The sequence below is a fragment of the Manduca sexta genome, chromosome 8 (genome assembly GCF_014839805.1).
Source record: "Manduca sexta isolate Smith_Timp_Sample1 chromosome 8, JHU_Msex_v1.0, whole genome shotgun sequence".
Lineage (NCBI taxonomy): Eukaryota > Metazoa > Arthropoda > Insecta > Lepidoptera > Sphingidae > Manduca > Manduca sexta.
In genome coordinates, this window is record NC_051122.1 from 10,433,445 (window position 1) to 10,577,623 (window position 144,179).

The 144,179-nt window shown below is 34.7% G+C and overlaps 1 protein-coding gene across 2 annotated transcripts; it reads right to left on the reverse strand.

Moving 5' to 3' along the window:
* Positions 1–17,597: 17,597 nt before the first annotated feature.
* LOC115440903 (steroid receptor seven-up, isoforms B/C) lies at positions 17,598–111,376 on the reverse strand. 2 transcript variants are annotated; one of them, XM_030165409.2, is made up of 4 exons: positions 111,021–111,376; positions 91,547–91,696; positions 68,424–68,966; positions 17,598–19,389 (listed from the first exon to the last, which is right to left on the reverse strand). In XM_030165409.2, exons 2-4 carry the CDS (start codon positions 91,563–91,565, stop codon positions 19,115–19,117), a joined length of 837 nt encoding a protein of 278 aa, XP_030021269.1. In that variant the 5' UTR covers positions 91,566–91,696; positions 111,021–111,376; the 3' UTR covers positions 17,598–19,114. The 2 variants fall into 2 exon arrangements, with proteins under 2 accessions (XP_030021269.1, XP_030021267.1); XM_030165407.2 differs by having other exon boundaries at positions 68,424–68,969; positions 111,021–111,373.
* Between the last annotated feature and the right edge of the window lie 32,803 nt (positions 111,377–144,179).

Genomic DNA, 144,179 nt, shown 5'->3' on the forward strand with positions numbered 1-144,179 from the left:
TAATTTATTTAAAAATGACGACTCTTTTATGTTATAGTTTACACATTTGAGTGATTAAAGAATTAGTGAGTGATTTTATAATTAGAAAAGGTTCGTTTATATGTGATAATGACTAAGTATAAGGCGTAGGAGAAGGGGGATTGTAAATTATTTATATTTTTATTAGATCTACGGAAGGAAAAAATAAGATGAAATGTGAAGAGTAATCTCCACCTGAATCCTAAAAGATAAGAAAATATATAATAATATGTATATGTCTACCGAAGCCTTTTAAAAAATTGCCATATATACCTTTTACATCGATGCCTATTCTTGTGTTCAGATCTATCAATGATTATAAATACAATAGGAATATTTGAAAAGAAGCAGTTGGTTTAAATTTTATTTTTCCTTTGAATAAAGTACAGCAAATATTCTGGCTAAGTAATTAATATTTAATTTAAAATTTCATTTTCAATTTCAAATAAAAATCCTTGATTAAGCAAATCACTGTAATATTCTTTACACATTAACAATGAATACCTTTAAAATTTTCTACAGCTGTTACCTTAAGAAAAATTCTTTACACATTAATAATTAATAAGAATAATAAATTTCGTACAGTTATTACCTTCAAAAAATTCCACTGATCCAGGAAAAGAGGCATCAAAACCGCCATTATCAAACATAAACTACTGTAACAAACTAATATCAATAAATCCAGCATTTTAATCTCTGTCAATTCCTATTTAATATACAGACATCGGTTTGAACTGTTTATTACTTTAAAGTCGTATGGAGATGTTAGATTTAGGCAGAAGAAGTAAAAATTATGTTTAAGGTGCCCCAGGTCAGAGTTCTGTGTGATTGAATTTAATTCGTTAAAATTATTTCGTATGTAGCATCAGCATACGTAATGTGTGTTTAATAGATGCATACGATCCCTTACATAATGTATGCCGCGTTTACTGTTTGTAACTTCAAATTGTGTTGAGCAATTTGGGTTTATACATAGATTAGATGCATATTATGGGTTATTTATTTAAAAAAAGTTTTATATGACGTATATTTCGTAGATACGGTGCCTTTAATGGTAATTTATTATATTTTGTGTTTGTAAGTGACTGCCTTGGTGGCGTTGTATTATGGTACAAGTAGTGAAGAGGTCTCGGGTACGATCCCCGGGTCGGGCAAAGTGATAATTGTTTTTTCTGCTCAGTATCAGCCTCGCCTCCTATATCATGGAACGAATACACGCAGCGAAAGTGGGTGCACCAGTTGCGCCTCTGCCTACCCCTTTGGGGATAAAAGGTGTGAGGGTGTAAGTATTTGAAAGTTAGTAGTTATTCGTAATACGATTAGGTATGTACAAATCGAAGGTAGGGTATGTTACCATACGTCTTTCTCATTAATGTTAAATGAGCAATAAACGATGAAAAAATTCCGAGGCACAGAACGGAACAAGAGAGAAAAAGTTATGATTGTAGTTTCATTATTTTCGATGACCATTACACAACTAATTCGATGTAATATATCGATTTTTATAGATATAACTATCGATTTACAGTCCTACAACATTAAAAGTTTCATAACATATTTTAGAATTTTTACACATTCCGACTCAGAAGAAATTGCTTCTATATGTAACCAGTCCCCTAATTTGCGTCATAAGTACATTAACAGACCACACCATATAACACCTGAACGGGTCCGATTATGGATAATAAACAAAGGCCTTTGTGCTCATTCAGCCACCGATTTTAATAAAAAAGGGATAGTCATCCATTGTACGGTCTTGTTTACTCGACGGAATGACAATCACGTTTAGAAGTAAAAAATCAAAGGACGAGGAGCCAGGGATGGTGAATGCTGGATAGATGAGATGTGTTTTGATGTAGGCAATGCAGGGTTTGAAGATGTCTAAGGCTTGGCGAATTAGTCATCGTGATTGTAAATTAAATCTTAATGAATGTGTATTTATTATCTTTTAGTGTTAAGTTAATTGAATAAAATTCTTCAAAATTGTCTAGAAGGTACATGATTATTTCAATTAATTAAGAACGTAAACGTATACATTAAATCTATGGTTTGGTTTTTAAATAAATTTACTAACTAAATTACTTTATAACTTATATTAGCTTTATTATAAGTGCAAGTCGGAAGTACTCAAGTATCTCAATGTTGAACGTCAATGTAGCAACACGAACTCGAGTAAAAGACCTTAAGATAAACGTTGCAAAACTAATTAATACAATTAGTTGCATCTCATTATTTCGTGATGTAAACATAATTAAATAGTATTTATGGTGGCATCATTAAAAGATAAGTTGGCTATGTCGATCAAATGGAAGGATATGCTGCTCATTAACAAGAAATCGTGTTACGTATTCAAAACAGATTCCGAGAAAATTATATGAAAGAATCTCAATGAATACTAGGAAATTAAAATGAATGATATGATAGGTATCAGTTTTGTATTACAGAAAAACTATGTTTTTATTAGTTATGGGAAATCAGATTAGTATGGCCTGAATACGATAATTATGCGCGAATTTTTTAATCGAGTTATAGTTTTGTTGTATTTATTTTACTTTTCTAAGATAAAAATGTGTTTGAGTGGTATCTAAAATGTTTCAAATTAGACAGGGATAACGCCCCGATGGAAGTATGCAACTCCTAATCGATTCTACAAGCAAAAAACCGAAGGAGATGTTCCAGTAAAATACAAAATTACGCGTGCAGTTGGAAATGTTAAAATTTCTTATGGTGTTATGAAAAACATCTAATCTCCTATGAATAGGAAATTTGACGGACTGCATATGGATATTGTTATTTTGAGGAACAAGATGATCGGTGACCTCTGGCACCTAGTTGTGTGGTATTTGATTGACGTTTGTATGACGCGAGCGCAGCGGAGAAATTTTTTGAATTTCCGAGACGAAAGGATTGGTAAATTTGGAAATGTTCTTTTGTTGCCTGCTGTTTTTTGTTCGGTTATGAATTTTTCATGGTCTGCCATGGTAGCATTGTCAGTTTTTATTTGCATTTGATTATCGACTATTGGGAAAATCTTTTATATTGATATTAAACTAATAATTTACTCTTTGGGCATGAATATGCTAAATATTTTTCGCACTGACATAGATTATGAAAAGGTGAGTGGTGTAGGATGGATTATATCCTTGAAAATGCAATTAGGACTTTTAGTAGTAATACTTGCATGGGCGAAATAGCAAGAAGCAATTATATTTCAGAAAACAATATACGTATTACCAACATCACCAAATACGTCTTTAGAACCATGCTCATTAACAGAAACCAAGTACAAATCTTACCAACATCCAAAATGCTCAAACAAAAAAATCTGGCCAGCAACAAAAAGACCTTGAAAAAGCAACAAAGGGCACAAAGGTGACAATACCCACAAAGCATTGTATGGGAAACTAACAAAAGTATTTATTTATGTATTGTTTGTTTAACTACTGGGAGCTGACGGCAAAACAAATACACCTTTCACAACCCCTTCTTGGAGACGACCAGTATAGCCAGAGCTGCCGAAAATGCGATGTCCATTGAGTGGATGGTTCATTTAATGTTAGATTTTATGTTTTTCACGACCCTAATTGCCTATTATAATGATACTTGATATTAAGGTGTCTACAAGACTTGGAATTATGGGGTAGTTACCAAATTATATTCTTTTATGTAGTATATAAAGACTATATTATAGAGTAATGGTTTTAAGTTGGAATCTGATTTTCTGCTAAAAAATAAAATCATAAATCACTTTATCTTGCTGAAACATGGTATACAATATTCTGTTAAATATATATTACATGTGTAGCGTGTTTTCTGTTTTATTTTTACAGTTTTCCTGTTTAACAGTATTATTTTTTTTTATATGTGCTTAAATTTAATGTAGGTGGTTATTACTTATTTATCACAGATTCCTAGAATGTAAGTGATAACTTACATTCTGGGAATACAATATAGTTTTTTTTTGTTTTTATAGTAAGGGAACAGCCCTAGATTTGATAGATAATTATTTATTACATATTATTTATGATTTTTGTCAATAATTCCAATGAAACTTCGAGATTCATTGAAAAAACCTTCAGAAGTTATCAGCTTTCAGCAATAAATTATTCTTAAGATTTTAACAAGCATATCGCAATAAATTCTTGAGAATAAACGAATTTAGTCTAAAAAATATATACCAACGTTTTAATGGAGTCAACACTGCAACTGCCCGCGACCGGTCTAACGGACCCCGCATGATTCATTATGACATTAATAAACCTTTTTATAGAAGTAATCATTGTTTAACCCTTTTGTGTTGGCTCCAAATTATTCATACCTCGTCCATTACATTCTTGAGTTTGCTATTGTGATTTTCGCGTATGCTAATACCCTGACTGTGACTGATAGGTTAAAAATTCTCATGGCGGTCATCTAATGATGCGTCCATGTGGGAAACTTCTTTCGATGACTTATCATTTTTGGTTTTAAAGGGTTGAGAATTCTTGAAAGACTTATGTTATTAGGATGGAGTTGTTAATTAGTCTTAAATTTTTCGTAACTCATTGTATACGATGTGTCTGCGCTATAGTGGTTTTTGTATATAATTTGAATTATTGTGATGTGACTTTATTTTTTCCTAAAAGTAATTTTATTTTTTCCTATTCAGAATTTAAAGAATACATTTTTGATAAATTCCTTTCTTTAATCTATATTTTAATAAGTCATATAATTGCATTACAGATAGTTAATTGTTACGATACAGTATTATATAAGGGTTAATATTTAATAATATGAAAGTCCATTATTGGTAAAATATTCGAGTTTAATATTGCGAAATTTTTACACATAATACGTCACATTCAGTCTTTATCTAAGAGGAAAATGGCACATTTGTGTCATTGAAATAAGTGACTGATAATAATACAATCTCGTGTTATTTGGGGCAAGTCTCGCAAACTGGTATCCCCAGCATTAAGATAACGATTTATACGTTAGTAATCAATTTGCTATTAGGCAGTACGTAAACTATAAAAAATATATAACGAATGAGCAAAAAATCAAGTGTAATAAAAGTAATAGTGACACCAGTGTACATTTCTACTTCACCTTTCGAGACAGAAAGGTCTGTGGTAGTATTTATAGTAATCAATAGGTACCATTATCAATAGCATACAGCGATAGCCTAGTCGGTTGTGGAACGGACTGCCGAGATGAATATCGGCAAGTTCAAAATCCAAGGGCACACACTCTGACTTTTCTAAAATTATGTGGATTCTTTGTAATAATCGCTTGAGGAACCCTGCACACCTCAGACGTTCTCTATAGCAGTTTTGAGGGTGTGAAGTCTACGAATCCGCACTACTTAAGCCAGCATGGTAGACCACGGCTTAATTCCTCTCAGTAGTACAAGAGGCCCGTGCCCAGCATTGGGGCAGAATATAATACAGAGCTGATATTATGATAATAGGGTTTCAAGATTCTTAACGTCTGTTCAATTACCCTTCACTTACCTAGATTTTTTACATTTCTACCTCACCTGACTGGCTACACCGAATCAGAAATAAAAAAAAAGAATGTTTGTAAACCGAAGCACAAGGGACAGACTTCTAGAAATTGTATACTACGTATAGTCTGAACGTCAAGAACACCATGACAAACATCACAAATATTTGCACCAACCAGGCATCTAATTTAAAACGGCTAAAAGCTACATCCAAAGGCGGACCTATAATCTGTCCCCGAGCCCGGTTTTAATAATGCATCCGCCATTAGTTAGCAGGCAGATGTTGAGAGTTGGGACCATCTTCGTATATAATTCTAATTGCGCAGAAAGGGTGAGAGGATTACACTTCGTGTTTTAACTTGGCTTTTGAATTAATTAGCTGATGTTTGGATATGAAATGATGGTCTGGGTTACGTATGGATGTGACCGTTCCGATGTTAGTTAGAGGTTTCAAGTTTGCCATTGTGGTATATTAGTAATTTGTTCATTAATTTGGTATTCTTGAATATTTGAATTGGATCTTTATGATGTAGAAGTCTTACGAGAACTAGATTATTTTAATTAATATACCAATTCCCTCAGTTAGTTTTGTATGTAAATTTTTTATGAGGTATTTTTAAAAAGTTTTATTTGGTATTTTGAAACAATTGCAATAACAAAAAAAAAATTGTAATGCGCACCACTGCCTAACAAAAGCTGTCAGAAAATTTTCAATCTACCGTTCTTAAATTTTGGCTGCATACATAATAAATTATTTACCTTTAGCCTTAAGATTTTTTCCATAAAATCGCGAACTGGCATTATTGCAAACCCATTAGCCCGAAATCTCCTTACAATGGCGTGGCATAACATAATTAATTTTTGACGAGCCATCGTTGACAGAGTGGCTTTTTAAAAAGCAGCAGCGCGTCGCAGAAGGTGTCAGGCGCGGGCCGCAGCTGGGCGCGGCTGCTAATCTGCGTGGCGCACCACTTGTTAAATATTAACGCGGCCTAATTACACCCCCTGTCTCCCCGTCTAATGGCTTTTAAAACTGATTCCCGCCCTCAGAGGATGCGTATTTGATGACAACTTTCATCGTACCATCGACGTGCGGCGTCTCATTCTTCACGTTACATTACTGGTTTAGCGCACACATTATTGTATGTAGGCTTGGTGAGACAGTAATGGTTAAGTGTGCAGAAGAGTTTGTGGCTTGGGTTATGTTTTAAAGGTTTGGAAACATGTGTGATTTAAGGGCTACTGCCGCTGCGGCCGTGCACTTTAGGGGAACTGGAGGTGTGCAAGTTCGGTAATAAGTTTGATGAGTTGGATGTTATACAGCGGGAATTATTAATGATTATGGAAGACTGTTGACCGTACAACTTATGTTACACAAAAAAATCGGAAAGTAAGAGCCCAGTGAGATTACTGTGCCTGTTGTAGGACCGAAACATTACAAAGTGTCTTGGCAATTGTCTCACTTTTAGGTTAGTTAATGTTATAAATATCCTTTGCAATTTAAACCGTAAACTATTATTATGTTTGAAAGTAGCCAGTTGCCAATGTTTTTGAGATCTTGTATCATTCGATAAATGTAGTTTCAATTCATTAATTTTATTCCGGCTATACCATCCCACATTAAACTCCATACACATTTTAATGTACAAATACGCAAAAACCGTGCGAAATAACCAACAAAAGATAATTAATGATGTTGCGACGGCATATTTGTCCAACTGGACAAGCGGACCTGAGCAAACAGGTCATTCTTAAAGGGAAAATTTAACGGCAATCCTAATGGTTGTTGACAATTATTCAGCACCATTTCACGTATCATTAGGATATTTGACGTTTGTTTTCTTAGCGGTCGTTTGTACCCCGCGCGCGGCGGCGGGTTGGATTCATTAATCAAAGACTTGGATGTTATCTTGACAATAGTTTTTGTTATGGGAATCGATGTATGTGAATAGTATGCATCCTGCATATCCTATTTTTGATGTTTAAGGCTTTGTAAGTGATAGAGAATGGCTTTGATTTGCTAAATTAAACCAGGAATTAATTATATTCTAACTAACGTAGCTGCTAAAATGTAGACTACTACAATTATCAAATATTAACTATAAAATAACCAGAACAGTTAATGTGCTGATAGATACTGTCAACTTCCTTATGAAAAACTGGCCGGTGACAATTTAAAACAAAAGTGGGAATGAAAAACAAACGACGACTCGCGGCGGGTGCAATCCGCGTACACAGCGACATCTGTCAACCGTGACACGTCTTATCTTTGCAAAAAAACCCTCTGGGGTGACGACCCACCCCACGGGATGGGGCAGAGTTGGACAGGTTTGCAGTGTTTCGACAATTCTCGACAATTCTATACTGGAAAAATTTGTAATATGATGTAATGTTTATGGTTGACTAGGCGTTGTTCGCGGCTTCGTCCGCGTGGAAAGTCTTTCGCGGTACAAAAGTCCCTAAATTACTACGTCACTGCCAACGATTAAAAATCAGATAACTTTTTTTTTACTTTCTACGTGGTCAAATTACTAGGAGAGAAAGTAGGCTATGCGTTAATTCAAGATCTATTCTACAAGTGTGTTAAAATTCATCTAAATCAGTTCAGTTGTTTTGCGTTTATTTCTAACGAACCTACAAAAATCAAAACTTTTCACTTACTTTCGAATTTATAAATTAGTAGGATTTTACTATGGAATATTTTTATTATACTTACGTAAACTCAGTACCCTATAGTTTTAAATATGGCTTTAATGTTCTTTAAAAACGTAACATCTTGGTACAAAACAAAAACCACGATCACTAATCCATTAAGCTTGTTTCTTTTCTAATATTTTACTATAAAACTATCGATATATCGACACGATAAATATCGATGTATCATATCGATACAGAACCGCCCTACAGTCCAAGACAATGTCGCGTCGGGAATCAAATGTATTTATGACTATGTAAATTGGTTCAATTCGAAGTGGAATTTCAAATTTGTGCTAAAATGTTCGCGGAGTTATTTTTCCGCGACAGATGTTTTTGAGGGATAGGTTGATTGTTCTATTTTCGTTCATATTCTGTTATGCTTGACACCTGTAGTCATATTGTGAAGGGTGCTGGAATCTGGCATGTAAATGTTTCTTTTGGGTCTCCTATCGCCTCTGCTTATGCCAATATGTCTGTTTTAGAAATGTTACCCTCTTTCGGACTGTTGTAAAAAATGTTCGTGGTTGCGTTTTGAGCTATAATTTAGAATATTTTTGTCACTTGTATATCTATTTGTGTATATAATCTTGAAAAATCGTCTGCCTATTTTATATTGATCTGCAGGCTTACTTATAAAAAATTCGCGAAGTTATGCTTAGTTAAAACACAAATATACTCGATCATCTGTAAGTCAAAACCCACCATCTTGCCTCTTAATAAGGTTTAAATTCGGAACCGGTGATGTTTTTGACAGCTATTTAAGCAATTCTTAACCAAACGCTAAAACAAGTTTGTAAGTAAGACTGTAAATGTATTAAATTTTTAAGCTCTTCAAATTTACAATGAAAATTCATCTTACTTTAAAACAACTTTGGCCTACATATATTTGCCTTTCTATAAGTGAAAATGCCAACAAAAACACTCTTTACTTTATATGTGTCTGAACCACGCTATCTTCCAGATAAGTGTGAGGGCGATGAGCGTCGCTAAGTGTGCAGCACACGTCCGCCTGTGTTCATGTTCGCGCCAATTTCGCAATGGACTTAAGGATACACATGAGATTGAAGACGAAATTTTAGCACGGTTGTTTTGCTGTCTTGAACTTTAGTCTATAATCTGTGTAAGTTTTAGGTGATTTGTATTTGACTGTGAGAATTAAAAAGTTTACATCATTTGTTAATTTGATTTTATGTTTGAAATTATTATTGACTTATTTTCCTTAGCCCTTTACTCTTTTAAGCGATAAAAACATAGTGTGAAAAGTAAATATTTCCGTCCGGAGAATACATTCACGGCCCAATCGTTTAAAAAAATCCAGCACTAAGCATCATTCAATGTAAAAGACGAATTCAGGAGTGAGCTCACAGTTCTGCAAGCTGCTGCTAGATCTAGGAAGCTACACATATAAATAATAATAAAAAGAAACTCAAGATAAAAATCTCAAGATAAAACCCCTCTTGTGTAGCGGTCGATCTTCAATTTCATTAGGGTCGGTAGTTGCTAAAACAACGGCTCGCGAGGCCCTCCGATATTGTCACTCTTGATGCGCCCTCCGCTGGATTACGCTTTTTATTGTTTCTGAGTGTTTATTGGACTTTTTTAGTCTCACGTACTTATTGCTAAAGATTTAGGATGTGGATTTTCTTCACATAGGGGTCGTGGTGACGTCATTTTATGAAGATTGAGGTTGCACTTTTCTGAATTATCTTAATAGATTTTAGTAGCATTATGATAAACAAATATAAGTTACTTAATTTATGTGTTTGGTTTTAAATCAAATCAATACATCTGCAGCTGCGGTTGATCCTGAAAATATACCTTTTTTATTATCCAAATCCTGACAAAATAAAAACAAACAAATACGTAATTAAAATTCTATTCACACAAACGTAAATGTTTTCCGCATTTAAATTTCTTTAGCCTCACCACATCAGTTCCTGTGAACTCGGTTTGAATTCGGCCCATAGATCCTCGCCGGGCTGTCAGTCGGCCATACATTACTATCGCCGACACTTCATCCACCATTCAAAAGTTACGTTTCAAAGCCTTCGCTCGGACTCCTATTACCTTGTACCGTTACACCTTTAAGTTTGGTGTTCATTGCTGGTCTTGTTCTGTTGGGAGGAAGGTAGGGCGGTGTTGGACGAGTATTGTACGGGGTAAAGGAGTTGGTGTGGTGTCGTTGTGGGTTTGCTGTGACGTCCGCCTGTCAATCACAATCAGAGTCGACCACCCGCGCGATTAGGCGCACGCTGCGGAACGAAGGTGTGGAGTCGACTAATAGTAGATATTTATTTCAGTAGAAATTAGAGGTAAAGTAGATTGTTTTTATAAAATAGCAACATTTTGGTCCAGATATCGTTCATGGAGCTGTTCGATAAAGATTCTTATTTGGAGATGGAAATTATTGATCCAATATGAAGATTATGGTATGTTTTTTTCTAAAACAGCTAATGTTGTGGATAAGAGCCATAATAGTAGTTGAACATATTAATAACTTTAAAACGCTACACATTAACTTAAATCGCAATATATTTTTTTAAACAGAAATATTAAACCTTTTATTTTTGTTTTAGTGAAGAAAAAACGATCGTTCTTACGGACACAAAGGTTTAAAGGCGATTTGAAATTATGAATTTATTAAGCTAATTTATGATTGGACATCCCTGGAAGCTCAGAGCTGTTCAACGCTAATGCCAAGCAAAACAAAAATAATCATTAAAGATAAATTAAAAGCCATAGTTTTATTCCCTCTATTCAATTCAGGATATACTAATAACTATTTTATTAATACGAATACCTAATTTATGAGAAATAACGAACAATGAAGCGACTCTATTGTTTTCCAATTCCAATACCAACAGTCATAGGTGTACAAGCGTAGCGTTTACCAGATCAGTCAGGGTTTTATCTGTACCATCTACACATAACCCATAATGTGCCGAGAAAGAAATATTTATTCAATTCTCACTTTTTGTTCAATCTTTTATGACGTTTTTGAGTAATTTGCAGTATTAATGATGAAGGAAATCGCTGAATGCAGTCCGCTTACAGGTCCGTTTGGAAATTTTCAAGAGGAATTAAAGTAATGATTATGAAAGTTGATTATCGTTTGTTTATTAAAGTTAGGTAATTGAATCACAGTCTATCATACAGTGTTGTACACAGAAGTCATTGGGAAATAAAAGCCTTATCTTTTCTTACTTATTCTTATATCTTATACTTACTTAGTAATATAAATGTGGCAGTTTGTAATTCTACTAACATAGAGTTAATATATTTAATCAATGTTTTCTCTCTGCCTTAAGTTGATACAAGAAAAATTGTCATCAGTAAACAAAATGTGTGTTTTATTTTTAAAATTTGCCTCAGACTTAGTAAATGTGATTAATACGTATTCTAAACTATTGATTTTGTACATGCTCAGAAGTCGTCTTACTTAATCGTATTCAAATGCCACTATTTAAACATTTAAATAACAATTACGTGTGACAGACGCTATGTGACATTACGCCCTTTTGTTTGACCCGTGAGGTACCTGGTTACGCTTTGTTTTTTTGAAATAAAAAAGTTAAGTTAGTAGAAAAACAGCGGATTGTAGTGACTCCTTAATTAGCTACTATTTCATAATTAGCTATTATTTTAATTTGAATTTCTCCTTTTTAAGGGTATTAACATAACTCATCACGCCTTTATTCCCGAAGCTATTAGGGAGGCAGAAGTGCAAGTAGGACACCAATTTTTCGCCAAGTGTGTTCCGTCCCGTGATGTGATAATGATCGAGCCTATCGTCATATCGGCCGTAAATTCCATACTCCGGGCTGATACTGTGCAAGAAAATTCAATATTACTGCTCGACCCAGAATTCTAATTTGGGACCTCAATGTAGTGTAGTACCGGGGACGCAAACAACTACGGCACCAAAGCAGTCTAAAGACATGAAATGAAATGAAATCACTTGCTGCTGGTAGCTAATAATTCGCTGGTGGAAGGATATATCCGTCCGGATAGCGACCACAGTACACAAGGTGTTAAAACCCGCCATAGTGGCCCACGTGTATGTCGCGTTCCGGGAACAGCCTGTGTATATCCGGTTCCAACAGGCCGGCATAATTGTATTGACTGTCGAGGAGTAGTCATCTCTCATCAGACATTCTATTGGACTCCAGTCTACTTACCATCAGGTGCTGTGGGGTCACTTGGACGTGTCAATATAAAAAAAAATATATATCGTGAGGAACTGAAGCTATTTTTATTAATATAAAAAGAATCACTGACAGATATACTTTCATAAATATCACACTAACCAAATGACCAGTACCGATGTCCTATGGGAGTTTTAAGTAAACTGTTATAATGCACTCGATTAGCTAAGATAGACGTATACTGGGTCATTTTGACATTGCGTTACTTAATGAAACAACATACTCCTCTTCACCTTTACTGACATTGTGCCAAAAATCATCCATTAATAACTATTATTTCGACCAAAAATAATGGTTTTACTTTTCTGATTTTTTAATCATTTCGTAGTTTAATGCGAATATGACGTGCGTAGGTGTATTTCTGACTGAAAGTATGATGTTGCCACTGCAACCAATTCTCTTAGAGTAGTAGTAGCTTTAGGGCGCGTAAAAATAAAATTACTTTTTATTAATATCTATTTTGTTCGAAATTTACACTTTTTTTATTTTACATCTACGGCTCAAGTAGCTTATTATAGTGTTATTTCCAAGTAGATAAGTATGTGGTTTCATTTAGTAACGCGATGTCAAAATGACCCTGTATAATGTATATGTTGACGTTTGGACCGATATTAGTTTTTCAGATCATCATCAGCCCGTTGCAGTCCACTGCTGGACATAGGCCTCTCTCAAAGTACGCCACAGAGCTATGCTGCTTTATGCATCCAGTCGTTGCCGGCCCTCTTGTGTAACTCGTCCCGCCATCTACCCATATTTCAGATCCGAATAATATAATTAACGTAGATTTATAAATAACAGTCTAACACTTCGTATAGGTACGCAGCTATAGAAGTCAGGGGCGTCAAACCTTAGGCACGAATCAATCGTGCGAACTGTTAAGGAGTTTGCGCGGGTTCACGCTTACCTATCGTAACCCGGAGGTCGGGGGTCGCGACCTCCGGCCCCATTGGGCGACCTCTGCCACGCCCACCGCCCTAGCTGGCTGAAAACTCGCGGCATGCTGAAAATATTGAACAGGATGGTATGAGGAAAGCCAGCGAAGTGTTATTAGCTCAAGTATATATTAAATGTTGAGGAAATACATAAGTATTTAATGTCGCGATTGTATTTTATGCGGTGTCGTGTGAACCAATGTTTTATAAAGGAAACAGAGTACATAATTCATTTATAACTTAACATGTATGTTTTATGAAAGTTACAGAATAATAGACTTTATTCTGGCAAATGAGTTGTAACTGTTATTTAACTATGTAAATTGTTATCACTTTCTATATTTATTGTGTTATTACCAACGAGGACATCCGCTAAAGGCGCGTGTTACGGGCTAATAGCTCCAACTGGCGGAAGAAGTGTCCACAAAAGGAGCACGGTGCGTGACCGACGGTTGACGACTTCTGCACTACAGGCTGCACTGATTGTACCACCTGCTTAGTTTTATGTTTTTATTTTATTATTTGTTTTTGATATAACTGCTGATTATTTTCTATCTGACAGGATAGTGTTGCGGTGTTGGTTGCATTGTGCTGACTGATTGCAACTGAAGTTTTGGATTCGTTATTTTGGTCAAAGTATATTGATAGACCGGAGTTTGGAATTTTGTTAGGCAAATGACACGCTTACCATGTGATGATATTTGATATTGCTGACGAAATGTGGATATGATTACATTTTTTTTCCGTATTAAAAGTCCATGTTCTGGAAATCTGGAACCTGGGGAGCGGAAGAATGGTTATGTCTAACTCATCGGCCTTCCGACACAGATGTCATTCTCAAGGTTGGGTTTCTACCAATTATGCCGTCACACCAACTAAAGCCTGCGCTGGCCTGGTTCTGCGCACGTGAAATGGTTCCGGAGGGTCGAGGGTGCTTCCGAATTTGCCGGACCTGTCTCTGTACAATGCCACCACGCGGCTTATCTCTGGTGTTCAAAGGTCCTCTATCTTCGGCATCATTTGTCGAACTGAAGCTGCTACGCGGCCATACTACCCCCCTTTTAGTCATTTCTTACGACGGGCAAGAGATACCATCGTAGAATTCTTTAAATGCCCCCATACCACGGATTCACGCACAACGCCCCGACCTACTACGGGCTAAGTGCGGAAAAAGGAGTCCCTCAACATAGAACTTGGATATGGTTATCCTTGAGATGGCAAGACGTGCCATGTTTTATCATTGTTTATATATCAACGGATCGACATAAACGCAATCTCTCCCTCGAAAGAAGCGAAATTAAGACACCAATTTACTTTCTTATCTTGATATGATAATTTTTGTAATTAATTACATTTTTAAAACAGAAGCCAAATAAAAGATCTGTTACATGTCTTATATATTATAAACATTTAATCATGTCACCTCGTTATTGACAAGTTCCCACGACCCCTATCGGACATTCCCGTAGAACTACCCTCGCAGGTGTCCGGATAAATACTCTTCCGTTGTCATAATGGTGATTTGATTTGACGGTGTTGATATTCATTTTGATTTTGAATAATCATTAAATTTTTGGATATTATTTTAAATTCTTGTATGAAATTATAGTCTATAAATATTAGGTTTTTTATAGTTTGTTTAAAGATGTCTCAAAACACAGTATGAGTGGTATAATCTTAACATTTTTCATAAATATTTGCAGTGTTTCAATAAAACTTATATTTTGTAAATTATTAGTGTTCTTTCTAAGATAATGTTTTTTCCTATTGATTTAAATTTTAATGAAGTAGCTAGAACTGAACGGCTTTAGCGACAATTAAAACAATATATATTCTTTGAAATTGCAAATTCAATCAATAAATCTCTAAAAATCTACTAAAATATTTGAAATGATTCCTGTATTAGTTTTATAAAAATTAAGAAATTAATATGAAAGATGATTCTCTTAATTGATCTCTTTGTCTATAAATTAGTAGTTTTATTGAAATGTGAGATCGTCTTACATTGTCGCACAGCGGGATCCAGCGAACATGTCCCTCTTAAATTATCACACAATTAGTACCAAACAAAGACATTATCTTTCACAGATTTGTTAATATCTACTTTAATTAAAAAACGTGTTTTTAAATTAATCCTATCGGATTTCATTAGAGTGGACTGATTAAGAGACAATATTTTTTACAAATAACTGTTTGCCATAAAATAAAAAAGTTTATGTTTTATTTTTAATTCTTATAGCATAGATATGAGCATTGATTTCGTTCCATTTTTAAATAATTTAAATTAAGGCAACGGTAGTTGTAGCTTCTGTTATTAAATTATTTAAACATTCAACAATATATAAATCATTCGTTAAATGAAATAAATATAATTGATTTATCGGTCATTTAATATCGAATTAGCAATTAATTCGCGTTGTTAAATCAGTTTTGGGTTCTGACGAGGGCGTCATCGCGTGCCACGTACCTACCGCGGTTCCTTGCACACTCTCACGCGCAGCTCAAATGCTACGAAGGGTTAACTGATAATGACCATGTTTTAAGACAGATACTGTGAAGGATTCAGTTAATCCAGGATAATAAAGGATATGATGTATTAGTTGATACATCATATTCTGATAACGTATGTGTAGATATGTTTCACGGATGGTATAAGGGGATTTTTTATCGCTTTCTTTAGGTATCTAAATTGTTAAAATTATGAAAGGTGTTTAAGTTCTATTGAAGATATTTAAATGAATAATATTTTTAATGTCCTTCTCATTTGTTGCATCTCTGTTCTACTGTTTTTTTTTCATAGGTGCACGGCATCACGACCCCACTACACATGATGGTAAGCAAAGTGAGTCCAGATAGAGAGTCGACTGACAAGATATGATTATCACTCAATACTTGACATAGTTATGCCGGTAATGTATCTCTATACTAGCTTTTGCCTGCAGCTTCTCACGCGTGAAAGTTTTTTCGGTATAAATATTATCCCCGGATTAAAAGTAGCCCATAGCACTCAGGAGGAATATAGCTTCCTGAGATTATCGCGTTCAAACAAACAAACTCTTAATCTTTATAATATTAGTATAGATACTTATCTATCTAGGTACAAAGTTTTCAGTTAAGTAAGTATATTCTTGTATTTGACAGGTCCTAATGACGTCATTATTTAACTACTATTTGTTTACATTTAGACTTTGGTATGTTTTGGTTTGATTGGTTTGAATCAGTTCCCACACGTGGGCGGGGATACGCACCTGCGCGTGGATATACGGTCGAGCACGCTACACTCGTTTCTGATACCAGATTTACAAACCGTCAAACGTAGTGACTATCATAGGGTAAAAAGAGACGGAATTTTTATCAGATTTATTCCTGGAGTTACTGACGATTTTAATAAACCCCATCATTATTTAAATAAATCGCGTGGACAAGTTGAATTTTTTGACATGTTTAAAATTACTTTTTAATTGATTTCAAATAAGGAATAGATTCTTAATTCGATGAGTTTTTTGTAGTTTTTTTTTTAATGTTTGTTATCTCAGAACTCAGGCACTTATCAAGCAATTTGGAAAATTCTTTTTTTATTTGAAAGCAGTCTGGTTTTTAAACTAAACTAACTGCAATAATCGTTCAACCAATCGAAATAGCGAATTTTGGTCTCCTGTGATTTTTTCAGTGTTTTGATTGGGGTTATAATTGGTCTAGGGTTCGGATTAAAGATTAAGATTGTGTGATTGGATAGTTCATTGAAAACGGATTATAGTAACTTAACTTAAAATCTTAATTTTACTAACAATTATTTTTAGGTTATTTCATACTATGTTTTGTATCTAATATATATATTTTACCTAAATTACCTTTTAGATAGATGAAATTTCTTTATTTAAAAATATTCTGATCTTAATTTTCCTTTCTTCCTATTATAGTATTCACCCCGCTTTATAATAATTTATTGTGTTGTTCTATTTTTAAATATTTGATTTGCAATTATTTACTACCAGACTGCCGGATTGATATAGTAACATTGACACTTATGGCTTTAGTCTGTAGGTTTAAATTTGAACAACATTGAACGGTGCAAATGAAATCAAATAGCATCAGTCTATGTTGTTACATAGTAATTTACTTTAATGATTGTTTTAATACATTTTTCTTATCGCAGTTCCAATTTACTTTAATATAATATTGAAAAGTATCTTTAGTCGAAGTTCCCTTATTTCTTCAAGACAATTTGGCGTTAAATTAATGTATAATAAAACAAAATTATGAAAATCCAGAGAGACATCTTTTATTCCTCATTATCATTAATTTTTTATACAACTCCATACATTTCTCGTACACACCGACTATTTTACATCGTTACTGTACATTTTGTAATCGAATAAATACATTGCTTCTCTTTTGAAAGTTTGACCATAAAAATGCCCATTTTCAACCTTATTAAATTACATTTAAGGTCTAAAATCGCGGCACTGTCCGTCGAATAACTTTCAGTTGCATATTACAGGAAATGCTTAAATTTGTGACATTTAAACATAAAACTAAATAAATTGTCGTTAATGATTTATTTTTGGTGCTTAAACTGACATGCGTTAAAATAGATGAATAAATTAATTTTAAATTGCTTGAACGCTATTTTGGAAATTAGGCTTTATGGATAATTCAATATAAGTCTATTTACAGTAGCAAAGTTATACGATTAAATATTTAACAAAAATAGTTTGTCAACATGGTTGAATAAGCACCAAAAATATAACCATAAATTAATTGTACGTATCCCACTAATTTAAAAAATAAACCACACAGGGTATAAATAATTTATAACACTTTAAGTCCACTAAATTTTGTACGTTACGTACTATATTCTTTCATGATAAATGCTTTACGGAATTGTACAAATAATATGAAGTAAAGAGCACCAGTTGAAAAAAAAACATAGAAACGATGCTAGTTTTAAATAAGGAGCAGAAACAACTTTATTCCGTAAAATGTTTACGATACCCAAAAAGATAGTTTTCCCTCATTCAAAAGCAGCGTCGTTTTATATAAAAATAAAAAAGATTCCAAACAAATTCATTAATTTACGTCTATACATATAACTACACACCAACATTGCACGACTCATGTACAAACTTATTGCGTTCTGTAAACTGGGATTGCTTTTTACATAATTGTTTTATCTTAAACCTACGTTGGCATTGACGAGGAAAAAATTGGAATAAAAATCATTCTCCATCCATCGCACTCGTAGAAAACGCTTCCGTACTTAACTACTCATTTACAATAAAAACATTTTATTTACAATTAAATATTAACATCTATTCTAATATTTTTACAGAGGAACAAAAATCTTGAACTAACAACACTACTGACCCCACTAAACTGTAATGTCACTTCATGTCCGGGATGGAGCACGACTCCTGGCGGATGTTCAGCAGATTGTCGATCATGAGCGACGTCTTCTGCGAATTCTTCGGCGGCTCGCTAGTCGTCGCCACGTCGAACACCTCCTGGCTGTCGGTCGACTTGGGCGCGTAGAACGCCGACACCGGGTCGAAAGTGGGACATGGATCGGCTCTCTCGCTTTCTCTGCTCCTCGACCCGAAGTACTCGCTGCTCGCGTCCGTGTTCTCTTGGAACTCGCTCGATGACGTCACCGCGTCCTCTGGCTGCGGCATCTCACGCTGGTACCTCTGGAACGGGTCGAACCGCTGGCTCGGCAGATACGGCGGGAAGCCGTAGGGCGTGGATCATGCCGCCGCCAGCTGCCTCCACATCGTGTGTCACATGGTCGCCATGTACGGCCATGAGAACGAACTCCCTGAGAGCAGCATGTCCCTGATGAGGGTCTCGATGGGCGTCTTCCCCACCAGCCGCACGAAGAATAGCTGCTCTATGACTTGTGAGCTGACGGTCCTTAGCGAGGGCAGTCGGAGGAGTAGCTTCCCAAACCTCGTGGGCTGGTTGGGGTACTGACTCCTGCAGTATTCTTCTAGTGCGCACTGGGACTTCTCCTGCAGGCTCTCTATGTGTGACACGTCTGATAGACCGCACGCATCTGTGAAACAAAAAAATACGTTAAGACTTGTTATCAAATTTTGCACTTAAACTATTGTATGATTAAAATTTAAATTTCTAAAACAATGAATATAGTTTATCGAAAGCAATGTTAATTTTTTCATTTTAAAATGTCCTTTTATTTTTTAATTCTCTTCCCAATAGCCATAGTTAATGTAACGACGACATTCAAAACAGTTTAATGTTACAGAAAAATGTTTGCTACATTTAACATCATAATGATCACTCTTTCCCTTTACCGGGTAGAATGTACATATTAAAAATACAAATAGATTAGATTAGGTTTCGTTATAGCCAAATAAAGTATCTTACATTTACTACTCTAGGAAATGAATGTATCCATCTCGCAGTAAAGGGTTGAGTTCATCAATATCATCTAAGTTCATGAATGTCATCCAGCCCATATTTGGTACCATGCACTTTATTGTTAATTTTGTTATTCAACTGTTACAGTGCAAATTACATAGTGTATAGAAATTTGTCAAATAAGGCAGCAAACGTTTTTCCGATGGATACAAGGATAACTGTAACCGTAATACAAAGTTTTTGTGAATCATTTATAGCTTCAATAATTTTATATAGAGATAAAATGCGTATACTAGCCATAGACTATAGACCAAAGAAAGAAAGGTAAATATAAGTAACATTACGAAATAGAAACCAGAAGCTTACATAACAACTATGGGCCTATAGGTGTGTCGTCTGTCAGTAATTAGCGAGGCAGTGTTAACTCCCATCATGGCTCGCAAAGGAAACCGTTTCTCATACGTATTATACGTTTATTGTGTTAACAATTTATTGACTTACGACATTATTTTATTTATATTTGCGGTGTGGTTTGAGTTTATGGGACTTTATGTTTCAAAATATCAAGGTATATTTGAATTAAAAACAAAAAGGTTTAACATTTGAAATGTCAAAAATAGCATACGTTACGTAAAGAAAATTTGAAAATGGAATAGGTACGAGTAACTGGCTGATTCGAAATTCAAATAATTCTAAAAGAATGTTTAATATTCGCTGATATTAGACCAATGAGGCTGAACAACTTCCTTACTCAATGAATCCTTGTCCACTACCCAGATCAGCGTAATTAGCCGTACACAATGCACATCTGCGCATCTGTTTCCTATCATAATGACGGTTTTGTTTAGCGCGCCATTTCTTCCTTGTATAATAATAAAAAATATTAATGTCTAGGGCCGGGGCACAGGGGTCTTAATCGCATTAAGAAGGCCTGTGACTGTTCACGGGCTATTATGTTTATACGTTTTTATTTTGGGGTCTCGCTAATGCCGGAAAGGATTCTGAGACGTGCCATTTCATAATCTTTGGGTAAGTCGGTTTTGTTGTTTGAATTTTGTTAGTAAATCTTGCGTTGTTTTAATAAGACTGCCGAATTGTATTTTAGCGATGAGATAAGAGATGGACTCCCATGCCTGATAAGAACACTTGAAATGCAATTTAAAATACAACTTTTTTAAGGGTTTTTTCATTTACTATAATTGAAAAAAAAAAAAAATGTTTATCTAAATAAAAGAAAGGTAAAGAAGATATTTGCTAGAGGTACTCAAATTAGGCTGAGCTTGTGTTTTGAGAAACCAATTAATATAATATTATATTTTATAATTTGTTAACCGCGAGTTTTTGAGCATATAAAAATGAAATAACTGTCAGTCCAGCTTCGGCTTGCGCATCCACTCGTCTATTCTAGTTCCTTCTCGTGATCTATCCAGATGGTATATTATAATTGACAGAGTACTCCGTGTACGTGTAATTAAAAATTAACCTAGTTACAAGAGGCGGTTACGGCATTAATGTCCATTTGGTTACGTTATCTGATGTTAGCAACGTAAATGGATGTAAGTGGTTATAATTTTTAATATAAATTTTTGTACACGCTCGATAGTATGACGTAAGAGGTGGTTGAAATTAAACTTTTTATGAATTTAATCGCGGCTATTTATATTATTATTTTCTCCCGATGTTTCGAAGACTGCAGCTTTCATGGTCACGGGCAGACTGTCTGAATCAGGAGATAATTAAAATATAAGTAATTCGCGTAAACATAAGAAATCATTACGTAATAGTGGTTTTAAAATATTATTAAATTATAAAATGATTTACTTCGACTTTATAACAGTTCATGAAATCAATTAGGCGGTTTTACAAGTAATTTTAGTGTGATGTAAAATATTTTGATGCAAGATTTATTCACTAAGAAATACCAAGAGTTATAAATTAGCAAAATTAATTATATTAAGTCATTGCAAAATTAAACTATTTTTCGTATTTTAATCGCAGTTTTATATTTTAATTTTCTCCCGATGTTTCGAAGTCTTCACTTTTAATATCTAATATTCGCGTAAACATAAGAAATCTATTAAGTCAATTGCACGTGAACGAAAAATGACAATGTAAGTGATATCAGTCGTTCACTGAATGACCAGTAAATTGATTTTATCTTAGCAATGTTTATAATAACATCGATTTCGTGACGTCTATTTAATGTTCTCGGTAAAAATTGATACTTAATGTAGAATGAAGAGTTCTATCTATGAATATAGTGGACTGATTATTTTCTTAGTATTGTAGTAGCGAAGGGTGGATATAACCCGAATCCTGCTGGGTTCCCTTTATATAGAATCTTAATATCATTAGAACGATAAGCAGACCTCATTTACTTGTATGCATATTAGTTCCTATATATTGTGTTAGCTAACCTTTCGGAAAATTTCACTTCTCGCCAATTCAATGCAGAGTGATTGCACTGAACCTGCATTGAAATAAAAGTATGGAAACGTCTTCAAATGAACATAACGTTGTCCAAATGATATGATGAAGTTTGTAAGGATGTGTTTCGCCAGTCAGATTAATTGCAGTTCTACTGGTTGTATAGCAGACGTTACTCATGTGAAGCCACGAAATTGGCCAGCATTGGAACCCAAAAGAGGCATCACAGCCACTCCTATAATTGTCAGTGACAGTAAAATACTACAATGCCGTCATCTTTTATAACCTTTTTCATTCATCTTTAATACAAACGATCAATTTTAATTTACAGTACACGCGCGTCGGTGACGCAATCGTGGGTGCTACTGTAATTGTGTTCACTTGTGCTAATTGTACTCGCTGGCGACAGCTGTCTTACCAACTCAGATAATTGATACGTATTACGTCTTAAAATTAAGGATATCAGGCCTTATTGACTGTGTATGGGAGTTTGAATTGTACTATCTAGAGTTAGGGGTTACATTTGATTGCATTTTGAGCATGTTTTTGCAAGTTTTAATGGTCATTTCCGCAAAGAGTTTACGTCTCTTATTCGTGCATGTTTAAGTCATGATAATTAGTTAGTTGTCGAACTTTTAGTTATGTTAGTTGCTTGTAAGAAATTAGTGTAAGAGAAGTGACTGATAATGATAGGAAGAGATGAACTGTCTATTTGGCTGTATGAAGTCTACCCACACGTCATTCTGAGAGAAACCTCTGCTATTTTCCATAAATAGTAGAATAGGTCTTCATATTACTTTAGGCTCTTTATTGCGGTTAACGCTCTTAAACAATTTAACCACCACAATTAACCACAAAGTTATTTGTTTTCTTTCTCTTTGGTAAGGCGCCGTTTGCTAAAATTTGTGGTTTCATTTACCTAAATTCTATATTTGAATTTCGAAAACCACAGATAAAAAAACGGTTTTAATGAAAACAAACAAGACTATTGACGCTACCTTAGGGGCATGCGATCTTAACCTTCCAGCGATCAAATCGAAAGGTGTACGACAACGGTCTTCAAGACCAAAGATCAGCCTGAGACGGCCCAATAGCAATTAACCCTCGCCAGCCGGCCGGCGTAACAATGTAATATATTTTAATTGATACGACCCCAATGCTGGCCGGTAAACAATGCTCGTGATGACGATAATTGAATGGGCTGCTTCAATGGAGACGTAGGTTTAGAATTAGTGCTCTGATGTTGTGGAATGTTAAAGGAGATGGCAGATTTTGATTTATGAATTTCATGGATCATATTTTTATATGAATGTTATAGATTTATGTCGTGTGTCCTTCGTTGAAGGTCCTTTCATAAATAAGTAAATAAAGAGAATTATAATTTTATCTGTTACATGGAAAATGACAATTAGGTGGAATCTTTAAATGTTTAATTGCCTCTACCACACTCTGATGTAACTGTTCTTCTGAATCAAAATGTAGACGATTACTTTGATTATTCTGTATATCACTCAGATAAATTTACTGTTGATGAATGCACTATCTGTTTATATTTAGTATTTTCCTCTATCGAATGTGATGTACAAAGTTTCACAGAAAACGCTGCGATTTTCTTTATGTTATCAAAAGTGAAGTTACTATTGTCCTTCTATTACTATAAGGTTGAAAACACCAAAACATTTTTTCTGAGTAACCTGGCTTGGCTCTAGCTGTAAACGTCCCTATACTTGAGGTTAAAATGCCAACTTAGTTCATTATATTGTCTCTCGCTTTGTTATGTAGAGAAGGGGACAATTAACATTTCTAACTCCCTACCTTCTATTTGATTCATTTTGTTGCCAGATAAAGATAGATTAGTGTTCCTTGAGATTCGTCATGCTTCAGCGCTTGGTGTCATAAAATGTGTGCCACTGCTCACTCTGACTTACAGGAGTTGTTGTGGTGGATGTTGGCGGAAATCTTTGATTACTGAGTTGTCTTTTTAAACATGTTAAATAGGTATTAAACGGACATCACGCATTTATCCCCAGGGTATGCTAAGGGGCAGCCAGGGCACCCACTTTTCGCCAAGTGTGTTCCGTACTATGATTTGAGGGGGCAAGCCTGTCGCCATATCGAGCACAAATTTCAGACTCCAGGCTGATATATTTATGGCATTAAAACCCAAATATTACTTTGCCCGACCCGGGATTCAAACCCAGGACTTCAGAGAGCTGCCGTACCGCACATGCAGTACAACTACGCTAGATAATATAAATATTAAATAGGTTATTATAAATTTCTATATATTCGATACAAGCATCGCCCTCCACTAGGAAGGGTATGCCAAAAGCCAGACTGACAAATATTTGCGGATCACACAATCATTTTGCTTGTTTACAGAAAGGTAACATCGCTGCGGTTTGCAAATAAGGTAAAAGCCTATTCCAAATATGCGAATAAATACAGTCTGCTTTTCTGTGACTTTTATAATTTTTATAGCGAATTCGTTTTTAAGCTTTTTTATCCAATTATTCCCGTTAATATCAATTAGATGTGTTTATAAGTATAAATTCTTTAATAATGGTATTCTAACTCATTAAACTATTGTGTTGCTGGCGTGGGCCTGCATCACTGAGAGTTTAGGCCTTAGTCCACCACATTGGCCTAATGCAGTTTGGCAGAATTTATATACCATCGAAATTTGAACAAACTGTCAGGTTTGCTGGTATTTTTTTTATCTGTTACTACAAGAATGAATGAATATCAAATCTCTCTTCACATTAACAATATAAAAAAATCTAAACGAATCAGATCGCTTGCAAGGACCGATCGTACGAACAAATAGTATTGGTGTCAACAGATTTGACCCGATGAATCAATGCTCCATCGTTGGTAATGAAGACTCATCACGAGGCTCTGGTCTGGCGCCATCGAGACGCTGCAATTTACCGTATTGATATTATTGGTAAACTCTCTCGCCCTATTCATAACCGGCAAACGACTTGAGCACACTATCCATTCGCTTGCATACAAAATAATCCCCCATCTCGCAGTGGTATGCTTAAGGTTTGTTTCCTATTGTGGGATGCTTGTTGGCGATATGTAGGTGTGATGATTTCGATCTATAAAATCGTACTAACGTGATGTATGTAGCAGTCCTAAATAACGACGCGTAAGTCGCTCTGATGGTAGGGTAACTGCTCAGCTAGTAACAACATCTGAATTTATTTATTTATTTATAAAGATACACTAAACAGATTACTGACAATAATTATCTAAATTACATTACAGTGGAACTAATGGATCAGAATCCAAATAGAAGTGTATACAACTTATTCAAATTAGGTGACACGCACATGTTATTTAGTTACAAAATAATAATAATAAATATAAAATTGAATTGTATTACAAACCACCGATTGGCATTACACTGCACTCATCAACTTATTGAATAAGTCAGACATGGTGTTATTATTGCTGCTTACGAGACGAGCAGCTTCCTCGTCTTTTCATTGTAAAAAGGTTTTTTACACCAATCCCACATTCATCCCCATTCGCCGCGAACCATTACAAATTCCATTATTGTTCATTACAGTTCGGGTAAAGGGTGATAAAGAGAGTTCAATCGATGGCCCGCATTCATTCGCTGGGCTCTATTATTTATGAAAATAAAATAATTGTCGCTTATTAAACGGTTCATGCGGGTGTTTAATGCTATGAATCAAGTGTTTTTGACTCCCGTGAACGAAGGGATGTCTTTCGGAAGAGTTAACGTTTGGAGATAGAGAAAGTTTAGTGGAGGCCTTTGTCCTGCAATAAACACTTATAGATTTATGATTGTTATTTTTCTAAAATATAATCAGCCACAATAATAGATGAATAAATTCGAAATTTCAAATCGACTTTGAAACTTTTGTATCGATATCAATAATCTGTGTTCTTCACTAAGTTTATTTTGGATTAAGGAAAACGAATATTTCGATGGACTAAGGCCTAATCCCTCTCAGTAGTAGAGGAGGCCCGTGCTCAGCAGTGGACAAGCATATAATACAGGGCTGATATTATTGTTATTATTATAATATTTCGATTAAAGTTGATGTGTAGAAACGTTTTGAAGTTTTGAATTCGTTTAACTGCGTTTATGGCTGACTGACATCATTCACGTGCTGGTAGGTATTCTTGCATGGGACTGTATATGGGTATTAAGGGGGCTGTTTAAATATGTAAGTAAATTTTTTGTATTTTTTACCCACACGTTCCCCTTGTCAGCAAAGCAAAGGTAATTATCTTTCCCATACTTACGTTAGCATAGGTAGGTAAGTATAATGTTTACAAAATCTGTTTAAATTTCTTAAACAAATATTGCTGACTTAATCATTGTTAAGACGCCCCTCCCTTCCTCTCCATATCATCGACATTAAGCAAACCATAGGCCGCCATTTTAGTGCTTACGTAATACTTAAACTGTCACTCATCACCACGGTTAGTCTATTTCTATCGCTAATCTGTCCGACAGTGCACGCATCGCCTTGTTTAGTTTGGAATGTAAATGTAGCCTGGGTAATTGAGTATTGTGGGACGTGCGGTCTATTGACTTAAGATGACAAGCGCGATACAACGCTATGCTGTGCTTCGCAAGGTTAAAGGTGATATTGCTTCTGTCTAAGGACGGTTATACCGCTTGCCAGGCGAGTGACTTTTCCCTTCTAATGTAATGATTTGAAACCAATTAAAATCTTAAACAATTATAGTGTCTTATTTGTGATAACATCAAAAACTGGCCAAAACTAGCCATTTACACTAACAGCGTAATGAACTACGTTTTTTCCCATTTATAGTAATAATTTGAAATCAATTAAAATCTTAAACAATTTTAGCATCTTATTTGTCCCAACATCTTGTAACACGAAAAACTGGCCGAAACTAGCCATTCGCATCAACTGTTTAAATAACAAAATAAATTCCAAATACAATGCACACGTAGGCGGGTCAGGCAGATGTTTGCTTAGTTCGGAATGAATCAGATTACCAAACAAAGACGCACGGACATAATAGTTCTTTATGACGGCCGAATCTTATTATAACTGACGCGTTCACGAGTATCTTTTTTTTGGGGATGATTTTTTTAGGCTAAGGAGTGTCAGCGGTTGGGAAGACGGTATTTGAAATTAAAGGTTTAGCTGGATTAAGCGTGTTTTACTGTACATCTATACATATTATAAAAGTCTCCAAAAGCTGTCTGTATTTTATCGATTTTCTCAAAATCTGCTGAATGGATTTTGATGAAATTTGGTATGGAAATAGTTTAAGACCTTGGAAAGTTTATAAGCTTTATATCCCAAGAAAATATATAGCGGGACATTTATCAACGAAAACTTATTCACGTGGGCAAACGCGAAAAAGCTAGTAAAATATATATTTGTAAATAACTGATGATTTTTTTTAAATAACAATGGACCTAGGAAATTTTCTATGTTTACAAATTGTCTTATTATTTATAGATACATCAACAAAATCACTTATAAAATCACACAATACCCCAAACGGGCTACATTTTTATTCGATTTAACCATTCCTAGAAAAGGCACAACGTCCCGAATACTAATCCGTACGATACCTTCTAAGATTTGAGAACAATAATATATAATAATATACATCTATGAGCTAATAACAAACGTTCAATAACGAGATAATCGCGAACTGTTTTCGGGACGCGGTCTTGATCAGTATCGTAGCTTCTTACAATTGAAGATCGGAACTAGAAACAAATTCACAATAGAACCGTTTGTTGTTCGGATACATCACGACACCCTTCCTTATCGAGATGTTTATGCTTATTTCTCCAGGCGTTGCTTGGGATTCTTGGTTTGTTTACACAGGAATTTTGGATTTAGAAATTACGTTTTGAAATTGTTTTGGTGGTGTAGTTGTATTAAAGACTGCAGTGCTAAAGTCGGGTTTAATTTTTCTGTTGGAAAGTGAAGTCATGTTGAGTTTTTCTAGTCAGTATCGGTTTGGAGTTTAGAACTTATGTTCGATATGGCGATAGGCTCGACTCCTATTACATGGAAAATATAATACGGCGAAAAGTGGGTGCATCAGTTGCGCCTCTGCCTACCCCATTGAGGATAAAAGAGGTGAGTGTAAGAATGATGTTTGGTTTTAGTTCGAAGGTTAGAATAGTTTTCGGAATAAATGATATTCAGTAAAAGATTTTTCCAATTGACAAAACTAAGTATTAATAATTAATACTTAGTTGTGTCAATTGGAAAAATCGATCAAAGAAATTTTGAGTATCAATCAATTCGTCTTCAAAAAATAAATGAAATCAAAGAATAAACACTCTCAACCGCTATATTCAAATCGACTCAAGAGCTAAAACCAACAAAACACGCCTGGTGTTTTCTTGTAGATATTGAGTAACAGATAACAGTTTAACATAAGAAAGAAAGCTATTATGGCTCATACAACAGCATAGAAAAGTAATAAATAGAAAAGATTTCTAACATTCACAATAGGCACAAATTGAACGTCCATAAACACGTGTCCAAATTAAAAAAAAAAGAAACGGCCAGCATTATCGAAATACAAACTTAGAATTGCTGATCGGAATCATTTAAAATTATAATACAACTTTAAAATCAAGGTTTAAAGTTGAATATCGATTGACGGAATAAATTCAATTGTAGATTCATGTTGGCATCAGTTTGAAATAGCATTAAATGGCGCGAAAAGTGACAAAAATGTGTCTCGCGTATTGTGTGTAGAGAATTTTTAAATAAACACCTTTTGAGTGGGCGGGCGCGCGACTGTTTGTAAATAGGTTTTTGTCATTTGCACAATGGTTTTTTCGTCCAACGTCCCGCTGTGATTATTTGACGTCGCCACGTGCTATTGTAGTTTATAAATGTAAAATATTTTAGTGACGGGGCGTAATTTGCTAGCTTCCATTTACCAACATCTATTCTGATACCACAGCTGATAGTATATGAGTAGACAGAAATAAAAGAAATGAGGTAAGTGCAATAGGTGTCTTCAAAAGTATATCTATGAAACTTTTTTAAACATAATCGTATAAAGAGTAACTAAAATTCTGAATGAACAAACCTATAAATACTCGCTATAACTAATATAAACCAAATAGCAATGAAACGCCAATATAAATTCTAAACTGGATACCAATATGTTGTACGAACTATGCGAACCAATCACATCCACGGTATTACATTACCTAAAACGGGTGTAACAAATTAAACTGCAGAGTTCCGGTGTGAAACACAACACTAAAGGTGTGTGCACACGATATATTCGCGCGCGATTATCGCACGATCGCGCGACATAAAGAACGCGGCGGGAGGCGCTACCGGCCCGGCCGGTCGCCGCTCGCCGGCCAGCTTTACGACCTTACAAAAATACTAGCTACCGAAGCGGCTAGAGTTACCGTAAACCGACGGCCGCTGTTTCCTTATTTTATAATGGCTTTAAGAAGCTACGGTTAGTTGCTTGTGTATTTATGTGGACGCTAAATATCGGAAAACATTTTTAAGAGGTTTTAAACTAGAAACTATCTCGAATGGGAGCTTTATTATTTTAATAACTATAAGTACACTATTCTATAAGAAACCAATTGACATTCAGTGTCACAGTTTAACTCGTCAATTTAAAAAGCGGAATCCGAACAAACAAACACTAGCAATCATAGCACAAAAGAACAATACAGAGCGGCTGTTTCTAAGTGGGGCATAATGTCAGGGCTCAGAACAGTGGCGGTGTCAGAGTGTCACTGATAGCGGGGTCCGAGGCGGTTAACGTCGGCATAATAGCATCCAGTCAGGTGTCAGACACGCGAACTCGTATCGCGCCGGAATGCGGTCACGTGCCTGTGCACGGAGCTTTACTTTTCGATTGTGGGAAAGTTCGGGATATCAATCGATAGTTGATTGGAGGTATTTGCTGGGAGTGCCCAATTGTAAGGGCTTGGGAGGTACCGCCGTTTCTTAAATATTAATGGCGCGTAATTCATAAGGCACGATAATTTATGTTAACTTTAGGCGCAAATATTTATAACGATTGAAATTTACAACTCTAAAGACTCATATTATAATACCCTATTACGAAGTATTTTTTATTGCTTTGAATGACGAGACGATCCTGCCGTCCGCCTGATGGTAAGCGATACGACCGGTATCACTAGAAACACCATCCAACACCTTGAATTACAAAGTATTGTTCGGTATTCCACTGCGCTCGCCTTCCTGAGACATGAGATACAACTCCTATTATGTCCAGTAGTTACACTGGCAGTATTCGAATTGCATATTCGACACTAAAAAGGTTGCTAATTAAAAAACTGAATTGAAACAATGACCCGGTATAGTTATCAAGATACCGCTATAAAGGAAGTTATAAATATATAACCGCAATCAAACCACCATTAACTTTTCAAAAGACGTTTATAATCTCATACTAACCGTTCCGTCCACAATTAATTAGTCGTAGATGTTTTTAATATTTGAGCTTTTATCTTTAAGATACGGGGCGCATACAAATTGCCACTAATCGCGTCTAATGTAACACTGAGGTGCTATCGAAAATCCATAAACTTATGAGATTCCACACAACCCCACGCGCGCGAGGTTTTCTAGGCTAAAGGCCGCCGCACACTGTCGATTTTTAGTTGCAATGGCGATTTTGGAAAATTTTGTTAGTGTTACATTTCAATTAGTGTTTTTGCAATTCAGTACATATAGGGTAATAATTATTTTTTGACGTTTCTCGCTAGTCTCGTGGCAATTTTAAAATAAGTCGGTTGGGAATAAATGTTATTTTTTATTCTTTTTTCCTAGGTGCATTGGTAATATAAGTTTGCAAGGATTTCTTTGTATCGTATATAGTATGTACTACTATTTAATATATTTTCACAAAATTTTAGTTATATCTAGAATATTTATTACGTGTAATTTGCAAATTGTAATGTTGAAATATACAACAGCTCTTGTTAATTGCAACTAAAAATCGCCAGTGTGCGTACCCGAAGCATCCGAACGCCGTGATCTCGCAGCGGCGTATTGTTGATAACCTTAATGACGTCGTAAACTCGGCCCGCGCGAGGGAGATAGCACGAGCCGAGATATGGAACGCGGAAGAATTAGCCAGGACTAACGACGGAGTAAATCACCTGCTAGTCCACAATTCCACTATGATATAAAATTTAAAATGCGTTTAAATCACTATGCATGGGAAAATCTATCGGTTTCTTAAGAAATTCTTGTTTCAGTTTATGAACTATAGACTTGTAGAATGTAAAAAATTCTTTAGATTTCTTAGTATATTTTATTCTGCGACATACAATTTTAATTTACATACTTGAATTTACATTAAAGAATACAACACTTGACCACCCACAATACCACCGCTTAACGACGTAAAGTAGTTTTTACAAATATTTAAAACTAGTTATAATTTTATCAGTAAATCAGACTCATTCATTAACCATTCAAAATTGTTAAAACGAGTTATAATTTTATCAGTAAATCATATATTCATTAACCATTTCAATTCAAAATTTAACAATTAACTCGAAAACGTTTAACAAAACACAAAATCCACTCATAAAGACATTTTAGGCGTTTTAAAAGGTACATTTAAAAAACACATGAGTTAATTACATCCCCGTGCCCATCTGGCCATAGCGTTACATTTGAATAACAAAGGGCGCTGACCGCGGCTTGTTGCGGAAAAACGAAAGATTGACACTCACTCCCGGACCGAGGGCGAGCGATTATGATACGTTGAATATAGATGGGTTTTAGGATAAGAGTTGATAGGATTATGAGCTTAGAAATTCCATAAACAGAATAAAAATCGTTTTTAATTGAAAACGAATACCTTCGATATTTTGCGGGAACAAAATCATAAAATGTCACGCGGTTTGATCATGAGTTGATTGATTGGTCTGCCATCGTAATTGGTCTGGAATGGGGAACGAATGTCCGAATTCATCAGAACATTTAACTTATTGTACCCTCTGTGTCACTGAACCTGTACCCGTATTGGCATTTAAATTTTAATTTACCGTGCTCTTTGTAAATAATATAACACGTAACCCTGCAAGTTTTAATAACCGCGCAACACACGCCGCCAGCGCGTTTTTGATGAATGAATATATCAGAGCACTAAACAGTGAGTGACGTACAAGGGCCGCGTCCCGAAACAAAGGGCCGATCTTTGCACTTTGACATTTCGCGGTTTAATCACGCACTAGAGCCGGCGCAGAGGGCGCTAGCGGTGTTCCGCCAAGATCAGTGCGCACTTGACATCGCCGATACCTCTTGACAATGTCACTTCGTGTGGATATCGCGGCACTTGGTACAGCGAGTCATTGTGTGCCCACGTGCTTCAGATCGTTATCGACGGTAAAAGACTCCTCTTAAGATATTGAGATCAAATTTACTAATAAAATGTTTATTGTTTAAACGCACATAAAAGCTGAGATAAGCATCTACGATTCAATGTAATGTAGATTTGAGTTCGAGAGAATAGTTTTGGAATATGTTTGGAATTGCTGACGGAAATATTTTGGCTACAAATTAAGGTAATAAATTCCTACATTTTAATTTTGAGCATATTTTATTCAAGACTATACAAGTATGTTGCTGTTTACCTCTGATTTTTTAAAAAGTAAATTGTACTTATATACAAAAATCTACAGACTATAAGAGTATTCATGATGAAGAGTGGAGTAACAATATTGTGTGCTGTAAGGGCGCATAATACTAAACGTTTGGACGTGGATCTGCTCGTACACCAAACGGGAGGACGGCTCGTGTCCGAGTTGGAAAACTAATGCTCGTCACAGGGCTGCCACAGCACAGAATAAAAAAATACACGAGGATATAAGGAACAATAATAAACATGGTACCATTATTTTACTGTTGAATTATTAAAGTACATATAGAGTATAAAGTAATAAAGATTGGTCGCGTTAACAAGGTTGACATTAAGCAGGCAGTTTGTTAGGAAAATTAAGCCAAATATTAAGCATTTGTGAATAAGTTTATGGGTCAGACAACTCGGAGCGGGACATGAACAGGTAGGAGAAACAGTGAAGGGAAATTGACAGGTAATATTGGTTCAATGATGAGAACGAGAGGTGTGAGACATGACCAGTGAAATCTAAATTGTTAGACTCATGGTAGAATATTTGGAAAATATTAATATTGAGAAATCACGTTAAAATTTAGAATCCATATCAGCTATCACAAACGATAAATCATAATTCCTCATATTCTTATTAGTTCCTCTTCTGGTCTTCTACATACTGGTCATTTTACCAAACAAAAATAGTACATAACCATCGAAAGCCGTCCATCAACCCTAACCCGCTGACGGGGTGCAAATAAAGCCCGCCCACACGACGGACGAATGAAGTGAAAAAATCCCAGTTCAAAAAGCCACCGACTGAATCGAGCGCTCTGGCGAAGTCCTGTCCATTGTGATATGCGTGTTCTAGTACGCGTTTTATGCCTTTTTTACGTTTAATATTGTTGGGGTTTGGTTAGTGGGTTCGGTTGTCAGTGGTAGGAAAATCGAGGTTTATAAGGACCAATTTGCATTGACTCATTTATCAATTTCGGGAAGACCACTGCTAAATATAGGTCTTCTCTAAAGATTTCCCGATCGCCCTGGTAGAAGCGGCTTGCATCCACCGAGTAACTGTGACCTTTATCATTGGCTCATAAAATATAATTGTATTACTTACATAAAAGTTTACCATTCCTCAATGATTACAATCAATAAAACTCTTTAGATAAATCAAATACCGTTTTTTTATTTTTTTACAAACCCACATTGTTATTCAATGAAATTTTGATATCCACTAATCTCATCCCGAGTGTAAAATGATATAACACTGATAAAATCGATAGTTAAAAGGGGACTTCACAATAAGTGTGGCCTGAGGGACCCCGAACTCTTTTGTGCGACGCGTGGCGTAACATGACCGCAAACCTACCCTCATTAGGGTTGTGCTTTAATTATTTAAAAATGGAACGTCTGATTCGAACTAAGAATTATAGTTCTGAATTCAAAAATTTTTCAATAGCAATGGTGATTTTAGAGATATTTTTTTTAATAGGCGTAGAATAGTTAAAATTAATAGTTGGAAAATACTCATAGCCGTAAAAACCTGCTACATTAAATAACTCTTCGAAATTTTCTGAGTTAAAAAAATAAAATTGAAGGAAAAAAGACTCTATGGCCATCGAAAGTCAGGTGGTTGCGTCCGATCACGCAATAGAGGTAAGTGCAAAGAAGTGTGGTTACATTTTTTAAATTTGGAAAAGATTTTATTTCGTATTCATGAATGAACGGCGCGTGACTTCGTGGTCGGCTGATTTTATTAATAGACCTCGGTGTTTATTATACGGGTACGCGTCTTCAGCGACAAGTAACGGTTTAGGTAAATTGAACTTTAATAACGTCAAATTAAAACCTTTTTTATCCTTCCATTCATATTTTTGTAACACGATAGCGTGCATTTTTTTACATGGCGGAATTATTTTATTAAATTTTAAGAAGCTTACTGAAATTCCAGATAAAAACCACAAACTCCAGATTCTCTTTAGTTTCAACTAAACTCGACTCTATCAACCAACAGTCCATAAAAAGCGTACAATTCAATTAATAAAAAAAGTGGATCGCGTCCAACCGTACCGATAGTCAATGCGGGTAGGTATTAAAAGTAATAGAATTGCGACACGGTGGAAAAAAAAGGAAAATGGCGACGCCCCGGGCTCGCCGGCGTGGGGTGTCAGCGCAACTCAGCATTTTCACAGAATAAGCTTAAACGTTGAAAACCCAATTTGACGGCTCGATTAGCGCACTCGGGGTTTTTATGCGCTTGACATGGTGGGTAGTGATTTTTGTGATGACGCGGTTTTGGAAATATTAAGTCAATACCGACTTAAGGGGCTTACTTATTGTATGTTCATTGTACAGGTTTTTAACGGTGAAGGGAAACATAGTGAGAAAACCTGAGAAGAATACCTGAGAAGTTCCCTATAGGAATTTAGATGGTGTGTGAACTGTGAAGTCTACCAATCCATACTAGGCCAGCGTGGCGCTGTGGCCTAATACCTCTACCTATATGAAACATTTGTGCGTCATTGAAAAAAAAACTGAACATACTGATTTTTTAAATATAATTCAGTGACGAGACGAGCCAGCCCTTGCCTGATGACAATACGGCTATCCATAAACAATGAGAAAATACTGCTCTCGTCACCCTGAGACATTAGATGTTAAGTCTCCAAAGCCCTGATATATTAGCTTATATAAAATACCAAATGATAACATGGCGTGATTCATTTTGATACCATGACTACATAGAGTTCATTTTGCACCCTCAATGTGTATTTATCTCTTAAAATCATTTACTTATTGACACTTCGCACCTATATATCTTGAAACATCGCCGCGGTCCACATCTCTCAACTCCTAGGCCTGTGCGACAGGCCGTGTTCCCCGAGTCGTGCCCGGACGACCATTGTGCTCAATTCGGGACCACGTTAATTGTTTTTAATTCGCCACCGCATGTATTGTAAGTCTTTTAATTACGCCCGCGACTGCGCTAATGGCGGTGTCGTGAGCGCGCGCATGCACTCCTTTTGTTTTGTACAGTCGATGGTTTCAGGATAAACTTCCTATAATTGGAGGTTAGGATCGTCACATGATCTTGAATTCGTTTCGCGGTTTGAGAATCATGTTCCGGGTTGGTTTTGGGGGTTTGGGAGTTGGTTTAAGCATGGTACGCGTGCAAGCGATGAGTGCACCCACGTCTTCGTGCTTTTGTGCTGAGCAAGACGCCAGTATACATATATCGAAGTTTGAAAAGCTAATAGACTTAAGAGACATTTTTTTTTGTAAAATTTTAACTAGGTAAACAGAAACAGAAAAAAGTGCTGATTTTAAATATGTATGAAACTTAGTGGTGCAAAAAATGTCGTTTAAGTCAATTAGCCTTTGAACCATCGATATGAATATCTATTTACCCGCCTTTTTAGAGATATAGTTGTGACATATTTAAAGATGTTAAGGCATATTGCCGCAGACAACATCACCACTAATTTAAAGATGTTAAGGCATTTTTCTTTAGAACGCATCACCACCAATTCCGTCACATCGCGCAAAGAATTTGCAGAAAACAAAAACGTTCACATTACTCGAGGCGACGATACCCGAAGCGTATACGAAAGTACGCTCCTCATTTGGTTAATTCCGCCCTGTAGATCCTCAATTAAACGGGCACAAAAGGAGAACTTGTGGCCGCGCACGGACGGAACACCACGACACATTTCAAATTAACTTGACGGTACTACTTTTTAACGAGCCTCCTTTGCATTATTTCATTTTAATAGAAAGTTTGGCGGGAAAAGTTTTCCGTTTCGCCCTTAATGAGCGCACAGGTGTTGTAATGAGATGTTAATTCACCACAATGGGACAATTGACAATATATTTGATTCATTTACGGATTCAATATTGAGTTGTTTTCGCAAAATACATGGAAAATACAGTGTATTTATCAAAATGATATCTATTTATGTTACTTTAGAAAGAATTTCATTTACGTAGTGTATTTGCAAATGGCGTTATGCTGATTTGAAATTTTGTATCACACACTTAAAATGTCAAATTGTATAACTGTATGTAACCAGTTATAACTAAACCTGAGGAAATGAAAACATAAAACAACAGCGAGATTATGGCGGTCCAGAGACAAGCTCAACCCTTCGGGGTGCGACCCTCTTGGCTCGCTGTACCACAAATTGTACATTTCAATGCATGATTTACCCTTGGGACGTTAAAAATCGATGCCTTCGCGTGATAAGTGATATTTTTTATTTAAATGCGTTTTTTTTGCAACTTTGGATGGGTTATGCATTTCCTTATAGAATAATTATAGAATAATTGAAATATTTTTGAGATCTGTTATGGTTTTTGGGCGATTTGGTAAGTATGAATAAATGTTTACTGTCATAATATATTGTTACTGTTTTAATTAAATATATTTTTCACTTTAAGAAACCATTGTTTTAATGTTAATGTTTCCTCAATTTAAATTTCATACTCTTTTTAATGGCTGTTCGCACGTAAGAAATAAGGAACACGATAGTAACAGTAAATTTAATTACTACATATTAAAATGATTATCTTAGTACAAAACTGACTTGTTAAAACGTATATCAGTACAAACCGCATTGGCGCAAACTTTTTGCGTGACACCCTTAGGGCGCCGGTAATCCCATCAACAGGCGTCAGTGGAGCCGTGACGTCACTCACACCCCATACTATCATCAACCGCACCATGTCATTACCAAAATGTAATATATAACCCAAACAAAACCATAAAGAACGCGTACCACAACCGAAATTAAAAACAAAATTACACCTTACAATTTTGATTGTACAGTGCAAATGATTATTTTCGATATTAATTCCAGGCCGGAGAAGCGATTAACTTATAAATCCGCCATAATTACGAGCGACAGATGTCGCTAGCGCCGCTGGGCTGCGCGGGCGCATTGTTGCGGTTTTGTTTGTGGAACAAAAGGTTCCGCCTTCATTTGACACTATTTTTATGTTATTCAGATAATGCGTTTTATTTGATGACGATTGATGTGATGTAATTATTTTGATTTCTCTTTTATTTGTGAACGTTTTAATGGCACGTCAAATAAAATGGAATATACGATAATTTGTGCCCCATAGAGTAAGTAATTTGTTCATAAAATATATTTAAAGATCCTATCCGCTTACTCGATGGAGTTTTACAAATTTAGATGATTAATTTTCGAACAAAACGCTTGAAATGGATTATTCTACGATTTACTTGTTTTAAAATAGTGGTAGTATATTTAAATATTTTTGAAAAAAGGGATAGCTCACATAATAATATAAAATAATTAACGACTTTTAAGACACTGAAGGAAAATTTCTCAATAAATCATATTTTCTATATTAAAATTTTATAGTATTATAATCTATTTTATAATGTATAACGCATACAACTACATGTGATGCAACAAATTACAACGTTGTTTATAGAAATAGAGGTCATCTCTGTTGATTACAGGGTACAAAGTTCAGGGCATATTGTAGGACATGGCTTATTTAATAAACATATAGACAATTTATATTGTGTAGCTATGAGACTTACCGTCATTTTCAATAACCGATTCCAATCCCCTTTTTCGATCTATCTCAAAAATGGACCAATTAGAACGGAGTATTTATTGACATACCTACAAATTAGGGATCGTTTATTGAAAACGGCTGTTAATGACTTTCTCTTTCCACAGTATAATTCAATTACTATATTTTTTTTCGGAATTATTACCTACGTTATATGACTATCAGTTGTGTACCATAAACAATTAATTCGTAATCTGATGATTTAATTCCTAGACTAAACAAATCAAAATAAGTCATAAATAATATAAAAAAAAATAATGTTTTGATTGGTCTATTTTCGCTATGGATTTTTGAAAAAAGCGAATGTCATCGTTTATTGAAAACAGTGAGTGAATATCTTCAAATTTGACTATTAAGTACACAAGGAAAAACCATTCGAGACCTATATTCTAACAAAACAGTATCTTTTCTTTTTAAGAAAAAAAACACCAAAAAGGTTATAACCTAAAAATTACAAACTACTGAAATAAATACATTTACTCTTACATTAACGGTGAAGGAAAACATCGTGAGGAAACCTGCACATCTGAGAAGTTCTCTATAGGAATTGCGAAGGTTTGTGAGGTCTACCAATCCGCACTAGGCCAGCGTGGTGGACTAAGGCCTAATCCCTCTCAGTAGTAAAGGAGGCCCGTGCTCAGCAGTGGGCAAGTATATAATACAGGGCTGATATTATTATACTCTTACATTCCAACATCTTCACAAACAATTGGATCAATTAAAAAAATATCACTACACACATTATCGCTACCTGATTTGTGAATGCGGACATGCTTTTGATCCGGTTGGAGAGGTACAAACAGCGTCGGATTTCGCCCACCCCTCGGCGACACATTGTTAATACTGACCATCGGCTAACGAGCCGCGACCGCATGAATATGCAGCCGCTTGACGGTTGACGGTACAAGAACGGATTAATTAATTTTGTCCACACCTCCTCGTTAATTTATTTTCGTGGAAAGAATGAGGTTTGTTTGAGAGTTTAATTTGATTTACGGATTTGGATTGGAGTGTACGAGTGGAATGTAACTTTGATGATTTTTATATACATATTACTGACTGACGAGATATTATAAAGAAATTATATTGAGAGTCTTAATTTGGTGGGAATGTGTGAAATTTTGCACACATATATCTTAAGGCGATACCTCAAGGTCCATTTTCATACATTTTGTTTCACCTTTAATCTGGGTAACTAAACAAGTATTGGCAAGTAAAGAATAAAAATTTCGTCATATTAAATTTTAAAGGCCGAAATATCCATGATTATTAATTATTTTTACGTTTTTCTTTCAACTGCGAGAACTAATCACTAACTAGACGTGAATTTAAATTCTTTACTTGCCAATACTTGTTTAGTTACCCAGATTAAAGGTGAAACAAAATGTATGAAAATGGACCTTGAGGTATCGCCTTAAGTGCAAAAAAAATGACAATTTAAAAATAGAACATTCTTTCTTAAACGCAATTCTAAAATTTTATACCATTTAAAATATTTCTTAATTCGAAATCTAAGAACAAATTAAATTTTACGCTTAATCATAAAACCATCAATACCATAACAAATAATACTAATATTCACTTTCCTAAACATTAAACTAGGTACGTGAGGTAGGCTAAAGCCAATCCCGTGAATGCTAAACCTCGATGCTCCCTTCGTGTGCCTCTAATGAGCAAACAAGGCAAACATACCGTACTAGCCTAGCTTCATCACGATATTTGCTTTAGGAAATTGACACTTGATGTTACTGTTAAAACTGATTGAGTAGTTGACTCTATATAGTTTTGTGAATATTTAAGTGTAATGATTGATACAGCGGCGATAGCCTAGTTGGGTGTGGAATGGACTGCCGAGACGAATGTCCGCAGATTCAAATCCGTAGGGCACGCACCTTTGACTTTTCTAAAGTGATGTGAGTATTCCAGTATGAAATGGTTGAGTTTAGTTAAATAAATATGAAATATACCTATTTTGTGAATCTTCATAACCGACTTCAGAAAGAAACTTCTCTGTTTGACTGTAGATATTTTTTAAAATGTACCTTCGCCGATGTTCAAAACAAGTATTAACCTTATTTCAATCTTAGTATATTTTTACTGAAATGAAGCTAAAAATGGAGGGAACTCAAGGCAGATAACTGGAAATGATGAAATAACTCGAAACCTCGCACCGGTGCAAATAATTAGCAACTCCCTTCTGTAACAAGATAACCGAATCACAGCTAACAAGTTCCCTAAGACATAACCCCAGATAAATGTAATAAAATTTGACAAAGTTTGTAACAAATGTGCGTGTTTTATGATTTTACCACCTTGCTCGCGACTTTGCCTATATTGAATTTGGCTTTGACAAATAGGTATTTAACAAAAATATCCTATGTCTTTTCATGGAGTTTTAGGTAATTGTTAGGAAATTTTGTTAAATTGGTTCAGTAATGTAAAAATGTAAATATCCTATAGTTAATTTCGCATTTTAATCTTTACATTCTTGCTTTAATGGTGAAAGAAACCATCGTGAAACGTCTACCCATGTGTCTACCCTTCCGCACTAGCCCAGTTTGGTGGACTAAGGCCTAATGCCTCTCAGTAGTTGAGGAGGCCCGTGCCCAGTAGTGAACAGTATATAATATAAGGCTGATATATTTATTATTTAATCTTCGCATATAATAAAATTGTATCAGGTCGTTGTATCTTATAGATATTGAAGAAATATTATGTCTTTATTAGAACAATAGAAACCAAAACAACAGTTTTTAGGATTTTTGTCTGTCTGTATGTTCGTATAAGCATCACGCAAAAATTATTGCATGGAATTTAATTCAGTTTTAACCGACGTATTACAAGAGGTTAGGTAACTTAAAATGTAGACCACATTTTATCCCGGGACAAAATAACGAAGAACTGTTATGTCATAAAAACCTTCATCATTCTTGCAGGCAGCGACTAAAGCCTAGTACTGAATATTATCAATATGCATTTAGTTCGAATTGCCATACTTTATTGTAACAATGCTTTCAAATAGTCTTTGGCGCATAACACTTCGGCCTTTTCGACCTATCATTACGAAATATAATATCTTACAATATAAAATGAGATGATTATTTTAACGATTAGATTGTAATTTATATAACACGTAGAGTTGCTATATAAAATTACGTAAATTGAATACAAAATCTTCGAAGAATCGGTCATTTCACAAGCACACGATTTTGCTATCAAAATACTTTATAGTGTAATAAAACACTTACAAAATACTTGTATAATGGCGTATATGATCCAAAATAATTATAACCCGTCAACCCCGACAGTTGGACAGAGAGTCCCCCGCGGGGACCGGCGTCTTTTTATCACCAGGGGACCGCAAATTTCTATTTGCATATCTGTGCACTCATAAATCTCTGTTTCACTTATTAGCTCCCTAGTGCGGGGTCTCTTTGACCCGCGGGGTTGGATAGGGTTAGTTGGTGCTGTTGGCTATTAAATGCGAGCTATAGGTTATAAAATATGAAAAAAGTATTATGTTGGAAGAATTTAAGGAAGAAAATATATAAAAAGATTAAAAAAAAATATACTTACAATCAACGGCCAGTGTAACTTGACCCCAGGCGATATACGGCCCCGCATACTTCTCCATTTATTAGTGACAGTGGTTAAGCTAGTGATCTGGTTACTTTAGGTGAAATGTTGCTCAGAACAGAAAAAGGTGGTTAGTATTAATTTACAAGATGAGGAACCTCCACCAACAGTAACCACCACCAGAGAAAAGAAAAAAAAACATGCAACACGTGCTTAAAAGGTTAAAATGCAAAAAGAACAGAATAAAAACAAAATATATTTGGAACATGTGACAGTCATAATGTCTATGACATTTGGAATCAACGCCCTTCTCGTTCTTTTTTTAAATCTCCGAGCGTCAATTATGATTATAGGTGTCTGGATTGCTGTTAGAAAATGTATTACAAACTTTTTTGTATATTTTGTTTTTTTTTTAATAATTTGTGCAGTAGGTTTAAATATAGCATGATATTTTAAGCTTCATAAATATTTATGACTCTACATGGCCATTTTGTACGTGGGTGAACGGTTGTAAACATTCATGCGGTATTTTAGAACAATTTACCTAACTACATTTAAGAAACAAAATATTATAACAGTCGTTGAAAATAAATCATGCGCGAAATACGTCTGTCGATAATCTATAATTCCATTATCAAAATTGTTCATGCAATTTTTATTTTCTCAATGATTTCCTACACAAGAAGTGCATCATATTTTTAGTTTATAGTACTAATATTTGCAACATGATAGTACATTAAAAGACATATCAAAGTACTGTATTTTATAAATAATGTAGAAATTTATAGATTGTTTGAGTTAAATAAAATTTACTGAAGTTATTATAACCACATACATAGCCATATATTTTGGTATAACAATATCTTGATATTTAGTATGTATAGATGTCCTTTGTCAATGGTAATTTGAAACAAAACCCATCCAAATGTACGTGTACAATATAATAATTAATTAAGCAGATATCGTATCGTATATCAAACGGTCACGCCCATCATACCGCCCACGACGTGTTCTGCGTCTACATAATGTCTATGAAACACAAGGTTGTTTTGATTTGTAACAATTAAAGGCTGTACGGTTTAGTTTCCTTTGACATTGTTCTAATTTGTTTATGGTTTCATGATCATCGATTTAGTTTTGAGTTTCTGTTGTATTAAATACTATTTGTATACAATTAATATGTATTTTATTTTTTATATTTTATTAAAACATTCTATAAACGGATAGCAAAGTGTCACGAATGTATAACACTTTCAGAATCATAAACCGGGAGACCTCAAAAAACGATAATACAATTCGTTCACAAAGTTTTTTACTTTATCATTTCTGACACTCCCTAGTGGCTCATGTAATAATATTTTACGCAATTGGTACCAGGCTTTCATGCCACTAAAGAAAGTGTACGGTCAAGAAGCAGAAGGTCTAAATTTCCAATATAAGATGACCTTTCTGTCCCTTGAGCATGAACTTAGAAAAAAACAGTTCACGTCTTCGTAGAGGTCAACGTTCAGTGGTCATCAGTTTGCCAACAAAATTAGCACTACTTGCAGAATATGCGAGAATGGACTTTATTGCTTTGTTATTAAGGATGAGAAGTGTGTGAATTTGGAAGTAATGTGTATCAATTTAAGAAATAGATCCGGCGACAAGAGCTTGCGGACGCGGGAAGAATATTTAGGCGGACCTTTTTATTGTTATTGAGTGACCGCACATCAGCATTGACTGTTTGATACTTACTTTATGATAACTCTATATGGTTCAGATGTTAGTTAACATTAGTGCTAAATTCTCAGGGTTTTTGACCTAAATGTACCAAAGATTAGTTATACTACGTATGAATATTGACGTATGTTCTATAGACACGAACGTCCATATAAACTATTTGTTCAAAATCTGAACTAAAATGGCAACCAAAACGTCACTGTTATAACCTATTTATTCAATTGAACAACAAAGAATTTTACTTATTTGAGTAATGTTTTTTATTCAAAACCAGGTTGACACTTAGACTCGAGTTCTTATATCATGAGCACCACTCCGTACACCACCATAAGCTGTCAATATTGACCATACTAAAATCAGTTTGAATTAAGTAAAGTTAAGTACAATTCAGTTGAACACAGTGAATGTTCGGAATGCCAAATCTAGTACGTAGTACATAATATAATATATCAATGCGTTTGTAGATAATATCCTAAAAGTGAAAGACTGTATATAACATATTTTAAAACGATTCAACATTGATTTAAGAGTAAATCTAGCACTAATAATCTCATAAGTTGACATCCGTTTTGCATAAAATCTAAGAATATTTTATAGGCAAACACTAATCAACAAATATTTACATTCGAGGTGAAAACGTAAACTAACGGTAAATATTATAACCTAAAGTTTTTAATGACCATAAAAACATAATGTCAGACATCAACTTAGGCCAACCAATAAAAAATTGATAACAAATTATAAATCAGCAATAAATTTGAATCGTTCATCTATTTTTAATTATCATGTTAGCCAACGGAGCCAGTTCTAAAATTTATACGATTTGTCATAATTTATTAGCGGACGGTTTTGTTTACTTCTCTTGTTATTTGGAATGAATGATTGTTTCATAGGTTTTAAAGAGTAACGAGGGCCATGGTAAGTAAAGCTAGCACTAGGCCAGCGTGATGGACTAAGGCTAAAATCCTTGCAGTAGTAGAGAAGCTAGCAGTTGATTAGTTTTAAACAGGCGTTAGTAATGAAGGCGTATTATTAATGAAGTGTGAAGTGAATGTTTAACTTAGCCCTACGTGAAAAGAGCTATCACAATTCCAGACATTTTAATTTCTCTTCTTTGAAGCAGTAAATATGAATTACCGGCGGAAAACATATTGATTAAAATTTATTCTTTACTTATGAACGGATCATCGAAGTTCAATGAAAAAACAAATGAACAAAAACACGTTACACCTAATTAACGTCGTTCAAACATCGTAAAATCACTCATAAATCACCAAAAACAGGGAAGATTAAACTTTAAAACCGAGTTACACGACTCAAAAACTAAATCACCGAGATTTTATTGGATTAATTGAGCAATAAAAAATCTGGATCAGTCGCTGCGGAGGAAAACGTCTGAGAAAAAAACGGGAGGAGGGAAACACTTCATTTCACGCGTTTTATACGAAGAGGGCCCGCTGTGAGTAAGGTCCTCGATAAATCTTGTGCCGGAAATATTTTTTTGTACGATGAAAATAGTTTCCTCTTGTTTTGGGGGAATTGCGGGGGAATGCGCGTGGCACGCGGTTGGTTTATAGTTATTTTCACTTAGTTATTAATGCCTTGCGTTGCGGCGACGAATGTCTGTTACAGTAACTAGTTATACAATTTTTACAGTTAGATATGTAGAAATAGTTTTTCAATTTTGTTTTCATTGTGAGCGTTTTTTAAGACTATAATAATTTAATCTCAATTTGAATTAATAATATGTGTGGCGCAGTGGATGAGAAGGTAATGAAGGACTAAATAGTTTTGGATTTGAATAGGGCGTACTAAAACAAGTTAGATACAGTTCGGAGCGACGCAGGACCTAATCGCTTATACTCTTCAGATGGCTCTACTATATTTGCAATATAATATTGCATTTAAATGAACTACGAAAATGAAACTATTAGGATACTATTTACGGTATAATAGAGCTCATTTTTCTACAAGCGTGCATAACACTGGCCTCATAGTAAAAAATAAAAACAGGCTACTAAATCTCGCATTTACCATAAAGGATAGAGACAAATAGCTCTACTCGGACTTCGTTCTTTATTCATTCCGAGGGTTGGACCCAATAAATCAGCCGCCGCGGCGTCAATAACACTATCGGTAATAATGGGCGAATATTTGAGATGCTTTGATCAAATGTTTGGGGTTAAACAAAGGAATTTTGGGTGGGCGTGTTGGGTCCAAGAGTTTTGATATATGTGATTGTAAATGCCTGTATCGTTTGATAACTGACTACTTAGCTTTACATACTTTCGAAGGTACCATAAAAAGGCAATTTCAAAAATTACTTCATCGTACAAACTAATTATGAAATATCGTGATTGTGTACAAATCAAGAAATTTATTCACAGAGATATTTTTTTTTAATTATTTACGGTAGTTACAGTGTAAAAATCAATACAGAAACGGGAATCGACAAAACTATCAAATAACAAGCAGTATTAATGGCATGTCAACTATTATGACCACTTAATATATCATTACGTAGCGTCATTACCATAAAACATTCTATAATTAATTCGCTGTAACACGTGAAATTAATCAAAAACAACTGGACGCTAATAAAGTTATTTTTCATTAACAATTAAAATCTTTGGCTGCATGTTATTTAACACCTTTGCCGTGGCCATAAATTATAACCCAACCGCGTTCAGAACATCCATCTTGGATTACAAATTAGTAAGTTACGACGGTATTTAATTTGGTCGAATTGTGTGCGACATATTATAATTTCTTTTTTTATTAATGACGGAATCTAATTTCATAGTTTCGTTCCGTTTGTTGGTTTATTGCCTATTTAAACATTTTACAATGTGTAGTTTTGTTTAGCAATTTTATGTGTGTATTAATTTGATTTTAATATGTTGTCATATTAATGTAGTTTCACGTAATAAAACTGTTTTTAGTTTCTTAATTAAAACGCAGATGGTTTTATCGTTTCCTTGCATTTTAATGTTCTTATTTTTATATTATAATAATTTTACCTAATAAGCGAAAAGATCAAATAACCTAGCAACTATTAAACTATGTAGTATAGTCAAAACAATAAGTATTTTTACCGACCTAACCTCAAATTAATTGGTTACATAAAATAACTGATTATATACAATAAAAAAACAGTAATTCGCACTGTATGGTAAAATCTTTTAGCCGGACCCTGTCTTGTATAAACGTAAACACGGTATACAGCGTTTTGGCGCTTCGTGAGTATAAAAAGTGACAAGGGTGCATAAACTATTAGGCTTTTAGCGGTAAGTGCATTTCACACTATTTCTCAATGTGATAAAAGTAATTGAGCTTGATTTACTTAGGTGATATTTGTTAGTAATATTAAATTATATTTTCGGGGTTTTGATGATAATCATCAAAAGTTCTAATGAACTTCTGAGAGTAATTTATGTTTCAAATTACTGTACGTTTGGAGCGTATACAGATAAAGATTTGGCCTTCATTCGTGGAAAATTTTACAAAAACTAAATTAGACCAAATAGAATTTTATTATGAGCAGAGTGGGTTGTGTGAATTGCAATTCGCCGTTTTTGAAGTATTTTTACATACACAACAATATTGCATTATACGAGGCGCTTATTTATACCGCGAGCTTATCATAAATGCGCAGATATCACGTTATTCCATTAAAATACACGTATTTGGCAGAATCTGCATCCAAAATAGACATATATTTTAATTTCCTCGAAATATTAAAAAAAAATAACATTTAAAATTAGAACATATAAAAATTCAAATTGACGACGGCTTGTACTAAAGGCACTATGAATCGTGATACCCGTAAAATCACCTGCAAGATGGCGATTAGCCACGCTTGGAACTTGGATATGTAATATTTCGCCACGTTAGTCCGAGTTCCGAGTTAAATACAGAGTAAAAACAGTTTGCGGTAATGACGGCCGCGTTTAATTGACTCGTTGCGAAATGCATCGTCCCTTGGAAGATTTGTGGAGTAAAGTGTAAGATGGCGAGAGAGCGGGCGCGGATTTGAGTTTTTGATTGATCATTGATGACATTGGTGATTGATTGGTGGGTGTAAAAGGAAATTTATTGATTGATAAGTATTTTCTTTAAATATTACGCAGAAATGGACACATAAGGCGTTCGGTGCTGTAGCTGTAACATGAATATAAAAACTGCGTCGTTTTATCGCAAATATAAATTGTAAGGATCTTTAATGTATTTTATTAGCGTGGTCTCAAAATGTTATTATAAAACACTAACACAACATACAGTACTTGACAGGATTTCGTTTTGAGATCGGAAACCACTTAAAATTCAATTTCTGAGACCAATATTCTATTAAGAGATGGAGTTATATGCTAATATAGTATGAATTCTAATATTGTAACACTACGCCTACCGCTTCTAAAAGAAAACCCGATACAAAGCTTCTAGACAGTACGAGCACGGGCCCGCCGCAAGCAAGTCGACACAAATTTATAGGTAAAAGTTCGCGACCGAGCGAACCGGTCGTGGCCGCGCGCCCGCCCCAAAATAACCCGTAAACCCTTCTAACATGGTCCATTTTCAAACACTCTCCACCGAGCCTTATCGGATACTTTCTTAATTGTGCTTGTAACGTTCGGCCGTGGGAATGTTGACCCTATTACGTGGCACATAAGTTTTGTTTCAAATTGACCACGTTCGTCGGCCTTGCCGTCGGTGGATCGCTCTCACCTTAGGTTCACGTGTGAATCTATATTAACCTGCTATGTTGCGGCGGCGCGTCAGGTGTGTACTTTGCTTTATTTGTATGGGCTTTTTCAATCGGCCGCGTAAACAGATGTTAAGATAGAATTATTGGGCGTGCAGCGTCTAATTCCTTAATGTGGATTTACGATTATTCATATTGGGTCACGCCTTTTGCTCGGTCGTTTTGTTAAATCGCGTTCAATTTAGTCAATATCTGAGATAATGTTCACTATTCAACTTGATTTAGGTTTTAATGTTTTATGAAATTAGTTCTTTTTGTTTATTATTTGAGTTCCTTTTTGTATATTAAGTCGTCGGTCGTAAAGAAGTAACATAGTTAATAAAATCCTTTTATCTATTTCGTGAAACACCTTTCTATCTTTTTAAAGTAATAGGGGACCGGCCTATGCTTGATTTTGTACATTATTCTATATGTAAATGTTAATAATACGAAAAAGAAGCACTCCTGCGAAAACTGCATAACAATTGGTTAAAAAATGAGCGAGTAATTCATATTTAAAATATTGTAACGTGCAGAAGTGGGCGCGATGTGGGGATATCGCTTCATCTCTTTTTTTCGCACGCGTCGTAATTCCCGATGACGTCACATGTGGATATTTCGTCTCTTTTCTGTTTCTTGTTAATTACCCCTTCCTCCGAAATTCAAAGTCTTATAACTTGTTGATTTTTTACCGGATTTTAATAATTCCTTTTGTGTTATAATTTATATTATGTAAATATTTGATAATAGTAAAGAACAAAAATGAGTCCGGTACCCTATTGATGGCACAACATATTAATTTAAGACGATTTGTCGTGATTGATTTGACTTTCAACGTTGATTATAATGTATCGTTTGAAGTGTATTTATCTAGTTTTAATTAATGTATTACTTTTTTATTGCTTTGAATGATGAGACGAGCTTGCCGTTCGCCTGATGGTTAGCGATAAGACTGTCCATAAACAGTAAAACACCATCCAATGCTTTGTATTACTAAGTATTGTTTGGTATTCCACTGCAATCGCCATCCTGAGGCATGAGATGTTAAGTGGGAAAAGCCATTGCGGTGGTACCTACCCAGGCGGACTCTGAAATATGAGAGATCTATCATCAGTAACTTTATGAGAAGCTCTCATAAATTTCAACGTTGTATGAATATACACAGAAAAAAGAGTTGTATAAAATATTAATTAAATTATTGGCGTATTTCTAATTTATTGTCGTAGACGTTCTTAGGAAAAGAAAGAGGGCTTGCAACGGGATATAGGTTTTCGGAAAAGCCGGCTAGGCTGTAATGATCGTTCTGTAAGTGGTACCAGCCCGGTCGAGCCGGCTGTTTCATTCCGTAGTGAAATGTGTTATATGTGCATTTTATAACTGAGCATATATATTGTAAGTGGCATTTAAAACCCACTATGTTTTTGTTGGAAATAAATAAAATAAACCAATAAAAACCAAAAACAATAGTTGACTGTACCACAGTTATCTATATGCCACATTATATGAAATAATAAATTGTAGATTTGCTTACTCTCTAGTCTGTACCCGATACATCTTTAAAATTTTCTAATCTTAGAAATAAGTGTTATATTTATACTTATTGAAATGTAGGAAAAGGATACGCAAAAAGTTCTTTTTACGATGGTAGAGTTAGCAAATTCAATCACATTGTTTGGTACGGGTTTTAAGCAAAATAAACATAAAAACAACGTGGTCTTAACGACTCAATTGGACTTAATTAAGTGAGAGAATACTTTCAACTAATTTCTGAGGTATTCCCTTGCATTGCGCGTTAATTGAGACATCTTGCGAAATTGCGCGGCAATGCGGATTCACAAACAGCGTATTATGAAGCAATTTCTGCAGTTTCTTTAGAAATCTTTTAAGCACTTTATTTAGTTTCGTACAGTTTTTACAGATAATTTTTGTTATGAAATTTATAAGAAAATGAATAAACATAACAACAACACAATGTATATATATTTATACCACGCCCTATCTTCAAAGATAATTGTTTTCTACTTTTAAAAATAGAATCTGTGATGCATATTTAAAAATGATTGTCAACTTTGTCCAGAACATTCTAAATTCGAATTTTAAAATAAGATACGCCATATGTTTTTTTTTTTTTATATATATATCGACATAGCACCTCTTTTAACGCACCGTCGGCTAAAAATCAAGCCCCTTTCACTCCATCGTTGCGGATTGCTAACATTTCTCTAAGGAACTATGGCCAATGTTTCTTCCGCGACAGTGAAACGGACAGTCCTCCATACATATACGGGGACATTGATTTAAGACGCGGCGAGAACCTGCGCCATATCATTTGATGTATGCTTTATTGGGCAGAGCCGGGTGGAAAGGTTAGGTAATCAGTGTGTCCTGTATTAGAGTTGTGTCCGGGTACATGGCTTGGAAAAATGGGTTTCTTTTACCGTAATTAAATACATTTTTAAATGCGTATTATAATGAAGTTATTTTAAATATTAATTTAGGTAATGCTTGTTTTAATTAATTGTAAAAGTAAAGCACAAATTGAAGATTTTGACTAATCGATATTTCTAGTTAGAGAGATGTAATTACTAAAAGAAACTGCAAGGCATGATCTATCAATCATTTTTATGCATAAGTCAAAAGCGGTAAAAACTATACACTTTTATACTCCTCTAATAATTGCTAAACAAATTAAATAGGTATACATTTGCAACAAAGCACAATTAGAAAGTCATTTTATATTATTTATAGAATTAATTCCAATTTAAACCCTTGGATACACTTTTAAAAAGCTTTCATTGATAATTTTGATTTACACGACTCGATTACGAAGAAAGTGTTATAAAATTAATACGTCAAAAATGACAACTGGCCGATTCATAAATTCTTAAAAATAAATAAACGTTTTCATTTTGATTTATAAATAAATATGACAGATGGCATCAGTCACGTAGGCCATAAATCGTCAACAATTCTTCCTGCAAACACCGAGGCGGTACAGAACTGGTTATTGCTCAATCGCGTGGACCAATTACGGGCGGGCAGCGTACCCGCGCCCGATTTAACACCTGTCAACGCGCAGACAGACAGACAGACGCGGCGTGGGGTGCCGCGGCGCGAGATGCGAGATTTGGGCGAGTTTGTGCACGTATTTATTGAGTTACCATAGTAGGGACTTTCGGATTCGAAATTTAAAATCACCTGTCACTTTTATTGTTATATAATTTTTTATGGAATTATTTTTTAATTTTTATTAAGGGCTATACATACAAAACGTTAGTTTTTAATACGCATTAAGACTCAAAATGCTTATTGCGTAGTCTAACCGTGTGTTAGAATATGAACAATACTACGAGTTTTAGCAGAAATGGACGTATTACTAATGCGCGTTAGAAGTCTATGATTTGAACACGCTGTAAGTTGTAACTTGTTTTAGTTTTAGTACTAGTAGTAGATTATTGATTTGTCGACGATTATTCTTATGGACATGAGATTTTAACAGTACTATCAAATATTGTGCCTATTTTTCGAGTATTCTTGTGCCAGGTTTCTGTTGGTTAAAATGTTTGCCTAAAATATGGGAATACTTGAGAATATTGGCAGCCAATGTAAACAATTACTAAATGTTAGCTCACATGTCTACACTCAGTCTTAGAGTAATTTTACAAACATTGAAAGTTCGTGACAAATGCAAAATCGAAATGTGTATCGATACGGACGGCCGATAAACTTGAATCGATAGATTAGATCGATATCTCGGGTCCGTACATCGAGTTGTTGGACGTTAATAGTCAACGTACTAATGTTTAGCGAAACAAGCGCGGTCCGCGACTTGTAATTAGACTACATTCGGAATGAACATGGTTTTCTGTGACTGCGAAGTTTTTTTTTGGCTGAATAATTTTATTTCCGTCTTCATTTCTTAGGTAAATGGTTTTATAAAAAAAAAGAAAACTGCGCAGTTAAATATAATAACACAACTTTTTACTAAAAATAAATCATGCGGAACACTAGCATTTACAAAACTAAATATTTTAATAAGACATCTCTTTAATTAAGATAAACATAAATGAAAAACAGACTAAGAAAATAAAAACACAAAAAGTAATTATTTTACTCATAAATTAGCTGCGCACAAAACTGATAACAAGGACGTGTCACATACAGCCAAGATACGAAACGCAATTAACGACTCTGCCGCTCAGAAAATAAAGTTCAAGACAACAATACTCCCCAAATCATTCATAAGGGCGGTGGAAAACTGGTGGTAACTGATAAGAGTATAATTTGAATAATTTCAAGCAGAACAAGAAGGAAGATGAATGTTGCGGAGCGTCTTAGCGCCGACATCTTAATTAATGTTGTCGCGCTATTTATTGCGAGCTTAATTAATTTATCACTCAGGTAACACATATAAATGCGCAGTTTATTGTTTGATGTAAAAAAATACCTACGTTGTTGTTTGTGGCTGCCTTCGTATTATTGATAATGTAATTGTTAAGACATAACTGTATAATATTAATCACCATTTTACACATATTACTATCTATTATTATGGTATTAAATAAGCATAATTGATTTTAAAAATGTTAGTAACACATTTAATTTTAGCCTTAAAATGATATTTAGGTGCGAGGAATTTAAAATACTTCGAAAAAGTTAGTTTGTTTAGTGATTTTTTTTATGTTAACGTTATTTTTTAATTTTTTTAAATAAAACGATTTTACGGATTTTATGTTGATTTTATATTATGTTTTTCTCTCGACGTTTCGAAGACTGTAACCTTCATGGTCACGTAAGGTACTAATCCGCGATAAAATCCGGAAAAATAGACTATTATTTTATTTGTTCATTAATTTGAATAAAAATAGAATCATAAACGCCCCATCTAGTCCTAAGACTTCACAAACCACATCAATTTAAAGATACAACACAATCACAATTACATGTCAAACGACGCGTAATCCTTATTGCAATGCCAAAGGGATTAGTTGACATTAAAATTCATCCCGCGTCGTAAGGGCCAGCTTTAAACATCGACTAACGTGTAGATGCCGCCGATAACCATTAGAAGCCCTTAATTTGTTCGCCAGGCCTTACCTATCCCTTCCGTATCCCTTTACAGATCGTTAAGAGCGGAGTTAGGATTGCTGGAAGCGTTCGTGAATGTACATATTTTAGTAAGGCAATACATTAGTCTTAGTTATAAAAAATTCGCAAAGCTATGCTATGTTAAAATATAAATTTACTCGATCAGCTGTAAGTCAAAACCATCTTGCCTCTTAATAAGGTTTAAACTAGGAACCGGTGATGTTTTTGACAGCTATTTAAGCAATTCTTAATCACTTCGCTAAAACAAGTTTATAAAGACTGGCAGTGTTTTTTTTAAATCGATTTAAACATTGTTTTAGATCGTTAAGGGCAGAATTAGGATTGCTGGAAGTGTTTGTATGGAGATAGATTTTAGTTAAATGTTTTTTTTAAATTCCATGTTTTTATTTTTTTAAGTTAGTAGAATTTTTGTATAAATAAAATATGCACGGGTATTGAGAAAATATGATTTAATCAGTATCTTTCAAATTAATAAAGGTAATTATATAAAAACCGCGATACAATCCGAAAAATAGTTTCAGTTCAATGTCTTCCATTCGCATAAACATAAGAAATAATTACAATTGTCTTCCATTACTAAATAAAACACATCTACACCTCTCTACATCTGTGTACTAAGGGTGTAATGTCGCTAAATCCCCTTTAGTAATATCTAAGGCGATATTCTAATGTTATTGTGGTTTCGAGCAGAGATTGAATATCTTGCTGATTTGTGTGTTTTCTTGTTTGCTTAGTACGGGTAACGGGTATTTAGTGGTCATTACGTGGTTATTGCGAAACTTGCTGATTCTGAATACCCTTTGCTTATAGATCGTCTTTGGTATTTCATTTTAATGGAGCGTGATAAAATTTTAATACAAAAAAAAAGGGTACCATTACTTGTGTAGTGAATCCATACCTTATAAGAATTTGACACAACTAATTATATCAAAACTTACACGACTCAATATTCATAACTCGATTTATTTAATTTTAAAATTATTTTCGGGTAAACATGACTTGTTTACAGAAAAAAATATCATCCATAATCAAATTACCGAATGTTCGTCATAAAAATGTCTAAATAGTAAAAATCGATAAATCACACAGATAAAACTCAATCGATAAGACCAATCGATTCTCACGACCATCAAAGAAATTCATCGACTAATTACGTATCGAATAATAATCGTAAAATTAATAAACTATAAACATAAGCTCATTAAGTATTCGTCGCATAGCGTTAGCCATAACAGTACGTTAAGGTCCCGTATCAATTAGGGGTCACTACCCCGACCCGAACAAACAATTGTGCTGATCTTTGCAACTATTACGCTTAATAGTTTGACCTCAAACTGTCTATTGTTATTTTTCATATCTTGCTGATGGTGGAATGTTTAGGCACCTTCATAATGTTCACATGTTTACAATTATCATAATCAGGGACACTATTTGGGTTTGTAATATGGCGCTAAGGAATGAGCAATTAAATCTATGGACGCATTTATATGACTTCTAAATAATAAATAATAAGAATATTAGCTCTATATTATATATTGTCCTACTGTTGGGCACGAGCCTCTACTACTGAGAGGGATTAGGCCTTAGTCCACCACGCTAGCTTAATGCAGATTGGTAGACTTCACACACCCGAAATTCCTATAGAAAACTTCTTAAGTATCAAGGTTTCCTCACGATGTTTTCCTTCACCGTTAAAGCAAATGACTTCTAAGGTTTGAAAAATAGCGATATTATTGCTTAGAAATTGGAGTACAAAAAAATTATGCAAATTTATGATATTTTTAACACAAATTCATAACTAACTGCAGTATTACATAGGCGGTATGGCAGTATATAGCTGAATGGGAGGCCCATTCTTGGTGCAATAATTGCTTATGTCATGTAGGATTTTGTGTTTTTAATTTTTTATCTAGACAGCGGCGAAAGTCTAGTTGGTTGTGAAACGGACTGCCGAGAAGAATGTCCGCATGTTCAAATCCCAAGGGCACACACTTCTGATTTTTCTAAAAAAATATGTGTGTATTCTTTGTGAATTATCGCTTGCTTTAACGATGAAGGAAAACATCGTGAGGAAACATACATACCTAAGAAGTTCTCGATAGGAATTTTGAGGGTGTGTGAAGTCTACCAATCCGCACTAGGCCAGCGTGGTGGACTAAGGCCTAATCCCTCTCAGTAGTAGAGGAGGCCCGTGGCCAATACTGGAACAGTATATAATACAGGGCTGATATTAATTATTATATAATTTCCTTTCTTTTTTCCAACAACAAACTTCTTTCTTTCTTCTTCTTTCTTTCTAACTATGATGTTCATAGTAGTTGAGCACATACTACGTATTATAACAATATTACACGCATTATCATTTATTACCCGAAAACGTCCGGTTAATTTGGTAATTTGACTAAACAAGATTGGATTTTAGACGTCATTGATTCCCTAAACATGTGAAACTGAGACCAAATTACGTTTTTTTAATTTATTTGAAGAGACGCGTTGACGCGCTGTTGATTGGTTTTGTGTTTACTCTGAAATCGTAAATGGATATATATTTTTAGAAGTGTTTTGGTAGTTTTAAAATTCGTCATTTACAGCTATAATTAGTTTGCGTTAATTTTTGCATTTTTTTCCATACTTACTAATTTTTGTAGGTATCCTGTATCTTTTTGATCATTAAATACTTATTATTTAATCTTTTTTTTAATTCCAAAAACTTTAATACCACGTTGTAGCCAGAAATAAAAATCCCTCAGAATCGAATCCGCAAGTCAACCCAAACATACACACCCAAAGAAACCCCTACAAAGGGTCTCGTTCTCATCCGGGGGCGGCAGGGACCTATCCCATTGTAACCTTATCTCTCCCGAACTTCGGCTGCAAGACAAAAGGGAAGACGTTTCGACCGTTCGGGATCATTTTGAGCTAACAATCGTTGACGTTTTACAACATAGTTTCGTTTTGTGTTTTAGTTTAGATTTTAGATTCGGTAGAATTTTGGAACACGGAATTCCGCCTTTGTTAGAGAGTTTACCTTTCTAGTAACATTTGATGTTTTAAAGTCTTTGTAATAGAAATTTAACCGTTCTCACACTTCAAAGGTTGGTAAAATTTGATAACAGTAGTAAATAGTATAAATAACAATAGTTTTTCTTTGTGTAATGGAAACATTTCGACTATTTATTATTTATTATTATTTTGTTTGGACATACTAATTTAATGGTGGTATGATAAACCGTGTATGCTGCCAATAAAAAAAAATGCATTCGAATTTCGAATGTTTCAATAATATAATCATTCCTTTTTCAAAAGTTTTGATGCTTAGAGCGTTATTTTTAATGATCGTTCTCATCTATGAGTTGATGCAAACTGACACCTAATTCAATTAAGAGGTCACCCTTTCAGAATTTGTACAAACATCGCCTAAAAATTACACCTACACGAATATTTGCATGAGCTGTGTACTACAACGTGGTATGTAGACGTTTTACTATCAATAAAGCTGCTATTAAACTGACGGTTATTATGTTGAAGTGATTTAAGAAGTAATTTAGTAAACTTATAAGAAAGATAATGTTTTGTAATATATTTTCTTTTACTTAAATTTATTATCTAGAAAATTAGTCTTAAAAAATGGAAATGTAGAATATTTCAGAGACCATTTTAAGTTTCTTATTGTAATTGTTATACAAACTTATTAGGTATCAGAAAAAAAACAAAAAAGTATTTTCCTATAATGATTTCTTATGTTTACGCGAATGTTAGTCATTTAAATTAAACTTTGGCATGCGTACCTCAGTCGCCCCCGTGACCATGAAGTCTGCAAAGTCTTCGAAACGTCGGGAGAAAAGTAAAATATTAAAACCGCGATAAAATCCGTAAAATTGTTTAATTTAAGTATTTTTTTATGTTTTTTTTTAGCGGAAAAAATGCTGTAAATACAAAATAACATTCAAAAAACACAAACCCAGTCATGTACCAAATCCAACACCTCGCCAGTGTCAATTGAGGAGGGTTAGAGATTAGAAAGGCCGCATCGCGCCGCAGATAAACAACATCTGTGACCACAACCCTACACCGCCATTGTCTCGGTCGATCCGACCCCTTGACTGACAATGTTTTTAATTTTGCATTTCGGCTGCGAAGTTAGTTGTATGGAAACGCTGATAAAGGGTTAGAGCGTTACTAATGTTTTTGTTAAGTGAATGGCCGAGGGAAATTGAAATTAGGTAGAGTGGCTTTGATGTGACTTTGACGTTTTTAATTTTTTTATGTATTTCGTAATGAGTTTTGCATTTTTTAATGTTTTTAATTTAGAGATATTCTGAAAAATATTAAATAAATTTTGAAATCTTAGTACAAGTTTGTACGGTACTTATGAGAGATTATCGTTTATTTACAATATTTATAGTGGCCGCCATGCTAAAGGTATTACAAATGTTAAAAAATTTAAAAATGGTCACTGGCCATCCTTTATATATCTTAATGACCTTCCATATTACGTAGATGGCTTCTTAGTATTCTTATTGTGACATACCACAGATTAATAAAAGTTTTTTATTCTTAACATTGGCATTAAATCCAGATGAAACGGAAAAAAACTCATCAAAAACCAATTAAAGTTTCCAAAAATGCTTGAACATGATTTTTTAACCCCTATACGTGAACACATCCTTTTTTTTTGGCAAGACACGGCCCGTTCGTGTGAAAATGGCATTAAAAATATAAAAAACAAATTGTCAATATTGTCGGCGAGAAAACAATGGCCAATAAAATATACAATATGAATCGTTTTACGCTCGTTTTGCCATATCCAATTGAATTATATTTATTTAATATCGCTTTTGTATAAAAATATATAAGTTTGAAGGTTATTTTCGAGAAATGTTTGTTTTTGTTCATATCGAATAGTCGGTGAAGTGAGTTCGAAAATCAAATTTATTGTAGAAATAAATCGATTATTGAATAGCAAGTGAATTGAAGCATTGAGTTCGAATGTCCGATTTAACTGATAAACAGTCCTAATATTATAAATAAGAAAATTTATAAAAGTATAAGGATTCTTAAATGTTTTTTACTGTACAGAAACCGCCAAACATAATTCGATGAAATTTAGTACACAGAGATACCAATTTTAGATGTATATAAAATACACACACATTGCTCTAACGAAAATATCTTATTTTTTCCCAATGAAGTTAATAAGACCATTAATTCAGGCATAGTTGTACCTACGATATCAAAAGCTAATTGAAACCACTTATACTAGAAGCTACTATACTATAAAAACCTTTAGTAACTTGAATAAAATTCACTCATTCCCGTAATACTTCAATGACCCATCTTTCAAATACCGGTATTTACCGATTCACGAATACCGGTAACAAAAATCGACACGTTTATCGTTTCAAACACCGGTTCCACAACACTAGACTGAAAAAGTCAAACGCGCCTTGAGGGCCACGATGGTACCATAAAACAGTGTAAAATTACCGTAACCACGGAGATCCTATAGCGGGATAAGTTATGGCCTAGCCTGGGCGGTTGGACGATGGTCCTTTAAATAAGTAGATAACCATCTCAGTAATTAATAATGACCGCACGACCTATTATTGGGCTTTTGCTTTATTTAATGTATTTAACTTATTTATCGCAAAGGTTTAATGTGATTGTGTTTTGGATTGTATTTCTGGATGGATGTTTTGATTTAGATATACCTATTTAAACCTAGTTTTATTTTGATTCAGAATATTGAACGATGACAACACTTGCCAAAAAATATTTGATTTCCCGTTATTCGTTAGGTTTTTTAAATAGACAAATTTTCCTAGAAATTCTTACTTTTTAAAAGCAGTTATTTAGTACATACGTATTATATCATTAGCTCCTCATTACATCCAATAACACAAATAACATTTCGCAAAATGATATGACGCAATAAATCAGAGCTCGTCGGGTGCCGAGCCTAGTGCGAAAGCGTTCGTTCGAATTATCTTACATGATAAGTTAGCACGTGTAACCCTGCACCCTAAGCCTTGATCGTGTCGCGATAAACAGAACAACTTAGGGGTTGTGGGGATCGTTTTAAAATTTGTAATCCGTTTCGGGATACAAGGATAGAGAGGTAAGAAAGCGAGTAAAAAATGACTAAATTGTATCAGTAATAGTCCTAATAAAATTGGATGGAAACTACACGGCTGAATTGTATGAACGGGATTAAGGGAGTTGATTGATACCATTATGGTGTAGGTTAGATGTATTATATTTATTAGGTTTTCATGGCTAATAATTTGTCATAAAATGAATTTAAAATCTGAATGTAAGCAATTGTCTCGCGGATATAGGGCCATTTAGTTCGTCGGTGAAACAACCTATTTTAAATATAAATTTGCCAAACGAAACATACAAATCAAAGTAACACTCGTATTTTTTTTAATCTCAAAGCCGCATGTAATTTTCTTGTTCCTTCAAAAGTGAGCTGTCACTTTCTTAGAATAATCAAATCTGGACTATGTAACCTTTGAATACGGTTTAATTTCGTCTAATCTATAAGAGTGACAAGGGTCCCACCGTTTCCAATCGGCAGAATTTCAATTTTTGTCACATTTTGTTGGTTATTTTTTGCGCGATTATTAATATTATGCAATATGTGTGACCTCACGCGATTCGACGCGCATCTGACGTGTTATTGGTTTCTGAAGGTTGGCACCCTTGTAGCGCGCGGTTATAGTGACACGCGGGAGAATTTATGATTTTATTTACACAATGATATGGCTACTTCATTTTATTAAATAAATATTTGCAGTTAACAAGATTGAAGTACGCGAAAATGTCCCTAAATTAATAAAGAGAAAAGATCGAAGTAATTTTTTTTATTAATTCGATCAATTACGTTTGTAGGTTTGAAAGAATAATAATTTGAAGTCTAAAAATTTAAGTTATGTATTGCATCACTTTTACATCGGCACGTCATTTCGATCCGATGATGTTGCTTCACTCATGGACCCACAAAAATCCCTAAATAAAAGAAATCCAATCGACCATTCAATAACAATTTTCTATGCGATTTCATAAAGGTTTGCTCCCGACATTTCAATCTCAAAACTACATAGTCATACCATCTTCATACATCTTCACCAAAAGCCGCATCAAACATTTTCAAATACGCTTTTCATTTCTGCTCTATAATAAACATAGAAATACATTGCTCCGTCTAAACCGTCAATGTATACGAATTAATCGTATTAATAGATGAATTTGCAAGTAATGTTACTTCAATGGAGAGGTGATTGGTCAATGATTGTTGAAAAATTAAATTTTGGTTTCTTCAACAATGCGAAATAAATGTTCGAATTTTGATTTATCATAAAGTAATACAATTTTGGATCGTTTGAAGCAGCTTGAGATATTTCTGAGAAGGGCTGTAACATTTATACACCTACATAATATTTATTACATTAGGATCAGACATAGGGATAGACTGCCTCGGTGGCGTAGTTGTACTGCGTGCGCGGTACGGCAGCGCTCTGAGGTCCTGGGTTCGAATCCCGGGTCGGGCAAAGTGATATTTGGGTTTTTCTGCTCAATATTAGCCCGAAGTCTGGAATTTGTGCCCGATGTGGCGATAGGCTCGCCCCCTATCACATCATGGGACGGAACATACTTGGCGAAAAGTGGGTGCCCTAGTTGCGCCTCTGCATACCCCTTCGGGGATAAAATGCGTGATGTTATGTATGTTATGTATGTATAGGGATATATGAAGAACTATAGAACTATTACAAAATTAATCCATATCCTAACTCTTGCTGGTGGTAGGATATATTTTATATCCGCCCGGATAGCGATCACCGTACACAAGGTGTTAAAACCTGCCATAATGACTCACGTAAGTGTCGCGTCCCGGGGTCATTCTGTGTATATCCGGTTCCAACAGGCCGGCATATTTGTGTCGCCTGCCGAGGGTAATCATCTAGTCAGTCGACATTCTATTGGACCTTACTCCACTTAACATCAGGTGCAGTGGGATTATTAGGCATGTAAAAAAAATAGTGTAGCAACACCACAAACTCTATGCAATACGATAAAGTATGGAAATATATGTCCGTAGACTCCCCACAATGGCTTACTACAACTCAGTGCATTGTTAGGCAGCGTTAAACATAGCCAATAATACGTAATGTGGTTGAGATATTAAGGAAGCAGATACGGTATGAAATAAAGGCCGTGTGATACTCTGTTGCGGAGTCTGAGTGGCGTTTGTGAGAAGAGAACGCGGGTAATTGCGTAGTTGGTTTTTAAATGGCAATTGTGATTTCTGTTAAGAATGATAACACTTTTTTGTTTTGTTTCTGACAACACTTTCTGTTTCCTGTATCTCTGGTGGACAGTCTGTAACACGATGTGTGTGCTTACGTTGTCTTTGTAGAAATAAATACAGTGAAAACCGGTTATAGCGACATTGAAGGGACCACCGATTCTGGACGCTATATCCGATAGTCTTTATAAACGGTACTCCTTTTATATGCATCTATTAAACGAGCCTTGCTATCTAGTCATTATAACCAATGCGTCGCTATAACCGGTGTCGTTATAACCGGTTTCTACTATAAGTAGTAATAAACTATTGAATTTTATTTCACATTGCCAAAAACTCCACAACAAACGTTATCACTTTCGATATTCGAAAATAGAACACATTTTATGACATATTGGTTAGAGCAGTATGATTCTAGAATACAAAAATTATCGTGTTGAATTGGATGTATGTTAGGAACACTGTCGTTTCTATATGCATTTCCACGTACTATGCCAATACATGCTACGTATTGTCACAAAACGAAGACCTAGGATACTTACTATATCTTTGTCAGATGGTTGAATGATGGAGTAAAGCACATATTTATTTTTTGCAATAACTATAAATACGTTCAATCTAGACATATGTATACTAATATAAAGTAAATAATATCTCGAACACCATAGCAATTTTTAAATTATTGTTTACTAATGAAAAGCTAAGTAAGATAAGTAGGGGAAAATATGATGTATATAGGTACCGCAGTAAATGCTACGTATATATAACTTAGTTTAGTGGCCGCAACCGTAAACCAGAATAGATAGTATTTGTAAACCACAATCACTAGAGATTTAACTAGCTTCAGATTATGATAAGATCGTTTATTTTTACTGGTCCTACCCTACAATACATACTGAAACTGTAAATCGCTTTGATTGTTGCTAAAATCAAGATGAATTCTAAATTTGTTCACTTGTCATCTAACTGTCACAAGTCGTTTGACATTGTTTTAACACTGGTAAATATTGATGGTGTTAACATCATTGAACTCGCAGTAAATGTCAAATTTAAATACGATTTACGTATTTGGGAAATAAGCTAATAATCTTTTAACATGTTGAATGCAAAACCAGATGTGAAAAGCCTTGAGCCGCAGGAATGGAAAGTATAGAAAAAATCGTATCGCTTCGAAAGTGTTAATTGAAACTCGGGTATCCTAATCACTCTCAAAAGCTTGTGTCTTGCACCAAACTCTAACCTCTCGGAACGCAAGGGACGCGGTCGGGACGGTCCGACACTTTTTCAAAATCGTGACTCGTCCCGCGCTCTCGCCGTCACGAACTGTGTACCGTTATGAGCATATCTATCCTTTTCTCTCCCACGCCTTCTTCTATTAGCTAGAGAGGGACAGACGTATTTCAGTGGAAACAGCACTGAAGGAAGGCACAAGGCTGCATGTTCTTTGTATGTGTTAACATATTAAAAAGTTAATGTTTCTCGTAAGCTTTGAGATTGTGCATATTTGAAGACGAGGGAAAGCGAAAATTGTGTTTAGTGACTCTAGTGCCGATGGCTAAGGTCTCCAAAGGTTTAAATTATACCCTTCTAATTTAATTAAGGCAGTTTGACGCCCTTACGAAGTCTTAGGGCCTTTGAGACCTATACGCTACAGCTATACGAGCTCTTTTTATTGTTGACTTTAGGAATCTAGATGGTTCGCGTGACCTAGATATAGGATCCAGGAGCGGCTGGGTTATCGGTCGATCAACTGTTGGTGCTACGTGGCCTACTTTTCGAAATCCTTTTTTTATATTTTGCTGATATAAAACCTATGTAATAGAACTTGTTATGATATTTACTGGGCGCTTGAATAGTTCATAGTAATTTTTATTAATTTTTAATCGATAATGTCACCAAAATGTGTGAATTACAAAATATATTTTTTTTAATTTTCATGAATATGGATGAATATTTTCATGAATTATTTCAAGGAGTTAAAAATAATTTATGTGAATTTTAATGTCTCCTTGATTTCATGATAGTAGGTACAGTTTTACGGACTTCATTTTTACCTTTTAGTACAACTAGATGTGACAACCGTTTATCATTGTGTGGGAATTGAATTCGCGGCTACACGTTACCCCGCTCAGCATCCCCGGACACATTCAAGAATAGATAAACCAAACAAAAAACACATCAAATTGAGAATACATTCAATTCTCCTTCTTCTTTTAACGGTTAAAAAAACCGTCGAATTGAAGACCTTTCTTAAAGTCGGTTATAAATGAGTACATATTTTGCTGCATATTATATGTAAGTGCACATATGTACATATAAAACGTGACTAGGCGTAATATTTACCGGTTTACGTCACCGTGGATCAATAGATATTTTATAGACGCAGTTAAAGTTGCACAACCATACAGCCGTGTGGGAACTTTTGTGTTACTTTACACAATATTTGCCAATAATTATATACGTAATTGGGTGGGATTTATGTCTTATTATGTGAATTTTAAGAATACGTAATTGATTTAATGTCTTATAGAAGTAGATATATTAATGCGTTATGTTGTGGTAAAGTTGCATCACAAAATGCATAAATATCCGCTTTCATATCCGAATAAACAAATCCGAATTACATAAAATACGACACGTATACGTAAATTAAAATCTATCCACTTAATCAGGATTAAAGTTATGATCACCAAATCTAATCAAAACTATTTTTATAACTTTTAGAAAAATAATCTTTTGACTCATAAAATTCTCACTAAGCCCACATACCAGCTTAATAGATATATAAACGTATCACACTTAATTTTATTTGATTAAAATTGACCCGATCAATGAGATCGTAAAACCTAATCGTTATTCAGTCGTTTTAAGCCTGATTATATGTTCTAAAGTTGATAAAAATGACTGATTTATGTTATAGATTGAAAAAACACGTCTCATGCAACTTTGTAATATAAAAAATTGTTACCTGATAGTACTATAACTAATGATTGTAGCGTATAAATAATGTATACGTAATTTAGATGCATTGAACCCTAAACTGGGAAGATGTAAGTATAAAAAAAAAATCATTGAAATTAAATATTTTACGGATTTTATTACATTTTTTTATATTATAATTTTCTCTCGAAATTTCAAAGACTTTGAGAAGAAAATCACTATATAAGAAAACCGCAATAAAATCCATAAAATAGTTTAATTTCAAAGTCCAACATTCGCGTAAACGTAAAAAATCATTTCCACCACCAATAACCCATTGCATGCACACAAACAAAATAACGAATGAAGAAAACTTTTAAACTATAAAGCCCTCTAGATTATAGAGTATAAACGCGCGTTTTCCTAACGTGTTAAAGAATATTTTAAACTATAAAGTCATATATTGCCCTGTCTGGAATACAAGGTATACTCGGATTTCCTAACCCGTTGATGCTACATTAAATATCTATGATAAAAATAATTTACACAGACGCCCGTTTTATACCTACTTAAAGCTTCAGTATCTTATATTTATAAGACTGCAGTGCGTTTGACGCGCGTAAACCGCTCTTGCCAAACATTTCCTACACGAGTGACATAAACTAGACATAACTTTGTTCACGCGTCGGGAAACGATAAAAGCATTAACAAATCAATCTACGATAATACGCTGGTGCAAAGTTAGTTCGCGCAACTATTACACAGCGACGTTGAGTGGTACTGCGCGGACGGAGAAAGTTGTCCGCGTGGATAAAACTACATTTATTGGTGTTGCATATTCATCGTACCCCCGGGCGTACTGGCGACCAGCGTAACCAGACCCCTCTCGTAATACGCAACTTATACGACTTTAAGAGGAAAAGGGAGGTGTGGTATGTCATCATATGACGGGCAAAGTAGTTCTAACTACTTTTATTGTGTTTAGTGGAGTGACAGCGTCGCGTTAGGTGTTTTATAGTGTAAATGTCTTTGAGTATATTATTATTAGTGTGGTTTTGTAGATATTTGTGTGATAAATAGTTTAATTCTTTAATTATTATTCGTTTGTTACTATTTTATATCATGAAAGCTCACAGTTAAATTAAATTCCTCATCTCATGTTATTCTCTACACTAAACACTCATAATATCTCGCTAATAAAAACACCAACAATGCCCTAAACTGCATAACCTTGCCGTTTCCATTTTGTGACAATATTCGCAAAATATTATTTATTCGACATTACAATCCTCAAAGACGCAAGTCCCCTAACATGGGTCCGTTTTCTGCATTATTGAAAACGTCCAAAATCGACAGACATAGTTTAAGATACAGCGCAGACAATGAAATGCACTGAAATATCCCTCAATCAAACCCTAGTCTAGTAACTTTGCGCATTCAACTGTTTAGTGCCTAGACTTCCAGGCTATGTGTAACTACTAAAACTGTGAGACTGAGACTTTGTTTTATGTAAGTGAATATAATGTTTTATCTTTGTTATAAACATGCAAAAGTGATCAATCTTATCTTGAATAACTAAATTATTAATTATGTTAAAAAATATATCTTTCGATTAACACCACTCGATTGTAGTTATGGAATATTTAGGTATATGATATACGCGATTTTTACAAGTACCAAAATTATCTTCATGTCTCAATTTCATATACAGGTAAACGAATCTTCAACGCAACAATATATTGATTAGAACTACATGAATTAGACCAATTTTCAAAGTTATTTTATTAAATTACTTGCAAAAACCCTATACATGATATAGAATGGCATCTAAACTTCGCAAGTCCGCACACAACGTAGCGAGTGTGTGGCGAAAGAGTATCTCACACGTCGGAAGCTGTCGCGTCTCGTCCGCCGCGCCGGGAGATTATCGAGCGAACACTTGACGAGTTGTGAACGAGAACCGTTAGTAGGGGAGGAACGTAATTTGGTTTTGGTATAAAATATGGGTAGAAAGAAGCATGGAAATCTAAATTCAGAAATAAACATATGCAATACAGTAGAAGTGTTTTGAGATTAAAAAAAAGTTGGTTACAATGTTAATAATTGAACGACATATGATTTACAAACCTTGTGTTCGTTTATATGTAATAACAATATGCATCACACATCTAAAAAATATAAAGAGAGCTAAGTTAGCAAAGTGATTTTTTGTGATACCTAGAATTATGACGTAAGCTTTGATTACATCTTGAATCAAACTTTCTTTTAATTTAACCCATCAATATTTTACACCGCTCTACCTACCCCTCAAACCAGTCCATAAAGTACACTAAGAACATTAAATAAAGCCTCTAGGAAGTTAATTTAAGATGCAGTAAAATTATACAAGTATTAAAACTTGTCATTGAATTTTATATGTTGTAAAACACGGAATTAGCGCGACGTCGGCGACAGAATTAATGTAAGGAAAATGAAATTTTATCGCCCACTGTACTAAATATTAGATGTGTGTTATGGCAAGGGCCGTATTTAGAGCATGGTTGTTTGGTCTTGACCCCCCAAGTTTAATAAAAAGGCACAATGTGATAGGATTAGCGTTCTGCTCATTTTTGAATGTGCGTGTGTGTGTGGAGTGTCAATAATTGTGTGTATTGTCAATAATTGTGTGTATTATTAGAAAATAAAAAAATACTTTACCTATAAAGGGTAATTTTAGGAAAGAATAAAATTTAAACGACAATATTGTAATAACGAAATGCGCGCGTGTATTCATAATGAACTCTCCTATTCTAATTTACACGAAATAATTTAAATAAATAAATAAAACTTAAATAAAAATTTACAAACGAGTATTCACATTTACATTTAAATATACAATAATAATTTAATTCTTTAATTAGAACGTTCGAGAACAATAAGTCGCGGGCTCCTCACTAAATCCGTACCTGTACTAATCTCTATAGTAAACCTAACTATGGAGTCATATAGAAAAGGTAAAGCTTTCAGTAGGTAAAGTATAGATAAATTAGGAAACCATGGCACCGACCCTGAAGAGCGTAGAGTTATTATCCCCAATCACAATTTCAAGTATCTTCTAAACTTATTTAATTTTCAAATTAAATTAACAATTTGGTATAGCTCCCTACAAACGTTTTATGCAACTCATTCATATAAAAGCATAAAACTCGGTCCCCAATACCGTATGCATACAAATAAATACGCGATATGTCAAGTGACGTCACCATTCCGACACCATAAATTCAGCCCAAGTCCCTCACACGTCGCAAACGTCAACCTCCTTGGTCGCTTTTAAGATGTTTTCCAGCGTCCCAGAATTTAAAATGCGACAACGGCGATGTCGAAGTGGCTTCGGGCATGCGAGGACTGCTCGTGTAATTCGGAGGCAGTCGGGACGGAGTGGAGAGGAAACTACCGTACGAGAGCGAGGAGTTGACGCCAAGCGACGCGTCCAGGGTTGAATAGTATCCCGACGAAGCCGCGGATGGTGGCGGCGGCGCTGGTGGCTGCTGCGCCCTGGTCGCCTCCGCGTATGCGTCCAGGTGCGTGCGCACCAACGACACCAGCTCACCGTAATTGGTCACAGAGCCACAAGCACCGGCCACTCTGTATAGCAACAACCGCGCCTCCCCAAAAAGACTATCCAAAATTTTACCTGTCGTGAAGAGGACGATGGCCTTCAGACAGGAGTACTCCGCCGAGTCCACGTGGAGAGCTTTCAACTTCTCCACTTGTTCTTGGAAGATCCGTATGTGATCCATGAAGGCGACAACGCGGTCCGCCGCCATCGGCGAGGCGTGCAGCCCGGCCGCCGCCAGTAGGGGCGCCACGTGCAGCGGCATCGAGCACTGGGACGCGTTTAGCACAAACAGTTCCGACCAGACGAGCCTCAACAGCGCCACCTGGTCTGTCACTTGTAACTCGGGGAAGAAGGGGATGTTTCGCGCCCACTCCACCGCCGAGAAGAGTAGCCTCGCGGCCAACTCGCAGATATTGTCTATTCCCATGACGTTGGTGGGCTGGACGCACTGGCCGTATCTCGAGGTGGGGTACGGCTCGGCCCGGAGGAGCAGCGAGATGTAGGACGAGAGGTAGGGGTGGCTGTTGAGCCCGGCGGTCGGGTCGCCGTTGGCCAGCGCGAACTGGCCCGGCAGCGCCAGGCCTGCGGGCTGCGTGGGCGGCACCCGGCCTCTTTGGACAGCTGGAACAAACGAGAAGGAAATTATTTAGTCTTTGTACTGGAAATCAGGTATTAATACAATTATTTAAAATATTTGTATCATTAACTGATTGAGGAAAGGAATTGAACACAAGAAATATCCCACCATGTTTGTATTGAGACATAATTCTAGTACTAATTGCTACGATTTAATTGTAAAATGTGAAGAGACAGCCAAGTTCAACATTGTATTACGAAGTAGGAAGCATTCTGTTTTAGGTAATGTTGTATATTTAATGGAGTTCCGTAATAATGTGCAGTAGCGTTAAACAAATGTCTATTACAAGAGATGTTAAATAATAATCCCTATTAGCCATTAGCAATTAGCATGTGAACACAAGCTCATTACTCGGGATGTTACGATTCGGTTTATGGACCTTTTTTTTTTTTTTTGTTTTCTCGGAGAAAGTGCCCTATGACTACCGCCCAGCCTTCGGGGGGGGGGCGACTGAGCGGTTATGTTGGGGTCACCGTGCCTTACGGCCCGGCGTTGAGCCACCCGGATTTGATCTTAACCTTCGGGTGACCGCCCGGCCGAGTCCCTAACCTATATAACGCACGGCGTACCAACTAAAACTCCGCGGTGGCCCTCTTCGGCGCATTAGGGACGACTGTGGGCTTCCTCTGACTGAAATGACTAAGTTTTCGTCCGCAGTCGTCCCTGCGCGGTGCCGCCTGTTGCGGCCCGTCTCCTATGGGGGGGCTCAGAAGCCCCCGCGTAACCGAAGGACGCTCTCGGCGTCAACGGCAGCATGAGGCCTACCTTCCACACTGCCGTCCATCCCGGGGGTCATCACAATGTGCGAGATGTGCACAACGTACACTAAGGGCGGACGGCCCCCAGCCGCCCGCCGACGACCGCCCGATGGCCCCTATTAGTCGCCTTTTACGACAGGCAGGGGATACCGTGGTGGAATTCTCCAAACGCCCCCATTCCACAGGGCGGATCGGTTTATGGTCCTGCGACTGACGGGGTCCAAAGACGTGTAAACGCTTCTTTGTGATGGCCTTATATCCCTTTATACACCATGGGACTTAGGACAAAGTTTAGCGTTACATTATTGTACTTGATTATTTTATATTGTCTTCGTCGTTCTAGGATTCTTGATTCTGTTGAATATGTTGGTGTTAAATATTGTATTTACAGAATAGACATATGAATATTAGCTACATGATATCTGATTTTAGGTTAATAAGTATTTCTCCAAAAATATACACAACATTTGGTTTATTTGCGAAGTGTGTCCTCGTATTATTTTTTGTTTATTACTACAGTCGTTAAAATTAAAGGACATAAAACATATTTTTTAGATTATTTCTAACGCGTTTCACATGCTACTAATTAGACTGGATCAAGTTAAAAAAATACACATAAATATATCATAAATCTTCAAAAATATATGTACGAAGTAGATACAATATTTTTATTAGAGCTAGAAACTTATTAAAGTGTGTCTATGATCCGTCAATTGTCTATGGACAAGACGGGTTTTATTACACCACAAATGAGTTCACTGAGACTCTGAGAGTGTATTATTTTAATGCGTTTTAAATTGTCCACCGTCTATTTGACCTCTATGCCGTGGAGTACCAATTATTGACAGCACACTATTATAATCTATGGTCACTGATATATCCATTATATTTTTATTAATGAAACATTTTTGACCTTTAACCTTTTGATAGATTTAAAAATTGGTTCGTTGTTAATTTTATTATAGATCATAATTTTATATTTACTAAATTTCAGAGAGGATTATTTATAATAAACATCTATTAAAATTGCTATAATGCAGAAGATATGTCAAAAATGTGAGGCATTTCTTAATATTAGCATAAAATATTCATTTTGATTTAGATTATAGCTGCGGAAATCAAACATATTGTAGGTATTTTATACTGACTAATATCTTATTCATTCCGCGTCGGCATGACATAATCAATATGGAATCATTCTTGACTTCTATGGCTGGATTTGTTCATATTTTGGCGCTTATTCGCGGTTAATCAGTTTCATTCTATAACTGAATGCATATTATGTGTTTTATGTACGCAAAAATCTCTGATTATGATCCCGTTTGTATATAAATATTTTTTTATTGTTTTGAATGACGAGACGAGCTTGCCGTTCGGGAAGCGATACAACCGTAACTACAAAGTATTGTTTGGTATTCCACTGCGCTCGCCATCCTGAGACATGAGATATTAAGTCTTATTATGTCCAGTAGTTACACTGACTACAATGTTCTTCAAACCGGAACACAACAGTGATTACACGCTGCTGCTTGGCGGCAGAAATAGTCATTGCGGTGGTACCTTCCCAGGCGAACTCTCAGATATGAGAGACCTTCCACCAGTAAATTTACTAAAAAAAAAACTACGATTGTCATTTCTGCTACACTTATAGTTACCATAAAGATATTTGTTTTATAAAGAAATTAATATCAAGTCGTCCTTTGATCGTTCCTTGATTTACCTTAGTAAAGCAATTAGTTGCAATAATAGACATTTAATAACTATTTACTATGGAACGCAATTGTGGGCAGTTTAATCGATTTCTTGTAAATTGTTTTGCAGGTTATAAAATAGTTTATGGTATTACAATATATTGTCAATAATGCAAAAATAGCGAATGCCTGACCAAGTTTTTGTATCAATACATTAGATTTGCAGATTAGATATTAGCTGTATTGTTTAGATACATGTTAAAATGCTTAGTGTCATTTATTATTTTAATCAGAATAAATTATACGTTTTTTATACTTTTAGTAAAATCTAGATGATGTCGGATTAAAACTACTAATAACCTAAAACATTCGATGGTCAAGTAACATTTTCCCACTAAAATAAGCAGTCGCTTTTTTTGATTGGCAGCATAAGATAATTCCTTCGCCAGTTAAGAACATAAACTAACTTTGCCTCTAAATGTTTTGCCAAATCAATTTGATGGAATCAGTCCGAATAATAAGGCCAAACCATCACAAACTAGGCAATGCGGACGAGGTTATGTTAAAAAAAACCTTCTGTATGAGGAAAACAGTAAATACGTGATAAATTACGGTCGTAGTTATTGTAGGTTTAAAAAAACAGCAGAATAGTAATCCATCATTATGTTAGTTGATAAGGAGTTTTTATATCTATGTAGAATCGAAACAGGATAAATTAAACTCTTTTAATACCTTTTAGTAAATGATATTTGGCTGACCCCAATAACATTTGCCTAAATAAAACATTTAAAATGACGCATTAAGTTCATCATGTTTTTTTTGAGCCATTTTCAGCTATAAAAGTTTGAATGAAAAATAGAAAGGCAAATGAAATATTTATGTTTTAATCGTAATGATCATTATTATTTAATATTTTATATATTTCCAGAACCCAATATTTTTATAAATATTTACAATAATAAGCTTATTAAAATGCAACAGGTATATTTTGTTTAAAATTACAAAAAAATGTGAAATCGAGGTTAAAGTATTTTTGTTATTTTAAAATAAGGAAAAATAAACAAAGTTATCGTCCGAGTTGAAAGTTCCCATAACCGTACTGCAAAAAGTATACGTTTACGTTACTTGGAAGTTACTGTTTCACATCAGAACGAGGCATTTCAAAGATCGTGCCATCACAAATCATCGATACGACGCGGGACGAATTGACGTGAAAACGCGGAATTGCGTCTAATCGTTCCGTTCGGAAACGCTCGTAGGCAACCCAAACATTTAAGACGCGCCAAGAATTTCGAGCGCGTCGCGTTTTTTGGCGGGAAGCAATGAAGAATGCGTTGCACGCCCGACACGAATGGTGGCGCACGCGCGCTCAATCTTTTCATTCCGAGAACAAAAATATCCAAAGCGTAAACAGGTTGTATTATTTTTTGTCACAATGACAAGTGCACCGGAATTCACTGTCGGCTTTTTACTTTGTGCGCGCTGTGTATTTTACTTATTCCGCCTTACAAAAACATTTTCGTGAATGTATTCAGAGTTCAAGATTTTCTTAATGGTAGATATGTAAAACATCAATCATCAAAACAACATGCAAGTAACAAACAATTCAATTAATGTGTTACATGGTTCGGGAATAATTCCGTTTGAATTGGAGTAATTGTGCGCGTGATTAGCCGGTTTCTGAACGTAATGTGGGCCACGAGAGCTCCCACGGCGCGTCGACACCTCGCCTAATAGCGAGTCATTACATTATCTGACCGATACATCTCGGAACTCGGCGTGGATTGTACATCACTATCTCGTAATCGATGATCGGTGCGAGTGCGGACAAAGCGATTGTTTGGATGCGTTCACGGACTAATTATGATTTTAGAACGTGAATAGACGGTTTGTTTCTTGTTTTTAAAGTGTATACTGCGATGGGACGCTGAATTGACCATTTTAAAAAGTATAACATTTTGTCTGTATAAATTTTCTTTACAGCTGTGCTTTATTGTGCAACATGGACGCCTTAAACCTTAATTTCTCAAATAAAAAGTGACGTGACATGCCACACAACACTAGTAATTTTAGACGGTAAAAATATTGTTCTGAGGAATATAATTCTTGACATTAGACTATACTGTTCAAACTTGCAACATACACAAAACCAGAGACTATTTTCCTTTTATTTACATTCCACAACGCATACGTAACACTTTCTTAATTTTTAAGTCTAGGAAATCAATTTCTACTATTGACAGATAGATTTTTATGAATGGAAATTAATGTAAATTAGAGTTAATATGAGTGGGCTTCCCATAAGGTCATAACTAGATCCATTAGCAGCCATTTGCATACGGGTACATCTATTTCGGATTTCTCTGGTACAAACAGATATACATATAAATTCGATGGCGGTTCATGTCTATCCATGATATTCATGGTTGGACACCTCTATCCTTCTTTGTTTATAAGATGTCAAAAAGTTTTAGATGAGTAGAACATTATTTGTGTAATACAAAAATACTTATAACTTTCACCACTATACAATATAGAGTCTACATTACAGCCATAAAGTTACGGCAAATGAGATATTTCTCAATTGTATTACCTACCTCTTATATATGAACACATCTAGAATTTATATTGCATATCAGCAATAATATATTTCCCAATTAACAATTTGTAATAAACGGCTTCTATTTTTAAATAAATTTTACGCGTCAATGGTCTAGGCGGCTTTTTATACAGCCAAAACCGCGCACAAATCATAACCCTCATATGAAATTAAAATTTTTGACACGAATAGCGCATACTTTATCGGATTATATGAAAATTAACAATGTTTATGTTATATATAAATTAAATGGCTACCTGATAACGGGTCGGCCAATAACACGTGTCACTTTTAGTAAATAAATAATGTTTATACACGGAAAATTAATGTGAAATTTGACATAAAAATTTAACGATTTGATGATTTTCATACAATAGTTATCAATATCCGATAAAAACAAATTAGCTTTCGAATTATTTACGTGTGTTTGATTCTAATATATTGGAGAAATGTTTTGGGAGAATTAGTTTTGATTTCGCTTTTTATTTCTAGCTAGAAATTTAACCTGTAAATGATAGTTATTCGATAAATTAATCATTATTCCCAATTTTAATAACTCGTTGTTATTCTTAAAGCTAGTAAAGAAAGCTAGTAATAAGATGTCAATTTACATAAAGATCGTCAATTTATTAAAAATTTTGATGTTGCATGCCGAATGACTACAAATCTGTTTATATTTTATCAACTGTCAAATCGCCCCACGCTTATCCTATTTACGTGCTGCGACAAACGTTTCTTTCATTCCTTTCTTCATATTATTTTTGCTTTATATTTATTCATATCGCGTAAGCCAGTTTCTTGATAATGTACTTTCGTATTTTTCGAGGGAATTTAGATTCTATATTAATAGAGTGTGGGTTTGAAATGCGTCGAAACGATTGCAATATTTATATTGCTCTTGACACAGTTCGCGTTGAGGAAACGATATGTCATTTACGAGATCTGATGATGTTGGGGTACTTGTGGACGGAAAATGCTTTGGATTGTTATTGCGAAACAATGTGACTCTGTAAGTATTTTTAAAATTTAAACATGTTTATTACAAGAAGTGTAGAAATAATAGTTTCTGGAGGACTGCGAGGTTATCAATCATAGGCTGTATAGACACAATGGATAACATCTTCTTTATTCTTATCAGAGGAGGCAACTTAAGGAATAAAGTTCGTGAGATGCTAACTTCATCGATTAATTGTTTTGTTCTCTTGTTCTCTTTTTATATTTACATTTATTACAATATTATACTTTAAAAATATTTCTCAACGACCACATAAATTTTAATAATTTTGGCAGTATACAAATTGAACTTAAAGGGACAAGCAATAAAGCTCTAAACGTCATTGTCGAAATGTCATTACATTCCCACAGTTTGACGCATTGACATGTAATAAAAAGAAATGGCGTCCATAATTTTATCTAAACAAATACTTTTTGTTTTAAATAAATGTATTGATACGATCTACGATGGCTATCTTTTGAGACGTCAAACTGTCATACAGCGAGACGTACGGACAAAAAATCAATCAAGAATATATTGATCGGTGAAATAATATGATTTTGAAATAAATTACTTAGGCCGAGTACGAAATAGTACGTAGGGATTCGTATATAATGTATAGTAAAGAAAACATTAGGTTTTTTGTTGTTAGTCTGTAGATTATTATAAGTAACGCATTATTGACAAGATTGACTGACATTTAAATAATGTACCGAAAAATGGTAGCTTTTTTAAATACGACATATTTTATATTGAGTTAAATCCAAATAGAGGAACTAAACATAACAATTTAATTAGTTTACTTTACTCTAGTATCGAATCCAAAACCTTAGCACCACAATCGTATTGTACACGGAATATTACACCATCAAGACAAACTTAAGATCATATTCGTCAATGTTAATGTTAACTCAATTTCACACTAAAGAGCCATACAAGGTGAGAAGTTGTCAAATTAAAGGCAGTATCTTAAGATTGTCGCTTATTGATAAACACATATCAACAACATCTCAAAGGATATCATAAGTCACAGCATAGGACGCATTTTGACACTCGACTTTTGCTTATTAAAAAATCACAGCTAAGAATAAGGTCTTAAGTGACAACTAAAGCTTTGTTTATTTAGTTTAACACATCAACTACTACTTAAGTTCCTGCTCAAAGGTGAAATAGATTTATTAACACGGTCCTTAGTATCTAAAACACACATTGCGCGCGACTGTACAGAATGTCATTTACCGTCGAAATAATTACAACGATTGTGGTAAGGATAATACCGTCTATATTATTTGTGTGACATTCGAGCGCCCAGTATTGCGCTATGAACTTTAATACATGCCTTAAAACAGTACAACAGATTTTGTGTCGTATGCCTATTACAGTTAAAGTTAAGAGTACGCCTATCAGTGCAACAAGATACCCCGGGACCGTACCGTTTGCGCCTAAGATGGCCACGGGTTTTGGTTGGTATGCTGGTATAGGGTATACAAATGGTTAGGGACTCCAATGCTCGCTCTGATGCTATACTCTTGAGTGACGACATTGGACCGTAAGACCGGTGAAACCAAAATAATCAATTCACTGATCCCCAAGTGGTGGTGCACACTTGATTTCTCCGCCAAAATAACGGTTAAAGATTCTGGTCTCAGTTAAATCTAAATCGTATAAAATAGACGTTTCATGAAATTAATTCTGAATTTTCTACTCTAATACCTATATTTTATTTCATAAATTTATGTTGTATATCCAAACTTAGGTTTGAACTTGTTGAATTGATGACTTAGTCTAGTATTGTTGCTAGTGTAGTTAGCAAGATATAAAAATGATTTAACAAAGATGATGTCATAGTTCAACATAGCCACTCAACGTGGGCACTATATATTTAGAACAAACATACTTTTAATGATTTTATCATGAGTTCATCATAATAATTTGTTATCAATTCTGCTACCCATTTTGTACACCCTATATGTCCGTCTAAACGGGTGAATTCGTGTTTTTGCAATTGCGGACGTTCTATTCGAAGGACATCTTCGATAGCCGTATAGGTAAGAAAGTCAAAAAATCTCTATTTACCTATATGATCATCAAAGCTGTCCTTCAATTAGAACGCCCGTAATTGCCAAAAGACGGATATGCCCCCGTAGACGGAATAGAGCCCCCTGACCATATTTACAAGTTACGGTAAAATAAACCCTAGAAAACTGTCTATAGTGATTAAATTGAAATCACATCGGGAGTTACAATTATTTGTTACAATGAACGTGTGAGTTAAAATCAATTCCTTGTAAACAATTCGCATACTGTTATACCGGTTTCCAATCATCTCGTTGAGTGCTCGTTGACTTCGCAATGATAGACTAGCGTTGTACCACTGGTTTGTTCGTCAAGAGATTTTATAACTACATCCTATTTGAGAGAAATGTAACCTAATTTGTTCTTACTTTGTTACGAAGATTGTGCGACGTGGTTGTGCAATGTGTTTTATTTAGATAAAAGAAGATTATTTCCTGACATTTGTATACTATATAACGTCAAACTCAAATTCAAAATCATCTTTATAGTCTTTTAAAAGCTCTTTTAAATCGTCAAAACTCTACCACTGCTTCGGAACGTGTTATCGATGTAAAGAAGAATCGGTGGAAGAAATCCTTAATAACTCTTTGACATTGCGAAATGAAGCATTATACTTGTCTTTATTTCTGCTAGCATAGTTCCAAAAGCTATGCATTAATAACGAATAGTTTTTTTAAAAATCCTAGGGTTTTTTTTCTTTGTGTAGTTTAGTATCGTATGTGCGATAGTATATTTCGGATTGTAAGTGTGATGCTGCGACGAATTCTTTTAAAGTGGTAGTAGTGGCATTAGGTCACTTAACATTAAAACTACTTTTCATTGATCTTTATTTTGTTCGAAACTTACACTTGTTGTTTTATATCTATGGTTGAAGTTATATTGTAGTAAGATAAGTAAAATATGGTTTCGTTTAGTAACGCAATGTCAAAAGGCACCATATATAACTATTAGGATATTAAAATTCCGCGGTGTATTGATTCTAAATTCTAATTCTATGCTCTAATAGAAAAGTACACTGTTTCAAATAAATATAAATAAAGATATACACACACGGGTACAACCGCGAGCACAATATTTATACCTAAGTATTTTTAAATTCATAATTCGAGTTTGTTTTTTTCTAATGCCTATAAAGCCATAACTATATTTTATGATACTTTGATTGATTGGTTTGAGAAAGTTTAATTTTATGAAAATTATGATTAATTGAGGCTTATGTTTAATAGCTGTTAATTTATTGATATTTTTTAAAATTTATTTCTGATTTTTGTGTACCAATTATATGTATTATATATATAAAGTTACGTACGTTTTTCATTCGGATACGAGAATAAAAATATTTATCAGTCAGTGTCCAGTAATTATGTAATAAAACACAGGTAAGACAATCCTTTATGATCATTTCTGCTTATTCAATCAACGTAGTTCCGCGTAAACTAATTAAAGTACACATGTGTGATATAAATGGCGCGTGTCGTTCAGCTAAGAATAGATTATATTACTATTTTAATCACTACGATTGTAAAGTTAAGTTTGTTTGTGTTCTATAAACTGGAAATAGTTGTGAAATCAATTTTATACTTGAATTATAGTTTTCATATAACAATCGAATTTTCCACCACATAATAATTATATATGCTCAAGCCTTTTAACCCCGAGGGGGTAGGCAGGAGTACAACAGGTGCACCCACACTCCGTGTGTATTCCCATGATGTGATTGGACGAACCTATCGCTATATCCGGCACATATTCCAGACTGGCTGATACTGTGTAGAAAAACAATATCAATTAGGTAGTAGTAGGTAGGCACTGCAGTCGTAATAGAACTACTCCACCGTGGCATCATAATTATAATGTAACATAATATTTAATGTGATACTTGTAGTACTCGTATTCAGGTAGCTTAGACCAGCATCTTGGGCAATGAAAATTTTCGTTTTTGAAAATAAGCTCAAGGATTTTCGAACACACTAATTAATTTCTGGACTATCTCTTCGGTATACTGGCGTGAGATTACGACGCGTGGATAAACATAAAAGATGTTATTATATCAAATCATAACGGCAGGGATATTGGAACTCTGATGTTCAGTTTCATTGTTAGTATTATTTCCTTTAATGTATAAATTTTATTACAATATTAATATATTTTTTGCTGTTCTATAGCCGGAAATGACGTACTAAATAACTAAATTAAAATACCAATTGGCAATTTAATATTAATTGACCCTTACAGTGATTGGGGTGACCTTAACGATACTGCCACCTGCTTGGCGGACGTAGGTCAATGGACACAGTCCTAATGGTCAATGGTTCTAATGAAGTTATCACGTTATATAAAAATAAATGTGTGTATGTTTCCTATGGACTCCAAAGCAGCTGGTGTGATTTTAAGGATTTTTTAGATAAGGTCAGCAGGCCCTATTCTGTTTAGAGGCGAAGCCGTCTCCTTGCAATTACGAACGTTCTATTTGAAGGACAGGTTCGATAGTCATGTAGGTAGGAGAGTCAAAAAATCCCCTATTTACTTTTAAGGTTATCAAAGCTCTCCTTTGATTAGAATGTCCGTAATTGCAAGTAGACGGATATACCTCTGTAGACGGCATAGGGCCCGGTAATCTATTTTTTTAAATTAGCCTATAGTACCATAAAGTTTGGTAGCTATTTAGACCATGAGAAGCCATCTGGCTACAGATATTAGTGGGCGGGCACTGGCAAAATATACAATTGGATTCATGTTTACAAAAGTTACTTATTAATATAATAATGACCTACTCCAAAAGTGTTAATTTGTGGGAATCGTCAAAAAAACTCATTTCTGTTTGCGACCTTCTTTTCCTTTTCTTTTTCATGCTAAAAGTTTCATGGTATTTCATGTTTTTTTCATTTGTGACCTATCTTTAATAAGTTCAATTTTATAGGAACCTAAATTTTATTATATTAGTTTATATTAGTTTTTTGACAATTCCTCCAAATTAATAATTTTGGAATAGGTTATTATTTTATCAAGAGTGTGTTATATAGTATATCAGAAGACGTCAAAGCAGGCGAAGCTACGAGCAACACCTAGTTAATATATTTTAAATAAAAAACAAAAGAACAGTGTAAAATACGAGATAAAACATAACAAATCACAGTATTAACAAATACTTCGGGTTTCTATCAAGTCATTAGAGCTACATCGGGCGACACTCTGTACTTCGAGCAAAGAGCAAATAATGCAGAGGAGATATCTGGATCGCGTGGGAATAAAAGTTCCTGGTATAGTGAAGTTCCAACATTTTTGTGGTATCTGATCAAAATATTAGCATTATAGCTAGTTAATTGAAGAACCTATGCAAATCTCATGTAATATTCAATAGTTCTTGAAGCTATAGGTTACAAATTTAATTTTAATTCTTTTTTCATCGATTTTTTCCCAGTTTGATTGCTTGACTTCTTCGCTGGTTCATTGTCATAAGGTTCTATATTATATATAATGTGCAAATTGAATTATATGTCATATGATTCCACGTCTTTTTCAACCAAAGAGTCCAATAATCCCAAAAGGTAAACAAAGGCGGAACCATCAATCATTGTCCTTTCCAATATACTAAGATGAAAATTGTCAATAATTTTTTTACAACAAATTAACATACGACATTGTAATACACAGCGATATATTCCAGGGCCCTTATTCTGTATGATAGTGTAAACGCGTTACGCGGCCGTGTCATGTTATCTTCGAGAAATGAGCGTGGAACGGTATTCTGTAAGTCAAATTTCTATAGTCCTAAACATGACGCGTTGTGTTACGTGCTTGTTACGCACTGTTAAAATAACGTGCGGGATAGAGAATAAGGCCCCTGTACCAATTTTACTGTATTATACTGCCAAATTCAAAAGAGACATATCAACCCATTCATCACCATCTTCAGGCCATTGCAGCTCACTGGACCCTATAAGGCACGCCAGAGCTCGCCTCAGCTCAACAACCAACCAAAAACAAATTCTCCACGTTGTAGGTATCATCCGTGTCGTATCTACACTGATTTATTACCTCTAATCGTCCATCTCAGTACGAACATTTTAAATTTGTTAGGTCGGCACACATCTTCATTTACCGTTTGTCTATTTATTTTACTTGTATCTTGTTACATCCCGATACTAGTTGATAATCCGTTATTTATGTTAAACATTTTTCATGTACGTAGGAAATGAACAGTATGACACCGGCTAATGATGTGACTTTCACACGGTTCTAAACCATAGTTTGTTACGTAACTTCGAACGTGTTTGAAAAGGATTAGTTCAGAAGGAGGTTGGGTAATTAGTTATTATTGTAATTAATTTTGGCTTAATTTTGAAATTGCAAAAGTAGATTGGTTAAGCTTATTGACAATTAGATTAATTAAATTAATTTTAGCATTTGCTTAGGCAGTTTCACGAATGAAATTATTGTGAACTTTTGCGAAATGTCACTGAAAATGTCCAATAAATCAACGTACCTTGAAATTATAGATATATTTCACACAAACGACTATCTTAAGTTTATTTAAAGAAATGTTGTCAATCTTGTCATACCGTATCTCTGAATACGAAGCACGCATGTCACTTTAACTTACGACAAATGCGATTCTTTTGTTGTCCTAACGGTTGTATATCATTAGAAAATTCTAAATGTCGCTTCACACAGATTAAACACTAATGTAAGAATTGACGAATGTACACGAGGCTTTACTTTATCGATGCCCGAATGAAAAATGTTAATAAACGGCTAAATGGAAAGTCGTTAATGCGTCGAATGTAAACAAAGACCACCGAGGCACGTTCCTAATTTAAAAATATTGAAATTTGGACAAGGAATCGGTTCCGTACATCCCAATGTGTTGCAGTAAAGAGAATATAGGACTAAACAGATGTGTTGTTAATCCTTGAATGTAAGGACGATATATTTCCGTAAATATATTGTAATTAACATGATTGAGGATTTGATTTTTTGCTAATAACTTCGCCCGTTCCATAGGGAACTACTAAAAATGCACAAAGACAAAAACAGAACTGAAACATGTAAATGTCACACCTACATATAGTATTTGTAAATATTGTGGGCAAAATAGCGTGCATCCAATACTTGAAATAGGAAACCAAATTTATTGTTCTATTTTTTTTAATACATTTTTACTAAGGAGCGTCTTTTTAAATCCAACAAATGACATGAATAGGGATGGACCCTAAAAACTGGTCACGAGTTACATAAAAACACAATTAAAAGGCCGATTAAAATTATCATCCGATTACCAGAGATGCGTATAATTAAGCCGTTTTGGGCACGTGCTGTGAATTCTGAACATTCTTACAAAAAACATTGGTTAATTTAAGGAGTTTAATATCTAAGTTTATGTGTTTGAGATCAAATCAACCTGGACTTTAATACAAATAGTGAGAATTGTTATTTTGATAACTTGTAATGATATGCTATATTTCGCAAAGAAATAAGTCTGATAAACAGTCTTGACATAAATAAAGAAGAAAAATAACAGATCTTTATCTAACATCGACAGGTTTCAACATAAACGACACCGCACATAATAGCAATTGTGGATGTAAAACAATCTGAGAAATGAAAGCAAGATGCAGCCTGACCGTTGAGAAACTGAGCCTGCGATCATCACAATATACTTGCAGATGTGTGATTAGTCGCGGGGTCACGGAACGGTCGGTGCTAGACGGAGAAACGGACCGGCCGTCCTTGTTCCTCTCGCAGGATCTTGTATATAGCCATCTCTGTCGTGCGAACGACCGCAGGGCGCCTAAACCGCTATACTAAACTGTGACCTCACGAAATTCTCTAAGCACGATACCGAGGATGATTGGTGTAGCCACACGTGACGCGAATGACGGACATTGAGTAGGCAATAAAGGAATTTCGATTCGAATAAAAAATTAAAGTCAATAATGATTTCAAATATATAAATATAGAAATTACTAAAACTAGCAAGTGAACATTCATGAACTTTATAGCAAGAGCCTTGATAATCCCGATTACATCATAATTGTTCGCAACAGTCCGCTATTGCGACGGTAATGAGCTCTCGTGTTGAGATAAGCATAACTAGAACTAGCCATGTATTTAAGTATACGAGACTTCCATAGAGGAGTTGATCACCTATTAGAAACGATATTTTAAGGCAATTGTACGATATGATTACAAAACGGGACAGTCCTGTGAAAGCCAAGCTGCGTGGTCACGTGAAAGATGATTCAGAGGTAATGACGGACATACGGCCCGACGTGTACCTAGATGCGGACGCCCGATGAATTCCAAGCGACAGGTCCAAAAAAACCTTGTTTTAATTCCGAATACGCTCATGATTATTATGGACTGTTATCATTAATTTTATTGAGCCATCATCGTCTATTAGCATATTAAATTAGTTTTGTTTTCCAACTCGACGCGGCTTATTCCGATGTCGATAATTTTGTGATTTGATGGGAGCATCGGCTGACCATTAAACTGTCAGCGTTTTATAAATATGTGATTTTGTGATGTTTAGAAATATCTGGATTGTGTAATGATTTATTTTATCTGGGCTTTCTTTTACATCGAACTGCTATTTAGATGATGCAGCGGAATAAACTTATTTGGATAGGAGAATTAATGTCGCATCTACATACCGATGTAGGTATTTATTTTTATGCAAATTTTCGTACATGCCAATGTTTGTAAATGTCACGATACGAAAAACGATTGACATGTTATATTAAGTTTCTTTATGGTTCGACGTTATAATAAAATATCTAAATGTAACTTGAGATGATTCTTTTGCAAAAAACTACAGTTTTTTTAGATCATAATATGGAAGCCATTAATTATTATCTAACGAAATTTACTACATACCTTTTGATATATGACTAGGTATTGCTCCAGACTTCACCCGCGTGAAAAGGCTTTCCTTTATCAAAGGTTTTAAAAAATACGATAGATTTATCTATCTACAAATTTAGATTATAATTTCGATTATTTTGGGAGCAAGTTAGTGGTATAAAAAGAAGCTTCTGTGTTAATCCAGGACATACGTTATTCGTGCGCCAAATTTTGTCCAAATCCGTTCAGTTACTGCTTTTACTTCTAACAAATATACAATCATCCATATTTTCACAAACTTTCGCAATTATAGGTAAGATGAGATAAGATATCGCTATGTACATTCAAGCTTACACAAACTCCCAGCATTTCCGCATGGTTACCTCGTAAAAAGCGAAACAAACAAAGCAAAATTCCGCCGCATCATTAAAACTATGATCTCGAATATAAAGTGAAACTATGGAGATATATGGTGCGGTACAGAGGGCATGACCAACCAGAACAGGTTTCGTCTAACGTAGTATCCAATATACATATCGTGCATTACCCCAGCGCACACCAGATCGTACGCCGCGGCACCAGCCGACTGTGAGAAAATTTCACCTGTTAGAAATCCAACGTATCTTTGCTATTTTGTATAGGATTATCGGTAGGTTCTCAAGATAAATAAACTTACGCGGCGTGTTATAGACGCTCTGAACGATTCTGATGTAAAGTTATGTGATGCTGAAGATGTAACAAATCAACACGAGGTTGATGTTACTACGTAATGTACGGATGAATATAATTTGGGGGTTTTAAGCAATGACATTCAATTTGATGATACCTTGAAATGAAAGTTAAATTATGTAAATTATATGTACACTTGTAAGTGGAATTAACAGGAAGATTTGATTGTTAATATTAAAATATAAATGCTTCACTTGAAAGCATGTTTGTTTATGGAACAACATTTACTTGATGTCGCATAATTGTGATGGGCATTAATGCACTATTATAATGTCACGAGGTATAATAATTGTTGATTTTAGATGATAGACGATTTGTGTCTATAATCTATTCCTCTTCGCTGATTTACTAAGATTATTATTTAATATCTTTAATTGAAGACCATTAGATTAAATTAGAAAAGTATACACGAAGTTTTAATCTTGATAAACAAATTGGGCACAGCATCAGAGCCGCAAACCCGACAAGATTAACAAATGAACTTTCCCAAAACAAAAGAACACTAATAAACCTCACGAAACATATTTTCACATCATACGAAAAGATTTAAATAAAGTGATATTTCATGATGTAACATCACACGTCGTAGAGGAATTAGCTCGTGTGTCCGCCGGTATGCCTATAAATCACCTGTTTGGTTCGTTAGCCGGCCGGCCGGCACCGCGGGGGTCCGCCTTCGATTCCCGCCGTGGCAAGTGGAACGGCCATTGATGTAGCCCCCTGTTGGTGGGTATTTTGACGTGCTATATAATGTCATGTCGCGTTGCGTTTGATGAATGGTGAATTTGCCTCGCTTTCCTCAGCTGTGCGCTGTTCGAGTCTCACGTGCATTCCAAATGAGATCGTGTCTTTTTTGTTTTGCGATGTTTTGTTTTGGCCGCTTAGGTGTTAATTTCAATACTTTGGTATCATTAGCTGTCTGAATCTTTTTATTTTTATACATCGACAGTAAAATGAATACATGATTGTTGACGTTATTTATTAGTGGAGCGTGAACAAATTCTCGTATTACATCATCTAAGTTCTCAACAACAGCATCATGCATAGCTTCTCCCGTATCATTTTCCTTATTTATGCTAAAATCTTCAGAATAATCTGTTAATTCGCCGCTATCCCTTACAATAGCAACCTTTCCCATCGGGTGGAAATTTAAAAAGTTAATTAGGCAACACTCTCGCCGCTCGATGCATCATTCCGGCAGAATATAAATCACAGGATGATTGATAGTTGCCCGGCACATCTCACGTAACTTCTAGCTCCTTTTTTAATCCGACACAAATGATTTTACACTTTGATTTCCTTTTTGCCGGTCGTTACGTTTCGTTTACTATTTTGTTGTGTATCATTTTGTTACGATTATTTTTGGGTTTTGCATTTCTATGATAGTGCTTCTTTAAGATGTGTCTGAGAAGTTACTGATCGTTAAAAAAGGAAAGGCTTGAATCCAGCACAATTTTTGTCGGTTATATGGAACGATTTCTGCATTTAGTTCAATGTTTTAAATACCTAGACCGAAGGAGTCAGAAAATCTTTAACAGACTTGATGTGCCCCCGGAAGCAATACCACTAAATTGAAACTAGATAATAACCCTATACGAATGAATCATTAACGTCGTTTTTCATATAGTAAACCTTTATTGATATTTTATCTCTTATAATTTTCAAACAACTTTCTAATTCAATTGCTATATCCCCGATTAATGAATCAAACTTAACATTTGTGTTTATAGCAGAGAATTACGATTATATTAATTTTAATCGATTTATTGCACTTATGCAATCAGATAAGGGCTTTGATACGCGATCTACAATACTGGATAAATTGTTTTATCGTATACTTGAACTTTAGAATAGGAGGAGAAGCAATCTTATCGATCATTTGAAATGTTAATATTTTTGTAAGCTATCAATAGGTAGAAATAAAATAGCGTTTATGAGTTTCTTAGATTCTCATTTGTACTTCATGTATTCTGTCACAATTCCATCATAGAATACGAATTCTAATAGCTCATAGATAAAATTACATGTGATAGAATATATTCTATACAATTCTGGTCACCTGTATCTAACGGTGTGTTCAAACCCTAATGCATTTTCAACATTAGCCCACATTACAGCGGCACTATTAAATCCTTATTGTATACTTGACGAAAACTCCTTTCACAATAATGAAACACAATATGCCCGGCATGAAGCTAATGTTTATACGAACCTATCAAGTTTCTAACAACTGCGACTCAGGCCATATAAGCTACCTGCCCTTATAGCGGACCTTTGGCTGTTTCGCATTGTTCCCACCCTTCGATTCACATGCAAATCGTTTGACAAAGCGTGCGGAAATATAATTAGATTTCCCGTTCGAAGACGACCGGTATTTTGCAGTTTTTAATTAATGTTGCACTACACTAGTAACTTTTGACCGGTGTCCGAAGGATTCCGTGGGAAACCGTGTATATATGTACTGTCGATGATATCTTTATGCGGCTAGTGAAGCATTTTCCCGGAACATGGGCCATTACCGGGCCTGGAGCGGTGGTACATGTCACAGTTATTATGCTCGCTAGAAACGATAATATCTTTCGGCTGTGACGCAAAGCCGTCGCATTGTGAGCCGCGTCAGATTTTTGACGCGATTACGTGTGGGTAAATCCCGGTATATCTTTGTTACTATTTGCTTGGAGATCGTGTTGGCACATGGATGTGAAAAACAATCTTATTGATGTATTTTTTAATTCATCTATTGGTGTTGCTAATCCTTTGTTGTTTAATAAGTATGATATGTATCATAATTCCTTTCATTATATAGACAATTCCTCTCAAGAATAGCCAACAATTTCCAGCATAAAAGAGTTGCTCAATCAAAACAAAAAAATTGTTGGGCCTGGTCAAAATGGTGACAACAAAGCACCAACCCTTTGGTCATTAGCTAATAGCTAAAAGACGTTACGTTTCCCACGCTATCTATTTGGCTAACTGACCATGCCAGGCCAAGGTTGGCCAAACTTACGGTCAGTTGACCAACAATGGCTCCACCTGGACACCACGCGACACCCTTCCTATTGTAGGCTGAGGCGTGATTGGGGTGTTTACCTTTTAAGTAACAACCGAAGCAAACATTCCAACAATTTGCAAAGCATGGGAATGTATGAAATTTTTGACAGGACTTGTGGGCTGTTCATTGTACATGGTTATTGTATTAGGATTAAGGATTTGCCGTGACGTGTTCAGTGGACTTTAAATTTTGGTTGTTAACACTATGTTTAAGAATTTCGTTCTCACGTTATTAGCAAATGCGTGGATCAGGGAGTGACGTTCATGACATTCAATATATCTGCCTCTATTTTTAAATCATCTGTGTCAATAACGTTACGTTATAAAATATAATATACGAATTCTACATTCGCTGAACAAATTATCACGTCATTTGAGTAAAGTTTATGAATGGTATCAATGATATATTACATTCTTATGCTATTCAACATCGAATATAATGATTTCGATAATAACCCCAAGAGATACATTTTCAATTTCCCCGCAAATCGAAACGCATTAAAATTCATCGCGAACCGCCCCGGGCACATCGGGTGCGATACCAGGATCTTTCTAAATGACCGCGCCGGTACAAAAACTTATTAAGATATCCCAAACAAAAGGCATGATTGATGCGCGCTAAACAAAAGGCGCTTTGTACGAATGACGAGCGGAGCCGGGTTGCCGAACGTGTATGCAGTTATTTAATAAACCGGTATTTAATGTGGTCAATTAATTTTAGTGTCTGATTGTTTTGTTCCTATTATGGGAATATGTTTTTTTAAGTTTTGCTTATGCTTAAATTAATATTTAAAATACTGGTCAAAATAATGCAGAATTACAGGAATGTTCTGCAATGAAACGTAATGGTAATAATTTAATAAAACATGCTCAGAACTATTTAATGTTCAGTACCAGATCATAAATTCGGACTGGCCTTTAGAGAGTAGGTAAATGTAGGCTAAAAGATGTTCTAAACATTTTGTATTAGAGTAATATGCCAGTTGCACCACTTGAATCGGCGGAATGCGGTTTAGCAATGATAAAAAAAGGCTTTTTGATTATAGATAACTATCAAAAATGTTATGAAATTGTATAGCAACTTGTTAAGTGACTGTAGTGTTGAATCACGAAAGAAATAAGTAACTGAATAATATAAGATGATAATTCAATGTATTCATTAGCTGATTTTAAAAATGAAATCTTATGAATGAGAATGAAAAGGAAATTATACCGCTGACAAGAATTTCGATGACATAAGAAAAGGTGAAAAAGTGGACGCGGTAAACAAAAACAAGTTGCAAGGAATGTCGTCTATTATCTAATTCAATGAGATTACACAACACATGACCAGCGGACAGACACCGTATCTCTAACAGATCACAATCAAATAGTAGCCAACTTCTCAATGGGTCCTTTCAACCTCTAAAACGCACAAAACCATGCCACAAACAATACAAATAAAAAAATTACAAAAGCCGCGTCGACGCCTCTAATCTCGGACCAGATCTACGAGTTTGATATCTAAGACGATTATAAAGCGACAAAAGAGGCACACTTACTTTTTTCTCCTTTCCATTAACTGTTAATCTCGGATAAAAAACTCTGTATGGAGTCTGAACGTTTGCACCTTTCTATTGTTTGTTGACAGCAAACAAATCGTTTGTTGGGCAAAATACGAGGTGTGAGGGGTCGAGGACACCTAATGGGGTGCTTAAGGGTTGAATTGAGAGCAGCGGGTTACCGTGTCCTTTCCGGTGTGGCCTTCGCATTATCTGGTCGGAAGCGCGCCTCTAATCAGCCGCCTAGTAAAACTTTTATGTTTTGGCACAAAAATTTGTGATCCTACCCAAGTGTAAAGTTGGACTGGATGGTAAAGAACCTTATTAAGGGTAATTTACAGTTCTATAAATCAACATTATTTCTTGGGATACCATGTGACCAACAAACGAAATTCGATTTCGTATTGCACTAATTAAATCAGCTGTACCTCGATAATTGATGACCATCATAAAAAATCTTTAAATATTTTTGGCGAAATAATTTAATTTAAGACGGTGCTAGAGGCTTCATCGCCGGAGCCAGCGGGGTGCCGGCCGCATTATGAACTCTTCAACCTCACTGCCCTGCGTCAAGACCGTTTCCTTTATGACAAGAGGAAACGCGCGCGTGTTATCTTTTATACTTACACCTGTGTTTATGGATATTTCGAGTTTTGGTCCATTTGTAGTTTAATTTGGTGTTTTGGACTTTTGGATTCATAGCGATAGTCTGGCATTTTTGACTATTTATACTTCTTTTAAAATGGTGATAGAATATGATTTTTAGCTCATAAGGTGAATAAATAAAAATACATAGTATAAACAATAGGCCGTCTGTCACATAACAGCTGCCCAAGGTTCCTCATGAGAAACCTTGGCCCGAGTATCATTAGTTTTATTATATGAATTTGCGGACACTAAAGCTTTATTTTGTGACAAAAAACCAATTTACTTGGAATTTACTAATTATAAAAAGCTATGGAACAATCGTTGTCACATTGTCGTTAACTTCATTGGCCAATTATTGTAATTTGTGCAAATCAAGTGTTAAACGTAGTGACATTATTGCAAACACTTTTCTAGCTATTTTGCTCTCTATAGTCATAATATTAAAGGTTAATGCATAGGTAGATGTCTGTCAGTAGTTGCCAAGTATATTTTATAGATTATATCTTCTTTCATGTCATTGATTTTTATTTACATTTCTACCATTTGATATTAATTTTTAAAAACCTATAGCATGACGTCCTCCTATACCTTAAGTATGAAGTGTGTAAGAGACTGATCTGTATAACCTGAACAACAAATATTTCGAATTCAACTTTTTTACATATAATAGTAACTAAAATACAACATTACCGAACCTATGTGAGCTCTAGACGAACCTCAACAGGATGCATCGAATTCCCAAGCGTCACACGCAAACATCAATCATAGCGCTGTCTTTAAAACAATAACCTTCCACATTAATAGCGGTGTTATAATAACCTATTACAGCTCATAACTTCATATTAACATTGAGCGGTTACTTAGATCCGATACCAAGGCCACTCGAACTAATGACTCGCCAAGATTAATGATTTTACTAATTACACTTGTGACAATCAATGTGCCTTTAAAGCGAGCTTTTTGTGTTTACGTATTCTATTATTACTGTATGTACTGAGTAAGGTGTTCGAGAGCAGAAATTGGTTTTCATTATATTTCGTATCGACTTTTGTTTTTCGAAGTTAATTTGTGATGATTATAATTTTCTAGATCAAATGATGCATGACGCAGTGTCGTTATTGCATTGAAGTATATTCTATAGATACGAACGTTCATATAAACTATTTGTTTAAAATCTGAACTAAAATGGCAACCAAAACGTCACTGTTATAACCTATTTATTCACTTGAACAACAAATAATTTTACTTATTTGACTAATATTTTTTATTCAAATCCAGTTTTACACTTAGACTCGAGTTCTTATATCATGAGCGCTACTCCGTACACTACCACAAGCTGTCAATATTGACCATACTAGTTTGAATGGATTGCAGTTCAAGTCAGTTAAATCCAAATCTAGTACGTAGCACATATATATCGATGTTATTGTAACTCAAACAAATATATCGAACGAGTGTTAATGATGAAATGCTATCAGCTAGTTTTTTGACTTAAATTATTAATTCTCTTTGTTAATTAAGCGAACATTTACATAAAAAAAAAACTAGCGGTTCAAATGTCTCAATATAGGCATGGTTCATACAATTGTTAGTACCAAATTCCAATCAAACATATGTAGAGGACTCACCTTCTCTCCTCATGCCCATTTTGAGACATTTTCTTAATCTGCAGTACTGGCATTGATTTCTGTGGTGCTGATCGATCGGGCAGTTCCTGTTACCACGACAGGAGTACGTCAAGTTCCTCCTCACGGACCTCTTGAAAAATGATTTGCAACCTGCGGGAGAAATGCTATTTGAATGTTGGCACAATTTGATGATTCGCGTGAAGGCTGGTTAAGAAATATACATTGAGGAATATGTATGAATGAATATTAATGATATTTTTTTTTATTATTATTCACTGATGCACAGTGAAGTTAGTTACGTATAGAATTAAATCAATATAAATACATTCAAAAGATGCAACGCATTTGAATACAAATAAACAAAATATAACCAAAAATATTCAAATCAAAACAGTAAAAACACGAAAAACCTTTTGTTATTCTGTTAAAAGCTTTGTCAGAAGCTATATTGTCATAGTAATTGCTTGTTAACCTATTTTATTTTTCTATTTTGTTAATTCTCTTATTAAATTTACATAAAGAAGTAAATCAAATGAAATTTTATAAAGTTTTATGGTGGAATGAATTTATAAAACAGTTAAAATACCAACAATGATTTAAAGAGAGCTAAACCAATCTCATGAATATATAATGTATCGAGCATTAATAAGGAAAAAGTTAAGTTTGTGTGTAGTTTATACATTATTTCAAAATTACACATATCGTTGTATAAATAAGGTTGGAAATTGCATGGCATGATTCCTAAAATGGACAGTCGATTTTGTTTCCGTAAACTATGCATTTACAAAAAAGATTAAGGCGTTTTTAAGGTTATGAAGTATCGCAAAATCATGACTTCGCCTTTTTAGCGGGCGAGCAAAATTATTTAATTTATATTACGGTACAATATCAGTGATTATACGCAAAATTACGTCAATTATAAAAGGACTACGGATAAAAACATTTATATCATGAAAATGAATAACCTATTTTTGATATATTATTTTACGAATAACTAAAAAGCAGTTTAATAAAACTGTTACGTTTGAAAATGAATAAAATTATCTTTATTTTCTAAATATGTATACGTAACGTCAAAACTGAAGAAAATATGTGACGTGCTCTCACTTATTCTCAATAAATATTCAATTTTAAAACAAACCGCTATGAATAATCGAATTTTGTACTAGGGAGCCACTTGAAGCGCGAAGAAACATTCTAAACAAAAAATGCTCAGAAATTAATTTAAAAAGAAAAATGTGTCGTATGTCCAGCAGTTTAATGGCTACCGGAGAACTGGTAGAAAAAAGAAAAATTAAATCAGTAGGTGGTGTTTGTTACGATTTAATTATAATACAATTTATTGATGTATTCAAATGTGCGCCGCGTCGCTTACCTTGCGTGACGGCACACTATTCCACTTGACAATATAAATTGTAATTGAACTATTTTGAATAGTGTTTAACAGTATACATTATTGCTGGTAAATAAGTTTTGAGGTGGACATGTCACGGCTTGGGATGTAATTTCTACATTTTATAGGTTTTGGGAAGAAATTGGACCAAAGTGTTCTCATGTAGAAAAGTAATGAAACATTGAGAAGTGTATATACAATTTTATATTTGATAGGAGTGAGATTTTTAATGTTTTTAGACAAGTATTTCTGTTGCATACGCGGATGGGGGATAATAATATGATTGCTTGTGGATTGCACACTGTTTAATGTCCACTTATTGTATAGTGATAACTCGGGTGGCGCGGGGAGGGGCGTGCCATATACAATAACCTACGTAACAGTTTCCTTAACTTTTATACACATTTTTAAATATATTACATAATATTATTGTTAGCTGTCGTATACAATGACACCCTTTATACCTACCTACACTTATACAGAATAACAACGTCATTGCAACAAAAATAAGAATTACAAATAGTCCATAAAACATGATATAAAACTACACAACCGTCTTGTATTGTCATTTATATACGTAAACATGTTACAAGATGTAATAATGTGTTAGTGGCCGCCATTTTGGTAAGAATATGTTTTTTATTTTATTTTTTAAATCCTTTAAAATGAGCCAACGAAACATTTGCAGCCTTGTCTGAAGAGGTGAATGTTTTATAACTAGAATCTATTTTAGTAACATTAGATATAGCTTGCTTATTTTAGATTGATAAATATATTATTATAAAATAAGAATGGTTCTAATATGATGGTAGGTGGCTGATGGTAAGTGGAGTGTCGTCCAATAGAATGTTGACTGACGATTACCCCTAAACAGTCGTCACAATTATGCCGGCCTATCTGAACCAGATATACAGAATGATCCTGGAACGCTACACACATACGTGGGCACTATGGCGGGTTTAACACCTTTTACGGTGGTGGCTATCCGGGCGGATATAAAATATATCCTACCACCAACAAATATTGCGCCATCAAGGCCGATTGTGCTAATTAGTTCAATTTTAGCGTACCACTCGCCGACTTTATATAACACATCATCACCAGAATCTGATCCCAGCATATTCTTTCCGTTATCCATTGAAAGCTGTTTATTTAGACGCTGTCATCATAGCAATAAAGCTTAGTATTTAAAGACCTAATCAAAATTATCTTCATCTAAATTAGATAGACCATCTTAACGCACCAACAAATTTACTCTGAATTAATAAGTAACAATAAAATGTATTAAAATTCCGATTTTAATGACGATGTTTGTTTCCGCTTTTGATTGAGAAATTGTTCGGTAATGATCTTTGGAAGATACGATCTTCACTTGTCACCTTTTTATATACAATTACCATAGATATTGTCCGCATCATTTTTATAGGTTACAAGTCTATGGAAGGTATAAAACTTAATTCAATCACCGATCAGTTAAGGTTTAATATTTCCGACTCATTTCAGTTAACTTTTTAAAGACAGACTGTTTATTTTAAAGTGTTATATTGTTATGAAATATTGACTTATAAATCGTTCTATGTAGTTTGTAAATTTATTCTATAATAAAAAAATACCGCGAATGTTTTGTTCTAACTTTAAATTTAAAAATCGAATCGAATCTTATTAAATAAGACACAATCCAATACATATATCTAAAACATTTCCAATTCACCAAGCATTAGACTCTACACTTTTATAAAATCCAGTGCATTATGGGGAAGGTAGTTGAATATTTCCACATTTCGCGTCGGCGAATACCGTTAGTGAACGATAAGCCGGGACCGTACGTGCGTAGAGGCAGCTTGTTAAATATCGCTATCAGATTATATCAGCTCTCATCTTGTTTGCTTGTTTTAAAAAGATTTTTGAATGAACAGCACCGACCAGGTCAAATAATTTTTATGAAGATAAATTCTTTATAAAATTTAACCTTTGAGGACATAATCGATTTTAGTGCAGGTCTGTTTATAGATTTATTATATACAGCAAAGTTAGAATTAGGCCACAATATAGCTTTATTCGTTCAATTACATCATGGGACAGAAAAGCACGCCACAAAACATCGGTAGTTATTCATACCCAAACCAACCAAATACCATAGACCCCTCAAATCATTCAGCGGGACTTTTAATAACAAACAGCTGAACATCACAATTCTCATTTATATTAACAGTTTAAGTAAGATTTTCTACAGGTGTAGTAGACGGGTAATCGACCAGGAGCGCTGCCCAATTACTGCTATCGCTGGGAAGATCGACTTGCAAATTGTATGACGATACTATAAACAATGGTAGGGGTAACATTATGTGATAATTAAAAGTGTTGTCGAATAAGGATAATATGAGAATTTATTTCATTAATGTTTTGTAAACTTACTTTATTGTTGAAGGTATTTTCGAATGTTAGATATCAAAATTAAACTATTTTTCAGATTTGATCGCGATTTTATTAACGTAACTTTGACTTTGCGGATGAACAACACTTCAGTCCCCCTGTGGCCACGAAGGCTGCAAAGACTTCGAAACGCGCGCGCCGGGAGAAAACCAAAATATTCAAACCGCGATCCGAAAAATAGTTTTATTTTAAGGTGTTTTCGAGTCATAATATAATAATAATATGAGCCTTGTAATATACTGTCTCATTGCTGGGTACGGGCCTCCACTACAACTGACAGGGATTAGGCCTTAGTCCATCATGCTGGCCTAGTGCAGATTAGCAGACTTCACATACCCTCAAAAATCCTATAGAGAACTAAGGTATGCAATTTGCTCACGATATTTTCCTTCACTGTCGCATCATAATAATTGAGTATAACGTTTTTCTATCCCTAACACAAGTAGTTATAAATAGGTGGTCAAAAATTCTTATTTATCTCCAATTATAACATTTTATAACACTTTCCAGATCGATCACCTTAATACCAATATTTTTAGATGCAAGCTAAAATTGTCACGCATGCGCTTAAAGTTATAGATTAGCAGCAAAATAATCAATATTTGATCTTCAACCTAACCTCAAAGCTAGATCAGTAAATCACCGTTTGAAAACACAGAACAGGTAAAAATACATTGTAGCAAACAATAATTGGCAAGTGTTGGTAATGACGGTGAGATTGCAGTGGACATGACCCACATCCGCACGAGATCGCTTCCTCACGCGAAGTCTGATCATCTTAAACTAGGGCGTAAATTGTAAAGCCATTTCCTATGGAACACGCAAAGTCTTACCATAGACTGGATGCTATGTGAAGCGAGGTTAAGCTTTGAAAATAATTATTGGTTTGTTTTAAAAATTGCTCTGCCCTTGTACAAAATCAATCTCGGTCAACATTCACCCCTCTATCGCATGTGCTCGTCTTACAATATTATTTCTTATTATTGTGACATCTTTTTTGGTTCGCCTGCCTTAGCTAAGTTAAACATATTCAAATATATAATTTAACCTAGATACTCAACTTGTAACGCGTACCTCATAAGGGATTATAAATTTCTCATATTCATTCATGTTATTTTAGTTTTGTGGACCTAATAAAGAGAAAAAAAAAAACGTTCCGCTACGTTTACGTTTGCTATTCTACATCGCATATAGGTGGAAATAATTTGAATATACTACCTTGCAAGGTGTAAGACCCACCACCGCTCACGTAGTCCGTGTTCCGGGTTCAGCCTGTGTATATTCGATTTTAAACAGGCCGGCATAGTTAACACTATCTGGACCAAACTCCGCTCACTATCAGGCACAGTGGGGTCATTTTCTGGTGCGTGAAAAAAAACTACTAGACAGACATGCCTACCTAGAATTATTCCTCATTATCCTTTAGGCTACTGCACTAAATAACGGCTCAATAAACTATAATATTATATCAATAAAAATGATTACAAAGTAATTAAATTAATCCCTTTACTTCAGTTTTATTGAGTGCGTGGCCTTGCAATTAGCCTCTATTTTGTAATCACTACTATACACTTATAAACTTAGTTATACATCACCTGTTAGTTTTTGTACTTACAAACTTAGTTATACCTACATCATGTTGGGTATGGGTGAATATTTGACATGTGCATATTACGCGGCTCTAAGCAAATAACTACCTAGACAAATATTATTTAATGTTTTTTTTTATTTTTCCTAAAGCTTGGTTCCTGGTCTATATGTGCATGTGGAAAACATATCCGTATTGTAATAAATAGAAAAGCTATCCTCAAAAACATGCCTTAAATCTAATTACCATCCGTGTCACAATTTCCAAATTTTAGCAATAAATGTGCGAAAAGTAGTAAAAACCTTTTGAAGATCGTATTTTTTTTAAACTATTCAGATAATAGAATAAATACTCTACAAGCTACCCAAATTACAAACTATAAAGAACACTTTAATATTATTTTTAACCACTTCGAAATTTGTCCCAACACATTGTTCTACCTACCATTTGTTGAAATAGTCATAGTGTTAAAACTTAAACGGAACGTGTCGGTGCCTGTTTGGTTTATTCTGCGGCTAGAGCTGAGTTTCCTCTCGCGACTCAAGCAGATTACACATCAAGAATTGGTTATACGGCAGCTGCAGCTCGTATTTATCGTCGAAAAAAAGCGTTTGTCACAAATTTTTCTCATTTCCGTTTGAGCTTGCTGTGGTAAGTCTGTGTTGCTTATTTACAATTTGGATTAACTATAATTATCGTCATAAAAAACTGTCCCGATTTATGGTTTCTTAAATTATAAAGTAGTATAAAGAATGTTTTATAAAATAAAATGTAGCAAAAACTACTTACCGTCGTTATAATTACCGTGTTTACCGTTTGAATTTTGGTAAACGGTAATTGGCAATAACAAATTGTAATTAGTATTGCGTAAAGTTGAAGTAAACAAAAATGTATTATTATCGTATTTTATACTTTGTTTATATAAACTTAAGACAATAAACGTTATTTGATCCCTAAAAAGTAAATAATAGTATAAAGAGTTATGCAATTAATGGTTTAATAAATTCTTATATTAGGAGAGTTCACTAATAGCTTTTTTTTTTTATTAGCTTTGAATGAAGAGACGAGCCCTCCATTCGCCTGATGGTAAGCGATACGACAGCCTATAAACAGCAGAAACACCATCCAACACCTTGAATTACAAAGTATAGTTTGGTATTCCACTGCGCTCGCTATCCTGAGACAAGAGATGTTAAGTCTTAGTATGTCCAGCAGTTACACTGGCTACAATGTCCTTCAAACCGAAACACAACAGTGACTACACACTGCTGCTTGGCGGCAGAAATAGACATTGCCGTGGTACCTAACCAGGCGGACTCTCACATATGAGAGACCTACCACCAGTCAATAGAAGTTTTAGATACAATGAAGGTAGCTCTCTTGAGTGTCTATTTCTGCTGCCAGGAAACAGTGTGCATGCACTGTTGTGTGTCGGTTTGAAGAAAATTGTAAACAATGTTATTACAGGGCATCTTGAGACTTAATGCCTTATGATTTCTCAGGATGACAACCGCAGTGAAGTATCACACAGTACGTTGTAATTTAACATTCCAGGTAGACTTGCTACTGTTTATGGGTGATCGTATCGCTTACCATCTCACTGTTTTTGAATTTAAAGATGCCTGGGAATAAAAAAATCTAATCAAGAAGTATAAGCAAAAGCCTTGAGAATTGTCCTTAGAAGTAGATACACAAAAATTAAAGCTGATCCTATTATTATACGCCCAGGAAAAACAGAAAGAAAAATAACGATAAAAAAACGAAGAGCACAGAAAAAAATATTATCAGCTTAAGAATTAACACCAAGAGCTAGAAGACTGCAAAGAAAGAAATGTTGAAAAGATTTTACATCTATCGGAATTGTTATATGAAAACTAAAATCAACTAAAAATAATATTTTGAACAAGTCGCATGTAAATGTATTTCTTAATTAAGGTTATGAGATAAACTGATAAATTATAACATAGGAAGTTAAAAGATATTTAAACTTGAATTAGAATCAGATTCATAATATTTTTGAACAGGACGTCCAGGGTCTTCTGACAGATCGTCTAGCACAAGAGTTTCACTAACCCAACTCATCAATAATAGTTTCTTTATTCATAGTATTAGTAGATTCATTTTTGCTATCACATTGTAATTTTCCGACATACTTAGTATGTCTACAATTCATTTCCAAACACCCAAAGCAACTAGTCCCTCTGAATACCAGGTGGTCCGTCGACATTCGACATATTGTATCATTTTAGCATTATTTCCTTGAAGAATTAAGTCAAGATCAATGTTTAACACATTTTTATAATGGATTTTCTCATTTCTGTTGATTTTAAAATATAATATTATTGTAATAATTAAACAAGACTGTTGTTTTGTTAGATGTATTTATTTTGCTGACCAAACTCTGTTGATTATTAAGAGCAAAATTGGTTAATCATGTTGCGTTACAATTATTATATATTATAATGTTGGCAATGAGTAGATATGTTTGTTTTCAATCTTTATATATTAGAGACTTATATATACCTAGTCTTGCCATAAATATTGTAATAAAGAAAAAAGAAAATTGTTAACTGCAAATAACATTTATTACTTTTACAGTGTGTCAGTTTAATACATAAATATAAAACAATTAAAAATATAAAAAGCTTATTCGAAGTGGTCTCCATTGGCTGCAATACAGTCCTTTAAACGATGAGGCCAGTTATCAATAGAAGCACGCACTCTTTCCATGGGAAAATTCTTCACTGCCAATCGTATAGATTGTTTTAGGGACTCCAAATTATCATGGCGTTTAGAGCAAGCTGTACTCTCTAAAACTGACCACAAATCATAATCCAGCGGATTAAGATCGGGACTAGACGACGGCCAGTCTTCAGCTCTGATGAAGTCCGAAACGTTCGATTCCAACCAAGACTGCGTGGACCGAGCTTTATGACCCGGCGCCGAGTCTTGCTGGAAGGACCATACTTGGTTATTGAACATGGTGATGTTAAGGGGCTTAACTACCTTCTCAAGAATGGTATCTTGATACACTTGTGCCGATGTTTTGATACCTTTTTCACAAAAATATGGCTCAGTCACTCCTTCATAGCTAACACCCCACCAAACCATCACTGAAGTCGGATAATGTCCACGTTGCACTCTGTCGACTAATTGGGAAGCTTCCTTAGAGCTTTGAGCATAAATACGGTCATTTTGTTTGTTAAAATGTTGCTCAATTGTAAAAATTTTCTCATCCGTAAACAAAATTTTTCTGTGACCTCCCTTTGCGTACCGCTTCAGTAGTTGTTTCGATTTTACCACCCTATTCTTCTTTAAATTATCAGTTAAGAAATGGCCAGTGCGTCTCTTATAGGCTGCAAGTCCTAAGTCATCTTTTAAAATACGCGACATGGTTCTAGGTGCTATCTTCATTTCCCGAGATAAAATCTTTTGCTTTCGGACAGGATTTCTTCGAATTCTTTCCCTTACTGCTTTGACCACCTTTTTCGTACGAACACTACGTGGACGGCCAGATCTTTTTCTGTCACAAACAGAGGAGGTCTCATTGTACCTATTAATAGCCCGGTACACAAACATTTTACTAATACCAAGTGTATGGAGAGTTTTAAAAATTGCATTTGGCTCCATACCTACTTTGTGTAATGCTATCACAGCGATTCGGTTCTCTTTATCACCCCACACCATTTTAATATCGCAAAATATTTTACAATGTATTGGCGCCAAAATGAGAAAACACAATGAACAATCGTATAAAAATGACAGATTCGAAATTCAAATGTAATATTTTTTTATAATTAAGTGTAACAGTATTTATGGCCAGACTAAGTAATTCATAAATATAATATATTATATAATTTTAACGGTATTTATTTATTTACTTATTACCTATCAACCACTTATTATAATTACCATTTAGCAAATATTAATTACCATTTTACAAATACTAATTACCATATGTGTCATTTCTCATTGCCATTCGTGAACATTTTTCAAATCCAATTCCGACCTGAATATCGATTTACAGACTGTGCCTTTGATTTATATAGTATATAAATACGATAAACTTTACATCGAATCGATAAAGATCGCGATTGGAAGCAATATTTGAATTTATTTTAGGAACACCGAATATGTCTATTTTCAAATATTCACCCGTATAAATAGGTTATTTTAAGTAAAGGAAAATGATACGCCAATTTAGGCTTTCTTTAGTTTATTTAGGTTCAAATTATCTAATAGTGAATTATCGGTCAGGCTGATACTGCAGCAAGGAACTGAATAAGGGTTGGCATAATGGGTATAATTGTGTTATTATTCTTTATATATTTCGACTTTCTTCTTCTTTTACTGTACATCAGTACATCATGCGGAATAAGGAACAAGAAAGTAAATCTTCCTTTCTTGTGCCTTATTCCGCACACTAATATCTTGATTTTAAAATATATCGTTTTAGTTCACGTTGTATACGTTAAAAATCAAGATGTGACCAAAATTATGCACATATAGTTAAAATTACCTGAGTAAAGAATTTTACTATGTTCATTATGAAAGAGCTATGTTTATTTAAAACAAAGCATATATTTGTATCTGACATAATAAAATAGTACTATCTCCTATCACACTGGAACGGAAATATCAAAATGTTAAGTTTACTTATCAATAATTTGTAGCTTTTGCTTACCGTTCTGTATGCGTGAAAGTTTTTCCGGGATAAACATTTTTCTAGGTTAAAAAATAGTCTATATCAACCAGGAGTAATACATTACTCCTATTAGTGAAAGAAAAAACAAAATCAGTTTTATAGTTCCCGAGATAAACAAGTTCAAACAAACAAACTCTTCAGCTATATATATAAGTATAGATAAGACGTTGAGAGAATATCATTTTATCCCAGAGTTTTTATGAACAGCCGAATCATACTTCAGACAAGTTCTTGCCTTAGGCCAATGGCTACTGAACAACAGTTTAAAATTCCACATCAAAAGCCTTAGGCGACTGCCTCTCAAAAACATTTTAATTAGTAACGTCAGTACAAAAAATTTAGTTAACTAGACATAAAAGTAGCGATAGCCTAGTTGGGTGTGGAACGGACTGCTGAGACGAGTGTCCGCAAGTTCAAAGCCCAAGGACATACACCACTGACTTTGCTAAAGTTATACGTGTATTCTTTGAATTATCGCTTACTTTAACGGTGAAGGAAAACATCGTGAGGAAACGTTCATACCTGAGTTCTCTATGGGAATTTTTCGAGTGCGTGAAGTCTACCAATCCGAATTAGGCCGGCGTAGTGGACTAAGGCTTAATCCCTCTCAGTAGTAGAGGAGGCCCGTGCCCAGCAGTGAGACAATATATAATACAGGGCTGATTGATATTCTTATTATATAACTAGATATACGTTGCTTCACTCGTAAAGACCTTTTTCGAAAGAATAAAATCTTGTCTTGAATGTACTTTCCGAGATAAAAAAAAGCTTACATCACTCCTAGTTATGATCAAACCGTGTATCAAATTCCATCCAAATACGTTCAGCCGTTTCTGTGTTTAGTAAAATTTAAACAATTTACCTTTAAATAACCTTTACATAATCGTTTTGTGGTGCTTGGCCAAGGAATGTAGATTATACCGTAATTGGCATCGTTTTGACGGTTAATCGCATATTAATTGGCTCGAAGGATTAATATTATACTCGTTGCAGAATATTGCGATAAATATGCATCGTTCGAAGTACTAAATTATGACAAGGACGAGTACAGCGCATCGGAAGCACATGGATTCGATTCCACGTCGATAAAATTTTTGAATTAATTTTGGGTCTGGAGAATACAGTGAAAGTTTCTTACAGTTATTCGTATTGAGGAGTTATAGTGGTTAGTGTGGTATGTGGTTTATTAGATTTATTTAGTAACTGCTTTTTCCGTACAACTCCGCCCGTGTGAATTTTCCTCGGAATAAATATTTTCCTGGGATATAAAATAGCCTGTAGAACTCAGTAGTAATGTAGCTTCCTATTACTTAACAACAACGGTTTAGTAGTTTCTGTTTATTTTAAACAAACTCTTCAGCATTATAATATTATTATAGATTTATGTGGGGACTTTTTTATACTATTGAAGGATGATACGAGCCACTTGCCTGATAAGCGACACGTATGCGTACTAACAGAATCCACCTGAACTTCAAATTAGAAAGCAGTGTGAAGAATTAGACTGCGCTGTATAAAGGACACATCCTGCTTTTATCCCCGAATGGGTAGGCAAAGTGCATTTTCGTGATAATTAGTCTTACTTATAAACTTGTTTTAGCGTTAAGAGGTGATTAAGAATTGCTTAAATAGCTGTCAAAAACATCACCGGTTTCCTAGTTTAAACCTTATTAAGAGGCAAGATGGCGGGTTTTGATTTACAGCTGATCGAGTAATTTGTGTCTTAACTAACCATAGCTTTGCGAATTTTTTATAAGTAAGACTGTATATCTTCCATGAGCCCATCGTGCTTTTCTAAAAAATAATCCAATTACACTGGCTAATTAGACCGTCACTTCATTTCTTCATGTATTTAATATAGTTTTGATAAGTTATTAAATTTCAGAAAGGTATAGTTAATGAAATTACGTATAATCAATTAACTACGATCATTAATCATAGTGATAGAATTTAATATTAGATTGTACTTTTGAAATTACGCCGCAGTTCTTTAAAAGTGTAATTTGATATTAATCAAAATCTGTTGAGAGTCTGTCTTGAAGGTTTATTTTAACTTGATACTGCTTTATTAGTGTTGACGGAATTCATGAAGGACGTAAATATTGTTGGAGGTTGGTTTACTGGTGGTAGGTTGCTCATATGTGAGAGTCAATGTCTATTTTTAGCGCCAAGCACAAGTGTGTAGTCACTGTTATATTTCGGTTTATAGGACATTGTAGCCAGTGTAACTATACTGAATACTGGACATCCGAAAGTCGACCATAATGACGATAATCGATGAAAATATGCTTCCAATACGATGAACAAACTTACGTTATAAGACATTTAGGAAGTTTAAAGTCATTAGCCATCCAAAAATCGACCATAATGGTAAAAATCTGAAGGCAATAAGCAATAGGATGAACAAACTTACATTATTATATTTTAAAGATATATTATAGTTAATTTGTTTATTAATTTATCTTCAAGCTGGATACATAAATGCGCTCTCGACTTCCCTTAATCATTTCATTAAGGCACGCGGCCACAAAAGAATGAGTCTAATGAAAAATTACTCGGTTTAATGACTCCAATGGATAGCCTTAATGACTTAAGTCCTGTGCAAAGAACGCATATGCACAAATCGTGCAATGTCTCATCTCGGGATTCAAATTAATTAAATTAATTTATTATTTGTGAATATTGCGCGTTTGCTATAAAATTTGTAATTGAGATTAGAATTAATTACATTAATTTAGTTTTTGTATATATTGCGGATGTTTTGTTATTTTTATAATAAATTTTAATTAAATAGTGAGAATATTAATTAATATAAATTAGAAATGTGCGACGACAAAAACAAATATTTCTATTTATCTACAAACGTATCAATAGGTACACAAAATACTTAAGTGTTTATGCAAAATTGACCGGTTTTTAACAATTTCATGGCGACACAATGCGAACAATACATAACCCTGTTTTGTTCTAATAATAACGAAATAATGTGTTCGTTTCTATGCAAGAATTTAAAATTCGTTTGCATACCTACATATTTATTATGTGATTCGCGAATTATTTCGTCATTAATTAATTACAGTTATCATAAAATATATCTGTATTTTCTTTAATAAAAACAGTTTTAGTACCCTACATAAATATACAAAGCTGATAATACAATATTCATTGTAGAAAATATTTGAAGACTTCGATGTTCTAAAAAATCATTCTGTAAAATCTTGTCCAATTTTCAATACCAGACATTCGTAAATATGGCGCCTTGGCCGAAATGTACGAAGTAAATGAATATTAATTATTTTGGAACAATGAATCGTTTAAAAGTAAATCGAAGGGTTGCGACTAATTAGCATATGCATATCGATTGAAGGATGTACGAGTCGATTATATCGATTATTGTTTCCTTTAAACAGTCATTGGCATATTCATTTATGTTATAAGACGGTATTTTAGTTTCATTTTGTATCAAAAATAATTAAAACAATAATCAAAACGTGTCCCGATAGAGTATTAAAAAAAGTTTTACACCTACTCCATCATTAAAGGAGATAATAGCCTTAAAAATATATAAAACGTAACAAATTATCAATAAAACATATATCCCTTCACAATATAAAAGTAAATTTGTTATTTACGACGTGACAAACGTGAAACTGTTTAACAAGATGGCGGGCTTTAAATTTTCAAAATGGCCGTTAACGTCGCACGCTCGATGTTTACCTTATTAAGGCTCACATCTAGTACTTGTTTAAATCACATAAATAATATATAAAAAGAGTCAAATTTTCATTAAAAGAACGCATGATTCAAGCCGTTTGAACGTTTTATTGACAGTTTTAGTGGCGAGAGAAGAGCCACACACGCGCCGAACGCGGATTCAATTTAAAAAGTGGAATGAGATAAAAATAAATAAGTTCGGAAAGACACTTATGTTTAGAGTCGGTCGTAAAGATAGGGTTAACTGCCACGGTATCACGGGACAAAACATACCATAAACTGACCGGTTGTAGCGGCCGGTTAGTGACGCGCGCGCATCGATAACGCACCTACTTCTGCCGTCTGCGCAGTTGAGACGTTGATAATAAATGCAGCATAAAATCAAACAGTCCATCTTTAATCTGTATAGTGGAACAGGGTTAGGGTTAAGAACGTGTTTAGTACTACCTATAGATGAGAATAAATGCACGAATTATGTAAATTTTACTAAATGAGCTCCTCATGATATTATATTCAATTGGATATGTATTTGTACTTCCAAATTTCATTTATCGATACAAGTAACTAGACATCGCCCATCACTACACACAGGTGTCAACTGCGAGCACCATTGTCGCTCACAGACGCGAGCATTTAAGTCAAAAGAAGCGCTTCCCCGAAGGACTTTGTCGTTCTAACACCCGTAAACAATTTAGTACCGTTCACCTTAACACACCGTCTCGTTTCACTGCCACAAGGTTCCATCACAAACGGCGGGAGGTCTGACTTAATAAAGTGGATTTGTCGACATCAAAATAACACTTTATAGTCGCGACACTAATGCGGTTTATCGATTATTCTTAAGGCAGTAATCACGTGATAGGCTTAAGCTGAAATATGGAAGTTGGGACGGTAGGCCTTATCAGGTTTTCACTATTATTTCAACTTTAACTCACTCGAATGGCTTGAACCGTAGCTTTACAGTGGACACTTATAATGAGGACAAGTGAGTGTAATTAAGGTGAATGTGCAGATAGTGAAGAGTAAAATAGAGTTTTAATTGATAACACTGGAAACTTTGTTTCGTAACTAAATTGTAGATACATTTGAATGCAATTGAAAGATATAGTACAATGACCCTTGGTGTTGCGCGTAGGGCCCGCTTATTTAATCTAATATTTTAAAAGCAAAAGTTGATGAACATGTTGTATGTTTGTTAAAAGAAAACACAGAAATAAGTGAACGGATTTGAATGAAATTTGGCACAAATATAGACCATATCCTGAATTAATTAACACATAGGTAACTTTTTAGCCCGGTAATGTGCTCCCATGAAAATTATAGGTATTTTTAATCATTTTTTTTTAAAAGATAGCGCTAGCATCACGCAGATGGGTCTATCGATCGCTATATTGTTTTAAGGGCTTTTATAGCAGAAAACAGATTATCTAAGAAATGATAAGTAAAAGTTTTATTCCTAAATTTAACACTAAATGATATTATAAAACTTCTCTCCCTATATAATACGCTCTGATTTAACATAAGTCATATATTAGAGCAAAGTTCTCTCTATTATCATTTACCAAATCCGACATCGCCTATGCAATTAAAAATGCAAGATCAAATAGTCATTATGAACATTTTAGATCAAGTCTCAGTACAGACATACTACCCATAAGTGTTCTGGATATGCGAGCTTAAAGCACCCTTCACGACTGGAGCTTGAAGCTCAACAAGCACGTGACCTATTTGCTTAAAAATTTTAATTAGAAAGAATTAATAAGTCCCAATAGATATGCAAATATGTCTTATCGACAGCCAGGGTCGTGCCCCCGCTGGCGCCACTGATAACACTAATTCACGGCAGGAAGTGATGTTATTTATAATTATTTGTTAAGGAAAAGCGATGAGTGCTTTGATATAAACACCGACATGTACGTGGAGTATACGTTGTCTTTAACTCTTCGCTACTGCAAGTGAAGTCATCCTTAATTTGCAGTTGTGAAGCTATGGCATTTTTACATACGTGAACTCATATGAGAAATCTTAAAGAAACTCTTCCGCTTTGCATATCCTGTCTTCATCTAGAGTGTGGTTAACGTAATATTGTAAAATTTGAATCGTTTTACGAGAAGTTAATACATTGCAGAAATGCTATGTTTTTATGACGGAGATTGACGTCGCCCCCTTTTGAGGGTCATAATTTTAAATTTCGCCTGACAGAATCGAACCTTTTTGCTTCACGGCCCGTATCATATATGTTGCCAAAATCTTTTCTAATACTAACCGCAATGAATAATAATTTGATGTAACATTTGTCAAATTATATAGTTGTAATCGTTTTTCTTTTTATTTACTTTAAATGGAAACGCACTAGTATAAAAGGGAAAGTGATGTGTGTTTAAGGATGTTAATCTGTCTCCCTCTAGCGGTACAATTTGAAATTAATTTCGCTAAGAAAACAGTATTTTTACATACTCATATCAGAATTCTTAAAGAAATAAGCAGCGCAAAAACCAATGTAACAATGACTAATTAATTATAGCGACATTGACATTTATACATGTTTGGAATCATTTTTCTCCATTTGTTCAAACTAGTCTTAATTTGTCAAAATAGATGTCGCTTAAGTCAATTATCCAGCCAATTTTCAAAATTATGATAAGCGACGGGTCAATGATTACAATTCTATCGTAGGTGTTTTAATTCTCGCGCAAGAAAATTTTTATATACTCTGCAAAAATTTGTAGGTGTTTTAACCGTTGCACAAATATTTTTTTATATGGTCTGCAAATATTTGTTACGGTTGGGTATATGAGACCGAGTCATATAGTTTCTGGAACAATATAAGTCGTGTATGTGTGGGTTAGGCGGTAACTTAATGTATTTATTTATCTGATTCACTCGCTTCGGGATCCGCCATTGTAATGTTTTAAATGAATAAGGAAAATTAAGTTTTAGACTTATTTTATACCTAATTATGTATTTACTATCCTTATAGTAGTACATTAGCGTTTATTTGGTATATTAAGGAAATTGATCTTGTGGTTACCTATATTATAGCAATTTATAATGCGGTTATTTCAAATATTTCGCATAAATAATTTTATTTTTAATTTTATTGATAGCAATAACTAATTTATTGACTTATATTTGAAAACTTCCAACGTCCTTTATTTAATGAAAACGAAAAATAAAACTATTGCTCATATTTGAAAACTTAAAGATCTTAATTCAAAAATCAAAAAAATAATGTGACAAAGTTAAAAAAAATGTATTAAATGCATTTTTCAAGTCGCTCGCCTGTCTAATCGCCACGATGTATAAATACAACACCAAGCAATGAAGCAGCAACCACAGTATTACGAGGGGCTGCAATAGGTTCATAATACTTGGACAATAGATACGATAAACATTTTTAAACAACTATGAATTAGAGCGAGGATTTGTTTATTATAAAAAAATATATAAAGACAGTGATTATTTATGATAGTGATAATTATTGTTTAATAAGAAGTTTTAAAATGGCTACAATGTCCTTCAAACAGGAACGCAACTGTGTTTGCAATCTACTGCCGTGACACTTCCTCATAATTATGTTTCTTGTAGCTAATTTAAAGATCCGCTTTTTTAATTAAATTTAAAAAATGATTACAAAATTCACACGTTAAACTTTTTTTCTCTTTTTTATGTATATTATTTCCTATTTATGTATATTCTTAAAATAATTGCTTTATAAAGAAACGACTTCTATATAAAGAAATATGTAATATTGCTATATCTTTTAACAGAAGTACGCATGAAAAAAATCATAAGATAAACCATACAATATGTCCAGCATATTTGCTGTTATCCTTCAATAAACAAACGATACGTAAACAATAAGTCACTTCGAAATAAAAAAATATATTTTTTATTTTTATTCCGGTCCTTTTTAAAAGATAAATAAAAAGCATCCACATATTAACAGGTGCATATCTCGAAGCCGTGCGGGCTTGGCGCGCAGGTTAGAGCTTAACCCGTCAGAGGTCAAGGCTGCGGGTCTTTGGGACCACCGCTTGTAATGACTGTGTTGCACTTGACGAGCCTATTATGTCACGGACGGTTAAACGGACTAATTCGAATTACAATTCCTTATTTAAAAAATATATTTTTATTTTCATTTGTGCCAGGTTTCTTTTATTCGCGTTTTTTTTTGCACAATCTTAGGTTTTAAGTAAAAAGTTTCGAAACAATTTGTCGTCAAACAAAAGATTAAACTAGACTGTTCCCAAGATGTTTATCCAACGGTATGGCGTCTAACATCGCCACTTAACTTAATACCGTAATTGTTTGGTGACATGAAACACATTATGCGCCGCTCTCATGGCTGCCACTTAATGGTAACTCGGAACTCAGCTTCACTTACAATGTAAAAATGTGTACATTATAAGGATATATTTTTATATTTTTTATTACGTTTTATTCGTGTTTTTTTGCCGCATCACCAACATTTACAAAATTAACCTGAGTTTAAAAATTGTCAGACAAGTTCTGCATAGCAATATTGCATTGTCACTATTAACTTTACGTTTTCTAGTTTCACTGCATTACAATGGTTTTTAACTTATGCACATTTTGACCCCACACGTTTTGCATTTTAAAATGTTTTCTCAAAAAATTCTAATAAAAATTTACCGTTTTCTTTTTATGGTTAGTTTTATGAATGATTTAACACTTTTTTTTAATTATTAATAAGTTTTGCGTCGAGGATGCTAGAATAATATTATTTAGCAGATTACTGGAACATATATTGAATATATTTACTCAAACCGTAATATACTACTGCAAAATATTCCATTAATCAAGTATACTATAAGCAAAGTGGGGTAACTCACAAAATGACAATTCCTGTGATAGCTTCATTTGCATAAAAGTGAGAGCCCTTATCTTTTATAACAGGCACTTTAAGAAAACTTTGTCTTATTGCATTCTGATTAGAGGGGTTCTCCGCGGACAGAGTTCTGTTAATTGAGATTTTGAGGTCAAAAGGGGAATGAAATTTGCTGTTTGTTATCATATTTTTCGGTTCTAATTGAATTAATATCGACGGTTACAAGGCAAGTGACTTAATTGACATTTTTTTAAGAACTTTCCATTTCCAATCAATTTTCCAATATAGAGTCCATTGTATTTGTTAAATAGCTATCAGAGAACCATTGGAAGAAGTTAAATACTTTCTTTCAATAACTCGTTTTAAATGCACCAATTATAGAAAATGCAATTAATAGTTTATTGTCAATCATGTATCAGTATCGAATCGGAACGTCGAAATGATTTCTGATTGGATAATTGCCGTTACGAATGATCTTTATGAATTATAACCAGTGTTCAATATTTTTTGTGGGCTTATTATATTTATATTTGTTTTACCTCGTTAACGACTAATAGTTTAACTTATTCATTAGTTCGCGACAAGATTTACAATACAAAAGTTTCTAGCACATTTTTTGTTTTTTCTGTCGCTTAATTAAACATTAAACTTATTCGTTTAGTCGTTACCTACTCACAAATAAGTTTTTCGTCATTTTACTAACTTACGTTAATCACATCTACAACAGTAATACGCACAAACCGCACTGAGCCACCTCAGACGAACACTTTCACTGCACATGGTACGTACCCTCGCACGTGAACTGGCCGTAGTGTTTCCCCGAGGACTTGTCTCCGCAGACCACGCACTCCACGTTCTGGCCCTTGTCCGTCGCAGAGGAGCCGCTCTGCGTGGACGCGGCCTGACTCGCGGGAGTCGACGGCAACAGCTCGTCATCGCGCCAACTGCTGCCGCGGAAGCCAAGCTCCAGAGGCGGGAGGTCAGGGGCCCTCGGAGGGCAAAGCCCCGGGCCTCCGACCCCGCCGTAAACTAGCGCTCCGTGCGTGATGATGCCGGTTGCGGTCGCGGGGCGAGAAACGCGCGACGCGCTTGTGTGTCAGGGGTCGCGGTTCAGGCGCGACTGAGCTCGGGTCGGGCCAGGGCGCGCGGCTCCGCCATTGGCCCGGTGGCCTGCTGGGGCAGGGAGCGAAGGCCCCGCCACCTCGACTCCCCTCTTCGCCGACTGGGGTGAAAATCTTTCAGTGGACGGGTACTGTCGGTAAGAAAATTTGTGTTGCGGTTTTTATTTGTGTACACGCCTACTTTAGATGTACTATTGTTATTAATTGTAGTGGTAAGATGAAACGAATGCATGTTTATAATGTGTTCATAATGTTATCTTATATTTAAAATCGGAACTTATATTGAATAAATAAAATCTATGCTTAGTTTCAAAACAAATCTAATTATAATTTACCTAGTATATATATTTTATAGATATATTAACAACTTATAAGTAACCTATAAAGTTTAAATTATATTTATCTATAAAATAATAAATTATTTATTATAGTTTGTTGTATTACTTATTTTAGAAACAATATTTTGTTTCCATACCAAATTAATCGCTTACTACTACTTAATAAATGTCTTTAACATTTTATAACCGATTCGAGTGCTTGTTTTTCCGACGGTACCTGAAAATCCTACTTTGTATCAACTTTCCCGCTGCCTCCATATTTCTGCGGAGCTGATAGGCACGCTGCCGTATACTTACTTAACTACGTACATATTTAGCTAATGAAATGGGTCCGTTATCTTAATGTATTTACTGGAGAGTATTTTGAGGTAAATATACAATTTTACGTACAATACACATTAGATTTCGTTCAGTACAACATTTAAGAACAAAGTTGAGAACGTAAAATAAAATATAAAATATTTTATGGTCCCTTTTTTACATATTTGAAGTGTTAATAAATATAGCTAATATTTCTGCGCACTGATCAAGTCCCTGCCATAATGAACCTTTTCCTTGTACATAATTAGAATCACATATTCGATAAACATTAGTACTGAAACGCGAATCTAGATCAATCTGGATCATCGGTAGGCGGCGCCGGCGGGGGCGTGGCCGCTGCGCACGCGCACTGCCGGACACGGAGGGGGGAGGGGGGCCCCACTCCTGCGCACTTGTCAACGTGACGTCTGTCGAGTTTGACGCGTCAGAGCGTGCGTCACTCTGCATTTTTTCCAATTGGAGAGTTGGTGCGTTTTGGCACCGTAGCGCCACGACTTTATATTCAATAATATAAATATTTGATTTTTTTATGATTAAAAAGTTATTTTAATGTATTAAGTCTACGAAGTTTAGTATGCTGATAGTTTACTACTGTTTGGTAGTTTATACTTCTACCTAATCGATATTTACTAATCAATACAATGAAGTATTTTATTTGAAAACTGTACGTTACAATGTATTATAATTAACTTTATACTAGGAGCTGTTAAATTATAATTATCGTAATATAAAACAGTATTAAGCTTACCTAAAAGTATTCAAAACGATATTACACTAAATTCATAGCGCATGAAATAAATATATTATTAATATTAATGTAAAGTCAACGAAAAAACTTATACAAAGATAACAGATTATAAAGATCTGTATAAATGTAGATAATATTTTCAATAATCAAATAATTAGAGCACTGAGTTAGATACATCTAGAAATATAATTTAACTTTTGTTCGTATACCTACATAAGTAATTTTATAATATATTACGATTAGTGATTATTCAGAGATTATTTCCATTGCTTATAAATTGGCAGACATATTCAATTAACATGCAAATATATTGTACGTTTCAAATCTGTCACTGGCTGTTTAAAATATGTTTGCTCGCATTCTATATTTAAAAACGTATTCTATATTTAAAAACATTCCATAAAAACGTATACGTTACAGTTTCGTGGAAAATGCGAGCTTTTTGAGTCCGAATAAATCCTGTGCCTTAAGCTCGGGCGGTTGCGGGCTGCTCGGGACAAGATGGAAGTTGCCAGATGGTTCCTAGGGCTGTCACTTTTCTAATAAGATATAATTTTTTTTAAAGCATTTAGTAATAGAGTCGTAATTGACCTACGAATTGTTACGAATTTATTTGCACTGAATCCTATCTCAGAATAAAGTTCTACTGTATAAAATAAGCATTAGGGGACACTCATTGACCTATAGCTATGAATTTATTTGTACTAAGCCCTATCTAAGAATAAAGTTCTACTGTATTTTCAGAGATTAAAAGCCTATATGTTGGTCTAGGATTTGGTGTATCTGTTTGCAATATTTCTTTTAAATCCTTAAAGCTATTTATTCGTTTACTTCCTATATCTAAATATCACAAACTTTCCCTTTTATAATAGGTATTAATAGTATAGTATGAACAAGTCGTCAGATGCTTATTATGAAAGACTATCAACACCTAAACTTAAAGTTCTTGTCGCGCCACGGTAATCGAATCTGTGACCTATCATGTTATTAGAGATTTATTGAACCAATGTCATGCGATCAAATAAATGATTCTCATAAGCACGCTACGTATGTGTAAACGTCGCAATAGTATAATTTAATATTTTTTATTAGTCACGTCGTAAAAGTCAGGACAATATATAAAAAACGATATAAAATCCGAAAAATAGTTTTATTTCAATAAACTATTTGTAGTAAAAGAAGTAAATTTATGTTATAGCGTTTTAACCTTTTAAAGCTGAAATAAATATAATATACAAGTTGCATGTTATAATAATATTGTTTTATCTCTAAAACACCCAAAATGTTGATCGGCAGTAACTCGACCTTTAACCTTTAATATAAAATTAAGAAAGATTAAAAGGAAGTATAAATATTAGATAGCATATAGGAAGTGATATCTCTAACGTAATTGGTCAGATTTTCAAAATTTCTGTTACAAGCTATTAAACTTGCATACTAATACTTTCCTAGAAATCGCCTTTTACGAATACAGAGTCTCAAGCAGAAGCTAGTGTTAAATGCTTTTCTTATTAGAAAAATTAGGTTTTAAAAAACACTATTTAGTTTCGGCTATATTATTAGGTTATTTTGCTTAGTACTACGGTGATTGTAATTTGTGTACAATATAGCGATAGGTTGACCTGCTATCACATCATGGGACGGAACACAAGGTAAAAAGTGAGTGCACTATTTGCACCTTTGTTTATCAGCATTGAAAATATATTTCAAACATATTCTGCATTTGAAATCCATATTCTCTGGTTCAGAGACACTATTCTCATCTCTATTTCAGAATCCCGTAAGACGTCAAGCGACACCCCTGGAGGTGAGAGAGCGGGGGTGAAGCGTGGGTGACCGAGGTGAGGGGGTGGATAGGGCGGGTCAAAGGTCGCGCCGCCCGGCCCCGCCCAACCGCATCTGTCTTATGTATCGCACTGAATAAATTATAACATTCTTATTGTTTTGTTGATAACGTATGAATGAGCTTCATAGCGAGGCCATGTTTAGACCTATTTGATATTTTATTTACAGATTTGAATAAAGAATCATTTTTATTAAAAAGGTTTTGTTTTTCTTTTTGTTATGGCAGGCTGGTGTCAGTGTTCAAATATGGAACACGAAAGAACGATATTTAAATTATGTTAAGATTTTTCGAAAAACATCCGTTGTATAAAATAGTATGTCTACTCGCATTTACAATAATACATTCGAAACGATAGATATTCTGAATCTTAAAATCGATAATTGAACTTGAAGAAATATAGACTGAGCATCTACCTCTTTTTCTTAAATACTAACTCACGTAGCCTAAATGAGATTTATTTTTGAATAATTCCTCTCGTACCATGGGAGTTCATCTTATCATATATTATGAAAAGAAATAACACAATCCTATGAAAACGAAGTAGGTATCTTTAACTATTCTGTCATCAGGTAAGTATTTTCATGCATTGATAAAATGGATGTTAAAAATTAGAAATCGTAAATGTTTACGTCTAGTAAGCATTGGATTCCCAAAATTTATTTTAAGAGAGTCAAAGTTGTGTTTTATTTGTAAATATTATCTTACTTATATTATAAATGCGAAAATCTCTGAGAACGGTTGGAAGTGTATTAGAAGTAAACGTAAAAGCAACTGAACGGATTTGGGTGAACTTTGGCACACTAGTAGCCCATGTTCTGGATTAACACATAGGCTAATTTTATCCCAGTAGATTGCTTCCATGGGAAATAATGGAATTAATCTGATCTTTAAATAGATGGTACTGGTGTGGTACATTGTTGTACAGATTTTTTGCTGACTTCTATTCGTAGTCCATAAGGGAGTTGAAACCACTATACATCTCAAACTTCTTAAACGTCTTACATTTTATAAGGTCTTTCGTGCGAGAGTCCTTCTAGATATCTATCCGTTACTAATATCTACAAACACATATCCATTTCACTCAATCAGCTTTATAATTTACAAATAATATTGTATTTCGTTGGATTTGAAACGAGTGTAATTTATAGAGGTTATGAGATCGTTCTAGATTTTGCGGATGACCAGCGCAAGACGTCACGTAGTTCTTTGGTATTCTTCCGATGTTGCCAAAATGTATTCTACGAATGCCTTCGAAACACACAAGCACTATTTATCTCCAGGGTAGGCAGAGGCGCTACACAATCGTCATGTATATTCCGTCCCAATAGAAGTATATCACATAATTCTAAAATAATGGCAACTACATAATCATCATCATATATTCCGTCCCAATAGAAGCTTATCACTTCATTCTAAAATAATAGTATTCCCTCAAGTTTCTCACAGCTCGACTTCAGTCCGTGCTCACCATCGATTGTGACAACCGTGTCTGTATGTCTGGCCCACCTCCCACCGGCCTCCCCTGTTCAACCCCCATTTGCCACCGGGCCCGAGTAATTGGGCGCAGCTACTCTTACAGACTTTTCACCGAGTTTTTTGCTCGCATTTTCGCCTTGCTATTAGCTTTTTAAAAACGGGAATAATAAAAACTTTCTGATGCTTTGTTTTGAAGGGGTTGGATGTTTAATCCAAGATTATTTCGATTGTTGGGGGTTTGTTGGGTTCTTGGAATGAATTACGGATTTTTGAGAGAACAGGATAAAGATAGCATGTTTAGAAAATATTTTTTTTAAGTTCATAATATATTTCAGTTGTATCAAACATGTATGTGACAGTCCCGGATCTTAAATATTTTTGAAGGCGGGGCAAAATTTTGATAATGCCACCCCCGATCACCTATATTTTTAACTTTGCCATCGTCATCATCATTTCGCGCCCCGCGGGAAATAATCATTTATGTGTGTAATGTTCTGGATGTCTCAGTAATGAAAGTTGCGTTAATTATGTGTTGTGTATTCGTCTGCCAAGTTTGGATTTGCCGCCTTCTGAATTCCCTGCCCGAGGCATTTGCCCCGGCTTGCTCCCCCATAGATCCGGGGCTGGTATGTAACCAAGTCATACGGTAACCAGCTTTGATTAATTACAGCTAACTATCACCCAACCATGCCGATACTCTTAACAAAAAAACATCGAACAATCCTAAATCTGTTCAGACATTTTACGTCATGACCGAATAATTTAACAGACTACAGATATTACGAGGATTGTCTTCATCTTGAAATAGAAACCGACAATCGTACATTTTTTGTGTTGTGATCCAATTGATTTACATTTTTTGTGTTGTAATCACAAATGATTAGTCATAGTTTATCTGGTCGCGACTGTGGTCACTATAAAGGCCTTGCGAAGATACTTCCTTATAATTTAATTAAATTGCGCTTTTATGTCGTTTCGCAACAAATAGATGCCTCTATTCTTTCTTTCTGCCATAACTTTAGAAATACATTGGAAACAATGGCTTAATAATATAATAATATCAGCCCTGTATTATATACTTGCCCACTGCTGAGCACGGGCCTCCTCTACTACCGAGAGGGATTAGGCCTTAGTCCACCACGCTGGCCTAGTGCGGATTGGTAGACTTCACACACCTTGGAAATTCCTATAAAGAACTTCTCAGATGTGCAAGTTTCCTCACGATGTTTTCCTTCACCGTTAAAGCGAACGATAAATTCACAAAGAATACACACATGATTTTTTAGAAAAGTCAGAGGTGTGTGCCCTTGGGATTTGAACCTGCGGATATTCGTCTTGGTAGACCGTTCCACACCCAATTAGGCTATCGCCGCTATGCAATGGAAACAATGGCTTACTTAAGGAATATTACTCTATATATATCTCTTTTATAAATATAATAATATCAGCCGTGTATTATATACTGTCCCACTGTTGGGCACGGGCCTCCTGTACTGAGAGTGATTAGGCCTTAGTCGGCCTGGGCACACTGGCCTAGTGCGGATTAGTAGACTTCTCACACCCTTAAAATTTCTATAGAGAATCTCTTAGGTGTGCAAGTTTCCTCACAATGTTTGCTCCACCGTTAAAGCAAGCGATAATTCACAAAGAATACACACATAATTTTAGAAAAGTTAGATGTGTGTGTCCATGGTATTTGAACGAGCGGACGTTCGTTTTGGCATTCCGTTCCACACCCAACTATGCTATCCTCGCTTTTACTTTATAAATGTCTGATCCTAAATGAAACTTCTAAACCATAGATATATTTATAAATTACATTTCAGAAATGACACATCGGAACTCGAAATCGGCGACACAATTGTCAAACAATGAGACTCATCCAAAAAATTCTCGCAATCCGCAACCGGAATACACGTTGTCGTCGGTACATAAATTAGCCGGGGCAATAAGTGCACACAACGTGTAATGTCACATCGATCAATCGGCGAGTCCTGGGCTGACTCATTGTCTCGGGACTCGCTCTCGGGAATGCGACGGACTGTTGCTTGCGAAAGTGCTCAGAGACTATTTGAAAGTTCTATAGTCTAGAAATAATGAAGCAAGCGCAGCGTTGGACGTCCACTTGCAAGGTTGACAGAGGACTACTACGATAAAGGTAGCAGGAACACGTTGGATGCTGGAAATTTTTGGGGGAAGCCTATGTTCAGCAGTGTACTCTATGTGGCTGATGAGTCTAGCAATTGGATTTCTTGGGTGTAGTTAACTGGAGTTTTTTATGAAGTATTTTGACCATGTAGATGGCCAGAGTAACTCGTTGGTACTTTCGTGTGATTTGAGACTCTATTACTGGACGACGGCCATTTTGTGCTAAATAAATGTGTCTTATTTCTTGATTGCGATTTTTAATAGCTTGCAACGGGTAATAGATATCGTCTTTAAATTCTTTATCGACTTGAAAAGAATCTTTAGCGTCCCCTGACTTCAAAACATCGATTCCTATCTTCCTAACATGACGTCTTTCAACCTCAAAAACGCAACTGCACCAAAATCAAAATTGTCTATAAAAATAATTCTATCAAGACTTATATCGACCATACTCATCACCAAAAGGCCATTTGATCCAAATTTAGATTCAGTTTAACTCTTAATATATCCTCTAAAGCACTTTATAAATCAATCAATTCCCACCGTTAGTTCTTGATCGATCGAAGCGAGTCCTGGACGTCAGTGCTAAATCACTTTGCGGACTTGTTCTTTTGTTTGCGTTATTGTGCCTTTGTTTGTGAACGTGCTTGTTAACGTTTGGATGAACGTGTCTATTTGCGTTTTGAGGGCGTGGATTGTTTGATGTGATAGGTTTTATAGGAAGTGCCTTTTTGGCTTCGGCAGACAAGACTTCTCATGTCTCAGTGGAGCGTCGTGTATTATAATATTCATTGTAATATTTCATAAACGTAGTGTCTAGCATTAAATAATTCAGCTAGTTATCTCGTTATTTAGTCATATAATAAAATACCCTGGTAAAAAATAATATTTAATTAGTTATTCGTCAAAAATACGAATTAGCAAATAAAGAAACGAGAATTTATCAAAGTTGTTACCACATAAACTGAACTGTACTCCAAGTCTTGATTTTATCAAGGTTTGGTAATGACTGCCTTGGCAGTGTAGTTGTATAACGATAAGACTGCAGTGCGGAGGTCTCGGGTTCGATCCCGGGTTGGGCAGTGATATCGGGTTTTTATACTCAGTATTAGCCTAGACTCTGGGATTTGTGCCTGATATGACGATAGGCTCGCCCCCTATCTCATCATGGAATGGAATACGCACGGTAAAAGTGTGTGAAACAGTTGAGCCTTTTCCTACTCCTTCGGGAAAAAGGTGTAATTTTATGTGTTTGGTAATAGAAAATTAATTATTGTACTTATAGATTATAATTAAGTTTTTTCTTTTTTTATTGCTGTAAATGACGAGACGAGCTTGCGGTTCTCCTGATGGTAAGCGATATGACCGCCCATAAACAGTAGAAACACCGTCCAACACCTTGAAATACAAAATATTGTTTGATATGCCACTGCACTTGTCATCCTGAGACGTGAGATGTTAAGTCTCATTATGTCCAGTAGTTACACTGGCTGCAATGTCCTTCAAACCGGAACATATTAATGACTACACATTGTTGCTTGGCACCAGAAATAGCCATTGCGGTGGTACCTACCCAGGCGGACTCTCACATATGAGAGGCCTACCACCAGTCAAGTTACTCAATCTGAACATCACTTCCAAAAATGTCGTTCCTGCCCACGTCATTTTTCGATTTTTATAAATCACTCCACCTACTGAATACTGGTGCTGATTCCATCTTCTAACAATACAGAGCAAGGACTATGCTCTAAAGTCGTTCCCTGTCTATAAATAGTAATTGTATTGTGTTCTTCATGAATATACTACATAAGTATATGCGTGTAACCTATTTTCCTTGCGATAAGGAGGTACAGAGGGAGAGGTCGGGGTTATCAACTGCTCTTCTCTGCGATGTCGTATAGATACTGTGTAGTTATATTATATATTGGTTGTTTATTTAACATTCTAGGTGATCGCGGCTTCTTTCCGATACAAAAGTTAAAACATTAGCGATTTATACTGTATGACGCCGGCGCCATTTTAGAAGAAATTTGATGAAAATTACCTTGGGAGCTCCGGGATAGAAGAAGCGTATGTATAATCTAACCTAAAATTATGTTATTCTTTGTGAATTATCGCTTGCTTTAATGGTGAAGGTAAACATCGTGAGGAAACCTGCTTATCTGAGAAGTTCTCTATAGGAATTTTGAAGGTGCGTGAAGTCTACCAATCCGCACGAGGCCAGCGTGGTAGACTAAGGCTTAATCCCTCTCAGTAGTAGAGGAGGCCTGTGCCCAGCAGTGCGACAGTATATAATACAGGCCCGATTTTATTATACTATTATATATTATTATAAGTATTAATCCAGGACAGGACCCATCTGTGTACCAAATTTCCTATAAATCTAAATTTATCCAATAAAAATTTCACGCGGGTATAGTCGCAGACAAAACCTAGAGTAACTTAGATTCATTATTCCTAAATCATTTAAACGTTTTCTTTATTACCATAAATATTATTTTATAATAATATTTAAGTTCTTGGCGTTTTTATTTCAGTAGCGATTATTCGCTAACGCATGTATACTGAAAGAAATGTAGTCATTTGAATTATCTAGAATGGATAGGAAACAATACTTAACTAACTTGAAAGTCGCGTTGTATTGATAAATCGAAATAAATACGAGCTAGTGAAGTAGTTGATACCATAATCATTTCTTATGTTTACGTGAATTTAAGACATTGAAATAAAATTATTTTGCAGATTTTATTGCGGCTATTATATTATAGGTATAACTCCCGAAGTTTCGAATGCTTTGCAGCCTTCGTAGTCCCTCCGTATCAATTTTATTGCAATACTCAAAACCAATTCACAATTGCATTAATACTGATTTATTCTTAATTAATTTTGAACTCAAAATCATCAGATATAGTCAATAAAAAAAATTTACCCAGAAACGCGAAACATTCGGTCGTCTGCATTCAACACGATTTCACGCATGGCCGCGCACGACCGCTCTCCGCGCGGATAGAGGAAAAAATCACGAAGAACAGATTGAGGGCGGAACAGTCTATCCGATTAGATATCGCTGAGGTGTGATGCGTCGATAAAGTTGTGGGTGATCATTTAGGGATGAATTTATAAAATATGAATAAATTATGTTATTTGTATTATAACTAGCGACCCACCCCGGCTTCGCACGGGTGCAATGCTGATACTAAATACACTACAGAAAAACTGTGAACGTTGTATATAAAAACATAGCGGCTCGCTCTGGCTTCGCACGGGTATAACATAACAAAATAACAGTATTTCTCCACTATTTAATGGATGTTATTATACATATAAACTTTCCTCTTGAATCACTCTATCTATAAAAAAAACCGCATCAAAATCCGTTGCGTAGTTTTAAATATTTAAGCATACAAAGGGACATAGGGACAGAGAAAGCGACTATGTTTTATACTATGTAGTGATGGTTATAATATTATGGAGCTATTTAATATGATTTTGATAAGCATAGGTATCGAATTAGTTTTATTAAAATAACAAGAAGTAAATATCATATTAATTTAATTATAAAATAGTTTATGTCAGGTTTTGAATCTACAGTCGCTTTATGAACAATATCACTGACTATACCAAACTGGAATAAAATTTTCGTGTATTTTCATATAAAGACAAAAAAATTACAAAATATTCCCAACAAAACATATTTTATCCGCAATATTCCACATTTTTATCCTCATAAAACTTTAATAAAAAGTAACAGCTATGCTCCAATAAAACTCCATTGGTGCTTATTCATCGGACCGCCGCGGCACGGGCGGCGCCACCGTCGCATTGTGCGGAGGCGACCAATTGTACAGAACCCCTGGCTTGATCACTTAATTGACTACCCAGCGCGATTTTCGGGAATAGCAAATCCCTGTACGATACCACTGCTTTATCATCAATCCATTGCGTTTTTAATAAAGACAACAGGACGATTGTATTAACAAAGTATTCAATGTATAGTAAAAATGGTATTTAATCTCGAATGGCAGGGCTGTTAACAAGTCTGTGATATAGGATTAAAGTGCATTCGAAATGAGATTTGTTGGCAAGTGATAGGATTGTGTGGGAGCGTTTAATACCACTTAATCTGAGCGATTAAGCAGGGGATCGCAGTGGTTGCGCACAAAAACACTTCCGCATGGCTGGTAGGTGGTGAAAGTTATTGGATTTGATACACTTCTTGGTGAGAAAGTTTTTGATGGGACAGGTGGTTTGTATTTGTAAATAAAGCGAATATGTATGAAATAATAATGATGTTTATATACTTATTAACGATTTAATGAATGAATTATTTTATTTTTCATTTTATGATAGTCATTTCGTGAAAATAGAGTTTATTTCAAGTAAACAACATATAGGAGTATATTTCTTATTATTTTTAACATAATTATGTCTTTATTCTCTTTTTCTCTAATGTAATTTGAATACAATATGTTTCTATAGTCAATATTTATATTTTTTAATGCATGCTGATTTTGAATACTGTGCATTTAAGTTTATTATTATTGGAGCTATTTATCGTAAAAATTATTGAATGTCTCAATTATAAATAAATAAAGCAGCACAAGTAAATACGGCAGCCATATTGACATTGTATGAATATAATGAGGTCTCAAATTAACGCGAATATTAGGCATCAAAATAAAACTAGCTTTCTTATTACCTATTAGTTTTATTATTATTAAAACCGCGATAAAATCCGAAAAATAGTTTAATTTTAATGTGTTTTTCTTATCTTTAGTTTATACTTTAATTTTCTTTAATACAAAATGTTGTATAATTGTAAAATGTAGATAGATGTTGTAACTTTGAATTTTCGGATGACCAACACCCCACTCCATCTCGTAATCACGATGACTACAGTCGGAAAAGCCGGGAGAAAAAACATAAAATAAAAATGTTGTAAGAGTGTATTATTTTACTTTGTTCACGTCTTCAGTTTTTGTCTTTTAAAATACTAACACGAGCACAACCATGAGTAAACTATATAAAGAACATTGTTCCGCCTTTAGAATCAATGAACTCAAAGCAAATCCGTATTATGATATTAATTCTATATCCGCTTATGCAAGTCCGGCAATCGTCCATGGTAATCCCATATTTCCCCGGGGAACAGACAAATCGATTCCTTTTGCGATCCATTTTTAACAGCATAATTGCTTATTGCAATACTATATTTACAATTTATAATATCTAACCACGACATATTATAAATGCCAATTTTTTTTTCGATTTGAATTTGAATACACTTTACCAGCTTTTCAGTCTCTGAAAACGATAGCTGTTAAACTAAAAAAAATAGAATAAATTTAAATTGTTTAATTAAAATCGTGGTTGTTAATCTAAGAAAGAAACTAATAGAAATTTAAATGTTTTTATTTCGCATAGAATACACAATTACCACTAACAGCTCCAAAGCATCGTAACCAATCTATTTGTTTATTGTAATAAAAATGTTTTAGAACCGTATTGAGTGACGCCACTCAGTTTTGTCCAGTAATGGCGTATCAGCTGAGACGCTCTCAAATTAGGGTTAGTAACTTAAGATCGCTACCATTTTGTAATATTGACAATATCACAAATGATATCGTAAGGCATAATTTTGTATAAATATAAAATGTAGGTAGATATTGTAACTGATCTTTCGGAAGACTTACACCTCAGACCCCCGTGACCATGAAGGTTGAAGTCTTCGAAAGTCGAGAGAAAATGATTATATAAAAAAAAACGCGATAAAATCCAAAAAAATTGTTTTATTTCAATATCGTTAGGCATTGCAAGAGCTGTATATTGTTTATGAAAGTGCACCGACTTAGCATATAACTGGCACTTAAGCGACGGCTAAGTTTTGTTCATTAAATAGTTCAACACCTTAAATATTTACTTACGATACTCAAAGTTGAGATCTGTTTATAAATAAGACCCTTAAACCGCTGGGGATTACAATGTCCATCACAACGGTACACAACATCATTTGCATAGTATAGCTTGGTGGGAGAAATAGACATTGCATTAGTTATCCAGCTAGACGTTTGCACACAAGTCATAATGTAAATAATACTGGCAAAGGGATTTATTAATTTATTTGATTAGAACGATTAATACAAATTACACTAATTAATACAATTATTATGCAAATAATATAATAATAAAAAACAATACTAACCACAAAATACAGTGATTCTCACAATAAGCTAAAATGTAAGATCTCATAATATTAAAATTGCCAGCAAACAGATCATGGCACGGAGAGACTTTCAAGAGTGCGTTAAGAGCAGCAAGCAAATATATTAAACAGCAAAGAGCATGTTGCATGCTGTGTTCACGTGTTTAGAATGTCCTTTTCACATATGATTAGTATTTAAGTTTAAAAATTTGTATAAGCTTGCCAAAAGGAGCATTCAGTTGGTGAACCAAATAAAAAAAGAAATAAAACATTAAAATTCAAAATCAAAGAAAAACACTTATCATGTTAATCACCGATTAATGTTGCTTAGACCTTAAGTCTTAAATTAAAATACCCATAACTCTTACCTCTCCACACTATTTTCGATTTAACCCCTGTCTCAAGGCACGTGGTAGGGTTACTTAACCCTTACGGATGCTGCGTTTTTATTGTCACTAATCGCCCCATTTGTAACGCTTTTTGTCGAGATAATTTTGGGTTAAATAAAAATAAACTTACACCTTTAATGGGTACTAAATACCCCCAATTTGGTTTCAAAACAAGATTATCGGGTTTGCTTTTTTTATTTTTTTATTGTGAGTATGCATGTTTTTGCGTGTAAAGTTTGAAAATAATTGCATTTAGATTTTTAATGAGAAAAATATATATTAGATATTTCTTATTCTAGTTTAAGGTTAGTTTAATAATGACATTCACGAATTAAATATATATTAAGAAACTGAACATGACAGCTTGATTATGCAGAATTTGTAATAAGAAGAATCGCAGTTAAATGAATTCTTGTTTCTAACCTATTCAATAAATAGATGTAAATGAATTAAAGCCACGTTCTTAAAATTCCATTCGACGGGCCCAAGTTTGTTTTACGAATCAAAACGCGCTTGAACAGCAAAAAACTCAACAATAAAGCCAATCAAGCTACTGAGATGCTTTCAAAGATCTGTATTAATTTTCAATGGAATTATTTATAAATCCTCAACATTGAAGACGGGGGCCGAACTGTCAATATTGTCACAAAACATTAAAGTAAAAAAAGGTAAAAAAGAAAAAAAAGAATGTGGCCTAATTTTCGCTCTCAATACGCACTTTGTGTGTAAGCATCGGGGCGTTACACAAATTAATTCATACGTCCACGACGATGTTTTGAAAAAAGAAGACCGTTACCTTTTACCTTTTTTTTCTTTTTTATTTATGGTGCAAAAATTGGGTTACTTAACGGGAGCGTCGGTCTATTGTGTGAAATCTTGAGGGATATTCGCAAAAAACTTTGGAAAAAATGTGTAGAATGTTTTTTGAAGACACGTGTTTTATAGAAATATAACGTTCTTTATATGAAGATTATAAATGATTTTATTTAATTAGCTGTTATTAATGTTTGAAATGTAATTTGTCATTCAATCAATTTGTATGGACTGAGGTCAATGATAATTTATTTTGGCTAGTATGTTTCAGAATTATCTTTTGGATAACTCTTTTCGTTCATTTTCAATTAAATGTGTATTTTACATGGATTTTTACGATTGAAAATTTAATTTTGTTTTGAGAAATCACATCATTGCTTTGTTAAGCCATGTCTTTTAATGATTATTATTTTAAGATACCATTTAAAATTAGAGTTTATACATAAACCATTGTGTACAAACGTAGATATATTATTTTCTGTAATAAACCGTTCAACTGCCACTAACGGTAAATAACCAGAGATGTGAATTATTTGAAATATATGTATTTTAAATACAAATACAAAATGCAAAATACCTATTTTTATTTTATATTTGAAATACTTTTTTCGAAAAGTATTTAGTATTTTATTTGAAATACTTTATATAAATATTTTGTATTTGTAAAATACAAAATAGTTTTGTTACATTTTTAATTCATTTTTCTTATTTTTCATTCTTTTAAAATTCAAAATTAGGTTATTTATAAACGCTCTGATCGTAATCCTTGTCACCAAGAACAATATTATGCCAACATTGCGCGTCAAACAAACTTGAAATCAATGGCGATGAGTACATTAGATCTGAAAAACACTACAATATTTAAAAGATGAAGACAATGCTTTAGAAAGTCTTGAACAGGTGTCCAAATGTTAAAAAAAAACTTCCTTAAATATAATACCTGCTTACCAAGTTCTGAACCTTTTGAACAACTACTTTCATTAGGTGGAATTATTATGAGGCCCCATAGAATTAACATGAAAGATGAACTTTTTGAACATTCACTCGTATTAAAATCAGTTAAATAAGGACCAGGTATTTTATTTGGAAAACCTATTTTGAAATTATGTATTTTGCATTTTGTATTTAAATACTTTTATTTAAAACTATTTTGTATTTCTATCTTAAATACTAAACTAACAATGTATTTGCATTTTGTATTTAAATACTTTTACTAAACTATTTTTCACATCTCTGTAAATAACTACCCAGAAACAAGACGTATATACATCTATTCACTCACCTAAGTTAATAAAAAACGTACATATGTACTGAATGTAAACGTAACGAAAGTTAGTAAGAACCGCCCGAACCACATACAATCCGTCATGGACTCGTCCCATTGTGGACAACAAAACACACAGACGGACATGCTTTTTTCATAAACTAGATTCTCAACCGTTCAAAGGGTCCAAAAGGCCATAGGTCACCGTCTAAGAAAAGAAAAAAGTCGTTGCTGATCCCTTACAAAAAACACGAATAAAAAAGGGGCTTCGTCTAATATTGTGAATATTGATGAAGAATAAAATCTGGTTTTGGAAATCGGCTATCAACGCATGTGGTCCCACGGTCGCTCACGTGTTCAGCGTTCTGGGAACTGTCGCTGAAAACTTGATTCGCGGTCCTGTTGTATTCAAAACGACTTCTGTTTTATTCTCAATTCAAATTTACAGTCTTATATACTATTTGAATCTGCAATACATAAATATCTAACGCTAAATGTATCTTATGCCATCACAATAAAGACTTCACATAAAAGATAGTCAAGGGTTGGAATCTCGTTTCATCTCGACAAAGGCCACGCGATATATCACAGAATCCATGCGCACGATTCGTGCACCCTTTAGCCTCGTATAAAAGGGATAAAAAGGGATTGTGCTCAAGATAAACGGGACAATGGGCGACGGATCTGGAAGGTGGGCCTTATTGATCCCGGCACGCGTTTACGGGTTAACGGTAAGAGTAAGGGTTGGGATGCTGCGCGCACGGCGTCGGCACGCGATCTCTAACGGGTTTTTACGAGATTTCATTGTTGCGTACAAAAGGGTTGGTTTGTGTAAAGTACGTGTGTTTTTAGTAAATAAAGCATTCATTGGATATATATTAGGCAACTTAAATCAAATTTTAAAATTAATGATAGTAATAGCTAAGTGTCCTGACATAGGATTTTTCAAAAGAAAGTTGGCAAATATGCAAATATAGATCCTCTGGAAACGTAACTTGGTGTTTCGCTAAAATTTATGCATTTCGTATGTCTTTTATGGCTTCCATATTTCGCTGAAGGTTAAACGGTGTCCCTCATTAGCGAACTAAACGTTATAGACATTAGTAGGAAAGGTGAAAAAAAAAAATAATCAACTTAATACTAGAAGACAAGTAAATTATACTTAAACTTCACTAAAAATAAATAAAATATTTATATCTACCTTTTTCAGCCAGTTCTTGAGAATTTTAACCATCTGAATGGAGTCATTGTTTTTTTTATAACGTTCCAAATTTAAAACAGTATTCAATAAATCGTAGAATTGATCAATAAACTTATTTGACGGCGGCAATCTTCAGCCCAAAAAAATAATAAACTTACTTTGAATTACAAAGTAATTCATGGCATAGATTACAGTCACCTATGATGACATCGTATGCAAACTCGTAAAATTATTACAATTCTAATTAAAACAAAACTGCACATATACATACGAACTGGTTGACATAAATAACCCCAGCGGCAAGGAATCTATGCATCTAACTTTCAAATCCCAAACTCAATTCTCTAATCTAGTTTCATCATTCATACGTCAAGATATGAGGAGATAAACTTCAGTTGACACCTACAAGTCGATATAAAAACGGTTACGGTACTAAGAAAAACCTGCGAACGGTCGAGTACCAACAAAAAACAGCAGTAAATTTGTCACAGAACCCCGCCCGGCTCCGCGGTTTTTGTTTATTCTGAGAAATTAATGGCACGCTAACACGATTCGAGGTCTCAGGCCGTCGATGAACGGCGGTTTTGATTTTAAATAAGTTTGTGAAGATGGAAGTAAATGCAGGTACCGTTAGACGGATTTGGATGAAATTTGGTACACAGATGCTATGTTCTTGATTTGATTTTGTCCGAGAAAAGTACAAAAAAGACGAGCGTGCGAGCACAGCCATCAACTTCTATTGGAAGATAGTTCTTAAAACAAAGAAAGAAGGAAGGATGATTCGATATTAGTGTTTACATTTTTGCTTAGAATTTAACAGTCTTACTTACAAAAATATCGCAAAGCTATCCTTAGTTAAAACACAAGTTTGCTCGATCAGCTGTAACTTAAAACCATCTTGTCTCTTAATAAGGTTTGAACTAGGAAACCGGTGATGTTTTTAACAGCTATTTAAGCAATTCTTAACCACCTTTTAATGCTATAACAAGTTTATAAGTAAGACTGTAAGTGTTACATATTTTGCACAGGTTTTAATAAAACATTTATTTCGTAAACTGATTAGAACACATCTTACAATCTTATTTACTTAATTTGATTTCAACAGCAACAATCTGACTTGCAAAACATAAAAACAGTAGACTAATATAACAACAACTAATTAATGAAATGCAACTTTGTGTACACGGCATAACGTCCTCATTTTAATCACCGTATCGAAAGATAATGATGGCACCTATGAACCAACAATTACGCGTAATAAGCTGTACGTGAACTAAGAGCCAATCGGTGTTGACCCCTGAGGATTGAGCGCTAATTAATGTAAAGGGATCATGGTACAAGCAAGTTGCATGCAATGACATGCAAATTGCACAAATAGAGACTTAGTTTCAAAACACAATTAACTTTAGGAAATTACGAGTGGAATGGACTGACGAGACGAATGTCCACTAGTTCCAAATCCAAAGACATACCTCTGACTTTTATAAAATGACGTGTGTATTCTTTGTGAATTATCGCTTGCTTTAATGGTGACGGAAAACACCATGAATAAACCTACACACCCGAGTTATTAAGAATTGCGAAGGTATGTGAAGTCTGCCAAGACGCATTAGGCGAGCGTGGTACACTATGGCCTATACCTTCTCAGTTTTAGAGATGACCAGTGCAAAGCAGTGGGACAGTTTATAATACAGTATATAATACAGGGCTGATTTAATGATAATATGATAATATTAATGAATGATATAATGATGTGTGCACAGTAACTGTTTCGAAGTACAGTTTTAAATATAGCGTATTCAGACTATAGGTAGTTCTAGTTTATTATTTCACTCTCAAAGTCCGGTGAGATGGCAATCCGACATGACTGGAGAGAGATCAGGCGCAGGACCAACGGCTTTACGTGCTTTAGGCACGGGGGTATCACACCGCCAACTTCTTGACTCCGAGCTGCGGTTGAGTAGTTTTTACGATGGAAAAATCCAGTCACAATTTTTTTGACCCGACCCGAGATTCTATCCTAGGAGACCAGCGACAGCCACAACCAGACCATGGCCCAGGACAATTACCACTACACTACCGAGGCAGTCATTGACAATAGTAGATGAAAATTGCTGCTTGACATAATATACAGAAATTGCGGCACTCATCCACACGAAACTACGTACATGATACATCACTACTCCGCTCAATTCTGCTCCGCTCCGCTAATCAAAGTCTACAAATCTTAATGTTAATTACTCATAATCATACTCTCTAATCAATAACCCTTATAAAACTAGTAGCTAATCACGCAATATACATTTCAAATCAGTGTTGAAAAGAACCTAAACAATGCAAGTATTGTGCGCGCCCACAAACGAACCTCGTATCGGTTTCTTGCACAAAAATCCCACCTTGGGGCAACATCCAGCGATTACTTTTACGAGAAAATGGCATTTAAAGTATTAGAATAAGGTTGGGAATGGCGTGTGGTGAAAAAAATTGCCTCTAGCATAATTTCTATGTAGAGCAGGATACTTGAGCCAAATTAATAGCTTATCTGAGATCTGTCGGTCGGTTATTATGTCACTCATTGCGTGGGCTTCGAGTCACCTTTCATGGTAGGGCTGGCTCTGTTATTTTTTTTATTTTTTGGGGTATTCTGTTTGCCATTATTATTTTTGTGTAATTAATTGTTGCGCGGTTATTTTTATAAAAAGCTATAACATTTGATGTGTCGAATACCTTGAAATATATTTTATTGATTAAAATCCTTACTTGTAGTTGATATTTTAAAACATTTAGCATAATATTTATAAATTGATATTTTACGGCAATATGTATTTTAATATTTACTAATGTTTCGTTATGTTGTTCTTTTTTAAGTGACTTAGTTGTCTTTTTGAGAATAAAATTGTTTAACGTATAATTATTTTTTGTTATTCTTGATGCATAAGGTGTAGAGCAAACACTTAATATATTTTAATGAGATTTTTTTTTATTTTTACACAATCAAAAACCAAATTAAAAAATAACAAAATTCTATATATTATTTTTTTAAACTCTCCAACCCTAATTTCGCTCGGGGGTGTAATGTACCCACCCATTGTGAATAATGGGTTATCTGCAACATCTAGACTTTTGTTGACGGTTGTAATCAGACCGCGCCCTATCGACTCCGGATTATTAGCAGATGGGGCCTTTTCGACCACTGTGGGATGTTTTGTGGGTGAAACTAAAACTATACATTTTTAGGTTACGTTAATTATTTTTATACAGTTGGTAAGATTATGTAGCTGATATTAATTAATAAGTTGTTTATCATATATTTTTATAATCTTCAATTTTTATTTGGTATTAAATATTTTTTTCTTTAAATATTTAAATTAATATTATTGAATAACAATTAATAGAGATTTTGATATTTTAAGGGCTAGATTATATTTTTATTGGATTTAATATAAAATTGATTTAAGTTTATTGAGACGGCCTTTTTAAGATTTAATGTCTTTGTTTATTTTCGAAAACGAAATAAGATAATACTTATTACTTAATCTTTATCAACAATGCAAAAATGTTTGCGGACATCGGTAAATACGAATCGGACCCTCGCTCAACTTTAGTTTTCGAATGCAAAATTCAATTTAACATTTTTCTGTAAATCCATTGGTCCGTTCACGTATCTAATCCGCTTCACTTCCGACACAATAAAATATGTCGTTCTAAAATCGTAAAAATTATTCAAAAACTAAATTCAGTCGTCATGGGAAATGTCGCCACGTTCACGCTAATAAGGGATTTCGTTCGGAAACGTCACAATGACCAGCGCGAATAATTCGTTACGCGATAAATCGATACAGAAAGTGACATGTGTTTTGAATACCGAACGTCATCTTATTTTTTCTTTTTTTCTTGAATAGCGAAAGAATCTTTGTGTCTATGGACGAGGGGGCCAAGGCAATTATTTTGTGCCAGTTACAAAGTTTGTACAGCAAGGAGTTCGGACAATACACCGGCCCTGCAGCTTTGCCGCGGTCGTGTGTGTCTTTATTATGTGCCGACGTGTTTTGCTTCAAGAATAGAACTTGTCCGATCGTTATCTTTTAAAGCTGAGGCAATATTTAGGTAGCTTTGGCTTTTGCCGGCCAGTCTTAGGGACAATTTTAAAGTTGCGGACATTTTAAAATGAAGTTTTTTTTTTTTAATTAAACGTAACAAAATGAAATTGCTGTTTCTCATGCAGTGGGTGCTTATGCTTAAGCATTAAATATGCGTAATATTGTAACTTGTAAAATAACTCGGCTACAATGAAATACCAGGAAAATGGCGGTAACATTTTATGTGAAATCTTCCAATCCGCAAAAGGCTAACGTGGTGCACTAAGGCCTAAACTCCCTTAATATAGTGGTCCTATATATTATATATAGCATTATTTATAAAATAACAAAAGTAGCGTTACGAATAATCAGTTCGTTAACTTACTTATTCGTAACAACAAAAATACAGCAATTTCACAATACATAAAACTTTCGAAAAATTACACATAAATTAGTTTTTTTAGACAGCTGTAGGGGTCCGGCAGTGACCCAAAAATCTTCAGGGCGTGAGATGTTTCCTCAATGGACCTTGTTAGTGGTCACTTTTTTACAAAGCTAGGTAAATTTGTACAACACTCGGCGAGAGTGGCTGAGATAATGTTTATTATAAAAAGTTCTGTTGAATATTTATGAGCGCAAAAAATACTCTTGGCAGGAATAAGTGGAGTGTAAAATTTTGGAATATGAATTATGCGATTCTATAAAGTTTTAAAGGGAACAGATGACAGCTCAGTGTGAACGTAAATGAAATAATATTATTAATTAATAATAAATCGAAATAAAACTCGTTTTAGAAATTTTATCCCGTATTTTATATTTTAATTTTTTGCCGATATTTCGACGATTTTACAGCCTACATTCTTCCGGAATAAAGTAATAAAAGTAGTTTTATTTAGATGTATCATTCGCGTTAACATAAAAATTAACCAATTAATAATAAAATTTAAATCACCATTATTAAAAAAGGGCTTTAAATTTTTATGCAGTAATTAACCCTTAATTTCATAATCAAGAATAAATAGTTCATAACCTTATTTCACCAATGTAACTCAAAATTCGCTCATCTTCCCCATGCCCTGATATTCATATTTTCACAAGTGGTCCAAAATGAAATATTTGTGCAAGTATCAAGATATGACGTCAATACCCCATCCATCTTGGAGGCCGAGGGAGACTATTGACATAAAATTTACGAGATTAATATTTGCAGACCCTCTTCAGTGTCTATAGGAACTTGCCTACATTATACCTACGTAGAAATATTACATTATACATTTATATTTAAGAATAGGTTTTGTTCGTGGCTGTGCTCGTATAAATAGCCTTTTGGAGCTGTAGTCTGGTGGCCCAGAACCAAACTATCCACAGCTAGAAACAAACTGCAGCAATTTCAGAGATTAGCGTGTACAGCTATAACGGGCTGCATGAAAACCACACCCACAGCTGCGTTAGAGGTCCTGTTGGGACTGCCGCCCCTGGATCTATTTATGCAACAAGAGGCAGCCTCAGCAGCAGTCAGGTTAAAGACACTCAAGCTCTGGGGTACAGCAATAGGTGCCCACGCCGAAATTCTGGTAGAGGCCATCAACTATAAACCACTGATGGCCGCTCCCAACGACAGGGTACCCAAACAATATATCTTCGGAAAAACTACACCGTAAGGCTGACCGAAGAACAGCACGACTGGTCTGGCACACACGAACTGCGAATATACACCGATGGGTCTAAGACCAGGACAGGATCGGGGGCAGGTGTGTTCTCACCAGAAATTAACATCAAGATATCAATGGCCTTAGGCGCACACAGTTCCATCTACCAATGTGAATGTGTCGCCATCACGGAGGCAGCCAGAGCAGTGGAAAAGCGGGGCCTTATAGGCCACAAAATACGCATTGTATCCGATAGCGCTGCTGTATTACGAGCCCTTGATAGCAAGACCATTCAATCAGGGCTCATACTAGAGTGCCACCAAGCACTGGAGGGTATAGGAAAGACTAACTCAGTTACCCTACAGTGGATCAAAGGGCACAGTGGCTCTCTAGGAAATGACGCAGCTGACGAGCTGGCAAAAGAGGATCGGACCAGACTTTACTGGGTCCTGAACCAATCATGGCGCTCCCCTTTTACCAGCTGAGAACATGGCTGCGTCACAGAACACATAAACTACACGCCGATCAATGGGCGAGTATCAGTACATGCAGACAATCCCGGGAAGCCGTGCCACACCCGGACTCTCGTCTGACTAAGCGCCTTTTATCTTTGGACAGGGCATCCCTACGCATAGTCGTAGGTACCATTACTGGACATTGCCCACTAAACAAACATTTATATGTTCTAGGTATGACCGACAGCCCCCTATGTAGGGGATGTCTGTTGGCCGACGAAACAGCTTACCACGTCATCCTGGAATGTGAAGGAGTAGCTGCGCAACGGGCAAAAATCCTCGATTCGCCGGGGTCACTCCGAGAAGCCTGTGGAGACACCAGGAGGATCCTGCGCTTCTGGAAGGAGTTAGGCTGGCTTGCTCTGTAGCCGGCATGCACGTCACGCACAATGGCCCGACTTTTTTACGGGCTAAGTGCGGAAAAAGGAGCCCATAACCATAACCATAACCATAAATAGCCTTTTTGGAATAATAATTATAATATCAGCCCTGTAATATATACTGTCCCATTGCTGGGCACGGGCCTCCTCTACTATTGGCAGGGACTAGGCCTTAGTCCACCTCGCTGGGCTAGTGCGGATTGGTAGACTTCACATATAATCCTTTGTATTTTTCTGTGCTACATAATCCGGGATATAATCTCTGTCCCATCTTTCATCCTTTGTTTAGCAATTTCAGAGTTTTTTGCTAAAAAATATTTGTATATCCAATATAATAATATTTTAATTAACTTTTCAATTTGTTCTGATATATTTATTACGAGGTATTGCTCGCGGCTTCGCCAGTGTCAATTTTTTTTCCGCAATAAGAGTTCTTAAAATACTTACTACGTACTATGTCAACACTGTTTCAAATATTAATAAAAAAATCTATGATTTCCAATGAGAGCGAATTTCTGGGATAAAAGGTGACTATGCGGTAATCTAGGACATGGTTTACGCATGTGCCAAATTGAATCTGTTGTTTCTGCGTTTACTTCAAACATACAAACATTATCATAAACTTTTACATTTATATTATTTGTAAGATAGATTAGGAAGTAAGATTTATGCTGAATATTGGATTGTTATCAAAATGATTTATTGATGCTAACAATCCTACAACGAGATATCTTATTTGGTGCAGTGATTTTTTTATATGCGTCTGTTATTACTTATTTTAAATATGTTTAATTATATACTTATAAATAGAATACTATACAAATAACATTTTGAAAAATACTTCTAGTATAATCGAATATTTGATATTAGATTAATTGTAAAAAAAAAATACCCCATAATTAAGTTATATATCTAAGTGTAGGAAACAAGTCCTGCAATTATTACGTACTTACAATAAATTATAATTAATCACATTCACCACCACATGTTATAACATAAGATGTTATGTTTTGTCACTTCTTATTATATTTATCCTTTTTTTGTCTGTTTTAAGTTTCTACTTATATATCTAAATAATATTAATAACAAATATTATTATTTTCGCCGTTGTACCAATATATAAATTTGCATGCTGTGGTCTCCTATAATTGAAGTGACACGTCACATTGTTAATTGTGAAAATGCTATACATTGTTTTTATTATATGCCGTGTATCCTTTGGAGGCCCTTAAATGAATAAATAAGTTGTTTTGGCGGAATGCAATTATTGTACGCAAAAAACCAAAAAAACATTTGCTTCCAACGGTAGCGGTTTTCAAGATCACCGATAGAACCTAATCAAAGCAGGGTCAAACCCCGGTCCGGCGCGGGATAATCCGCGTCCCCTCGCGGAAGTCCGTATTCTCACGGACTCCGTATAATTTCGCTATAAATAAAATTGCACTGTAAAATATCTTGGACATGCAAGATTTGTATAGCGTGGAGTGCACTTTACGAAAATAAGGGTGGTTTGAATTTTTTTGTATTGTCGATGTTTTCTGGATTTTATGTTCTAGAAAGCTGGTTATAATTTTAATATTTAATTTAAAATGACTGCTATGTTAATATATAGTTGCTGGACATCATCAGAAACTTACTTATATAATAATTATTTACGAAAGTTTGTAAACATGTTTGGATTTTGAGAATTAAAAATACCCACAGAAACGAGTCAATGGATTTGGATTTAATTTGACAATCACAAAGATATGCTAGAGCAAAATATTTTACCTCAGTAAGATTAAAAAAAATATATTTTAAATTGATCAACAATAGGCGATATTATGTCACTAAAATGACAAATATGTTTACTTTATTTTGTATATTTATTCTCCTATTTTAATAAAAGTGCATTCCACATACATTGCTCATGGAGGTCCGATAGAAATCGCTAGCACGGAGGTGCGCACCTAGCAGAGGGACTTTCGATAAAAATATACTACACGGATACAATATACCACACCACTTCCTCTATTCCTTACTATTTACATTTATTTCTATGTAAAAAAAATTAATAGCTTGGACAACTTTAACTGCAAATTACATTATATAATTACCATCAGGTGCATTGCAATCACTTTGATGTGCTTGAATAATAATAAAAAAAATATGTGTTCCAGAGTGGTAACTGCAAGAATATTTTAAGCGAAAATTCTACTGTCTTTGGGTATAGGATATGGTTGTTACTAAAGAATAAAAAAAATGTGCGCTTTTTCATATTAAATAAAAAACAGTCCAAAGAACTCAATGATAATATATTTTTTTGTTTCTGAAAATAAAAATAATAAGTACAAAAACGGAAGCACAAAAGTGAATATATTTCGTAATATCATATTAATTTTAATGAGTTTATCAAATAACCGACTCTACAATTTTAGATTGACAAGATATCGAAACACTAGAATCTTTCATCTCTAAAAATAACATTATATGATATCCATATTTCTTTTCTTTATTGTTTATCAACGTTATCTTAACCTACTTAAACAGTTTGTAATTATTAGCACTCTCGTTTTAATTATGGCAATACCTTTGTTAGGAGGCCCCGCTCATCCAAAACAGAAATTAAATATAGATCAAGTACATAATACAAAGAATAAAAAAATAGTACAAAACAAAAGAAAATATTCAATAACTACAAGTAAACTGTATGCCCATAGAAAATGTAAACACCATAACACCAGATGCACATTTTGCATATGTTGCATAAATCCATGGCATAAAAACAAACGTCTTCCCGTGACAAAAAACCATTGCATCGTGGATATACGGAAAACTAAATCTGCGGGGAGTGTTCTGATAGTTAACCCTTTATGTGTGATTCATGAGTATTAAGGCCCATTGTGGGACGCGGTACGACTTTTCAAAATGGTGAGAGTTTGTAAAAATATCATCCAAATTAATAAAAGTGTTTTAAAGATTACTTTCAAAATATCATCCAAATTCATGTGTATTAAATATTACTTAAATGATTCTTCGTTTTAAACTTCGAATAAATCGTTTAAATCATTGTAAGATTTGAACTTCGAATATTAAAACACGTATGCCAGTTATAACTATATAATTATTTTATTTAATTTATATTGTATTTAAAGATTTAATTTATTTATTTTGTAGCTTGCTCCATCTTTCACAATTATTTTAAACTAGCTTTTGCCCGCGGCTCCGCCCGCGTTATAAAGTTTTTCAGGCTAAAGTTTTCCGTTATAAAAGTAGTAGTTTCCCGGGAGCCTATGTTATTCCCAGGGTCTCAAACTGTCTTCATACCAAATTTCATCTTAATACGTTGGGTAGTTTTTGAGTTTAACACGTTCAGGCAGACAGATGCAGAGGAGGACTTCGTTTTATAGTATATTTTTTAGAACTTTTTAAGAGGAACAATCCCGTCATACATCATTGTTGCATAACTTTAACCGTTTACGCAGCGCACGCAACGGAAGCTCTCAAAACTAATAAATTGTCCCCGTTTTTGCAACATGTTTCATTACTGCTCCGCTCCTATTGGTCATAGCGTGATGATATACAGCCTATAGCACTCCACAAATAAAGGGCTATCCAACACAAAACGAATTTTTCAGTTCAAACTGGTAGTTCCTGAGTTTAGCCATTACTGCTCCGCTCCTGTTGGTCATAGTGTGATGATATATAGCCTATAGCACTCCACGAACAAAGGGCTATCCAACGCAAAAAAAAAATTGTCAGTTTGGACCGGTAGTTCCTGAGATTAGCCATTACTGCTCCGCTCCTATTGGGTATAGCGTGATGATATATAGCCTATAGCACTCCACGAAAAAAGGGCTATCCAACGCAAAAAGAATTTTTCAGTTTGGACCGGTAGTTCCAGAGATTACCAATTACTGCTCCGCTCCTATTGGGTATAGCGTGATGATATATAGCCTATAGCACTCCACGAACAAAGGGCTATCCAACGCAAAAAGAATTTTTCAGTTTGGACCGGTAGTTCCTGAGATTAGCGCGTTCAAACAAACAAACAAACAAACAAACTCTTCAGCTTATACTATTATATAAAGCTGAAGAGTTTGTTTGTTTGTTTGTTTGTTTGTTTGTTTGTTTGTTTGTTTGTTTGTTTGAACGCGCTAATCTCAGGAACTACCGGTCCAAACTGAAAAATTCTTTTTGCGTTGGATAGCCCTATGTTCGTGGAGTGCTATAGGCTATATATCATCACGCTATACCCAATAGGAGCGGAGCAGTAATGCCTAATCTCAGGAACTACCGGTCCGAACTGAAAAATTCTTTTTGCGTTGGATAGCCTTTTGTTCGTGGAGTGCTATAGGCTATATATCATCACGCTATGACCAATAGGAGCAGAGCAGTAATGGCTAATCTCAGAAACTAGGAGTTTGAACTGAATAATTCTTTTTGTGTTGGATAGCCCTTTGTTCGTGGAGTGCTATAGGTTATATATCATCACGCTATACCCAATAGGAGCGGAGCAGTAATGGTTAATCTCAGGAACTACCGGTCCAAACTGAAATTTTTTTTGCGTTGGATAGCCTTTTGTTCGTGGAGTGCTATAGGCTATATATCATCACGCTATACCCAATAGGAGCAGAGCAGTAATGGCTAATCTCAGGAACTACCGGTTCGAACTAAAAAATTCATTTTGTATTGGATAGCCCTTTGTTCGTGAAGTGCTATAGGCTATATATCATCACGCTATGACCAATAGGAGCAGAGCAGTAATGGCTAATCTCAGAAACTAGGAGTTTGAACTGAATAATTCTTTTTGTGTTGGATAGCCCTTTGTTCCTGGAATGCTATAGGCTATATATATCATCACGCTATGCCCAATAGGAGCGGAGCAGTAATCGCTAATCTCAGGAACTACCGGTTCGAACTAAAAAAATTTTTTTGTGTTGGATAGCCCTTTGTTCCTGGAGTGCTATAGGTTATATATCGTCACGCTATGACCAATAGGAGCGGAGCAGTAATGAAACATGATGCAAAAACGGGGACAATTTATTAGTTTTGAGAGCTTCTGTTGCGTGCGCTGCGTAAACGGTTAAAGTTATGCAACAATAATGTATGACGGGATTGTTCCTCTTAAAAAGTTCTACAAAATTATATCATAAAACAAAATCCCCCGCTGCATCGGTCTGCCCGAACGTGTTAAACTCAAAAACTACCCAACGTATTAGGATAAAATTTGGTATGGAGACAGTTTGAGACCCTGGGAAGAACATAGGCTCCCGGGAAAATATATAGCGTGACTTTTATAACGGAAAACTTTAGCCTGAAAAACTTTATAACGCGGGCGGAGCCGCGGGCAAAAGCTAGTAATAGTATATAGATAATCGCATGTTAAACTGGCCAGTGCTCTATAAAAATAAAGCGTTGTCCAAAGAGTATATTATATCAACCAACCATATTCCCATAAAGGTAAAATAAAATTAAAGCACAAGGATATTCGTTAATTGAACTCTATATCTCAATAAGTATCCAAAAAGTATGCAATTAAATAAAATAAAAATCCAGTATTCATTTTATCATATTAATATAATATTTTTGTAATTTGAAAACGCTTATTTTCAATGGAAACGATCAGCCAGTTGACTGATTCCTCGCCCTAAAACACGAGCTCGTAAAATTTTATCGCGTCGACATAAGTTTCGGGTAAATCCGACTAAATCCGGACATTACCATGATCCGGTAATTTTATTATAAAAAATATGGTAAATGTCGCTTTGTGGACGTATTTTCAAATACAATTTATTTTTAGGAACTTTTTAACCGTTCACGCAGCGCACGCAACGAAAGGTCTCAAAATAAATATGTTTTTACCCGTTTTTGCAACATTTTTTACTGGTACTCCGCTCCTATTCATCATAGCGTGATGTTATATAGCCTTCTTCGATAAATGAGCTATCGGATACTAAAATATTTTTTCAATTGAAACAAGAAGTTTAGCATGTTCAAATAAAAAAACAAACTCTTCATCTTTATATATTAGTATAGATTATAATCTCACGAAACTATATCATTATTGCATAACTTTCAACTCAACAAGAAATACTTTTACCATACGAGAACATCCCATCCCTCCTTAACCGTCCTGAGGGAACAATGATTAAAGTGTGGACCTCCATAATCTCCATTGATTGATGACGGGGCTTACGATAAACGGAATTTCCCTTTTTGCCAAAAAAATCGGTTATGACCGCCAATATAGCGAGATATTGACACCCGTAATATAAAGTGTGGGTTTGTTTACTTTCGCGGCTTGTTTATCGATATTCATAATCGATTTTTATGGATGAGGAAAATGTTTTTTTTTTTTTACACCTACCTATATTGTTTTCATCTCTGCGATTCCCAAAGGTGGACTGGTAGAGAATGCCTTTGGCATTAAGTCCGTCTGTATACATTTATGTATATAAAGTGTAAAAATAAATAAATGTGTCCGATGATTTCATTTATTTATCAAATTTACCAAAAATACAATTTTCCTTATGACAGAAAAATAACTCTTAGGTGGTAACATACTAATAATATTAAATTAAGATCATAAGACAAAAACTATACCTCGGTCCCTACACTAGGCACAGCCTATATCGTAGGCGATTTAAAAAAAATATCTTTTAATATTCAGTCCCGTTCGCCTTACCCAGTGCTGGACACGGGCTTCTAACAGAGAGTTTGGGAATTAGGCTCCACTCTGTTCCCAAATTACAATAATTAAAGTCGAAAATCCCGAACCAAGTCCCAAATCATGAGTAAAGTTAATGAAACGAAGGTCAACACTGTCGCACCTGCGAATTAGAATAATAATACGAAGACACCGCGCCGCGGCCGGACACCGAATAATTTACATCGCACAAAGGTGACCTGGACAATGCAATGTTTTCTTACCGTAGGGGATATTCAAATTTTAGGGTCGCGTGTGTGTACGAATTTTTATTTTTTTCCTTCGCCGCTTTGTCCATCTGTTCTCACGGGTCAAACGCTGACCTGCCGGACAATGGTAGTCCAGAATTTATAATTAATGTGTTCGCTTCGATCCTTTGTGAGCGATTCGCGGATAATGACGCGAATCTTTGAATTATGACTAGTTCGCGTAGAAAGTTGTATTTCTTGAATTCAGGGGTCGATCTTGAGAACCGGACACTTGTTAGGTCATTAATCTATTGTGGAGCTGACCTTCCGTATGTGAAAATATTTGCATGGATTTGAACCGTTAGGTACATTGGTGTTGTACCCGACTGCATGAAGGAGGAAGTATGTAATATATAAAAAAAAATGTTTTATTCTAGAATCTGGTCCTCTATGATTTTCTGTAGCGTTGGGTTCGCCTTAGTAATAAATTAGATTTTCAATAGTCCTTTTAATTGAGAAATTACAGAGTTAGCGAAATAAGAAAAAAATATGGCGGCCGATATTTGATATAATTAATATCATTCATTCAAACATAAACAAATAAATAGAACACGAGTAATATGAAAAAAGTAAAAATCTATTTTGAATTTGGAATTACAGCGGCGTATGAACAAAACGTCATTAGTGACGTCCAAAGAGCGTATTTGTCGGAAACGACTGCGCTCACAATTTATGCCGACAGGAACGCTCGCGAGGATTTCAAAACCAAATAAATACAATGCAGTAAAACAGTGGGCCGGGGTTGGATCCCCGCCACAGTAGCGGCGATGGGATGTTAATTTAATTAGTTTTTTAAGTCTTATAGGTTATAAGTTTTTTATATTCATTTGGGACAAACTTTAAACTTGTAATTAAGTAAGGCTTGTAGAAAATAAGAAGTGTATTGTGAAGTAAATTTTATGCATATTTTTTTTAAATATAAGTACACAAATCGAACGAAAATATAAAAACTTTTTTTTACATTTCCAATAATAACATTGGATTAAAATTTGATAGTATTTTAAACCTTTTGAACTTACAAACACAAAATCTTTTTAACTCCCTCTAATGAAACTCCCTCGATTCATATCTCGCAATGCGACATCGCCCCGCACACCCCAAAAAAGTCACCAGGAAGATATATCTCAAACCGTTCGCCGACCGTAGACCAAAGTATTTATGGAAATCTAAATAATGTGAGGCGTTTTTTTAATTGCGTCGAATGAGTCGTTTTTTCTATATTTATTTTCGTGGCTGAATGATTTGTTCAATAGCGCGATGGGAAGTAAATGAGCTGACAGTCATTGGGGAGTGATTTTGTTTGGAAATTGTAATAAAATGCTTGAATGATGGTACGCTTGGTAATTGCATTTTTAAATATAAAATGTGCTGGCTGGATTAAAAAAAAATGCTTATTTATATTTAAAAAAAAAAAATAAAAGTGCTTTTGTTTATGATCTTATACTATAAATTTATTTTTTTAAAGCGAAAAAATTACATTTAAATTGAATATCTTTGATAATTATCAACTGACAATCTCAACTGTCAAATATTGTGGTAGTTGAGTAATTTTGAACAGTTTCTAATTAGAACCTGAGCTGGAAGTGCAAAGTTAACACAAACAATCCGTTGCCATACCGGGGGATTCATGTCATGCGCACTTGCCAGGAATAAACCGATCGGTACCGTCGAACACAAACGATCCAGTACTGGTATTTAGAAAATGGGTAATGTTCGTTTTTTTATTATTTGGATAGCCTAGTGCTAGAAATTGAATGGTTACTAAGGAATAAAAAATGCTCTATTGAAATTAAAAAGGATTTTTTTTATAATATAACTTTAATAAAAGCGTTATATTTTAAATATTTATTTTTAAAACAATTCTAATTGTTTGACAAAACCATAAATCATCATGATTTAATGTTGTCTATCGACATTTTCAATTTAGTGAACAAATTATTTCTTATGTTTACGCGAATGTTAGACATTAAAATTAAACTATTTCTTGGATTTTATCATGGTTTTAATTTTCTCCCGACGTTTCGAAGACTTTTCAGCCTTCGTGGTTACGGGGGAGACTTCGTAGTCAAATCCAAAAAAAATAGTTTAATGTTAGTGAACAAAATCGAGAAATAAAATAAATTTGGGCAAATTTATCAATAATTTACGCCATTTGGCAGTTCAATCTTTGCCTAATAATTTCCTTTAATTAACAAAATTACAACTATTTTCTCCCAGCCAGTCCCAAACCAGTCCAAGAATAGAAAATCCATCCCACTCTGGTATTTTACTAAGACGTCTGGCGTCCCGACGCCATTGGTCGGGCACCTTTAACCCCACCCATGAACAAAAAATATCGCCCATTAAACTGTAAGATCCGTTTCAGCTTCAGATACTGAAGTGCTTAATGTGGAATCGTCTTATCTTATACGTTCCGGATGGACTTGGGTTTATTTGTGGCTGGTAAATTCCCACTGACAGGATATTTTTTAAGCATTCCTATGGTAAAAAGATATTTGTTTTTTTTTATGATTCAGATTTAT

What these genes read in the sequence shown, in the direction of transcription:
- LOC115440903 (XM_030165407.2), bottom strand. An exon ending in CATCGTCCTCTTCACGACAG is followed by an intron (nt 19,390 to 68,423) that starts GTAAAATTTTGG and finishes TTTGTTTCACAG; the next exon opens with ATGCGTGCGGTCTATCAGAC.